We start from the raw sequence: 114,377 nt of genomic DNA, 5'->3' as shown, positions 1-114,377 counted from the left end.
AAGGTTAATCTTCCTGGGATTTTTGGTCAGAAGTAGGAGATTTACTTTAGGGGCTGCCTTGCTTCTTTAGGTAATATATGACACATGATGAGATTTTGGAGTGCTTTGCATTCAATGCCAGGATTTCTAAGGCTGAGCTTAACCAATGGGATTAAGGCGTGTATCAAGAATGAATCTTAATGCTGCAACTGAGATTTAGACCCCAATAAGTAAAATTCAACACCCCAAGCTAGATGTCAAACTCTAAATCCACTTCAGGGGGTTTCGCTAGAGATCCCTTTATACCCTCCAAACCACATGTTTCCAATTTTTCCCCTTTAAGATTCATGGGCTTGGCATATGAATTATGTCTTAAACGTTTTTGACATTTATAGCATCAATTTGTTCAGGTTTGAATAACATAGTTTCAGCTCCCATTCCGTTGGAAGTACAATCTTGAGGAAGAAGTTGGAGTCCCATCATCCTTTAGACTTCAGCTGATATCACAGCCCTCGAGCACTGTTCACGTCAGGTAGAGGGTGACAGAAAGCTAATGAGACAGCCCCTAGTTCATCTTCAAAGACTTGGTTCTCTTATAGCTGTACTTTGGTCAGGGATGAACAAGGATTGGTTTGTCCACTTTCAATCCTCTGCCTTTTGCTAGGGTCTTTTGGATTGGGCTTGCTCACATGGGCTGGTTCCTTTGGGTTGGGTTGTGTGCATCCTACAAAATGGATATTAACAACACATGTTTGCCATGGGCTTTCATTCCTCATGGACTTTTATTAGTAAACATTTTTTGGGTTTTTCATAGATACTTGCAATGGGCCTTTGGGCAATTAGTTGTAATGTTTGAAACAATAGGACAAGTTTCAAAATACCTTTGTAAATGACATTTACTATGATGAATTCCATATTGTAAATAATGTTCATGTTTTCTAATAATCGCATTATAACTTAAATGATGAGCTTGTGGGTTTGAATATTTACCATGAGTGTTTATGGATGTTGTGATGCAAATGATGACCATGTATTTCATGGGTTTATAATATGAGAACATAATCTTTAGGATAACTCCCAATGAGCTTTTATAAGGCGATTGCCATGGTTTTTTGCCATAGTAATATTTAAGTAATAATTATACCATGATATTTTTTCTTTGCCACGCGTTAATAATCTTGGGCTTTTTGGTAAAATAGTGCCAATGAAAATTGGGTTTTAGATATTGCCAATGGGAATTGGGCTTTTGATATTGCCAGCGAGAACTGGGCTTTGATATTGCCAATGAGAATTGGGCTTTGATGTTGCCAATGAAAATTGAGTTTCGATGTTGCCAATGAGAATTGGGCTTTGATATTGTTAATGTGAATTGGGTTTTGGATAAATAAATTGCCATGGGTTTAAATCATGGGCTTTGATCATGAATTTAAATTCCATTGATAAAATTGTTTTGTCATAGACTTGAATCATGGGTTTTTCAAATATTGCCAAGCAGAAGTATTCTTAGGCTTTAAATAGAATAAGATGGGTGTATTGGGTTCATAGGGCCGGTTTTGGGCTTAGCTAAATAATGATAATAAAATTGGATAAAATATGAGTTTTGGGGCTTTTTATAATAGTTTTTATAATAGTTTATATCATAACCCAATTTAGATAATGAAATATGAAATATTTGTGATTAACATAATAATTGAGCAAAAAATATTTGGGAAAACCCAATAACTTATTAGTGGTATTTGAAAATAAATAGGTGGTACTCAAATAAAACTAGGTGTAAAAAAAAAAAAGTACCCTAACAATGTGTACTCTCAGAGAACACAATAACAACTCGAAAGTCAGGAAATATCCTGAAGTTAAGGGTCTGTTTGGTTGGAGGGGTGAAAAAGTATGATGATAGAAAATGGTGGAAGGATGGAAAAGTGGGAGGATAAAAAAGTGATGCCATATTAAAACCAAAAAAGGAATAAACAACCAAAAAAAATCAATCACCTAAATTTATTAAAGCAATAAAATCATGTCTAAAAAAAATCACATCTAAAAAAAAACAAAAACAAAAAAACACAAAAGAAAATATATATATATATATATATATATATATGAGCACTGGATGTGTAGGAAGCCTGCCCCAAAAAAAAAGAAAGAGAGAGAGAGAGAGAGAGGCAACATCCAGGAAGATAGAAAAAAGAAAAAAAAAATGAAGAAAAGTAACATGGACATGCCCATGTGCAACTATACATGGACATTTTTGTCCAAAAATGATGTCCAATTACTCCCTTCAGTTTTGTCTCTATTTTGGAGAAAAAACTTTTTTATGGGTCCGAAAAGAAAACATCTGAATCCTACTATTTATTTTCCTTCTTCTCCATCCAACCAAACACATTCCAAAAAATTTACCTTCTTATTTTCTCTCCAAAAATTTTCATCCACTATTTTTCACCTCCAAACAAACACAAAGGACAACTCTAAAGACACCTATTTTCACCCAAATCTACGGTATGTTGAAATGTCAATTTATAATTTAATTTGTGATGGTGCAGCAAAATCCTTTTTTTCTTTTTCATTGAGAACCCGTGGGGGTTACACGTTCCCATCTATCTTAAAGTCAAAAAAGTTGGAGCAGCTTGGAACTATCTAAACTCTTACGTTTCTCCACGTAGACTTTTAGTCCCACAATGAAGTCCTAAAGTGTGGCCGTGTATGTGACCTTCATGTGCTTGCGTGTGTAAGAGGTTTCTGTGTCGCGAGGGTCAGAAGAACTGTCAATTTTGGCAACAATTCTATTCTGTGGATGGATTTTCTTTCCGGAATAATGAGTGGGTTTTACAATTTGATCTTGGGTGACGTATAAGATTGAGAAATTATTGAATTTATGAAAAGTAAACAAAATAATAGTGTAAAAAAGGCGCATATTGCCATATACAAACGAATAAGATTTTAATTGTTTATGCGTCATACTAGAGAGGGTAGGCTCTATCTCAAAAAAAAAAAAAAAAAAAAAAAGAGAGGGTAGGCTCAACTAATTAAATTTGGTCCTACATCTAATTATGTCTAATTCCATAAGTTTAGCTTTCAACTAAAGTCTTGTAACTCAATTAGTTGTATCTCTAGGGGACGGTGCCGCCTAAAGGCCAGGATGGTTTGACCTGATTTTTTTTTTTATATATATATATAATAATTTAAAATTTTTTATTTGTTTACTCTTTAAAAAAAAAATTGGAAACATCGTCAGTTTTTTTTTATACCAATAAAATTAAATTTTGCTCCATAATTTGTTCTACATTAAGTGGATGCTTGGTTGTGTATATTAAAAGAAATGTAACTTGTATCATTGATAATGAGACTATCATGCAACGATTTCCAAAATATAAAAACTCGTAAAAGGCAATTGTAAACTTTATATATTTGTGTGTTTTTTTATTATTGTTGTCGTCAATATATGAATTTCTCTTTTTATTAGATTGTATAATTTATGTTTCTTAAAGAACTTCCTGAGAAAAATTCATAGAGCTGCCACGGTTAATCTCTTAGTATTTATAACAGGGGCAAGTTATATATATATAGTACTTAGGTGCTATTCCTTAGGCTCCCATTTTAAAATTTTGCCATGTGACTTTTCCTTCATGAGATCGAAGTGTATTTTTTAGTTAAGTGGTCACATGGCAAAATATTAAAAGGAGAAGATAGGAAACAGTACCTAAAATATTGTAAATAAATTTTGTCCTTATAAAAAGAAGTCAAGGACATTAAGGTTCAAATCCTAATGAATTTTAAAATAATAATAAAAAATAAATCTCTTAACTTCAAACCCATTTAACCTTTGCATAACAAGTCCGTTTTGATAGTTCATGATTTCTTTTAATTGTCTATCCTTTTGGGAGTGATTTTATCAGAAGTGAACTTTGAACTGAATTCACTTCAATCTGTAGACAATTAGTGTAGGTATAAAATGTTGAACAAAGTTTAACTACAAAATTAGTTGTAACCTAAGATTATAACCTTATTCAATAAAATAGACATTACCACATATTTTAAAATTTTAACTGTTGAATTACATGTTCTTTATGCTCTTAATACATATGTCAAATTTTGTGTCAACAGATAACTATATGATCTATAAGCTTATAATTTACATATAATTTTAAACTATAAAAACTTGCAATTTAAACAATTTATTGATAATATAGCTATTGATCTTTAATTTTCTAAAAATTTTGCAAGCATAGAGAATATAAGAAGAAGATGTAATCCAATGGTGGATTCGTCAAAATTCACCTTCAATAAAAAGATATTGAACAATATCGTAACTTAAGATTACAACCAATTTTGTAACTAAACTTTGTCCTAAATTGTTTAAAGAAAAGCCCAACTAAGAGAGAGAAAATCAAATAATCATTAACCCTACTTAAAACAGTGACGTTGACACTGGTTTTAAGATCTTCGTTTAGTTTGATACAAGCTTTATATATTATTTAGATAAGCAATGGTCACAACTTTGTACAGCAGAGAATTTAAACTGAGCATGATAGGGAAGATGCAACATTGCTTAGAAAGTGCATGCTAAATTAAAAATAAAAAACAAAATGTAGTGTCAAGAATATCTCCTGCCCGAGTCCACAAGCCATATGCTAATGAACCACAACTCAAAGTTGACCTTTTCCAAGTATTACAATTTATTCATCAATGGAAAAAGAATTAGCAGCACAAATAAATCTATATAGTCTATACTACAAATGTAAGCAAACTGTCCCTATTTTATATTAATGAGAATCCTTACTCATCTTCACCTATCATCCTGATTACGCCACTTGATTTCTTTATCCTTCAGAAAGTCAAGGACACCAAGAAAACCAAAGAGGATCCATCCACCTGATGGAATGTCTCCACCACCGCCGCCGCCGCCACCGCCACCACGATCATATGGAGGAAAACCAGTGCCACCATCATCAAGTCTTGGTGACATCTCCTTGCCTGAAATTTCATTTTACTATTATGCTACTTGAAATGATCCAATAAAATTCAAGAGGAAAATCAGAATTCTTGACCAAAGTAGAGTTGCATTGTTTGTAATAACTGCAGATGAACTTCTAAATAAACATAAGAAATCAAAAACTCATGAAAAAGGATTACACAAAAATAAAGAGAATACAGTTCTAATTCATTTGTAGAACAGTTATTCCCATGGACACTAAAAAAAAATTTAAATTTAAACAACAACATTATTCAAGAAAAAACTGGTCTCTCTGCATTTTGCAGCATCCTTCTGGCAATCCACAAGGCAGAAAATATTAACCATCCAAAATTTTTAACTTGGCCTTCTTTTTTTTCCTTTTGGTAAGTATTTAACTTGAGATGCATTAGTAGAACATTTTATATGAATCTCCTTTTTATTGGTAACTTCATGTATTTCTACACGGCTATTAGAAATATTCCTGCATAATGAGAGTTCCTTATTGGCACTGTCTGGGACAAGGATTTCTATAAACTATTTCCTTAAAATTTCAATAAAACATATCCAGTGCAAAGTTGACTAAATAATGACATACAAGCACAGTTCAATACAAGCCCACATATTTATATTGGAGATCCTAGAACTTATACTGGAGCCGTAAGGTAGAAAAATCAAAAGGAACATCACACAAAATTACCACCACTATACTATAGAAAATGGAAAAGGAAACCACACCGAGAATGAGAATTGAACTAGATGCAAGGTAAAGTAATCAAAATGCACATAATTTTTTCCCTGTGAAGCCACCCTCTCAAAATAACAAAGCTAACTTCACATACCTACAAGCTAAAGCAATATTTAGTGGTCTGGCTAGGGACAGAATGCATTGTGCAAACCACATGCACTTTGGTAGAGCAAAGTTAACTAAATAATGCCATACAAGCACAGTTCAATACATGCCCACATATTTATATTGGAGATCCTAGAACTTATACTGGAGCCATAAAGTTGAAAAATCAAAGGAACATATCACACACAATTACCACAACTTTACTATAGCAAATGGAAAAGGAGACCACACTAAGAATGAGAATTGAACTAGATGCAGGGTAAAGTAATCAAAATGCACATGATTTTTTCTCTGTGAAAGCCACCCTCTCAAATTAACAAAGCTAACTTCACATACCTACAACCTAAGGAAATATTTAGTGGTCTGGCTAGGGACAGAATGCATTGTGCAAACCACATGCAGTTTGATAATAAATAACATTGAGAAATAGCAATTACCAGGAATAGAAGCAATTGTTGGAGACTTCTTTGTAACAGTCTGGGTTTGCTCCGCAGTAGCACCAGCACATCTCGCATTCTGCAAACAAAGTGTGTGTGAACAGAACATTTAGGATTCATATACAACCGGATTGCAAATAGAAAAATACAGTAGCTTAAATTCTAAAGTAAAATAATGTCCATGCATCAGTGTATAGTTCCTAAATCAGAGAGTTAATTAACTGGGTTCTTAGCCAGCTCTTTGTTTGAATACTAAGACTAATACTCAATCCAACTTATTACAAAAAATTTACAGAAAATAGCACCCACATCTAGTCCTGAAAAGCTTTCACCATGAGCTTGCTGCAGCAATTCTAACTTTTAAGGCTGTCAGAGACAATAAATCACCTAATTCAAAAGGTTAGATTCTAACCAACAACATAATAAGAAGGTTGAAATCTCAGTATAGATGTAACAATACTCTTAAAAATCACTTACAAAAACACTCACTTCCGCATTGCAGCAAAAGAGTAGTGAAAAGTTTTTTTTTATAATCGGTATGTAACATACACCCCTAGTGGATCTTGAATCCACAAATTCCCCTCCACCTTGCTCTTATAAAAAGAGGAGGTGTCACTGAGCTAGACATCATTGGCAAATAGTAAGCTATAGGTTACCATCAACATACAAGAGACACCAACAAAAGAATTACATCTGACCTAGACCTCATTGGCAAATAGCAATCTATAGGTTTCCATCAATATGCAGGAGACGCCAATAAAAGAATTACGTCTAGCAATATAAAGACATGAAACACATATACAAAGAACAGGAGATACGCAGAAACAAACATACCGAGGCAGCAGCACATATTACAGACATTCCAATGGAACGCATGATGGGCGTTCTTCCATCAAAATGTGAAAGACTGGCTCCAGAATTAGCAATCTGAAAACGTCCCCTTCTATAATCTAAAGGTCGAAACTGCATGCAAACCCTCCCTAGATCAGATCCAGTTTGCTTAATTCCCTCCATGCGCAGGCCATATGTTCTCACTGTATACAGAAAAGATAAACAGTCAAGTAGCATCACCAAAATCAAAATCCGCGCAGACCCTTCATTTTCAATGCATAAAAAAGTAAAGCAGCATTTGTAAGTATCAAAATCTAAATAATCTCTTCGACCAAACTGCATCATTGTTTTGCATTATTTCTCAAGTCCCTATTCTTAGACAACTTCAAGTGGGCTAAAACCAATTTTACTATTCCTTAGCAAAACATATTGTTAAACTACCACATACCCCACCTAATAACAAACTGATAACATGTCCAATTTACTTGCTCAAAACCACATGATCTAATTAAAAAAAACTCATATTTCCATTTCAATTTGTTATGATCAATAAACAACTCTATTTTCTAGAGTCAGCAGAACTCGGCAATCAAAGGGCATAGATACTCTTACAATAGCAGCTAATAAACTAAAATAAAATTCATGAATACCCATATAAATACCTGGTGCCAACTGGGGTGGTGTGGCAATGGTACTCGAAATCGAAGTCGACATCTTTATGGCAAAACCAATTAACCTACATGACAACAACCTATTTGAATCAAAACAATAACATATAAAACAACAACAACAACAACAGCAATACTACACGAAAGCAATCAATCAAAATCAACAGATGGGGAAAAAGTTCAAAAATTAAAAATGTTCATGAACCAGATATTTTTCACACTATATATTTACACTGAAAATTTAAAAATAATAATAATAATAATAATAAAATTTTAATTTGAGTGAAGCTTATTCAATTTCAAATCTTTATTAGGGATTAAAAATGCAATTCCCAAAGCCCTAGATTCTTATTAAGCCTTTTTTTTTTTTTTTTGGGTTCTTGACGAACCTGTTGTTGGTGATGATCGCTGGGAGACAGAGAAGAGAGCAAATGTTGTTACTTGTTTTTGTTCTTGTGTCTTTTCGGTGAGAGAGCAGGGTTTTGTTGAATTCCTCGGATATGCGAACTGAACAATTTTCTTTTGTTGGGAAAGAGAGAGAGGGGTTTGGTGCGGTGAAGGTGAAGAAGAAACTAGAAAGCGAAGGGAAGAGAATGTGAAAGAGGGCGGAATTACATATATGTAATAAAGGGAATAGTTATAGAATGCCCTTTTTATAGGTCGGTTTGAACTTCGGATCGGATGGTGACTTTATATATAAGTAGGACCGTAGGAGGAGGAACCGAGGAACATAAAAACTTTTTTTTTTTTTTAATTTATCTAATATATTTATTTTGGCCTTTAAAAAGTTTTCATTCTTCGACTTGGTGTTTATAGTTTCAAATTTTCAAAAACAAATTGTCAAATGATTGTCCATGTAAGGGCAGGTTTTGGTTTCTAAACCCAAAAGATGGATGAAGAATGGTCCAAAGAGTCTAATACAACGAATTTGTAGATAGTGAATTTAAAAGCTAGATTTCAATGGATCCAACAACACGCACAATGAATCAAAAATAATAAGAAAGTAAAGAAAAAAACAAGCTTTGTGGAAAGAAACCCTTCATCCACAAAATCCAAGGAGAATGGTCCTTATGTATATTTCTTTTAAACTGGGATGTAATTTCAATTTTTGTTACTACAGTATTTTCTCTATCGATTTTTTGATCCCTTCTCTCTGGAGAATCTCTTACATTATATAGTTTTCTTTAGATGATCTTGGTCATCCATTTGTTGTTCGTTCAGGTTACTACTTGAGTGTTTGTCCCATTAAACACCTTCCCAAGCCCCTTGTGAGTTACAGCAGTCAAGGCAGTACTATTTAAGTATCTTCTCCATATAAATGTAGTTAGGAGGTTTGGTGAGATGCATTAAATGTGGTGGCAGCCACCATTCCTTCAGTCACATTAGGGCTAACATCTTCTCCGAAATTCTTTCTCTACAGTATGACCTCCTATGGTAATGTGCCACTGACGTGGCCTTACTATCTGAGGGTGTGACCTCCTCAGCACGATAATGGACCCTTTAGCTATAGGTATGATATGTGGCACATTTACCTTATTTAAATTCCTATACCCCACAGTCCACATTTTCTTTTTTTCTTTTTTGTATCTGTATATATTTTTTTCATTAATTAAATATGGAATAGAGCATTGTTAGACAAATTCAAATTTAAAAAGTGGAATATATATATAAATATATATATATATTTTTTTTTGGTTATCTCACATAACATAATGTCATGTGATGATTAAAAGTTACGGTCGTATGTCATTTTTAATGCATTTAGACTGAGTTGTATTTAATTTTTTTAGAAGTGCTACATTCACAATATTTTCACAACAAATTATAAGTGGTTACTTGTTATTGGTTCTATGGGGATAACAAACCGAGGAGCCCATATCAATACACAAGTTGGGCCAGGGACCCAGTCCAAGGAAGAACCCCTCCTCGGCCATAGGAAGAATCCCTCCTCGGCCAAGTATGGCCGAGGACAAAGGGAACGTCCTATCACTGAGAGTGGCACTCCGGGTCACTCCATGGAACATGAAAAGTACTGAAACAGAAAAGGACAACGGAGAGAATAGAAGTATCTATGGGAAAGACTGTCATTATTACATTCAGTGCCTTGTACCTGACATAGCCATGCTTTTCTGCCCTTACAACTACTTCCAACAACTTGGGTAAGGGCTAATGGGACAAGTATCAGCACTAGAAACACAATTCAGGAGGAAGGAAACTACTATAAAAGAGGGTGAAGGAAGGCAGTAAAGGGGGTCTGAAACCCCTATCACTCAAGAGGCACCAAAAAAAGCTTCGAGGACCGTGCCGAGAGCTAATCCTCTTTGATAAACCCAGTTCATCCTTGCTTCACTGTGATAAACACCATGTTAGCTGTTGCCCATGCACTAAAACCTAGCTTTTCGACTCACTCTCTACAAATTTATTGTACTGGGCTCACTGGTCCAAAATCCCATACATCTTGGGCTTAGGCTGCAAAACGTGACCCTACAATTGACGCCGTCTATGGGAAGAGCTCGTGTGTTAGTAAGTACAACGGTTAATCATGATAGGATCAAGCTCCTATCAGCAAGAGTCCCTCGAGAGTACCATTTTGGTAGTGGTGCATGCTACATGCAAGCTTTCCCATCATTTCCAAGAATACACAGTTATGGTCATAACTCAACCTCCGCTCAGGGCTACTCTTCGAGCTACTGATTACGCGGAAAGGGTTGCTAAATGGGGCACAGTTCTAGGGGCTTCTGACGTCAAGTATATGCCCCGTACATATGTCAAGGGGCTAGTTCTCGCAAGTCTAGTAGCTCGGCTTGATGAATCCCTATTGGGAAAAATACTAGATAGAACCAAGGTCTTGCATGGTCCTCGAACTCAAACCTATGGGGAAACTAGCTACTTTAAAAAGAATACAAGTGCTAAACAAAATCAAGGTCTTGCATGGTCCTTGGACTCAAACCTATTGGGAAACTAGCTACTTCAAGAAGAACCTAAGTGTTAGACAGAACCAAAGTCTTACATGGTCCTCGAACTCAAACCTATGGGGAAACTAGCTACTCCAAGAAGAATATAAGTACTAGACAGAACCAAGGTCTTGCATGGTCCTCGGACTCAAACCTATGGGGAAACTAACTACTCCAAGAAGAATATAAGTACTAGACAGAATAAAGGTCTTGTATGGTCCTTGGACTCAAACTTATGGGGAAACTAACTACTTCAAAAAGAATATAAGTGTTAGACAGAACCAAAGTCTTGCATGGTCCTCGGACCTAAACCTATGGGGAAACTAGCTACTTCAAGAAGAATATAAGTACTAGACAAAACCAAGGTCTTGCATGGTCCTTAGATTCAAACCTATTTGAAAACTAGCTACTTCAAGAAGAACCTAAGTGCTAGACAGAACCAAGGTCTTGCATGGTCCTCGGACTCAAACCTATGGAGAAACTAGCTACTCCAAGAAGAAGATAAGTCTTAGACAGAACCAAGGTCTTACATGGTCCTCAGACTCAAACCTATGGGGAAACTAGCTACTTCAAAAAGAATATAAGTGCTAGATAGAACCAAGGTCTTGCATGGTCCTCGGACACAAACCTATGGGGAAACTAGCTACTTCAAGAAGAATCTAAGTGCTAGACAGAACTAAGGTCTTGCATGGTCCTCGAACTCAAACCTATTAGGAAACTAGCTACTCCAAGAAGAATATAAGTACTAGACAGAACTAAGGTCTTGCATGGTCCTCGGACTCAAACCTATGGGGAAACTAGCTACTTCAAAAAGAATATAAGTACTAGACAGAACCAAGGTCTTGCATCACTCAAACCTATGGGGAAAGTAACTACTTCAAGAAGAATATAAGTACTAGATAGAACCAGGGTCTTGCATGGTCCTCGGACTCAAACTTATGGGAAAACTAGCTACTTCAAGAAGAATATAAGTACTAGACAAAACCAAGATCTTGCATGGTCTTCGGACCTAAACCTATAGGGAAACTAGCTACTTCAAGAAGAATATAAGTACTAGACAGAACCAAGATCTTGCATGGTCCTCAGACTTAAACCTATGGAGAAACTAGCTACTTCAAGAAGAACATAAATACTAGACAGAATCAAGGTCTTGCATGGTCCTCGGACCCAAACCTATAGGGAAACTAGCTACTTCAAGAAGAATAAAAATACTAGACAGAACCAAGGTCTTGCATGGTCCTCGGACTTAAACCTATGGGGAAACTAGCTACTTCAAGAAGAATATAAGTATTACATAGAATCAAGGTCTTGCATGGTCCTTGGACTCAAATTTATGGGGAAACTAGCTACTTCAAGAAGAATATAAGTACTAGACAAAATCAAGGTTTTACATGGTCCTTGGACTCAAACCTATGGGGAAACTAGCTACTTCAAGAAGAACCTAAGTGCTAGACAGAACCAAGGTCTTGCGTGGTCCTCGGACCTCCTGCTTTGTGGAAACTAACACGTACTGGCAACTTTCTAAGTGTTTAAGCTAAATTCGATCACGCCTCAGTCCTCGGATCAGACACTTAAGGGAAGTTAATGCTATAAACGTCATCGTAAATGTTGAAAAGAACCTTAGTATCCGGTGATCCCCTCGGACCGTTTACTTTAAATTACACGTCTTTTGGCGGTTGCACTATTCGCAATGAAGAGCAAATGGTTATTTTCCTGATTAGTCCTATATAGTTAACTTATTTAAAGATAGCGGTTGTGTGCCCATGAGTTTTGATAAATTGAGGGTGACAACTCTTTACCATCAATGACCTCAATTCTAGATACTATTCGAAAGAAAAGATATCGACACACCCATTCATAAAATAATTATTGCAGGAAAGGAAAGGTTTGCAAAGTGAAATAAAGTCATCTTTTTATTAGATAAAGAAGAGGTACATTGTACATAAAAGGGCTTAGACAAGCCTGTTTCAAAAGCTAACTATAAAAGCTATCCATGGGAGCGATAAATCCACAATCTTGTTCTAGCAGCAATCGAGCAAGCATGGATGGTGCCGGCGATGGGAAAGAAGAAGAAGCGGAGATGCAGGATCCACAATCTTGCTCTAGCAGCAATCGAGCAAGTATGGATGGTACTGGCGATGGGAGAGAAGAAGAAGCAAAAATGCTAGATCCACAATCTTTGGCCTCTGCTTCCCTTACCTTAACTGTGTCATTCTAAATCTTGGTGACGCCCTTAGCTTCTGAAGAGGGTTTGATTCCTCCACTCTCACCCTTATCCTTGGCCATTTTATTCCCTAAATCTCAATCACCGCCTTGGTGGGGCCCTTGGGGACATCCAAAAAGTTAAGAGCCTGAAAATCTTGTAGAATCAAGGATCTATAAATGAAGAAGAGCGACCCCCCCCCCCATGTGTCTTATATAGGAGGCAAACCTAGAGGTAATTAATTCGCCCAAATTTCCAAGAAAGAATTACAAGCGAGATAAATCTCGCTCAATTTCCAAAGCAGTCTTCAACAGTTGGATTTGCGTCACCTCGTAAAAAGACCTTAATGAAAGCACGTCTCGTGTACCGAAACGACAGGAACGCGACTTGGATAAACTAAAAGAATGTCTTACAATCAGATATAGTGCAAAATGGGCGCGAAAGGACTATCATCACATCGAGATCCTCCTTTCCTCCCATGGGGAAGAAAAGAAGAATCTCGAGGGGCTATTGTGGGGGTAATAGACCGGGGAGCCCATATCAATACACACATTGGGCCAGGGGCTCAGTCTAAGGAAGAACCCCTCCTCGGCCATGGTAAGAATCCCTCCTCGGGCAGGTATGGCTGAGGATGAAGGGAACGGCCTATCACTGAGAGTGGCATTTCGGGTCACTCCATGGAATAGGAAAAGTATTAAAACAGAAAATGACAATGGAGAGAATAGAAATATCTAAGGGAAAGACTGTCATTATTGCATTCAGTGCCTTATACCTAACATAGCCATACTTTTTTGCCCTTACAACCACTCCCAACAACTTGGGTAAAGGCTGATGGGACAAATATCAGCACTAGGAACACAATTCAGAAGGAAGGAAACTACTATAAAAGAGGGTGAAGGAAGGCAGTAAAGGGGGGCTGAAACCCCTATCACTTAAGAGGCACCAGAAAAAGCTTTGAGGACCATGCCGAGGACCAACCCTTTTTGATAAACCCAGTTCATCCTTGCTTCACTGTGAAAAACATCATGTTAGCTGTTGCCCATGCACTAAAGCCTAACTCTTCGACCCACTCTCTACAAATTTATTGTACCGGGCTCACTGGTCCAAGATCCCATACATCTTGGGCTTGGTCTGCAAAACGTGACCCTACAAGTTCAAATTTGAACCTATCACTGAAATTACTTTTTTTGTCCCAACAATAACAACATGTCACTTAGAATTTGTTATGAAAAATGTTGTGGACATAGCATTTTTCTTAATTTTTAAGTCATGTAAATATATTTCATCGTAAAAATATGCTGAGTCATATGATACATAAGTTTTCAGATTAGTGTATGGATTAAATCGAATAATTTTACATACTTTGAGAACTTGATTATTATTAGTGGATAAAAAAAAAGAGAAACATACAATTTATTTGTATTGATATCGAAATATTCCACAATATGAATAAGGAGCTCAAAAAGCTCACTCCCCTTTCCTATATCTCTCTCTCTCTCTCTCTTCTTTCTTTCCTTAAAAGCTTTGATTATGATTAAACTCTCTCTCTCTCTCTCTCTCTTAATGTTTTTATTTTCCTCTCTATATATTTGTCTTTGTTGTGACAAGGGGTGGGTATTTATACGAGTTGATGGTGTAGCATCCCATGAGTTGTCCGATCAATATCTCTTTGCCTGTGTTTAGTGGTAATGGTAGGTCTCCTAATGATTGTTTTATTATTCAGAATTTTAGATGGGTCATTCAACATTTAACACTGAGTGGATGTTGGTAGTTGAAGACCATTAATGTAGAGGCGACTATTGCTCCTCACATACCTCTTCTTGAACTAACCGAGTCTTTCTTCTTGGATACTTCCTAATCTCCATCCTTTCCCTAACCTAAAGGCCATGCAAAGAATTCCTCCTTCTTTGGTCAACTTTTTTTTTAAAGGAAAATAAAAAATTTCATTGACCATAAAAATGAGGTACAACCCAAAAAAAAAAAATTACCCAAGTACATCGGGAATGTATAAAGGAAACAAAACGATATACAAAACTACATAACTCTAGAAAATCCAACAAATAAAATATGGGAAGAAGACTCATCTATATATATAATAATAGGTGAAGCTGAGAGAAAATCCAATTAAATTTCAATTGAATTCTCAATTTTGGGCCACACGTCTTTTTTTTTTTTTTTGGTCAAGTGAGTTAATTGGATTCTCAATTTTGCGCCATGAGTCCTATCTAAATTTTTAAAATTTTTGTGCCAAAATAAATAATACATTAACACATAATACAAAAACCAAGAAGACCACAAAATAACCTAAACAAGAACATTTTACCGGGACACTTCTATGTAGACTCTCAAGCTCCTCTCTCTCTCTTAAATGTTTCTCTACATATAATCTCAACCCCTAACCACTTGCTACCATCAGTAAACAACTCTTAACGACACACCAGCAACACCCCAATACACAACAAACAGATTTGTAATTAAGTTGCAACCCCTTTTCTATTCATATTCATTGACTTATGAAACATTGTCAATTCCTTTTCTCACATATATATATATTTTTTTACTATTAACAACTCTTTTGCTTAATAACTAACCATTGAATTTAACAATATCAATATTCAAATGTATAAATGAAACTTAAATCTTGTATGAGGATTAAAATAAGCAACCATACAAATTTGAAAAATATGGCTTTTGGAAACAATACTTCATTATAATGCTATTTGGAGATTTTATTTATTATTAATTTTGTTGTTGTTGTATGACTTTTTTTGTTTTGGGTTGCATCTCAACAATAAACAAAGCCAATAATCCAATTATTTGTTGTAAGAATATAAGGGTATGATTGGGCAAGACCAGTAGTTCTCTTTCTTCCAAGTCCAATGTACATGACTTATTTTTTGGAGACACCAAGTTGAAAGTGGTATTTCTTGAAATTTTTCATATTGCAGGAGATAAGATCTATAATGAAAAAATATATAGTTGAATTTAGTTATACAATTAGTAACAATGACCAAACTTTAATACAAGTTTTTACAGAGTTAGGTAGATGAGATTTATCGATTAATAAATTAAAATATATTTAGTTTCTCAATGGGTAAATATAGAGAGATAGTATTTACTTAGATCCAATATGAGGGATGGCACTCAAAAGCGGTAAATATTCATCAATAGCTAAAATATAGCATTCCATATGAGTGTTGTTACTTATCTTTGAAAAGATCATATCCAAAAACAAACCAACCAAAAAAAATAGGAAAATTATAAATTCGGCCCATTTTCAGAGAAATTTGTTTAGTTTATAATAAGTTTTTTTTTTTTTTTTTTTTTTTTTTTTTTTTGTAATGCTCTTCAAAGTATGTACTTAGTTATGTGTGACTTTTAATGAAGCTAAACATTGCCAGAAACAATGGTATCATATAGCAGAAAATATAGTGGAACAAATGAAAGCTCTCAACGAAAACTATTTATTTGTCTTAATTCGTGAGTGAATTTTGGTTTGGAAGATTCACATATGAGTGAATCTGGAAATATTTCATATGAGAATCATATAGCATAATATAATAGCGGGTGAATGCCATGATTGAGAGAGAAGATACTTTAAAGTTCCATTTGTGAGCCAGAGGATATTAGTGGGTGCATGTCATTTGATAATTGTATTTTTGACCTTAAGCTTCGCAAATCAAATGTACATAACTTAATCTTGATTCTTGAGGCATTGTCATTGTCCATAGTTCAAGGCAAACTTTGAGTTTTAAATTTTTTAAGACAACTTTTTCTCCTAAATGTTGTCATTCATGGTCATTTTATGTCATGTTGAACTTGATATCAGAATCATGTATAAAGCATAGCTCCTACATGCACCCATGGAATGTGGCTTATAGTGTAGCTTATTTGCCTTCTCAAAAAAAGTGAATACTAACGTCCCTATTCAAGTGGAAGCCAAAGTTTTTATGTAGGCAGTGGAATTAGCAGGTCAAAAGTAGCTTTAGAATGTGGTAATTGAGGGTAATTCCAAAATTTGAGTTGAGGTAATGACCAATAGATCCAAATTAGTGCACTAGAGAACTATTAATTTTGTTGTTGAAGTTAGATTGCTATATGCAAGATTTGACTGGCTAGAGTTTAATTGGGTGTATAGGAATGCTAACAAAGCTACACATCTTAGCAAGATGGTCTTTGTCAAACTCTTTTCCAAGTTATTTTGGTGAAGGGATTGATCCCTTAGGAAATGTTGTTTTGGCATGACTAATTCTATTTTTTACATTTATTATTCTAAATGTTAATTTCAATTTGTTTTTTAATTCAAAATCAATAAGCAAACAATTTATATATATAAATATAATTGTAATTGTTTTTAAATGTACCGTGCATATGCACGGGGTTACACACTAGTTCTTCAGTTAACTGCTGACATCATTCCTCAATTGGTGTCATTTTATCTGATTTAAATGAAATTTTCCTGGATTATCACATTTGGGCCCTAACAAAAAGGTTTGCAATTCGGGCTCATTTGGAAGGGGGCCCTAATTCATACCTACACAATTAAATTGAAAAATGAGACACTATTCTGATCAAAAGTGATATTTGTTCGTGTATAAATTGATGAGAAATAGACAATAGACTGCAAGACATGTTTACTTAGAAATATTGGATGCATATGTTTATGCTTGTGTTAAAAAATAATTACAATATTTTCTCTTTGGCCGTGTTGAAAATTCAATCTTTATCTCCAACCAAATGCAATAAGTATCAAAGGGGTATAGAGGCATTGTAGTTGAGAACTTAATAAGGTAGGAAAATGTGTTTCGATTACCCAGCAATGTGTTCTATAATATTGTGGATATATGAGTGCAGATAGCTAACATTCCTTTCGCATTTAGTGGAGGATTACCAAAAAAATTTCTACCCACATCAACCTGATATTTTAAATAAAAATTATCTTACCTTTTTCTTTTTATTCATTTTTATATGGACCACCCGACCTTTACTAAAAAAAAAGTCGTTATGGATTAGGTTATCTAAATTTTACTTAGACTGTCTCTAAAAAAAAATTTACTTGACTTTTTCTAACTTTTACTCAAAAAAAAATATTTAAAAAAAAATTATGCTTGACTTTACAGAAATATTTAAAAAAAAAAATTATGCTTGACTTTACAGCTCCCCCCACTACATGCACGAATCAATAATTAAGGTAAGACTTATTATTATTCAACCACTAAAGTTTAAAATCTTATTTGAAATAAAAGAAAAATAAATCGAATTTATTAAGAGAGAACATTATAAATACAATTTTTTTTGGATAAACAAAAAATAGGTTAAAAAAAGGCGATTTGAGTTGTCTTCATCAAACGAATTAAAAACTAGTTTTTGATTGTATTCCAATTTTGAATGAAAAAAATATCAAGTTTCAAACTATTTGAACCGAAAATTTTAACAAACAAAAAATAATAATTTAAAGGCGAAAATCACATTTTTGTCCCTACATTTTCACGCGATTCCACTTTGGTCCCAAACTTTTTTTCCACCACTTTTAGTCCCTATCCTAGAAAACACGTCTTATTTTTGTCCCTACCATTACATCAGAGATGAAAATTACACAGGTGGCAAACGGAGTGCACTGTTAGCACACTAAAAGCTAACGTGGCCATTAAAAAAATAATAAAAAATTTTATTTGACATTAAAAAATGCCATGTCAGCATCTAAATTAAAAAAGAATTAATTTTAACTAAATAAAAACATAATTAAAAACTAAAAATCACATGGATTGAGATCTAAGTGTGTCTTAAACAAGAACAACATGAACACAAACCCAGATCTAAGAACACAAACCCAGAAATTAAAAAAAAAAAAAAAAAAAAAAAAAAAAAAAAAAAAAAAAACACACACACACACACACACACACACACACATACACACACTTAGATCTGAAATGCAGAAGCACCAAATCCATGAATAAAAACAATGGGAAACCCTTCTCCTTGCACCATATAATGTAAATCCCACAAAGTTTCACTACCAAAAGATAACAAAAACATGAACGGGATCAAAAAACAAAAAATGGGTATGCAACAAAACAATCATTCTGACAAAGAAGCCTTAGAGACAATAAATCAAACACCTAAACCGCATAACACACACACACACACACACACAAAACACAATCTCACTAATCAAAACCCAGAAACCAAAAATGAATAAAAAGCATGTAGAAAAGTGATGCGGGGTCTCTGATCCAGAGATAATTCTCGTTCATCCAGTATTGGAGGTCTCCAATCTAGAGAGTGCGGACCTCGTTGGCACTAGTGGGCTGGTTCTTCTCAGTTTAATAAATCTGCAAAATGTGCTATTTGTTGTTTGGTGAAGAATAGGAAATTGAATTCGATCGATATAATCCCAGCTCATCATCATACTTTTGGGCATGATTTGGTGGTGATGGAGGGCAAGAAGAGTGTGTGGAATTTGAGCAAAAAGGAGAGGCATGGTTTGGGTGTTGGGGATTTTTTGTTTACTCCTACTGGGGATGTGCATAGAGTGAAGTATTATGAGGATACTGAGCTTTTCATCAGGTGGGATGGGAAATGGGATATGTTCTTTGATGCGGATCTTGAGATTGCTAAGGCTGCTATTTAATTTTGTGGATCTAATGTTTAATTTAGTGTTATTATTTTCTAAGTTATTTGTGATTTTTGGTTTTTAGTTTTGAGTTCTTAAATTTGGGTTGATGTTCTTGTTCAAGATACTTTTAGATCTAAATTCATGTGAATTTTGATTTTTAATTCTGTTTTGATTTTTTTATTTAGTTAAAATTAATTTTTTTTTTTAATTTAGATGCTAACGTGGCATTTTTTAATGCCAAATAACATTTTTTATTATTCTTGTAATGGGCACGTCAGCTTTTAATGTGCCAACAGTGTACTCCATTTTGCCACTTATGCAATTTTCGTCTTTGAAATAACAACAGGGACAAAAACGAGATGTGTTTTCTAGGATAGAGACTAAAAGCGGTGGAAAAAAAAGTTAAGAACTAAAATGGGAATCGCGTAAAAATGTAAGGACGAAAATGTGGTTTTCACCTCATTTAAAACGATTATATTATTCTTGTTTGTTTGGTTCTATTGGAGTTGAACTATAATTAATACAATCGGCTATATTCCAATAAAGTATAAACTACTTTAATGCATTCTGTGATTTAGGATTGTTGGAAGTTATCAAACAAAGTCGTTAATGCCTTGCAGGCTTGCACAACTAGCCAACTTTTGTCTTACCTCATGCATGAAGTCAAAAGTTTCGTAGGTTGAAATGAGAATCAGATTTATTAGTCATCGCACTGTATATTTTGATGACTAGACATCAAAGTACTAGTTGATAGGGGTTGTTTAATAGTTAAGTCACTATACATATCCAAATTTTCCGTAACCATGTTCACACAAATCTATTAGCCTCAACTCAAGTCACCATCAAATTTCCTTTCTCGCAGCCAGAAAAAAAAATAAAAACTAACCCCCATTATCCTTTTTAATTATAAACAAAATTTTAAATCACCTTTTAAACAATCAAACTGTTTACCCTCGACAATCAACATTATAAACGGTATCAGTTTAACCAATAAAGTATCTTATCATCAAATAAAATATTAGAAACTATACGTGCGTGACATGGCCACCTCCTAAATCCCAAATAGAGCTAATAGAGAAGAGCCACATGTTGCCTTAAACAATACTTCATCATCAACATGCTTTTACATAAAGAATATGCTTTTTAGTTGTTTTTTTTTTTTTTTGATAAACATATGCTTTTTAGTTGTCAATCCAATTTTAGTTTCCTCTTATTTCTTCTTTCTTCACCATTTATACGTACCATTTATGAATTATTCTGTAGGGACACGATTTCTTTAACGACCCAATAATGATGTTGGGCTCGTACGTGAAAGATCCCTCACAATATGATTTGCAGAGAGTGGGCTTGAAAGGCTTGTCTTTGATTACGGGGCGATGGTCCGGTCCTGTTTTTAGAGGAATTCATGTAAAAAAAGGAATTGGATTTGAACATTTAGGCCTTATAGCATCACATCCTGAGGGGTTGGACTCCTCGGACTTAGTCCGAGGACGATTAAGGTCTTCCTCCGGTTATCCGGCGATGGATTTTTCTTTTTCATGTGGTGTGCATACATTGCTAAGGGATTTTCGCTCATGGAGTTTTTCTCCTAGAGGTAGGATGGGAGCCCCTGGTTTTTTGTCCCCCCCCCTTCCCCCCCTATCCAGATTACTTACTTTCTCTTTTATACTCTCTAACGCTCGTTGTCCTTCGTCCACGTGTAGAGTCAATCTTTCTAAGACTGATATTTGTCCCGTCAGTCTAATCCCAGAATCACTGGGGGTGGTTGATAAAGCCGAAGAATCCGGCTCTGCTGGATGCAGAGTCTTATCTGGGAAGGGTAATGAGGGCAGCTTTCCCGAGATATTTTAGGTCTCCTTTCCAGTCTGGTCCTATACCGTTTTTGCCCCTCTTCTTGGTGGAATTTTGGGTCTGCCGAGGACTGAACCGTCCTCGACAACATCTCCGGGCCATTTGGGCTTTATGTTATTGAGCTTGGGCCGTAGCCTTCTTTGACTTGGGCCTTTGGACTTCCCACGAGCAAATGGACCTGACCCATAAATTATTGGGCCCCACATATTCCTTTACATTTTTTTTTTTAAATGAAAGTTGTGTCTGTTGTTATTAAGACACCATATATAAATATATGAGTACGTGAAGAGTTTATTATTTATATAATTTATTCAATTACAATTATGTGAGTTTCTCTTGATACAAAAAAAAAAAAAAAATAAAGCATTTCAAATAATTGGTTTCCTTTTCTGAACGTAATCTAATCAATCACAAGTAACTACCGCACGCCAATTCAATAATAATCTTTTGATTTTGTCAAAAAAATTTAAAACATATTAATATAATTTTTTATTACCGACTACAACCAAAGAAAAGAATATATTTTTGTTGCAAACATATGATTTTATTCCCTTAGAATCTGTTCATGATCATAACCAGAGACAAAAAGACTTCACTACACATCCAATTAGCTCAGGTCGACAAAGTATAGTGGGATTTAATTACAGTATTTAATATAATAAGATATTTATTTATTTGACCAAAAAAAAAAAGAAAAAACATATAAAACCGCCATTTCATTTCAGACACAAATACATGACATTTCTACAATGTTTCACGCCGTTACCATCGACGGCGCACGTTTGATGAACAAGAAAAACCAAATGTGCAAAACGAAGAAGAGCACAGAGGCAATCGCACCCAGGAGTCCGAATTCCAATTCCAGGCCCCGGAAATCGTTTACCGATTCGATTCCCGACCCGTTTTCCAACAACTACGCCACCGGGTCCGGGTCCGGATCGAGCTACAACAACAAGTACTACTCTTCGAAATCTTCGGCTACGAGCCGAGCCTCTCTCTCTAGCTTCAAGGATTCTCTGCCGGAAAATCCTCACATTTACAATTTATCGGAGATCTCCGCCGCCACCAACAACTTCCTCTCGAATAAATTCTCCTCCTCCTCCACCTCCGCCGCGTGGCGGTGCTTTCTCCGCGACAAGGAGGTCGCCGTCTTCCAACGCAAGCTCCGACGACCGCTCGAGGTCCCGGAGCTCCGAGACAGGCTGCTGTCGATCTGCCGGATCCACCATAGTAGCCTGATCAAGCTCCTCGGCGCTTCGCTCTCGGGGAATTACATTTACTTGGTGTACGAATTCGTCACCGGAGCGAATCTCAAAGACTGTCTCCGAAACCCTAAAAACCCTAGCTTCACCGTGTTGTCCACCTGGTTGAAGCGAATGCAAATCGCAACGGACCTCGCTCACGGGCTCGACTATGTCCACCATTGCACGGGGGTACAGAGCTCGAGCTTCGTCCACAACCACATCAAAAGCTCGAGCGTGATCGTCACCGAAGAGTCCCTCAACGCGAAGATCTGCCACTTCGGCACCGCCGAGCTCTGCGGCGAGATCACCGGTAGTTCCAAAACGCCGCCGCCGCCGCAGCAGAAATCCAAAGAAGTGAAGCTCGAAGGCACGAGAGGGTACATGGCGCCGGAGTTTCAGCAGACGGGACTCGCGACGCAGGAGAGCGACGTGTACGCGTTCGGCGTGGTGGTGTTGGAGCTGTTATCGGGAGAGGAAGTGTTGAAGTTCGCGTTCGACGACAATGGCGGGTATAGGAGAGTGAGCGTGATCGACACGGCGAGGGAAGCGAGTGGGGAGTATGGTGGAGTGAGGAAATGGGTCGACCGGAGATTGCGGGACTCGTACCCGGTGGAAGTGGCGGAGAAGATGGTGAGGTTGGCGTTGGAGTGCGTTGAGGAGGATCCGAATAAGAGACCCGATATGGGTCGGGTCGCACTTTTGGTTTCCAAGTTGTATTTGGAGTCTCAGCATTGGGCTGACCAGATTGGCTTACCCACCGATTTTTCGGTTTCCTTGGCCCCTCGGTGACCTAGGAAGCATGCACACAGGTACAGGTGTGATACGTCAATTTTTTTTTTTTAAATTATAACAGGTAGATAGTACACGAATACAACACCCAAATAAAGTATTCGTGCTTCCTAAATGATGCCTTATTCGACTGTAACTTCACTTACTGGTGGGCTTTTATATTTTTATCATTTTGTTTTGAGGTAATTTTTTTTTTTTTTTAAACCTTTGTGGTTAACACGAGTTAGGGTTAGATTGATTCGTTTTGAGGGTAAAAGGAATTGATAGTTTTGTTTATACTTGTATATGATGTGAATAACAGACAAGAAAAGAATTTTTTTTTTTTTGTTTTGACTTTTTGTTGGCATTCGTTTATGTCGAGTGTTTTAATGGACATTTTTGTGCCTGTTTAATTCTTGCTACTTTGTTGTTGTTGTTTTGTTCTCTTATGCTTTGATTAATTCTTTTCAAACACAATATTGTTGAAGAAATTGATAGGATTTCCTGGATATTGTATTTTAATATTTTAGTCTGGATATCGTATACATTGTTTGGTTGTGAATATCATATATTATCATATAATTCAATGGGAGATTTTTGAAATTAGACTCCAACACATATGTCTACTTTCTATTTTTGGCTAATTAAAAAATAAGGCTAAAGTTTAGTTTAATCCCTAGATATTTTTACTTCAATTGTCAAATTAGTAATTAAGATTTAATTTTTTTTGTCAAATTAGGAGTAGTTGTTAATTATTTTTTCTGTGGTACCCAAATCCAGTGGTGCTTCCTTTTGGAATGGAGAATTTGGGCTCCCAATTTATTTGTTGGTGGGTTTCCTTGCACTCCTACTAGTTATTACTTCAAACGCTGCCTTGAGAACCCAATCTTCTAACCTTCTTTGTCACAAGCCTAATCTTTATCCTCTCTAATCCCTCCTCTCTCCCTTCTCTTCTCTCATTATCTCACACCTCTCTTTGTGTTTGCCAACCACCCTTTCATTCTTCCTCACTTCCTTTTTATAGTCTCCTCTTAGTAGAGACCCAAATGATTACTTCTCCACCTTTTCCCATGTGGTCCTCACTTCTGCCTAGAATCCCTCGTAAATTGGCACATTTTGAAGATTTTCTTGAAACTTGTAGCAGACCCCAAACAGCGTTTGATAGTGGATTTCCCCAAAACACTAATAGTGTTCAGTTACCGATCCTATATTTGACTGGTGAGTCTTCGGTCGTCTCCAACCCATTTGTTGACATCGGGCCAAGCCCAATTCAGCAACTAATAGCTATCCCCGAGTACTGATCCTATGTCCACACACTACGGGTACTGGACTGGACCTATCCCAACAATGCTGAGCAAGTCTTGGTTACCGACCCCAGATCCCTACATTTTCTTTTTCCAATTTACTCTCTCACTTGAGTTGAACTAATCATTCCATCCAACTTTGATATCAAATGACAAACTAACAAAACACAAATAAAAAAGATGTGAAAAAGTTAAAAGTCTTGAATGAAATGCAAAATTTTATTATTGGTTTCTTGTTTTTCTTTATTTTGTTATCATCTATAATGACAAAGATGAATATGGAGATGGGCAAAGACTAACTATAAATGATTTTTATAAGTTAGGAATTCTAATTGACAAAATCACAAACCTGAGACCTAATTTGAATATAAGCTTTTGGCTGCTTCTATTGCCCCCCCCCCCCCCCTTCTCTTTCTCCCCAAACACACACAAAAAAAACCCTTGTATAATTACTTAGTAAAAAGCCAAATCCTTTCTTAAGGAGAAGCTAATCTAGTGTTCCTCTACCAAATGCCCTCAATCTCAATGCATTGGTGAAAATACAAGAGAAATTGAAATAAAATTACAATAAATTTACTTGAGGAGAATCTCAACACAATTAAACAGAGACACGGGTATCTCGCTCTTTTTAGGGAGATTCAAGCCCCTTTGGTTGGTAAAGTCCAAGACTAGTGTAGCAGACCCTTTATTGACTTGTCTCCTCTAAAATTCAAAGCCCAACAATACAAATTTTGCACAAAGTGTTTGAGCTGAAAACTCCACCAAAATAATACCTCTCTTTGCCCAGAATCTCTATAATGCTCTCTAGTGTTTGACAAATTGTGTTATCTTTTTCAAGGACAATTAAATTCAATGTAACTATTTGTTTGACTTTAATTACGATATTGATTCATTGCACCTAAGGAATTGTATGAATTGTATCTAAATTTTGTTTCATTTTGCAAATTTTGTTTTTGATTTTATGAATTTTTTATTCAATTAGAAATTACGATGTAAAATAAATGAAATGCATTTCATGTATATATATATGTGGTGTACAATAATGGAAATGAAACTGTGCGAGCATTAGGTATGGGTCCAACCCTTTAACCTCCATATGCCCAAGAATTATAGGCCCAATGGCATATCAGGGACCATATCAATTCGGGGATCAACAGCAGATCGGGGTTTGTGTCAGTTCAGGGGTCAATACCAAGTTGGGGACTGAACTGAACAGTAACGATAGTGCCTTGGGGAAAATCGTATGTTGCGCACCGTTTGGCGACAGGTGCAAGTTTCAAGGTAGTCACATCTGTCATGAGAAGTGGGTTCCATCTGGTTAGGAATATATCCCAGAAGGACTCCACTAGCATAAAAAGCCCCTCCCATTGTCATGACAACCCCACTAAGGGAAGTCTATAAATGGGGGTTGAAGGAGTGAGATCGGGGGTTGGAAAATCTTGGGGGGGGGGGGGGGGGGGGAGAGAGAGAGTGATACACAAGAAGAAAAAAAAGAGATATAGTTAAAGAGAAGGAAGCTCAATACATAGCCCGAGACTCCACGAGAAACACATAGAGGGGGATAAGATTCAATTTAGGTCTCAAATTCCTTCACTTGGGCTGTTAGGTTAGCCTTAAAGGGATTTACCCATAGTAGAAAACTCTTTACCCACTTTAAACAAATAAATTGGGAGCCCAACCTCAAAGGCCATTGAGAACTTGGGGCTGGGTCATCATAGAAATCATTTCCAACACTTGAGGAGATTCATCCTAAGTTCTAGACCAATGTGCATGTTAATGTTGGAGTCGAGAGAAAGGATTGTCAAGTGTCAACTTGAGTGTTCTCCACCAATGAAGATATAGCATATTTTATCTTGTTTATATCACTTAATTGATATATTTTTGTGTTTCTAATGATGATGTTCAATGTTCCCAATCCTCCCTCCTCTTAAAGTAACTATCAAATTATCATTAAAAAAAGAAAAGAAAAGAAGAAGTGCTAAACTTGTATATTTAGCTTGACATATAATAAAAGAATGAGTAGGAAATAAATATGGTCATGTTTTCGAAAACATGTTTTCTTATTGGTGATGTAATATCAATTAAGAAAACATCATGTTGATGTTCTGTGAAGTCTAGAAAAGAGGCTGCTTTAAAGAGTCATTAATTTTCAAAGTAATCCACTAATCCTTCCCTCATCTCCTTTTCATGATTACTTTAGAAAAAAGAGGTTATTTCTCAAGTCTAAGCATTTTTTTTTTTTTTTTTAATAATCTTCTCAATTCTAAGCATAGATTGTAATGTCAATGTCATTGTCATTAGCTTAGAATCCTCATGAGCCAGTCTTGTAAAACTTTAATGTGGTTTGGCCTAGTTGGTGGACAACAAATTAAGGATCAACTGAGACCAATTCTGAGTCTCTGACTCCACAGGAGAGAGATCCATCCTGAGTGCTTGGACTTAAAGTCAAGAGAAGACTATCGACTTGACAAGTCTACCGCCGAGGGCGATACATATGATATGAGAATATTTTAATTCTTACTAGTGCTAGACATGCATGTTCACTGAGCTTGACATTGAGACATATAGTGAGCGTTTGGGAACTGAGTAGCAGCCCTATAGTAAAAGGATGAGTAGCAAAAATATACGGCCACTTTTTGATATTGGTGTGAACCTTCTTTACTGGAATGTGGTATTAGTTTGCATTTTGAGTTTGACCAGTAGAATCCATACATTAACGGCTTCCTTATCGTGTCCACTCAAACAAATAAACTTTTTTTTTTTTAGAATATTATTTTAGGCCATTTTAGATATGCACTACTGTCAATTTCTTTAAGACCTTATCTCTTTTCCAACAAATAAACTTAAATGTACTCGAATAATCAGTATTGTGAGTTAATATGACAAAAGCAAATAAAAACCACTAATCTTCTACGGATTGTGCTTGGCCAAGCAAACTTAGAGAATCTATTGTTTTTATTCTGATTGAAAGTTTGTATTCTACCTATAAAAATTAATGTCTATCTTAGCATAAGAAGTTATTTTTTATATTTTACATAAGTTAGACTTGTATATTTGCACAAACACTGTAGCTAAATCCTATTTTACCTCATGGATACATAAGTTGATGTGAGTGTTTTTTGTGGATTGTTGGGCAACTTTTGGGCCTTACATTATTTTTTAGCACATTTGGAGTGTATTTGGATACCACTTATTGCTGAAAATTGAAAACTGAATACTAAAAATACTGTAGTAAAATAATTTTTAAATGTGTGAATAGTACCGTAGGACCCAGTTTTAATGAAAATTTTGTTGAAAAAAGTACTTACGGGTCCCGTAAACAATGCACGGGATCCACCATCCAAAAATGCATCGCTGGAAAACGCCCAAAATGTGCTATACTTTGGCCCCCCTCCCCCGAAATACTTTTCAAATTGACCCATGAAATCAAAACAAAAAGCTTACCTTACCATTACTGCATTCCATTTGCCAAGAAAAACAAAAACCTTGAGACAATCCTTTGGACAATTCACAAAACCAAATAACAAAAGAACCTTTAGACAAACCAACAAAACCATTCACAAATTCAAATAACAAGAAAAACCTTTAGACAAATCAAAAATACCAACAAACAAATCACAAATCCAATCTAAACATAAAAAAAAAAAAAAAAAAAAAAAAAAAATACTAACAACACAACAAATCTCAAATCTTGACAAAACAAATCTTTGATCTAATCTTTTCTTCTCTTTGATATCCCTCTTCTCTCTATCTCTTTACGTTGTGGTGTGACTTGTGAGGCTGGGTTGCTGCTCTGCCTTTCTTAATTTTTAAGTGATAAAGGTGGAAGCTTTTATTTCAAAAACTATTAGTGAGAATGATCATAAGTAGCCACGATATCATTAGGTTACTGACAATCCAATAAAAGGGATACACCATACCTATAGTCCTTTTTAGTTAGAACAAAGTTATTAGTAATATAGATTAACGTGTTGTGGGCCTGTGGCTACTTCAGGACACACCTAAATTATTAAAATATCTTCTCCCAAAAAAAAATTATTATTTAAATATCATTTATGGTTCTTGCTAAATTAATGAAAAACATTGCAATTATTAGTATTAAAAAAAAGGCAAACTATAATCTTTAGTTGTCAATATATCATTATAATGATATTATTATCAGGTATATAATAATGTGAAAATAATAGCTAAATTGATTTTCTTTAAAATTTAATGTGAAAAGATTAAAGAATAAGTCCAACCCCAATCCAACCAAAGAACCTTGAAGTTTAGAACCACTCATTTTTTAAGATAGTTACAGCAAAAATGAGTGGAGATTTGAACTTTTATTGGACACAGTAGGAAGCTTTAGTTGAATTACAAAACTATTGATTATAAATCCATATAATCAATATGATTTTTATTTGATTCATAGAATATGGGAAAGTCAACTACGATGGTCCCTAAAATTTACTTGTTGAGCATTATTGGTCCAAGAAATTTGAAATGAATGTTATTGGTCCCTAAAATTTATTTAATGAGCGTTATTGGTTTATAAAGTTTGAAATGAACGCTATTGGTCCCTAAAATTTACTTAATGAGCGTTATTGGTCCATGAAGTTTGAAATGAACACTATTAGTCCCTAAAATTTTAGAATTGAGCATTATTGATACCTGAGGTAACTTTTGTTAATTTTCTTACAACAGGGTGACATTTTTAAAATGAAGTAGCTCTTATATTATATCAAAACATTACATTAGTAAACTTTAGGGATCAATAACGCTCATTTCAAATTTTAGGAACCAATAGTATTCACTAGGTAAATTTTGAGGGATTTGTTTCTAGAATTTCAAATTGGGGGTGGTCTTTTAGGGTAGGTAAAGATGATATTTAGTTTTAACATATTATCGAATGATCTTTCGGTCTTTCTAAGTACCTCTGTTGGTCCCAATCAATTGGTGTCACATGTATATCACAAGTGTATATTTTTCTTCTTTTGAGAATACTAAGTATTTTTTTTTAACACACGCACATGGGGAGAGGAGAGAATGTCTTAAAAAAACTTATAGTGGTATATATTCAAAAAGACTTTAACATGAAATTGACGAAAAAATGCTACATATCATAAAGTTTTTAATTTGAGCGGTCAATCATGCATTTTAATAGCTATCTTTTTTATCTCTACCTCATTTTAATAGCTATCTTTTTATCGAACACGGTTTTCTCACCCCAATAAAAAATAGAGCACCCTAACCTAATCCAAAAGGACCAAAACCGCTTGTTTCGTTGCTATCCACTTTGGGCAGGCTTGCGTAACATGCACATGAACTTAATATTATACAAAGGGAACTAATAAAAAAGCTTGAACTGGGGGGGAGAAATATATAAATTCCAAAACTTGCGGGGCAAACTGTAATTTCCTCCATTGCATAACACAAAAAATTTGGGACCGTACGTGTGCTTCTCTAACCTACGAAACCACCAAACAATGGCGGCCAGGATGTTCCAGAAGCGACTGCTCTCTCTCTTTGTCCGCAATCAAACTCAGCTTCAGACCCATTTCCTTAAATCTAAAGGTGATTTCTACGAATTAAGATAATACTAATGTTCTTCTGATTACTATGTTTTTGTTTTTGGAAGTTTAAAACTACCGTATCCGTATGCTATGTTTGTTTTCTAAGAAAACTGAGGTAAATTGTAACAAATTCTAACAATGTGAGGATGTAGCTGGTTGTGGGTTGTGGGTTGTGTTTGGTTCTGTTAAAAATTGGTTTTTTCAAGATGAATATTTTTCTTATTATTAGTTTGTTAAAGTTGAATGAAATTAAAGACTGAATGCAAAAATTTGGTCTTTTTTAACTTATTATTAGTTTTTGTTTTTGGAAGTTTAAAACTGTCGTATGGTATGTTTGGTTTCTAAGAAAACTGAGGTAAATTGAAACAAACACTAACAATTTTTCAGTATTGCCACTTTCTTTTTTTTTGAGTTGAACTTGTTTGTGAAGATGTAGCTGGTTTTGGGTTGTGGGTTGTGTTTGGTTCTATTAAAAATTGGTCTTTTCAAGATTAAGATTTTACTTATTATTAGTTTGTTAAAGTTGAATGAAAAGACTGAATGCACCACAACATTCTCTTGGTGCGATGGTCAATCCACAAGTATAAGTGCTTGTGGGGTGTGGAAGGGCAAGGGCCGGAGTTCAAGTCTCCAGGAGGGAGCTTCACACGCATATACATTTAAATATTAAGTTAGAGTAGAATTTTTATCTTATATATAAAAAAAGGACTAAATGTAAAAACTTGGTCTTTTTAACTTATTATTAGTTTCTTGGCTGAACAGGTGAAGGGTTTTTCTGTGGGTTTTATTTATTTAATGTTAGTATTTTCCTTGAAGAAACAAACTTGCTATTGAGCATGTAAAAGAATTGAGAATAGAGTTGGAAGCTACAAGGGGATAACAACTGAATAAGGTTTATAATTACTCTCAATAGCTTTTTTCAACTATGAGAATCAGACATAGTACATTTGATTTGAAGTTTGGAGAGCAACTTTGTATTATTAGCTTATTATTCTTTAGCATTATTAATCCACATGAGTGTGCTGAAGACCAAGTACCAATATATTAAGATTTCATATTTGTTGATTGAATTTAGAATTTTATGGGGTAATATTGAACATGGTCTTTATTAGGGGTTTGGTTTAACCCTTTTGGCAATGGTTTGATGGCTTACCAGCTTCAGTGGAAAAAGTAATACCATCAATTAAAAATGCAGTTAATTAAAAATTAAGAAATTGAGAAATTCTGTTAAAAATCTAGCAAGCAATGATGAATCATATTGTGATGATCAAGACATATCCTTGACATCCTTGTATTGATCTTAAGGGCGTGCTGAATGCGTTTTGATAATCTTTGGTACCTCAGTTAAAACTAAAATTTATTTGATTCCTCGGTTTCTAGGCCTTAAACTGAGATGCTTCCTTGAACTTTTGGTGAAGTGGATGAATTATGGATGTGTTTCTCAAGTTTCATGTTACTACCTTACTAATGAAACATCTTACTTAAGAGCAATGATACTAGCTATTTGTTGTCCTATGATCACGTAGTAAGTTCACAATACTCATTTCACCACTGCATTACTGAAACATTTTACTTCAAATCAGTAAAACTAGAGTGGTGACCAAGGATGTTGTGACCTAGGAGGTGGAAACATTTATAGAAGATAGAGTAGAGACGAGCACTTCAGGACTGTTCAAAGTGCTTATATTGATCTAATATACTCTTTCGCTGCAGAAGAGTTTATTTCTGACCTTGGTAGTTCAGTTAAGTTTCCTTGTTTTATTTAAATGTTTAGATGAATGTCTTCCTAAGTAACATATTTTCCTGCTTGAATTATTGTTTATATTATTTGCTTGATATCTTAGTCATCTCTGTCTATGTGTGGCTTTTCCCTTATTGGTGGCAGAATCTTTTTGGCAATCTCTTCGACCTCTTCCTTCTGCAAATGCATCCTTTAGCAGATCCGAATTTTGTCAAAGAGGGATTCAGACACAAACACAACCAACCAGCCATGCCAATGAAGATTTGGAAAATCATGAAACGGGCACTTTGAAGCCTGATTGTGACTCAGTAAATGCTCCCTCCAATATAAACAGTAATGATAGTTCAACCGTGAAGTATTCTGCAAATTCTAACTTGAAGCCATCCGCAAGGCATGATCTTGCCATGATCTTTACTTGCAGGGTCTGTGAAACAAGATCTGTGAAGACAGTTTGTCGCGAATCATATGATAAAGGGGTGGTGGTGGCACGTTGTGGTGGGTGTAATAATCTACACCTGATTGCAGATCACCTTGGAATGTTTGGACAACCAGGGAGCATTGAAGATTATCTGGCTGCTCGTGGTGAGGAAGTGAAGAAAGGTTCTGTTGATACCCTGAATCTGACGCTTGAAGATTTAGCAGGAAGCAAACCTTGAAAGAATTACATAGCAGTTTTCAGATGATGTTTCTTAGTTATGTAAGAATTACATAGCAGTTTTCAGATGAGGTTTCTGATTAATGTATAATTATCTGTGAACCTAATTTTTATTTGTTTTGTTAAAAGGTTTTTTTTTTTTTTTTTGGGATATATTTTTAAAATTAAGTTGCTTATACATGTTATTCATATAAGCAATCACAAATGGTTTATGCATAGCATTATGCACTTGATAATCTAATGAAAATGCCGGGCTGCGTCTGTCAGCTAAAACACTGGTAATCCATTGAATGAAGATGGAAAATGTCAACATGAGGATTTCAGAATGACAAACACCAATTGCTTAATTGTAATCAATAAAGTTTCCAACAGTTTTTATCTTTTCCAAGGATAACTTATTGCTATTATTATTATTATGGTAGTGTATCTGTTTATGTTTGCATGAAGGCCCTCTTACAGATGGGAGTTATTCTGCAACGTGGCAGGGTCAGATCAGAATTTGGAGTTTTGAACCATCATGAGCTAAACACAAGCCAGATGATGTCTGAATGTTTTTCCATCTCCCACCTCTATATGAATATTTGATTCCACATCTTATAATCAGTTATTGTGATTTCATGGATGAGCCAAGCTAGTGACAGATGCACCTTCATAGCCAATGAATTTTCTATATATCCAATCATAGTACTATCATGGAAAGATGAGGATTTTTTTTCCTGGTGTGATGAAATGATTTGAACAAAGCAGATGAAAGTGATTTCTTTGTTTTTGTAGAGAATCACGAGGGCAGGCAAGTGTGTTATGTTGGAAATGAAGCATTAGAGAAAGTAGAGACAGCCATATTAAATACTTGCATTGATTTACGAATGCTCAAACTCGAAGTTTTAATTGAATTCAAGTCAGCAATCAGCATAACGAAATTAATTTAGTTCAATCAAATTTTCAATTGAGCTATAAGATATATGACAAGAGAAAACATTAGGTCCGGACGTGGCGTAAAATATGAATTAGCACATTCATTTCCACTAGAGGACAACAAGTATTGAATGATATTGCATGTAGAATGTCACAGAGTTACAAAACTTATACAGTTATAAAATAAACAACTATCATACTTGTTAGAAGTACACTTTTTCACCTCCAAAAAGTTTAAAGACTCTGAAAATTTCACATTCCTTCTTTATCTTTGTATTGTGATGGATATAAGTGAGGTGAATGACAACTCAACTTAAAAAAGAGTAAAAAAAATTCAGTATAATTTTTGGTGATACAAGGCTCTTTTTAGCCAAAGTAAGCTAATACTAAGATTTAAGAAAGAGATTACACTAACTAGAAAAGGCAAAATTTTGAGTTGGATTCGGCTAAAATTTTTGTCCTACAAAGTAGACGACAGGCGTTGAGTAATTATTAACAACTAGTTTCACACGACAAAATAGTGCCTGTCGTATAGCAGTAGACAATTGAGGATTTTTTTTTTGGCTCAGAAAATGGAAATGAGAGAAGGTTTTTAATTTCCAGAGTCCAAAGCCAAAGGACAGTTTCTAGTTTCTACCAAAAAAAACTATGGCTACTCGTCTTGTTCCCTCTACTTTTTCAGCTTCTCTTCACAGCTTAGCTTCCAGAAGTTCCATGGCTATGGTGGGTTTGGTTTCTTGCTCTCCCAAGACCCTCACACCATTCTCTCTCACCAAAAGTTTCAACTTTATCTCACTTTCCACCACAAGGAAACCTCTCACAAAATCACTCCAAGGTAAAAAAAATTTCAATACCAATTCTTTTAAGTTGTGATTTATTTCGTGGGGGTCTTTATTTTTGGCTGGTAAAATTGTATCTGTATTCATATGTATGTATGTCAATATGAAGACTGAAACTTTCACTGGGATTTTAATTGGTTTGAGTGTTTCTGGGGTTTACATAATGAAATTTATACTTTTGTAGGGACAACCAATTGTCTGTTTTCAATGAAAAAATATTTTTTGGTTGTAATTGGTGGATTGTCTGGTTGAACTTGAATAGAAGTAAGCACATAGGAGGCAGGGAAAAAAATGTGGAAACTAATTCTTTATGGGAGAAGAAATAAATAGAACAAGAGATAATTATGGAGGGTAAGGACTAAAAAAGTTTTAATGTTTTCATTTGGTTGTTGCATAGGCAGAACACAGATTTTAGTAAGGTCCATTTCTGTTTCAAGAACATTTTTTTGGTAACAGAATAGAAAGAATTTTTTTTTTTAACCAAGGCTATCACAAAGTGCCGATTGAATCAAATTCCATGTAAAAAAAAGTGTGAATGAAGAAAAGAATAAATCTCCCAAGCAGCAAGGTCCTAACGGAATGAAGTGGAGATTGAGTAGTGATGGTCAATTTGATGTTACGTCATACTACGATGCTATAAGAGGCACAAGGGCAGTGACACATTTCCTTGGAAATGTATTTGGTGGGCACAGGCTTCAAAGAGGGTAGCTTCTTTTGTGTGGACAGCAGCGTGGGGAAAGGTTCTAATTGTTGATAGCCTTGTTAAGAGAGGCATTAGTCTAGTAATTTGATGTTGCATGTGTAGAAGCAGTGGTGAGACCGTAGATCAGCTGTAAAGCCCAGGAATGTTGTAGAGCTACTCTCTGGATGGATGGATTGGGTTGGAAAATATTCTTCAGTTATTTGGAACTTAGCTCCTTTATGCCTGTTGTGAACTTTCTGGATGGAAAGGAACAAGCATACTTTTGAGGGTGTGGAGGCCTCGGTTATTTTGTTATAATTTTCTTTCCTAAGAACTTTGTTTGAATGGTCTTCTGCTTTTGGGTCATAATGAGATACGTTCCATTGTAGAATTCATTGATTCTCTATTCATTTAGACTGTAACTTTCACCCTGTTATCAAGAAAATATAGGAGAAGGGGATAAACCGAAATTTGAATCTAAAATTTTATTTTATGAAACCACAAAAAAAAAAAAAAAAGAATCGTTTAAATGAGCCCGTGCTTCATTTTTTAAGATATAATAAGAGAAACATAGACTCAATTTGCTTTCTCTTCTTTTTCACTGAAACCAGAATGAAAGTTGTTGGATGATGTACCTTTATGTTAGTCACTAGCACATGAAGTTGCACCCAATTACCCATTGGCCTTTATGTATGACCCAGTTTTTATTTGTTACATCATGATTTAGGATCATGGTTCTGTACAAGCAGAAATTAGTCATAATTTTGGTTTTTTTATAAGGACAAAAAGAAGCTAATGAAAATTTCCGCTTTCCTTGTGGGGAGTTCTAATGTTATTTTTTATTTAGAAGGCAATAGCTGTGATGATTCAAGTTTTGCTTCTTTTTATGCACCCTTGCAGTTCCAAAGAATAATGTTCCAAAGAGAGAAGAATTTGATCCCATTGAAAAACTTCTTAGGATGTTAAAAATGAATATTTATTGTGTACTACTTTTTGGCAGTGAGATCAGTGTCTACTCCTGCTGAAGGTGTTACTGTGTTTGATGATATGGTTTCTGGGACCAAGCGGAAGTATTACATGCTAGGTGGAAAGGGAGGGGTAGGGAAGACGAGTTGCGCTGCCTCACTTGCAGTAAAATTTGCTAACAGTGGGCACCCCACTCTAGTAGTTTCCACTGATCCTGCACACTCCTTGAGTGATTCTTTTGCTCAGGTTTAAAATTTTTTTTTCTTCTTGTTCTGCATTAAAATATCTGCTGGCCAAGTAGCACTTCACTAATTGGATTGAGTATGTACTTGTATTATTTATCCTAGGATTTGACTGGAGGAACACTGGTACCAGTTGAAGGACCTGATTCTCCATTGTTTGCTCTTGAGGTATAGAAAGATGTCTGTATGATTATCCTCTCTCTTGTCCTTATTCTTTTTCTTCTTCCCCCCACCCCACCCCCCCCCCCCCCCCCCCTTTTTTTTTCTTATTTCTTTAAGTTAAATTCATTAGTTTTATGCCAGATAAACCCTGAGAAGGCTAGGGAAGAATTCCGCAGTGCAACTCAGAAAAATGGTGGAACTGGGGTTCAGGATTTCATGAATGGTATGGGCCTCGGAATGCTTGCCGACCAGGTAAAGCTCTATAAGGAATTCTTGATATTGCAACATAACCTTATATTATAAGTATCTTTACTCAGTATGAACTCTATAACAATACACCAGGGCTATTCTCAATGGTTGACCCTATATTACAGTTAGAATAACTTCAGAACTTCTTTTATCCAGAATTGAGTTGAGTGGAGTGGTTTTTCCATGGTTTTATTTCTCTCCTTGGGTGACTGTGTAAGTGTACAAATGCATGCACCTGCACATGCACGAGTAGAGCTACTCACTTATGGTGCAAAATGAGGTCAAGTCCTGAGAAGTCGGGATTTTTTCCCCATCATAAATTTCCTCCCAACAGTTTATGATATACCTTTCCTTAATTTTTTAAAAAAGAAATAAAAATGAAAGAAAGAGAAAGAATGTCCTGACTTTTGAATGATCACAGTCCATATTCTCTTTGATTGACGTATTTTTGATTGATGAAGTTAGGAGAGCTAAAACTAGGAGAGCTGCTTGAGACACCTCCCCCTGGTTTGGATGAAGCTATGGCAATATCCAAGGTATGTATTATCTGCAGTTCTTATTTAGCTCAGTGTTTTGCACAATAAATCTTTTTAGTTTCCTTGCTTCCTTACTAACTAGAAATCCTCTTGCCAGGTTATTCAATTTCTGGAATCACAAGATTATAACATGTTTACTCGTATAGTTTTTGATACTGCACCCACGGTAAGCACATAATAAAATGTTCTGTGTCATGCATGTTGTCTAATATCTATTGAAGTTAATGAATTATTTTTGACAGGGTCATACTTTGCGTCTTTTGTCCTTGCCAGACTTCCTGGATGCATCCATAGGCAAGATATTGAAGGTAGCCATGTGGATGGGGAGTAAGAATAACCTACAGCAATCCCCCCCCCCCCCCCCCCCCCCCCCCCCCAAAAAAAAAAAAAAAAAAAAAAAGAAAAAAAGAAAAAGAATTTAATGATTATAAAAGTCAAATTATCACTCATGGTGAGAATGTGAGTTGTCTGAGTGTCTTAATTCTTTTAGCAGGATACATATTTCTGATAATTTATAATAAGTTGACTATAATGCGTGACCAAAGTTGACTTCTGGCTCTCTTTGTCATGGAAAAGCAACTAAATAAAATTTTTTCCAGCTCTAATAGCTTTTAATTGGCCATTTTTAAAGAATGTGATGACTATATAGTCAAAGTGCTGATTCTAAGCTAAGTTTGTAGATTGTATTCTTTTGCTTTTGTTAAAGAAAGAGAATAATTGATAAAGATCTTGTACATAAAAGGAGGAGCTGGAAATTCTTAGATACTAGCCCTTAGACAATTCATTACTTGTATATGGGAGATGTGGCTACAACCGGATGAGGAATATTCCAATGGTGACAGCTAATGGGGATACCTCTTCACTTGAAATTCCAAACTCGTCTAGAAGAGTACCACTCATAAACCACAAGAGTACAACACAATATATCTCCCTAAGGCAACAGCTTTGAATAGCTTTGATAATCACAGAGAGAGAGAGAGAGGTCTGATCATAACTGTGATACAGAGGAATCTGTTAAATTCTGGAAATAACATTGAAAATGGGTGGATTTGAAATTATCCATTGGTGTAAAGTTAACTATGAGAATCATGATGTCCATAATATTCTTTGGACAAAGTCATGTTATTAGATTAAGCAAGTAGAACATGGAAGACAATGGTTGATTTTCTATGTGATGACGAATCCATCTGTGTGTGTGTGAGAAAGAGAGAAGAATCCAACACTCTATCCCCCTTCTTTTGATGCCTTTAGTCCATATAACTATGTTCAGACATCATTGACATTCTCTCTCTCTCTCTCCCCCTTTGAGTTATTTTTTCCCATATTACTTATTGCCAAGACTTTCATCATTCTGTTTTCAACACTGTCGGTAAGTATCATACCTTAGATTTAAAGAGTCCCATGAGCATTGCCTTTTTTTTGGACATGTTGCTTCATCACAAACTTCCAGTTAGACTCATTTGACAAAAAAATTGTGATGCTATTTATGTTAACTTTCCATTTTGTGGGTAGGTAAGGAACATTTTCAATTATATTCTACTTGTAATCACTTGATTGTACCTTATTGGATTGGATTGGAAAATGTAAGCATTTCTTACTAATTCAGAAGAATTATTAAAACTTGTTCTCCGTACTACTTCCAACGCAATGTTTCTAGTGTTGTTTTCCATTTTCATTGACATTTTTTTTTTTCCATTCAAATTGGCTTTTGCAGTTCAGACAGAAAATAGCTTCGGCCACCTCAGCCATCAAATCTGTTTTTGGGCAAGAAGAAACCCGGCTGGATGCGGTCAGCCTTATGTTACTAGGAATTGGTGTTGCATTTTCTTTTTTGATTTTGATTTTGATTTACAAAATATCCTAATGTTGCTTTATAATGCAGGCTGACAAGTTAGAGAAACTGCGGGAGAGGATGGTAAAAGTGCGTGAGCTTTTTCGTGACACAGATTCAACTGAGTTCGTCATAGTAACAATCCCCACGGTGAGAATCTTTAGAAGCAGTTCTATACCAGTTGTTTTTCTTGTCATCTAAATGGTTTATTACTTTATTTGCTTTGTGGTACTTCCATTTGCTTTAAGTTTACCTCAAATGAATCGAGTGTTGGTTGTCATGAGCGTAGGATGGCTGATTAGCTTGTTATTGAGTGAATAGTTTGGGCTATATGCTTCTACCTTAATTACTCACATTTTTCTATTTTTGCAAGGTAATGGCGGTTAGTGAGTCTTCTAGGTTGCGTGCCTCCTTGAAGAAGGAAAATGTTCCTGTAAAGAGGCTTATTGTTAATCAGATCCTCCCCCCTTCTGCCTCAGACTGCAAGTTTTGTGCAATGAAGAGAAAGGTATTAATCAGTATACACACTTATTGGCACATTATATGCTTTATTATGTATTGATTGTGATAACTTGCTTAATGCAAGAACAATCAAACTGTGAGCATTTGCCTTTTACACCAGAAGAAAACATCGTGTAGTTTGAATTACTTTTCTTTCTTTATTTTGCTGTGTTTTTGGGGATAGTTGAAATGGAAAGTATTCTTTTTTTACATATTTCAGGATCAGTCGCGTGCTCTTGATATGATTCGGAATGACACAGAACTCTCCAGCTTGGAATTGATCCAGGCACCACTAGTAGATGTAGAGATTAGAGGTGTTCCAGCTCTTAAATTTTTGGGAGATATTATTTGGAAATGACCATCTGCAATATGATAAGGTAAACTTTTCTGAAATCTTTTCATAGTCTTTTCCCTCTAAAAAACACACTTATTCTTCAGAAATTGGAGAACTATATTTCAGTGAACTGATATTTTGGGTTATCATCAGCAGCAATGACAGTCACTCTTGATTGTATGGCTTGGCATGTTGATGTAGTCAAGAGTTGTGGCGCATCCAAGTTATAGGAAGCTGTTCAGTTAACAAAGATCCCGAAGTCTGAACTTTGGGATGTCAAAAAAAAGGGTGGCACCAATATGAATTTGGGATGGATTGCATGACCCCACTGTACTTCTTGCCCCCAAAATGTTTGGACAGAGTATAGAAACTTTTTTCCATTAAAAAAAAATTCCAAAAATGTATTTATTCGGCATGAATTTTACTAGCAATTGAGAGTCATAAGTCTTGCATATATTCTCAACGAAAAATGACGACCCCAATATCTTATGGTTTCTTTCAGCCAGCCTGGTTTATAAAGAAAAAGGGAAAGAAAAGTGGACACAAATTTCCCAATAAATTTACCTCAGGAATTTGATAATGTCACAAGTGTTATATTATTTATTCACATAAAAGTGGCTTTAGATATGTTCAATTCATCACAGGAAAGAAGATATATAATGGTTGATGCTCAATCATCTTATATCCCTTTGTTTGGATTCCAGTATATTGTTATTGAAGCAACCAATTGCAATTTTTATCCAGCAAGTTCTTAACTTTCCTGTTCTTCTAATTTACAAACTTGATGGAATAAAAGTTGCTGAACTAATTTGTAATCAGCTTGAGATAAAAGTTTAGACAATTAGAAACGATCCCATGTTTCCTCTCCTTGTACAGGTCTTTCCTTTTGTTCGTTTGTGTATGCACGTGTTTTGTTTGCGTATGCATGTGTTTTGTTTGCCTCTCTTTTCATTACTATGGTAAAAGTTCTTAGGAATATATATTCATAACTTTCATTACAAATTTTCATCCCACGCAATACTCAGATATCTCTAATTTGGAATGTATTTAAAATAAAATGATAATGGAATTGCGTAGTATTAGCAGTGTTTGGAAAGTAGAAGTTTGCCAGCAGATTAGCTGATGAAACTTTAAACCAATGTTCAACTAATATTCTTAGAGAATTCATTAATTTTTCCCTTATAAATTTTACAACATAAAACTTACAAACTCATTATCACCAGTTACAAAGAAGTAATTTGGTTATTTATCTATTATGTTGTGAAATTGAAACAATGACTCATTGTCATGTTAATTTGTAAGTCTTAAAATTGGCAAATAACTTGGCATTTTTATACTATAAAAGAATGTCAGTTAGTCTTGTCTCACTTCCTTTGGAAGGTCACCATACAAAGAAATGCAATCACACGACTAATGATTCCTATAAGGATAAGGATAAATATACATAGGTTCCAATCACGAAGGTCATAGCCATTCTTAAGAAGGAAGCCACACCGAGTAATCAGCCACACTCCATTATACCTGCAGTGCAAATCCAATAAGTAGCACCAAGGAAACTGTTAATTCTTTAGGAGAAGAAAGAAGGTACAAATCCTACATTATCCTAATAATGGTTGTTCCAACTTCCAAGTATCTTGATGAAGAAGGCCTTATTCACAAACATGAATATTTGAATTGTATTATGATTTAAAAGTAATTGTATAATGGTAATGATATCTTTACTTAATAATAAAAAGATTAAAAAAAAAAAAGAAATTTTCAATTGTATTTCAGGCTTGATCTAGAAATTCATGACCCACTTAACATATGTTTTCATTAGAGTCAAGCTATTTAATATAGGTTTGCTGGAAACTTTTGACTGTAATTAGTTGCAAACCCATTTATAATTTATAATTTATTTTCTAAATTTTATTGTAAATAATTTATTCTCCCTAAAAATTAAACAATTTTTAAAAGTAATTATCATTTCCCTATTTTTATAAATATATAATTTTATTATTTTTTGTGTTTTTAATTGATATTATTCTTTTTTGAAGTGGTCCATATTCTTTTAATTATTGTTATTATGCATTATATTTTACTAATTTCATTTTGCACAACTAAAATTTTTAAGTTTCAAATTTCACATTCTCTTAAGGAGATTATTATGATAATCAAAATTTATCACATAATTACAATTGATATTATTCAAATAATTGATAGACGCATTCAAACTGAGAGAGAGAGAGAGAGAGAGAGAGAGCATAATCGTTTGAACTAGACTAAAATGGACTGAATCGGACTGAATGGATCAAAGTGGACCGAAATGTTATGTTGATGTGACTCAAAAAGAGTTTAATAACAATAAATATTATGCTTTAGCTTTTAGATAATATATAGATTGATATAGGATGTATGTTTGGTTAGACTCTTCCATAAGCAGTTCCATGTAGAATGGGTGCAACACATATACAGTGTCAGTGTACACATTTGTAAGTTTATTGACAGGAAGTGTGATTCTGCCTTACCTTTCAGCATTTGCAATGATGAATGCTTCCAAAACCCGGTTAGGGTAGCAAAACTTCGCTAAAATCTTCATGAATTCACTATTTTTTGGCTGTGTCCCCACGAGAGTCAAAACAACTGGAAGAAGAATTGAACACTGCAAGAGACAGTGCCTTGTAGGTGAAATTAAAATTATATAACAATTGGAAAGCTGATATTTTCTTCTATGTGTGTTTATTTTACTCACCAGCTGGGCTATGCCTGATTCGAAAATGATGGCAAATGCATAGGCTGTACCAGTTACACAGTACACAAGGCAGAACAAGACCAAGTAATTATCTGCAAAGCTAGATCTTGGATTCGTGAAGAAGTAGAACATAGAGAGATATACTGCAGGTTTGATTACTGTATTAAAATGGTCAACTGTATCCTTAGAGAGAAAATAAGCTAGGCTGCTCATGCCAGAACCACTTTCTCTCCAGTAGTGTAATTTATCCAGAGAGAATGTTCTCAAAGCCGCAACCTTGCATAGAAGAGCTGAAATCAGCAATAGAGATCACAGTAAGTAACCTTCGTGCATATGGATTCCAGGTAGTACTATATAATTTATTTGACTAGGCAATCGGACTCCTTCATTATAGCCAAATCTGACATTTTTAATTTGTTACTGATTATTGCTTTGCAGATTTTAGGACGAATAAAGAACGCAGTTTGTTGTTTAATTAACTGAGAAACAATAATTCAGATTTCTCAAATCAAGTATGTACCACTACTAATATATATATATATATATATTGTGTATAAATCAACAAAGCAAATTCAAAGAAAGTCATACCAAGCGGTTAACTGTGAATAATGGGACTTACAAACTGCAATTATGGTATAAATATAAGCATCTTCACCAAAGTTTTGATCATTCACTTTAATGAGTTATCCTAAGCAAGCTCCGGCAAGTAATAAGATCAGATAATCCATTGCTAGCATTCTAGCTTCCCGAAGTCGCTGCTTAGCAACCCTGAAATGTCATGGGCATAGAGAAGATCAAGCTTCAACTTCTAATGAAAAGATAGCAGTATGGAACTGATGATCAGTGTAGGGGTAACTCAAAATTTTCATATCATTTAAATAAAATGTACTATTTTGGGTATGGAGAACTAACATGGCATTATGTTTTAAAGGAATATGAATCACTGGAATGACCAACAATCATTTACCCTCCATTGGGTTCTCAGATAATACATGGCAAAGGAGGGAAATTTTCTAGAAGTTAAAAATGCTTCAGAAAGAACAGCTCTATCACATTTTTCCTTTTCTTTCCTAGTAATTTTGAAGAACCATGTTTTAGATTTTGGGAATTTTATTATGCTAACCAGATACCAGGTACCAGGTTGTAGATTTCACTAAATCAATTATCTGAAAAATGTGTGATTTCAAGGTTATCTGGAAACATAATCAATTATTTACCTCACAACAAAGTATTTGTATTGCTGGCATAGACCTGGAGTTCTCCGGTTTGTTAACTCCTTGGACTTCAAAAAATTCAGTCGTATCTTATCCCGTTGTAGTTTCACATTGCTTTTCATACTTTGCCATAACTCTCCAGCAAAAGAATGTACCTTCATTCCAGAACCAACAGGATTGGTTTCACTAACTGGAATTACATCTCAAGATCTTCATGACTCACTCCTGAGCTGCCACCTGGTATCACTATACCCTCCACAATGTCAATTAAGTGGTCTGGAGGATTTACACGCTCTGGGATATGGATCCCAAGGCCAGCAAAGTATTTTTCAACTTTCTTCACTGGTCCATGATAGACAGTAAGACCACCTTTTGCCAGAAGTATCAAATCATCAAACATGTTGAACAAGGCATAGCTGAAGCAGAAATTTCACCCATTAATAAATAACAGAAGAAAATTAAACCCACAATCAACCAAACTCAAAATATGCATAGAATCTAAGATGAGATTTGTTAGGTTTTGAGTTTGTAATGTTGGCAAACCATGACAAAACATGACAAAAACTAAGTCTCATTAGTTTAGAATGGTCTACATTGAAGCCCAAGACAAAAAACTCAAGTTCGGGATAAAAACAAATGAGTTACAAGTTGGTTGGTTTGATTGATACTCGATTGATGCTAGTGATTTTTTATTGATCGAAAATCGCGTATCAGCAAAATCAGCAAACGTAAAAAGGCAATAACTTATCTGTTTGAAACCTAAATCGCGAGCCGTTTTTTCTAGTATTTAAAGGACATTATAAGCTAACCCTAGGTGGGGTTTTGAGAGTTTTTTTTGGAGAGATTAGAGTGCATCTTGTGCCTCTTTTGTAGATCTAGGGTTTTGTACTCAAAACCTCTCTTATGTCTTTTACCAGTGTTATTCCTTGAAGAATCTCAAGATCCAGTGTTTTAAAAGTTGCTACCTTCTCTAGTCATCAAAGGTGCTGATGATCTAAACTTTCAAGGGTGGTCTTGGAGTCATAAACAGGAGAGTTTGTGCTGTTAAACCTTTGAGTGGGATCTCAAAGTCACAAACGTGGGTGTTTGTGTTTTGCAAAGGCCAAAGAAAGAAAGAGTCCATGGTCTCGGAGCTTGCATGTGGTTGTGTCAGTAAGTTTCTACTGGTGGGTAGCAATAGGATGTTAGTGGTCTAAGTCGCTATTGTAAAACTTCGATTCTTTCTAGTTGATTTGTTTTTTACCTTGAAGATAGTTAGGTTAAATCCTCCCCAGGTTTTTTACCGGTTTGGATTTCCTAGGTTATCATATCGTTGTGTTTTTTTTAATTTTCCGCTACTATACATTGATATGATATATTTGTGTTAACCTAAATTTGTTAATTTGATTAAATAATCACTTGACTAATTACCTAGGTTAATCTGATTGTGGTTTTAAGGGGTCTAAAAACTATCAAGATTTATAATAATTTTCAGAACCAAGGTAATAAACCAAGACTGTTTAGCCTATGCAGGATCCTAGTAAACATGTCAAGAAGTTCCATATCTTTACCTTCCAGTGCTATTGCTTTAGGGGTGATGAATTAAAACTGATGCTAGAAGCTAATGCTAGAAATCTCTAAACTGGCTTTCTGTTTTAGTTGTTTGTATGCACATCTCATTGGCAGGAATTTAAGGCCAATCTGTTAGGATTTTAATGTTGGTTAATTTCATGACAAAAATATGTAGTAATTTTGAGTTATGTACCATGAAAGGGTGTAATTTGGGTTGAAGATTTAAGCTGTTGTTCACTGTGCAAGAATGAAAACCTCGCTCAAGAAAAATCCATAGCTCGGTTGAGCAAAAATGAATTCCAGATAGAAATTTTCAGTAGTCACATGTTTGGTTGAGTAAGACCTTATTATGGAAGTTATGGATTTTTACTTCCAGGGCTGATTTTGTAGCCACATCAACCTCAAACCCTGCATGAATAAAAGCCAAAATTGAACCCTGATCTCAAGAGAGGAAGATGGCTGCAAAAATTGAGAGAAAATCTAGAGAGGGAATTTCATAGTCTTCCAACCTCTGCAATTGAACATCCTTGAGAGGTATTTTTGTTCCAATAACTTGATCACCTAGTGTGTGTTGGATCTTGATCACGGAAACACAGAGCGAATGCAAATCTTCAGGAAGCTCTTGAAGTGGCCAAGAAATTGGTCCACAAGTGGCGATTGTTTGTGAAGTGGATCACATTAAGACACAAGGCACGAGTTTGCAGTTGTTAGCAGGGGCGGCCCTAGACATTTTGAGGCCTAAGGCGAGAACTAAAAATGTATGTATATGTGTATGTGTGTTTATGTATGTGTATGTGTATGAGTGTGTGTATGTGTGTGTATGTGTATGTTTATATTTATGTTTATGTATATGTGCATGTGTGTTTATGTTTATGTTCATTTATGTTTATATATGTGTGGATGTTTATGTATGTATTTATGTATGTGTATGAGTGTGTATGTGTATGTGTATGTTTATGTGTGTGCATGTGTATGTTTATATTTATGTGTATGTGCATGTGTGTTTATATTTATGTTCATTTATGTTTATGTATGTGTGTATGTTTATATATGTTTATATTTATAAACATAAATATAAACAACATATACATAAACATACATGGACACAAACACAAACAAACATACACAAAAACAAATAAACAAACATAAACATACATACACATAAATTCGCATAAACAAATATAAACAAAAACAAACAAATATAAACATACATACACATAAACACACACACACACACACATAAACATAAACATACATAGACATAAACACATATACAGACTGAGAAAAATTAAACCCTCATATAGACTCGAAAAAATTGCAAACTAACATCAATCCTTAAACAATTTCGTTAGTTACTTTGGTGTGCTAAATTGAGCCTTTATGTGTGTTTATATTTAAGTTTATGTGTGTGTATGTTTACGTTTATGTGAGTTTGTACGTGTTTATGTGTATGTGTGTTTATGTTTATATATATATATATATATATATGTATATTTATGTGTATGTGTATGTATGTTTATGTGTATGTGTATGTGTATGTTTATGTATGTGTTGATTTTGGTTGGGTTTTGGCCGTGGTGGTGGTCGTGATTTGATTTTGGCTGGGTTTTGGCAGTGATGTGTGGTTGGAGGTGATGAGCTTGAAAAGCTCCAACCATGGAGGTTTAGAAGGGGAGCTTGGTGGCCAGCCATGGAGCACAATGTGACGTGGGTTGAGGCAGAAAGAGGATGAGAAGGAAACAGGAACGACCTTAGACATTTTGGGGCCTAAAGCGAGAACTAAAAATGGAGCCCTTTTTATACTTATATATTAATTAAATTAATTTTTATATTATATTTTTCATCATTATTTTCATTTTCTTCTAAATTATTTTGAAATTCATTATCAAGATTTGTTGTATTGCAAAATTGAACATCATTTTCTTCTAAATTATTTTGGTGAATTGTTTATTTGTTATTTTATTTCAGAGGTTAATTTTGAGATTCACAAAAATTGAAAACTGATTTTTTTTTTTTTTTTAATTTAATGATTCGATAGTTGGAGGACAGGGGATTTAAACTCTTGATGTTTTTATTGGAAGCATTAGAAGATGCTAATTAGGATTGGAACGCCAAACATTTTCATTGAAAATATTAAAAGATGTTTATGAAAGAATATTAGAACTTAGAAGAAGAAGAGTTCACATTATTTTAAAAATAATCCTACGGATCTACTTTATGGTTTATAAAGCCCATTCCTCCATCAATCTGCACATGTATATCATTGTTATTCATTCGGTTCATGAACAACAATTAGGGATGACTACCTCAACTTGCCGTCTAAAATCACGGTTAGCCTTGTTTGTGTTATTTGAGCATTCTGTAAACTACGGGCTTCATTTGTTGCACCACTAAGCAAAATGCTCCAGTAGGCAAGTAGCCTTAGGCAAACGCATTAACACACGAGACTAACATTCACCAACGTTTTATCTGTTGTGCATCATTTGTTTTCACATTTTGTCAACAAGCACCATTGCCCTCAGTTTACACGTAATGTTTGATTCTGAGATGTTTGCCTTAGGCAAAGCCACACCTTTTGACTGATGGCAAAATATTCACCTCCAGCAAGATACCTAATAATCGTTAGATTTGTCATCCCTACTGGATGTAATTGCATTCCCCTTATCCTCATTGCATAATTTGTATTTGCAAAGGTTGCTCATTCTCTTGTGGGATCTTTAAATATCCCAAGAACGTGTTATGCAATACTTAGCGAATGTGTTCAAAATCACAAGATATATAACCTATCAATACAAGCCATTCCCACAACAAGACGTATTCACAACCTGTCAAAGGAAGGTACAACTCATTCACTAGGTGCCTGAATGTAAATCTATGCACATTCATGAGGCACAAGTAGCTTTTCAATTCCAAATGCATGTAATTTATCATGCTTCCTTACAGAATATGAGCTACACTAACCAATTGTAGCAAGCTGATCAAAAGCAAAATATATTAAAAGTGGTTTAAGTGCAGCCTAAGTACATACCCATAGCCTAGAAACAAGGAAAAATATCATCCTAGAGAGCAGCCCCACCACACATTACAACTAGCTCACAAAACCAGTTTCCAACAACATACATGAACCCAATAGATAAAAGAGAAATGAAGATCAAAGCAAGACATAGGTGGCATCACCGTTCAAGATTGCCTCATCTGGAATACTTTCTTGCAACTGAACCCTCTCTAACAGCATGAAAGCAAGCTCTGCCTTCCACTTGGAAATCAGGTTCTTTAAGAACACTATTTGAGTCCAAATGAACCACTCTTTGGCAATATGACGAAGGTGAAGACGAAGGAATGTAACAGCCATACCAAGCTTTATCAAGTCTCTGACTGTACCCCTCCATTCAAAGAGGCGTACCTTTGTCAAAGAGGCAACAGAGGTACTTTTCATATCCATAATTACTGCAGCCAGCAAACTTAACAGAAAATTCCCTATTCCCGAGCCAACTTCAAGTTGACTAACAAAATCCTCGTGTTTAGACCTAAGTTGCTAGTATAGGGGCACTCTCCAAGGGAACCGAGAACCTTTGGATGCTTGTCTCTGAACTTGTAAATTTGAAGAAATGAGAAGCTGAAAATTAAGAGAATGAGAATTTGAATAATAACTTTGAAACTTAGAAATTTTAATTCTACCAAAAGAAATTAAAAATATATAATGCATACTAACAATAGTTAGAAGAATAAGGTCCATTTCATAAAAAAATAATATCAATAAAAAACGATAAACTTATATATTTGTAAAATTAGAGTAATGAAAATTACTTTTTAAAATTGTTTAATTTTTAGAAAGAACAAATTATCTACGATAAAATTTAAAGAATAAATTATACATACTCAGTATAAGTTTTTATTATCATAATAGACCGATACATATTCAATATAAGTTTTTTTGTAATAAAAAACTTATAATTCAAATTATACATAAGTTTTTATCCCAAATAATAAGAACATCAAAAGTATTAAGTATGTATAATTCAATTTAAGTCCCAATTAGTCCAAAATAGAACGAATGGGACAAAAAACCCGAAAGAACACAATTCGCCTATAACTACTTTCCCCTTTCTCTCTTGTAAGCTCACTACCAAACATCCAAAAAAAAAAAAAGAATTTCCAACTCCTCCTCTACTTAAACGAGGAAAGCTCCTCCGCTCAAACTAAGATGGCGATACCCAATGTAAGTTTAGTCGTTCCACACCATCCATCTCATTTACAAAGATTGTTCTCAATATAGTTCTTTGTTGTTTTTGGCAGAGGAGTTGGCTCTGTTTTTAACAGTGTGTAGACTCACTATCTTTTCAGGTTGTAGGCATTCAAAATATGGGAAATTCTTGCTTTATGGTGACAAAATTGCAAATGGTTGCTCACACGCAAGAAATTAGAGAGATAGTAGCACGGCATAAGTGTCGGTCTAAGGAATTTTGTTTGCCTTGTCTGCTTCAACCATTGTTGGATGCAATCCAAGATGAGCAAGTTGATGTATTTTCGTCGGTCGACCTTTATGAATTTTTACCTGGTTGTTTCCAATCTCTTTAACTTTTTTATAATTTTTTTAAATAAATTCTACTTAGGTTACCTGGTTGTTTCCAATCTTTTGCAACTTTTGTTAGCACATATTCCCAAGGAGACCAATTTGATATAGTGGAGTTTTCCAATTTTTTGTTACTTAAATGGGAATGGATGTATCACAGATTGAACCCCTTTTTGGATTGAACCTCTTTTTAGATTGAACCACGTCTGATATAGACAATCCCATTTGAGTAACAAAAAATTGGATAAACTCCACTGCATCAAATTGATCTCCCCAGAAATACGTGCTAACAAAAGCTACAAAAGATTGGAAACAACTAGGTAACCTAATTAGAATTTATTTTAAAAAAAATTATAAAAAAGTTAAAAAGATTGGAAACAACTAGGTAAAAATTCATAAAGGTCGACCGGCGAAAATATATCAACTTGCTCATCTTGGATTGCATCCAAGACTGGTCGAAGCTAACAAGGCAAACAAAATCTCTTAGACCAACACTTATGTTGTACTACTATCTCTCTAATTTCTTGCGGGTGCTCAACCATTTGCAATGTTGCCCACATAAAGCAAGAATTTGCAATATAAATATACATACACATAAACACACACACACATAAACATAAACATACATAGACATAAACACAAATACAGACTGAGAAAAATTAAACCCTCATATAGACTCGAAAAAATTGCAAACTAACATCAATCCTTAAACAATTTCGTTAGTTATTTTGGTGTGCTAAATTGAGCATTTATGTATGATTATATTTAAGTTTATGTGTGTGTATGTTTACGTTTATGTGAGTTTGTACGTGTTTATGTGTATGTGTGTTTATGTTTATGTATATGTATATTTATGTGTATGTGTATGTATGTTTATGTGTATTTGTATGTGTATGTGTATGTGTATGTGTATGTTTATGTATGTGTTGATTTTGGCTGGGTTTTGGCCGTGGTGGTGGTCGTGATTTGATTTTGGCTGGATTTCGGCAGTGGTGCGTGGTTGGAGGTGATGAGCTTGAAAAGTTCCGACCATAGAGGTTTAGAAGGAGAGCTTGGTGGCTAGCCATGGAGCACAGTGTGACGTGGGTTGAGGCAGAGAGAGGATGAGAAGGAAACAGGAACGGCCTTAGACATTTTGGGGCCTAAAGCGAGAACTAAAAATGGGGCCCTTTTTATACTTATATATTAATTAAATTAATGTTTATTTAATATTTTTCATCATTATTTTCATTTTCTTCTAAATTATTTTGAAATTCATTATCAAGATTTGTTGTATTGCAAAATTGAACATCATTTTCTTCTAAATGATTTTGGTGAATTTCTTGCTCATTTGTGATATTTTCATCTAAATTTTGTGTTATATTTTGTTTATTACTAATAACAAATTTATCCATTGATCATTTTTGAGACTCAATTAATTTTTCTTTTTTTAAGTTTTTCATATCCAGATGCATATTTTGTAGTAAACATTTATAATCAAACAATATATTTATAAAGACTAAAATAAAAAATAACTTTCAAGTGTAGAGCAAATGATAAATAGAACTTGATTTATATAAAAAGTATTATTGTAGTTTCATTGAACAATAACAAGTTTTTAGCAATCTCAACCTGCATAAATTAAAAAAAAAAAAAATTAAGCACAAGCATAACAAAAATTTAAGCACAGCCATAACACTAACACAAGACTTATTAATAAGACCCACCAAAAAAAAAAAAAAAAACACAAAACACAAAACACAAAACAAATCCTATCTATAACAAATTTGTCCCTAGCTCTACATGGGCATATTCTCCCGGATGTTAAATGTTTGTCAAATGCTCTCCAATTTGTTAGATATTCTCATGTATACCGTCAAGAGAATAATGTAGCACACGTATTGACAAGAAAAGCTCTGAGTGAGCCAAATCTAACTGTCTGGATGGAAGATGTACCACCAGACATTCACCATATTGTGCAGGCTGATTTAGCTAATTTTGAAGAATAATAGTAGCAAGCTTCATTCTCTAAAAAAAAAAAAAAAAAACTTGAAGGCCCAAACTTAACGCCCAGTCCAGGGAGGGTCCAGGCAGCCACTGATAAGTGATAAACAAAGTTACAAAACCAGCCAGGGAGGGCCCAAATAAACAAAGTTATCTTAAGTTCTTAACAAATAAAAGCCCAAATATTTATAATTTTATACCTGATTCCTTCCTGAACCACAGAACCTGATACGGTGAGGTGAGCAGTTGAGACTTGAGAGAGGCGGAGAGCAGAGAATCAGAGAGAGGCTGAGGCAGATGAGACCAGACTGAACAGTGGAGACTGGAGACTAGAGAGAGGCGGAGAGCAGAGACTAGAGAGAAAGGTAAAATTTTTAGGGTTTTGATTTGTGATTGTTTTGTGGTTAATCTCTTAGACCGGATTTGTAGTTTATCTGGTCAATGATTTTGTTTAGAACCAATGTTTAATAGGATTTACCAAAATTTTTGTTTTTTTGGTTAAAAGGATGTGCCAGATTATTTTTGAAACTAAATTTTCTACTACCCGGTTGGTTCTTTTCTAAAATTTTGGGACTTGGGGGCCTTAGGCAATTGCCTAACTCGCCTAAGGGAAGGGCCGGCCGTGGTTAAACGAGTATTAGAGTAAGAATTTAAATACGTTTGATTTTAGACATGAGTTTGATTAAATTTGATGAATAATTCATTAAAAGAAGCTTTAAGGTATGGGGGTACAATGGCTCTTGTTCATGTTGCATCTGTGTATCTTGATATTAGATTTAAAGTTCCTTATTCAGCTTTTTCATGTTGCATCTGTGTAAAATTCCAGATTTTGTTTAGGATTAGTGTATGACTCCTTGTGTTAACACTTCACAAGTTATAAAATTTCTTTGCAATGTTGTCTACCTTGTAATTCCTTCTCTGTGTTATGATTAAAAATGTGTTACAGATATCAAAGCCTAGTTTTGGAATAATAAACAACAGAGTGTTTTTTGGAAGCCTAGGACTTTTAGATTGAAAGTTAACATCCATAGCTTTAATATTGAATTATGTTTCAATATAAATGGACTTCTCTAAGTAAAGTTACTGTGAGAATTTTTCTTTACAGAAATCTTTCTATTACAGATTTGAGTTTGTCACCTTAATAGAATTTTGGTAAATTATGGAGAACTACTTTTGAGCTGAATTTTCAGTGCTAAATGGTTTAAATGTAAGAGTCCTCTCTATGAAAATTATAACCTACCCGGATAGCCCTAAATGAATCAAACGAATTCTACAAAAGGGCTGACCTCTACTCAATTCAATTGACCTGGGATCAGCCTGAAAGATGTAGGAACCTGATGGATTTTTAAAATGTTAATTTGGAGCCAATCAAATCATAGACACTATCACACACAAATCAACAGCGATTGACATATGGTCCATTAGCGTTGTCCCCATTCATCTCACCTCACTAAGTCAATTAGTTTTATTTCTATTCTTCATTAATATTTTTGACAGAAGATTGTAGTGACAATTTGTCTTATTAGTAAAATTTTCTTATTTATATCTTTTGCAGAAGCTTTCCTGTGGTGACTCTAGTCTTTGATCTAAAGAAAGATGGAAGCCATCTTTTCAAATGATGATCTTGCAATGGAAATATTATCCCGATTTTCAGCTTTGCAACTTTCGCGTTTCAAGTGTGTCTCCAAGAGGTGGAAGAACCTTATATCTGATCCATCCTTCTTACGTCTTCACCACCAAAGGTCCCAACTCAGGGGCATCACAACCCTCCTTATTGACCAGCGTAGTGATATTACTGGTGATCGTTTAAGATGTAGGATGTCGTTTTTTACTACCTGTGGACCTTTTTCTGAAGACGACCGTCGTGTTCCAATTATGATACGAGATAGTTTTCCTGCAACTGGAGTTGTCATAATGGGTTCCAGTAATGGACTCGTTTGTTGTAGAAGTCGTCAAACTTTGGAACAACGAATGCTAGTGATCTTCATTTGCAACCCAATTACAAGGGAATGGATTTCCCTTAGACCCACTAATTGTCATGTTGGTCACATCTTTGCATTTGCTTTCTATCCATTTGGCTCTTCATCAAACAAGGCCTCTTGTTTTAAAGTGGTGAGCATTCAGCGTCAAAAATATGACCAGAATTCTTATTCCTTCGTTATTTACTCCTCAGAAACTGGAAAATGGAAAACCTCCATGGAAGTCTGCCACTGCGAGGACGATCTTAACGAGAACAAATATATTCATATCAAAGGAAGGTTTTATTGGTTGACCAAGAAACAGAGAATAATCACTTTTGATCTGGAAGAAGAGCTGTCTGGAGTGATCATAGCACCAGGTCCGATGTTGAGATATGGCGTTCGAAATAGCGATTGCCTTGGGGATTCAGATGGGTATCTTCATTACGCGTGTGTTGATGAGTCTGATCTTAGAGTATGGATGTTAAAAGATTGTCAAAAACTTGATTGGGTCCTTAAGCACCAGTTGAATTTAGATCAGTTTCGTGTGGAAGGTCAAGTAATGACTGACTATCTTCAGTTCAGTATTAATCGTGTTGGGTGCTTTCCTAAGGATGATATTTTTGCACCTGGTTATTTAGCACTAGGAATTTTGACTTTCTATGATGAGTTTATTTATATGATGAGATGGGGCAGGTTGGAGTCATATAATTTTAGGAACGGAGTCCTAAAACGTCATCATATGATACATGCCCCTTTTTTGGACCATTATAATTATGTACCTGCGACTGTACTCCCATACTTGGCTACCTTGGCAGCAAATGGTGTTCTCAAGGTGAAACAGAACTCCATTGATGATTTGATTTCAGTCCCAGCAACTGTGCTCCCATGTTCAGCTACCTCAGCAATGAGTGGCCTTCTCAGGCTAATACGTTCCTGTGGTTTTGTTGCTTCAAATTCTAGTTCTTATCAAGGAAGGCGAAAAAGAAAAAGAATCAAACCCGTAAGCTCACCACATTTCTAAACAGGTGCCCATTGAATTGGAATTATTTGTATTTCTTTTGCTTGAATTGGCAGCATCAGCCTACCAACTTAATGAAGCCTTAGGTTTTTTGGCATGTACAAAGATATTTGACTTCCTTAATCCTTACCATCTTAACTATTCAGGCATATTTGTGTTTGTTGCATCAAGTGCTAAAGCTATAACTTTGTTCCACAATCCTTAGAAACCTCCAAATTCTCTCTCCCTCTCTCTCATACCTATTGATCTCTAAAGGGAGATATATATATATATATATATATATATATATATTTATATATATTACCTTCCTCATGCTTATTTATATAGGTTGTCCATCTTCCCATCAAACACAAACACCTAATATTTCTCAATTTCTTACCTCTTTCAAGTGCCAAAGGTTTCTAAAATACTAAATTTTTTACTCCATTTTAAATCATAACACGTTATTATTGCTAATAGAATAAGAAATAGTTCCCAAAAACCCAAAACAAGACTCAAATCTTAAAAAAAGAAAAAAAAAAAGAAAAAATAAAAAGAAAAAAGAAAGACGCAGACTAAACTACTTCAACTCTTTGCTTATAGAATAAGAAATAGTTCCTGAAAATCCCCCAAAACATGACTCAAATCTTAAAAAAAAAATAATAATAATTAAAAAAAAAAAAAAACCGTAGACTAAATTACTTCAACTCTCTTTGCTAATAGAATAAGAAATGTTCCCGAAAACCCAAAACATGACTCAAATCTAAAAAAAAAAGAAAAGAAAAAGATGGTCCAAATGATGTCTCAAAGAAAATGATTGTCTAATATTTAGTTGTTTATTTTTTGAGAAAAAAAAAGACTACTCGACCCCATTACCACGATTTCTCACGCCCTATGGTACATTGTCACTTAGGCTTTTTGGTAAACTCATGGATATATACCACCAACACACAACAGTGCATATCACTACTCAACCTTATTACCACGATTTCTGCATATATATTACGACGTATGGGTCAATACTAGTACTCGAACCCAAGATCTCCTTGGCACTTAGTTCGAAATCATAGGTCTTTTTGAGGGCTTCCCTATCGAAACAATCTTCACTTTTTTTTTTAATAAAAAAATTTACAATATGACAAATTGTGATTAAAGTAATATATTTTCAATTTTTGATGAAGATTAAAATAATATCATTCTATACGGACTTACTTTTAATATCATTTTTATTAATACTAATAATTATATATCACCGTCATATTAAAAAATAATAAAACTTGTAGTATTAAAAGCCATGATCATTGAGCAAAGACACTTGTGGTCATCAGTGGATGACTATGAAGCAAAGACCCTTACGATAAAGCACGAAATAACTTTGTTGAGATGCGTGTAGAAGAATCATACAGACATTGTTCACTGGTGAGAAAAACTGTCATTCGCTGGATTGGTAATTGTATATTTTTTGATGTATTGTATGTTCCAATCGTTAGAAACAACCTTATATGTATGTCTGTACTTATGAGACAGTTTAGCTTCGGTCATCTAACTGTTTAAAAATGATAATCATTTCCATTGTAATAATTTGTAAAAGGGAAGAAGGTAACAAAGATAGTTTTTTTTTTTTTTTTGCATGCCATGTAACTGTAGAAAGGAATAATCAAATCGTAGTAAACAGGAAAAAGCTAACAAAGATGATTTTGTTGTTTTCTATGTATTGTATGCACATATATAGCATTTGAAACTGCTAATCCAATTTAGATCCCTTAGTTAATTTACAGCAGAGTTATTAATTATTTATCAATTTGTCTCAATTATGTGATCCACACAAAATAATATCTCCTAAATAATTAAGGCCACCTATTAGAACAAGGCCTCAAATTTTATTTTAATAATTAGTTTTTAATAAAATATCATAAATGAGTTGTTTATTCTTTTCCCTATCAAGTAAGACCCTAATGTTAACGTTGTCAACCAATAAAAATCCAACTCAATTGAAATTTTAAATTGTTTGAAAAAAAGAAGAAGTTGTAAATGTGTTGAGTTATCAATGATGAGCAATTAATTCGAGATAACAAGTTAAGGTTTCAATTTTTGTAAACATGCGTCTCCCGCATGGCGCATGGTAGATCGTCAACTTTAGTTATTGAACATCCTGTACGATCATACACAAACAATCTCTTTCTCTTTCTATCAACACTAATATCACAATCAAAAATTAGATTCTAGCTTTCCTATCCTTCATCATGCATCTCCTTACCCAAAGGATTTTCTTCTTCAAAAAAAAAAAAAAAGGCATAATAGATTGTTATTTTTATTTTGGTTAAATTTTATGCTTGAACCATGCATGATATTATTATTATTATTATTATTATATGAAATTAGTTTGATTTGTTAAGTATTAATTCTTTGAATTATGTGTTTGATAAATAAAAGTGATACTACGCTTTAAAATTTGTCTTTGTTTTGGCAAGTTAACGTTGCTAGGTGGTTTTACGTTTTAAAATCTATTTTATTACTATTATCCTACCCTAAATTAATTAGTAACTTTACATTTCACTAAGTAAGAATAATGAACTTTAAACTAAAAAAATTATAATATAAAAAGGCAACACTAATAAATGTGGCATTAATTAGGCCTTAAAACTGTTTTGAGGAGGCCCTACTCACTATTATGTGAGATGAGAAAGTGGAACCACTAGTTCTACACACAAGAAAACAGAAACAAAACTGGATTTAAATGTACAACCTCTCACAGATACCTCTTCCCTAGAGACGCCAACCAACCCTCATCAAAAGTTTGCACCATTAAATCCTATGATATACAACATGATCTGTTCAAACACCTTTTACATGATTCAGTCTGTGTTAGCCAGCAGATTAAACTGAGAACTTTAATGAACCTTTATCTCATTTTCATGACAATGTTACAGTAATACAATCCTCTCAAAGTAGCATAAATTGTGGTTTGTGTATATGTAGTATGGAAAAAGAATGTCAATTAGTCTGATCTCACTTCTTTTGGAAGATCAGCATACAAAAAAATGCTATCACACGACTAAAAATTCCAGTTAGGATAAGGATGGCTAAACATAGACTCCAATGATGAAGGTTATAACCACTTTTTAGAAGTGATCGAACCACACCTAGTTATCAGCCACACTCCATAATACCTGTAGTGCAAAGATAATACAACATCAGGGAAACTGTAATCATTTAGAGGGGGGAGGGGGGTGGGGGGGAATTAGAAATCATATATAATCTAATTAATGGCCGTTCAAGTATCTTGATTCGGGATCCAGCTCATGATTGGCAAAAATGGGTTTTACCAGATTTGAGCAGCTCAAACCTCAATCCAAGGGGTTTATTCACAGACATGAATATTTAATTGTATCCCAGGTCTGATATAAAGAAAATCAAAACCCAATTAAGATGTGTGTTGAATTTTTTGCGTTAGGAGTCCAGCCAGTTAATCCATGTTTTCTTGATATGGAGAGTTAGAAACTTGAACTTTAATTTGCAGCTTAGTTTGGTTACGCATGTTGCATGTATAATGGGTGCAACATGTACGTCACACACATATGTAAGTTACTTTGTTCAGACTAAGAGCCATATAACTCAATGGCATAGCTCAGTTCTCTCAATTGGGGAACCTGGGTTCACATCCCCTACCACCACTAATTGTAAAAATAAAAAAAAAAAAGTTACTCTCTTCAGAGGAAGGATAATTTTGCCTTACCTTTCAGCATTTGCAATGATGAATCCTTCCAAAGCCCACTTAGAGTAGCATAGATTAGTTAAAATCTTCATAAATTCACTATCTTTTGGCTGTGTGGCGATGAGAGTCAAAACAACTGGAAGAACTGACCACTGAAAGAAACAGTGCCTTGTCAGTGAAAATAAATAATATAAAAAAAATTTAAATTGATAAGCTGATATTTTCTTTGGTTCAAAACATGTTTGGAGCTATCTTTTCCAAGCTATTATGTGATGATTTATAAAATTATCCATGTGTATTATTTAAACAAGTCATATGACTTATTAAAAAAGTAACGTAACTAAAACTACACATGGATGGCTTCTTTAATCACTACATCATGCTAAGCATCGCTGAGATAAAGCTTTTCCTCTGCAGGGGCCTTGTGCAGTAAACCCCCTCAGGTGGTCGTCCACTGTTGTAAAGTAGTCCCCACTAAACTTTCAGGAAGAGGGGTAGTCTTGTGTGTAAGCATGGGTTGAAGCAAGATAGCTCCAAAAACGTTTGAAGCCAATTTTTTTCCTTTTCAGTTGCCGTGTAGTGGGTGAGAGGAACTTTCCTCCAAACCAAACCAGTTTAGAGGAAAATTCTGTCTTTTTTTTTAGTGTGTGCTTCTGTTACTCATGGGCTGGGCTGTACCAGGTTCAAAAACTATGGTCAACACGTAGGCTATACCAGTTACACAATACACAAGGCAGAACAAGACAAAGTATTTCTCTGCAAAGGTAGATCTTGGGTTCATGAAAAAATAAAACGTAGAGAGATAACAGCAGGCTTGATCACTGTATTAAAATGGTCAATTGTATCCTTAGAGAGAAAATAAGCCAAGCTGCTCATGCCAGAAGCACTCTCTCTCCAGTAGTGTAATTTGTCCAGGGAGAATGATCTCAAAGCCACAATTTTGCATAGAAGAGCTGAAATCAGTAGTAAGGATCACATTAAGGAAGTAACCTTTGTGCTTAAGGATATCATGTAGTGTTATTTGACTTGGCAACCAGACTGATTCACTAAAGCCAAATCTGACATGTTACTGTTTGTTCCTCACTTCCTCTATAGATTTTAGTCTGTATAAAGAAGAATACAATTTGTTGTTTTAACAAGAAACAATAACCCAAATTTCTCTGGAAGCAAGTATGTCTTACTCCTATTAAGATACATTAGCCGTCACATCATCCACTTATTTTTAACATTTTCTCTCTCCTTTTTAATTATTTTTCTCCTTATTAATTTATCACCTTACAATTACTCTTCCTTTAACATTTCCCCCACTTTTAACTTTTTTTCTCCCCACTACTCTATAAACCTTACAATTCCTTCATCCCTTCATATTTCTTTTATTTTGACTCTTCTTCTCCCCATTTTTTTTTATTATAAATATTTGCTATTCTCTCTTCTATTCTATCTATATTTTGCTCACACAAGCAAGTGAATATTCTCTCTCTCTCTCTCTCTTATTTCTTTTGGTGAATTTTTTAATTCTTTGTTGCACATCTAATTTAGGTTGAAGAATTTTTTGTTGAACTCTACTTTAGGTTTATACATTTGGTTATATTTTAATTTGTTATCTTTTTTATTTTATTTTATTATTAAATGTTATCCATTGATTTTATATAATGTTATTCTACTACGTAGCATAACTTGGATAATTTGTTATTTACAATTATACATTTTCTTTTGAATATTCTTCTACTCACCTTATTTTATATAATTTCGCTATTTCTCTCACATTCTCTCCTAGAATATGTGATCTCTCTCTCTCTCTCTCTCTCTCTCTCTCTCTCTATATATATATATATATATATATATATTCTTTCTTGTAACTTTACTTTCGATACTTTGGGTTGATGCATTTTGGTGGTATGTTTTGTGAGTTTCTCATCACATATAGTTTTGGTTTGAGCTAATTCTTAGATATGTTGAAAGTGAGAATTTGAAATTTTTATTTACTTGAATTTAAGTAAAATATTATATGTTTAATTTTTAAAAATAAAAAAAAAATGAGAGAAAATATATATAATTTAATGATATGGAGAATGTGGCTGAATTTAAATGGTGAATAAGATAAGATGAGAAGAAAATAAAAAGATATAATAATAAATACTAAATTATCCAAATCATGTTATGTAATAAAATAATATTATATTTTTATATACTATTTTAAATTCTTTATAATAGAATAGGATAACATTTAACAATAAAAGAGAACCAAAAAAAAAAAACTTATATACTATTTTTAATTCTTTATAATGGAATAAAATAACATTTAATAATCAAAGAGAACAATTGTAATATTTGAATGTACCTATCAATTATTTGAGTAATAATAATTTTAAATTTGTTATGAGATTTGATTAACATGATAATCTCCTTAAAAATATTTAGTTGTAGAAATAAAAAAGGAAAACATAACACATTATATATATATATATATATATATACACACTTAGAATACTAAATATTTTTAACACATACGGGGAGAGGAGAGAATGTCTTAAAGAAACTGACAGTGGTGTATATTCAAAAAAACCTAACTCTTAGATGATATATTTGTAAAGAATAATACATTCCCAAGAATAATACATTCCCATACATAGCGTGGGTTTGTGACTGGTTTCACAATTCAAACGACAACTAATTCAGCCATTATCCTTATCATCTTATCTTCTAGCCACTTTTCTGTTGCAACTGTATCACTTGGTTCCACGTGGTCTTGGGACACAATAGGTTTAGTGGGCAATTTGTGTACCCGAAATGGATTAAACCCGTGACCTTAATCTTTCTCTTAAATATGCCATTTGATTCAAGGTGAGACAGGCACCAAGGCAGAGCATAAAAACTATTGAGGTATGGACAACTAGAAATCCGCATTCAAATGAATCATACATAGTTATTTAAGTAGATAGCAGGAAATCAAAGGAGAGCTGTAAAACCTAAAAACAATGAAACATCACCACTGAATATTTTCAACCAACCAACCAACCAACTACACTGTTTCAGAATGCAGTTGAAAAAGGCTTTAACCTGAAAAGAAGTATTAGCTTCTACTCCTTCACAAGTGTCGACTTTGCACTAGAACAATCAACAAAGAAGCAAATTAGATTTTCTCTCATATAGATGCTCCCAAGCAATATTTCCATTAAAACCAATTTAGCGTGCGTTTGGCAAAAATTATTTTTGCTAACTTATTTTACTATTCAGCATACATCCCATTGTACTTTTTGATATTATTCATGGATTCCACTGTACTATTTCAGTTAACTTTTACTTTTATTTACAGTACTTTCTGCAAAAAGTTTTTAATTTCAGCAAAATAAACGAATCTAAACAGATCCTTGATGAAAAAAAAAGTTACTTTGGCATGTGAATAACACAACGCAAACACCTTCCTTCTCTCATGAGATTGAAAGCTGTGTTGATATCTTCAAATGGAATATTGTGAGTAATGAATTCATCGATCTGAATTTCCTGCAGGCAAAGATTGTGAAAAATTAACGACATAGTTAGCCAACAAATTTATCAATCTGAATTTTGCTATAGGCAGAAATTGAGAATATAAACTACAGGGTTATTCAACTATCTGATTGTTTATATTAGAAACACAAACACGTGCAAGAATGCAATGAAAGTATCTCACATTACAATTCTAGAGTTCAGCTTTTTATGTATGTGCTAATCTTTACCTCTCTGTTTGTTTGTTTGTTTTTTTTTTTTTTTAATCTAGGATTTTATTATTTTAATGAAGAGTATTGAGGAAAAAGGAGTTGAAATTCACGACAGCCCTCGGTCACTACATTCCACATATATATAGGAGAGTTGGTTACAAGGACTATGGTAATGTTCAGAGGAGAGAGATTAATGCACCAATGAGAAAGAATGAATTGATCTAAGTTGAATGACTGAAAAAAGGTAGAGGGAGACCAAAAATAACATTTAATAGAAGTAGTAAGAAAGGACATGTCAATTAAGTAATAAAGAGTGTGACTTTGGATGGAATAGAATGGTAGACAAAAATATGTGTGTTCTACCCTGACTAGTTTGTTAAGGATCTATAGTAACCCCAAAATTTTGAAACTAAAACTTGGTTGTTGTTGTTGTCGTCATACTATAAATCAGCTTTGTTTCTATAATGAAAAAGTCACTCCTGCTAGGCTATCAGTGAACAACTCCTCATCTTGTCTAATTTTGTATTGTCATGGACTGATTGTCAGACTTACAACAAGATACCACAGGTTTGGCAATTTTATTATTATTTTTGGGTTGAGGGGTTGTTGCAGCAGAAAATCCTGCAAGGTTGGACCACCATTGTGGAAGATTTTTAACCATATTGTTGTAATATTATATGCATTTTCATTAATTCAAAATTTCAGTCAAATTTTCTATGCTCCAAAGGCTCGCGCCATCACTTCACCTCCTCTTTCTCTCAAATATTGCCATATATCTTGCCATCTATCTTCAGTTTTCGTTACTAGTACAGAGGTATTGACAGTGCACTGGATTCACAGGAAACAAGCAAGAGGTGAACAAGCATTACTCTTTATGTTTGCATGGGTACTTAAGAAAAATTAGTTTTAGAATTTGCATTGGGCCTTTGGGAATGCATGAATAGGACCAGAAAATCCTGACCTAAATGTATATGTTTCAAGAGTAATTATTAAGTACTCCCAAAGCCCAATGACATGGTGCTCCCTCCTCTCACATTCATGGTGTATCCACCATGTTTGTGAGAGAAAGGAGCACCACATCACCATGTCCATGGGAAAACAATTTATCCTGTTTCAACATGTCTGGGCTAGAATTGCAGAAGTAATTATAACCGAAATGCAACATTTTAATCAAATTTGATCAGCTCAAGAGAATCAACGTGTCCTCATGTTAAGCTATTTAATATTTATAGATATCCATTTTACAGTTTGCAATCTTATTCATAGAGTTATTCACCCTGTATAAAGGCACTTCTCTAAAATTAAACTTTTTTCCAGACATGTAATTTGTTTTACAGCCTTATGATTCTAACTTCACCAGGTATACAACCTCTTGATACTCTGGTCATTTTAAGACAAATTTTGAAATGCCAAAATGGCAAAACTTGGTAAATCAATACTACGGGAAGTTTCTATAGCACAACTTACCTTCTTCATATACTTTTCCACTAATGAGGGCAGATCAGATTTAGGTTTCCATCCACCAAATAGAGAACCTTTTAATGTTCTTCCAGTAAGAAATAGTCCATAATGAGCTGTCACCTCTGGCTTTTCTTTTGGTACGCCAAGAGTAACAGTCAAACCCCATCCCTGAAAGAAACAAGAGTTGACAAAGAAATAATCAAGTGAAGTGCAATCAATAAAGTGTTCTTAAATTAGAAAACATGACACATAGGACATTAGGAAAATTACATCACAACATGACTGCAATGCAGTTGTTATCATTCCAGTATCACCTATACATTCAAACGAGTAATCTGCCCCTCCACCAGTGATACGCTTAATAACCTGAAAGAATTTTACCAACAAGCTTATTGTGTTTCTCCTTAATGAGCTATACATAATATTTAACATATGTTTCTCATAAAAGAAAATAAAATGATAGAGCCTGCTTAGTTCTGTTAACCTGTTGAATAGGTTCATTAGAGTCATTTGGGTCAAGAAACTCTGTTATTCCAAAAGCCTTTGCTGCACCAATAAGTAAACTCAATCAGCAACCAGAAAATATTTAATGGCTCAAACCACTGAAAACCAGAAAATGAAAGGCAAAAATCATAATACCAATTTCACCCTTCTCAGGATTAGTGTCCACACCAATTATTCGAGATGCCCCCCGAAGTTTGGCACCTTGTGCGACCTAGTTGTACACTCGTACAGGAAATAATCATTAATCAAAGTCATGTTTGGATAGCTAATTGACATGTTCTTGTGGAGAATACAGATGGAAAGTATCTTATAATCTCAGCATACTTACAGAAAGGCCCAATGTTCCAAGTCCAAAAATCACCACAGTTGATCCTTTACATATATCAGCAACATTCCAAGCTGCACCCAAACCTAATAGCACAACCCCACTGTCAAGAACACTCAACTAAAATAAAGAATTCCTTTGTCTATCACTCACACACACACACAGAAAGACACAGATGCATATTGTATGCAAGTAGGAGAACCTCCAAAAGAAAATACTATCCTTTTTACTCCTTGGCCTTGAATTGTGAAGTATTACCATCCTGAACCAAGAAGTTCTTTTTCTATTGCAGGAAAATTTAGGTAGACACTTATGCATGTAGTTACAGTTGTGTGGGCTGTCAAACAGAGGGCACAGCAGTATCAGACTTGATCATGCGCCATCAAGTTTTTAAATTTTTACCTGCAGCTACTCCACAACTCAGAAGGCATATTTTCTCCAGAGGTGCCAGTGGGCTCACTTTGACAGCACATCCAGAGTGCACCACTGTATATTCACTGAAACTTGAGACCGCACAATAGTGATAGATAGGCTTTCCATTTATTGAGAACCGTGTCTTCTGATCACTATGCATCACACCTCTTCTTTCCAACCCCAGAACTTCACAGACGTTGCTTTTGCCTGATGTACATTGTCTGCATTGCATGCATTCTCCAGTAAATACAGTTAGCACATGGTCCCCCTCTTTGAATTCAGTCACTCCTTGCCCCACACTCTCGACAATCCTGTAAAAATGCCATTAATCAAAAGTTCGGAACCCATTACCTTTGCCAGTTATATAAGCATTTAACAAAGTGGATACTATATGATGAGAAAACTGTCACTAATCATCCTCATTGTATTAAAAGTCTGCAACACCTTTTTTTTTTTTCTTTCTTTAACTAACTTAGTCCAATCCTAATGAGATCCACAATGCATTCTACTGTATCTAGTGAATAACATAGTGCAGTTCAACATGTTTATCTTCAAGTAGAAATCTTTTTCTGTTTTACTATTTAAAAATCATCCATGAAAAGTTTAAGTACTATCCAATTAAATTAGTAGCAAAAAAGTGTAGAATGTACCCCGATGCTTCATGGCCAAATATTCGAGGAAAAATAGCCTGCATAAACAAACAAGTTGTGACATACACTCAGAACCTCACCTCTTCCCAAAACTCCAATTGTCTGAAAAGTGAAACAAAAGTTGGAAAGGTAATATATATATATATATATATATATATATATATAGTAGGTCAACTTTACTTTCAGCTTCACCAAGGGAAGAAGTATGGCATGCTTTTAAGAGTATCTGTACTAACTGATTGGGGGTTAATACATAAATTGCCAGTACATGCTATTCTTTTGAAGAGGTATGGTTCTTGGAATTTAAAAAAAATAAAAATAAATGAAGGATATAATTTCAAAATAAAAACTCTTGGACCTGCTTTTAGCCCCTTAAAAATCGTCTGGTGGCTTTTTTTTATTGACAGGGACAACTAGGATAGGATGCTTAATTAGGTCTGAAAATGTTGTAAACTAAGAAATAAAAGATAGCATAGTGAATTCGAGTTGACCAATCTACTGAACTTAGAGAGAGAAATAGACATTTTCGGTTATTTTTTTGCTTAATTCTCATTAATGCATTCAACTACATAAATAGCCAAGGATGAGATAACCTCATTAACAAATCCTAAAACATAGGAACTAATCCCATCCTAAAACATAGGGATCAATTCAAATAAAGATCTATCACCAAGCCTAAATTTAAATACTTCTAATGCAATTAAAAATTTATCCAGAGATAATACTATGATCAATGTCTCTAACTAATCAATTGTATGTCACAAACATTTCTAAAAGAGTAATGCTACGTCTATAAATTATTTTACAAAAGTTTTTACAAACCGCTGATGTAGTGGGTGATTATTGGTAAATAAAAAAACAATATTAACAATGGGTCTAAATAGAAACCAATAAGAGGTTTCCCATTCTCTAGCATTATTTTTTCTAAAAAGCATTTCTTCTCTTAAACGGAATTTGCCTCTTCAGACCAAAAAAAAAAAAAAAAAAAAAAAACCAGAATGATATATATAGAGTAGAACATCAATCTAATAAGTAATAAGTATCGGAAAAAAGAAGGAAAGAAAGAAAAAAAAAAGTAGTGAAAAAAGAGAAAGATGAGTACATGGGATTGCCAAGCAGTGAAATCACTGCGGCAGAGAGAGGTGGAGACAACTTGAATTCTAATCTCCATGGCTTGTGGCGGACTCACTTCCACTTGCTCCATCACCAATGACTCTCCAGCTCCCCACGCCACCGCAGCTTAATTAATTAACGTTTGTTATTACTTGGAGTATTATTAATTACGAAAGCAGAAAAGAAACAAAAATTGAAGTACCTTTGCATGTAATGGCGACATGAGGACGAGGAGCGATGATATTGATATCGATGGTTGACATGAAATTCTTTCCTTTCTTTTGGTTTGGATCTGCGCAACCCTTGTCCCTTTTTATTGTCCCTTCTTCGCGTTACTTACTAGTCGTCGGTAGGTAGACAGTAGTAGTTGTGGTAGCACGCAGGAATAGAGGAGTTTGTCGCTGCTCCCTAATTTATTAACTTTTTTTAAAAAAATTCAACTAAATGCCTCTCCTGTCTGTCCGTTTTAGCACAGTTTATTTAATTGTAATTTAAAATTTTGTTTTGAAGTACTGTTGATAAAGGTAAAAATTAGTTGAAATATTATAGTAAGACTCATGAATAATACCAAAAAGTGCAGTGAGACTCATAAATAATCATAAAAATAAGTTGCTAAAAATAATCAATGTCAAACGCACACTTCCTTTGTTTAATCTTTAAGAAAACCTCTTGGGATTTTTTTTCAAATTAACACTAAAACTCAAACAATTTCGTTAATTAGTATGTTTTCAAAATAATTTAGCAAACTAACATCTCGAGTGTAATGGAGTCGATTTTGTTGTGCTAAATCGAGTACAATGAACTCGAGTTCTATGCGTGGAAATTGAGCATTACAAACTCAAGTTCCATGAAAAGATTAGACAAAGCCAAAGAAACCCAAACTACACAAAGAAACTGCACGAAGAAGGCAAAACCAAAGAAGAAACCCAAAAACCCAAACTAAACAAAGAAGAAATACAAACTAGAAGAAACCCAAACAAGAAACAACAAACATGAAAAAACAACAAGCCACGAAGAAGGAACAAACCGGAAAGATCAAACCCAAACAAAAACCATGAAGAAGGCAAAACCCACGAACCTAGATCTCCCTAACCCAAACCGTTTGGCTCAAACTAAACCCAGGCAACGACAGCGAAGGTTCCAGGAGGTGGCAACAGCGGCGGCAACGAAGCTCCAGGCGAAGGTTTTCCTATAATTTGATGCTTTTCTTGTCTAGGTCTTTGGGTTTGATGATGCTTCGTTGTTTTTCTTATTCTTTGGTTTGATGATGTTTGTTGTCCCTTAGGGAAATCGAGTTATTCACACTCGATTTAGCATAACAAAATCGAGTCCTCTACACTTGAGATGTTAGTTTACTAAATTGTTTTGAAAACGTGCTAACTAACGAAATTATTTGAGATTTAGGGTTATTTTGAAAAAAAATCCAAACCTTTCTTTTTCTCTTAGAGGAAAGATCGGTCATTTTCTACAAGATAATTCTTGTAAAGCACATTTGGTACATTGAATGGGGATTACAATAGGAATTGTAATCTTTATTACTGGGAATAAAATGTATTGAAATAGAATAACTAAACATATTCATAAGTTTGGTTGTAAGTTGTAACATTAGAATAAAACTTACGATTATAATTGTTATGTATATATGATGATAAGGGTATTTTTATCAGATCATATGTTTTTGAAACCTACCGCCCTTCAAGTTGTACCTCCCTCCAATAGGGCCCTATAGGGGTCTAGGATCCATCGGGCTTAGTAGGATGGGTCCCAACGATTCAACCACCTTGTGTCTTTGAAGGCGCTATTAGGCAACTACTTGAGTAGGCGACAACTGAGATTAGGCTTGTGTCGACGAATGGAAGCAGGACCATGCTGACAGAAGGAAGTGGGACCATGCTGATGAATAATGAGAAACCCTGCGTAGGGGGCAGATGAACCCGATGGACAAAGATACAAGCCCAATGAACTAATGCCCCTGACCCCGACGATTGATCCATGGGTCCCACAAACCTTTACGTGCACACCACTTATAAATCCCTACTTGGCAATAACTTGCACAACACATCCAAAGACCCTTCTACATGCTTGTATCCTCCCAATATGGGAAGGAAAACCCCTAGATCTCGGAACATTAAACTATGTATCCTCCATAGAAGGAAAATTTCGATATCCATGGGATCCCTGTCAGTCCTACACCACTATATAAGCACCTAGCCTCCTCTTGCCTAAGGTACTCAAAAAATCCCTAACTCTCACACTATTAAGTTCTTGGTGATTATTCTTTGATTGACTTAACTTTTGGAGGGTCTTTGACCAACACCCCATTGGTGCTCTCTATTGGTTCTTGGTTTTCATGTTTCACAGACACCCCATTGGAGCACTTGTGAATGATCAATTCACTGACGATTTTTGTGCATCATCAATTGATGTTGTCTATGGGAATTGAGTGATTAGCCACATCACCACTCCTAAGACAATGAGTTGCATGGTCCAGATGTGATCAATAGCTCTCTATTGGGATAAACAATGCATTATAGACATATGATCATTATGCTTTTTTTTTTAAACATAATATTTAGTTATTTTGGAAGTGAGATTTTGAATTTATATCAAAATACAATCATGGCTATGTATTTGAATGTGTTTATTAGCTATTAAACCGTCCAAGATGAATATATATAGACAATATTTTTGTTTTAATTTTTCATTGTTTAATTTTTGGAAAATAAAGTCTTCTCTAGAAAAAAATGGAAAATAAAGAAGTGGTCAAGAGGAGTTAAAAAATAAAATAAAGATGACCATTTAGAGGATATTAAAAACTTTACAGTACAATAAAATTAACCATTACATTCACTTAATTAAATCAATAATCAATAATTAAACATAATAATACAAAATTTAAACTTAAAACTAATCAAACTCTAACTAGGAAAATTCATAAATTAATAAACTGCAATTACAAAAAAAAAAAAAAAATCAAAGAAATATAACACAAATTATCAAATTATTCAAACAAAATTTTGTCAAGAAATCATTTGAATCAGCCATCAAACATATAGCATACCCTAGAAACTTCATAATTAAATGTAGTGTAGATTAAACATGGATTTTACAAAAATTAAACAATGAATTCAAATTGACATAATAAAAACAATAATAATAAAAAAGAAGTAGAAAAATTAAAAGAAGACAAATCATGGTGTAAATTTTTGTGCTGTTGAATATTACTCTCATATTTGTGGACTATGTATTTTCATATATAGTAAGAATGTAACTATTATTTGAATACTTATTGTGATTTATTGATAATAATTAATAATAAAAAAATTAAAACCTAAAACTTTTTTTTTCTAATATAATGGTGGAGGTAATTGATTGTCATTTAATTTAATTCAAACAATAGAAAATATACTCATATAGTCATACAACTTTTATATTTACGAACCATTTTAGAAAAGACTTTGATTACCTTTATTATAATATTTAGATAGTTTATTCAAATATGATGTGGATAATGAAAGCCTATTACAGTTGAGAGAGGAAGCCTATAACGCATTAGGCTTAGGCAAGACATTTCATACGCATTGGACTTTCATTCCAATCACATTGCATACTCATGAACGCATAGAAACTTTGAGTGAAGAAGCAAAAAATATTCTAATTTTACACACTCTTATCTATAATGCATTGTTACTAAGTAATCCCTTTGTTTGTTTGTTTGTTTGTTTTTTTTAAGTAATCCAAGATTAATAGCTAATAAAAGCTGATTTTTTTTTTTTTTTTTTTTGAATAACTAACGAAACTTGAATTGCATATAAACCTGGCTTAAGGAACCCAAAATTCAATAAGTTGAAAAAAATTGAGCAATATAAATCAATAACAAAGAACCCAATCGCAAAAAGACCAAAACTTTAATGAATAATCTATGAAGATTAGAGGAAATTATGAACCCAAACCCCCAAAACCAAGGCAGTCCAACAAAACAGAATATAAAAAAACAGCTCTTGAAGTTTTTGAAGGACACCCATTTACAAATGCCTCATGTAGAGGTCAAAGTTCAAATACCCACATAACAAAACTTTAAAATTTTGAATATTACATGGCGCAAAAAGAGAACACAACCACAAAATCACAACAAAGAGCACAACTTTAAAGCAAACTGTCATACACATACCTTATAAATAAAACTAATTCAAAAAACCCACATGAGAAAACCTCACAAAACCACCAAAGAGACCAAGAAAAAAGAGTTTACCTTTGTGGGTCACAACCAAAAGATCTGAAAACCATAGTTCACCATCAAATAAAAGCTAAGTTGAGCGAGAGATAAAGTATGTCATATTGAAATGAAAGTAGGATATTATTAGCTAGGCAGTGTAATGTGATTAGACATATAGAGTTGGGTTTTAGAGTGAGGAAGCAGAGAGCTAATAATCTTAACCATTGTTCTAATACCATTGGTCTTGTTCTTTTTGCAGGAGCTAAATCCAAAACCATTCCACTTCCAGTTAAGAGAGATAGAGGACATCTAACTGTTTATACATGATCTCTTTGGTTTTATAAGGATGATGGCAACTGAACAGGTACAAAATGGTTGGGTTCAATGAGGAGAGGAAGAGGCAAGAAAGGAGGAAATGGAGAGTCTCAAACATTAAAGAAGTTTCATGGGAAGTTGAAAACAATGGAGATAGGGAGTCGGCCAAAATGGCCAAATGGCCATAAAATCCTAAGAATATAGTTAGTAGTTCTGGTTAGTAAACTATATTATTTACTAGCATCTCGAGTCTAAAAGACTCGATTTTGACCTATAAATCGAGTCTCAAAGACTCGATTTCCATGGTCTGATGTGGCAGTTTTCTCCTGCTTGGAAATCGAGTCTATAAGACTCGATTTATAAACCGAAAAAAAAATTAAAAAAAAATTCTAACTCTCAAGTCTCTCGTACAAGCCAAAATACACAATATATATATATTTAAGAATCCAGGAACACAACAATCAGGGAGAAAGAATCAGATCGGAGAGAAAGAATCAAATCAGATCGACACAACAATCAGGGAGAAAGAATCAAATCAGATCGGAGAGGCGACCTGCCCAGAACATATCAGAGAAGAACCAGAGAGAGAGAGAGAGAGAGAGAAAAAAAAAAAACCAGAAACAAAGAGAAGAACACAGGCCGCATCGCTCGCCGTGTGAGACCCACGTTGTGCGCGGCCTGGCCTGGGTTGTGCATGGCGCACGCGGCCCGTGCGCGACCCAAGCCAAGCCGCGCACGGCGAGCAGCGCGACTTGTGTTCTTCTCTCTATTTCTATTTTTTTTTTCTCTGCTTCTAGGTCTGGATTCTTCTTTGACATTTATAAAGTTTGTAAATCGAGTCTTAGAGACTCGATTTTCATGAGGTTGCCACGTGGAAAAATATGCCACATCAGAAATGATTAGACCATAAAAATCGAGTCTCTGACACTCGATTTATAGGCCAAAATTGAGTCTCTTAAACTCGAGATGCTAGTAAATAATATAATTTAGTAACTAGAACTACTAACTATATACTTAGGATTTTATGGCCATTTGGCCATTTTGGCCTAGGGAGTCATGGGTGTTATGGAAGTTGAAGTAGAAATTTTTTAAAACACTAATAGAAAATGAATGAAAATGAAATAATTTTTTTATTAATAGAAATAATGACATGGTCACTGATGTGGCTCAACAAGAGCGCAGCAACAATAAATGCTGCGCTTCAGCTTTTAGATATATATATATATATATATATAGATGAATTGTTTATTCCTTTTCTCACTCCCATAAGACCCCAATATTGTGGACCAATAGAAATCCAACCCACTATAAATTTTAAATTGTTTAAAAAGAATTGTTGTAAATATGTTAGTTATCAATGATGAGCAATTGCCGATAACAAGTTCATGTTTCAATTTTTATAAACATGCATCTCCCACATGGTAAATCGTCAACTATAGTTATCAAACCTTCCATTTCATTTCATCAAAAAAAAAACCTTCCATTTCATCACATGCCAAACAATCTCTATTTCTATCAATACTAATATTCCAATCAAAAATTAGATTCTAGCTAGATTCTAGCTTTCCTATCCTGTATCGTGCATCACCTCAATTACCTAAAGGAAATTATTACTATTATTTTTTTAAAAGCATAATGGATTTTTTTTTTTTTGGGGGGGGGGGGGGGTAAAATTTTATGCCTAAACCATGACATTTTATATATTTATTATTATTATATGAAATTAGTTTTGATTTGGTAAGTATAAATTCCTCGAGTTATGTGTTAGATAAATTAGAGTAATACCATGCTTTAAAATTTGTCTTTGTTTTGGCAAGTTGACGTTGTTAGGTGGTTTTACGTTTTAAAATCTAATTTATTATTATCATACCATAAATTAATTAGTAATTTTTCATTTCAATAAGTAAGAATAGTGAACTTTAAACTAAAAATAATAATAATAATTATAATGCATTTTAAATATAAAAGGCACCACTAATAAATGTTGCACTGTTTCAAATAGCCCTACTCACTGTTGTGTGAGAGGAGGAAGTGAAACCACTATTTCTACAAACAATAAACCAGAAACAAAACTGGATTCAAATGTACAACCTCTCTGAGATACCTCTCCCCTAGAGACGCCAACCAATCCTCATCAAAAGTTTGCACCATTAAATCCTATGATATACAACATGATCTGGTCAAACACCTTTTACATGATTCAGCCTGTGTTAGCCAGCAGATTGAACTGAGAACTTTAATGAACCTTTATCTCATTTTCACGACATGTTACAGTGATACAATCCTCTCAAAGTAGCATAAATTGTGGTTTGTGTATATGTAGTATGGAAAAAGAATGTCAATTAGTCTGATCTCATTTCTTTTGGAAGATCAGCATACAAAAAAATGCTATCACACGACTAAAAATTCCAATTAGGATAAGGATGGCTAAACATAGACTCCAATGATGAAGGTTATAACCACTTTTTAGAAGTGAACCACACCTAGTTATCAGCCACACTCCATAATACCTGTAGTGCAAAAGATAATACAACATCAGGGAAACTGTAATCATTTTAGGGGGGGGGGGGGCGGGAGGGGGAATTAGAAATCATATATAATCTAATGGCCGTTCAAGTATCTTGATTTGGGATCCAGCTCATGATAGGCAAAAATGGGTTTTCCCAGATTTGAGCAGCTCAAACCTCAATCCAAGGGGTTTATTCACAAACATGAATATTTAATTGTATCCCAGGTCTGATATAAAGAAAATCAAAACCCACTTAAGATGAGTGTTGAATTTTTTGCGTTAAGAGTCCAGCCAGTTAATCCATGTTTTCTTGATATGGAGAGTTAGAAATTTGAACTTTAATTTGCAGATTAGTTTGGTTAGGCATGTTGCATGTATAATGGGCGCAACATGTACATCACACACATATGTAAGTTACTCTGTTCAGACTAAGAGCCATATAACTCAATGGCATAGCCCAGTTCTCTCTATTGGGGAACCTGGGTTCACATCTCCCACCACCACTTATTGTAAAAAAAATAAAAAAGTTACTCTCTTCAGAGGAAGGATAATTTTGCCTTACCTTTCAGAATTTGCAATAATGAATCCCTCCAAAGCCCACTTAGGGTAGCATAGATTAGTTAAAATCTTCATAAATTCACTATCTTTTGGCTGTGTGGCGATGAGAGTCAAAACAACTGGAAGAAGAACTGACCACTGCAAGAAACAGTGCCTTGTCAGTGAAAATAAATAATATAAAAAAATTTAAATTGGTAAGCTGATATTTTCTTTGGCTCAAAACATGTTTGGAGCTATCTTTTCCAAGCTATTATGTGGCGATTTATAAGATTATCCATGTGTATTATTTAAACAAGTTATACAACTCATTAAAAAAGTAATGCGACTAAAACTACACATGGATGGTTTCTTTAATCGCCACATCACGCTAAGCATCACTGAGATTAAAGTTTTTCCTCTGCAGGGGCCTTGTGCAGTAAACCCCCTACAGGTGGTCGTCCACCATTGTAAAGTTGTCCCTGCAAAACTTTCAGGAAGAGGGGTAGTCTTGTGCGTAAGCATGGGTTGAAGCAAGATAGCTCCAAAAATGTTTGAAACCAAATTTTTTCCATTTCTTTGCAGACAAAATTTTCCTCCAAACCAGGTTGGAGGAATCTCCTCAAATCCATTACACAGCATTTTATAAGATCATCCACATGTATGAAATCACATCATTCATTAAAAATTTTAAACAAGTTGTGATTAAAAATACATGTGGATAGTCTTTTTAGTTGCCATGTAGTGGGTTAGAGAAACTTTCCTCCAAACCAGTTTAGAGGAAAATTCTGTCATTTCTTTAATGTGTGCTTCTGTTACTCACCAGCTGGGCTGTACCAGGTTCGAAAACTATGGCCAACACATAGGCTATACCAGTTACACAATACACAAGGCAGAACAAGACAAAGTAATTATCTGCAAAGGTAGATCTTGGGTTCGTGAAAAAATAAAACATAGAGAGATATACAGCAGGCTTGATCACTGTATTAAAATGGTCAATTGTATCCTTAGAGAGAAAATAAGCCAAGCTGCTCATGCCAGAAGCACTCTCTCTCCAGTAGTGTAATTTGTCCAGGGAGAATGATCTCAAAGCCGCAATTTTGCATAGAAGAGCTGAAATCAGTAATAAGGATCACAGTAAGGAAGTAACCTTTGTGCTTATGGATATCATGTAGTGTTATTTGACTTGGCAACCAGACAGATTCACTAAAGACAAATCTGACATGTTACTGATTGTTCCTCTATAGATTTTAGTCTGTCTAAAGAAGAATACAGTTTGTTGTTTTAACAAGAAACAATAACCCAAATTTCACTAGAAGCAAGTATCTCTTACTCCTATTAAGATTTTTGTGTGTATAAATCAACAAAGCAAGTTCAAAGAAAGCCTTATGAAGTGGCTAACAGAATATTACTTACAAACTGCAATTATGGTATAAGTATAAGCATCTGCACCAAAGGTTTGATCGCTCACTTTAACAAGTGATCCTAAGCAAGCTCCAGCAAGTAATAAGATTAGATAATCCATTGCCAGTATTCTAGTTTCCCGTAATCGCTGCTTACCAACCCTGAAATGCCGTGGGCATATAGAAGATCAAGCTTCAGAAACTAATGAAAAGACTGCAATATTGAACTGATCAGTAGACAGGAGCCTCAAAACATTCATATTATTTTATAACATGACCTAAAATGGGGGGAAAAATAGGATGTCATTATGTTTTAAAGAAATATGACTCACTAGAATAACCAACAAATTTTTGGAGTCACATGACCAACCTTTTACCCTCCATTTGGTCTTCAAAAAATACAATTCAAAGGAAGAAAATGTTTGTAATTGTTTGAAGATGCATAAGAAAGAACATACTAATCACATTTTCCTCTCCATTCCTAGTTATTTCAAGAGCCAAACAGATCCTTTTGAAAAGTCCTATTATGATCCATAACTTAAAAGAAAAATGATTATTCTGATGATGAGTATGGGAATTTGGGATTGTTAACCATCTTGTAGATTTCAGCAAAAAAATTATCTGAAAAATGTGATACTTGAGGGTATCTAAAACATATAATTATTTACCTTCCAAGAAAGTATCTGTATTGCTGCAATACACCTGGAGTTCTCCTCGTTGTTAAGTCCTTGGACTTCAAAAAATTAAGTCGTATCTTATCCCGCTGCAGCTCCACATTGCTTTTCATTCCTTGCCATAACTCTCCAGCAAAAGAATTTTCCTCCGTTCCGGCACCAGCATGATTGAGTTCATTAGCTGGAATTACATCTATTGAAGACCTAGCAAGTCTTGCAGCATTCTGCTTCATATCAGGGGGTATTGAATACCCATTATGAAGCATCCAACAGACAGGTAGATCTTCATGACTAACTCCTGAGCTGCCACCTGGCATCACTATACCCTCCAAAATGTCAATGAAATAGTCTGGAGGATTTATTCGCTCTGGGATATTGATCCCAAGGCCAGCAAAGTATTCTTCAACTTTCTTCACTGGTCCATGATAGGCTGTAAGACCACCTTTTGCCAGAAGTATCAAATCATCAAACATCTTGAACAAGGCATAGCTGATGCAGAAATTTCACCCATTAATAAATGACAGAAGAAAAGTAAAATTAAAATATTCCATAGAATCTAAGATGAGATTTATGATGTCTTTCTTAATCAAAATTATAGCTCATAAGAATTAGCCAAGCCTATATAGGATCTGATAAGCATTCAAAGAAACTTTGTAACTTTATAGGCAGGGATGAAACCAGATATTTAACTTAAAAGGGGGCCAAAATATGAATAAATTTTTTTTTGATCATTCAAGATTAAGAAAATACATGAAATTTAAAGCTAAAGTAATACTTAAAAAATAAAACTAGTACCCATTAAGTATTAACAAAATAATATATACAAATAATTGTTTTTTAATATATTTCAACTTGATCATTTATGATATATAAAAATGGAACTCGACCTTCATTTTGTATCATTAAATTCATCTATGACTAATTTATGTACTAAAACTCACAACAATTTCCCTTTTTATGTACAAAATGAAAGCATCTATTAGATTATCATTATATATATATATAAATAATGTACAAAATATTTTTTTTATTTTGTAGCAAAACCTAATTTTGGTAATATGCATGATAGTAAATGTTTGCTCCATAGTTACAATAAAAATTAGGTGGAGCTAGACAACATGGTAGCCCACAAATTCTAAAAACCCAAACTTTTTGAGTCATCTTACTCATGGAGCTACCATTTTTTCTCCCCCAATCACATTTGACCACTTCAACAATTGGGAAAATTGTTGTGAAAAAAGTTGTGTCCGTGGTATTATTATTTAAATTTTGAGTTCAATTTGGAGGGGGGAGACAAAAATGAAAATTTTGAACCAAATCTATTATATAATATATAGTAGCATATATTAGTAAAAAACAAAAAAAATTCAAAAGGCCTGGGGGGCCATGGCCCCCACCCCCCCCAAGCGGGCGGTTCTATATGTAGTTGTCATTGTTTATAGTTAGGTACCTGTAAATCTTGCTGTGCATATTGCTTTATGCTGATTACATAAACCAATCCTAGAAATTTGAGTTAAAAAGCACTAGATCAGCTTTCGGTATTATTTATCTCTATGTACATCTCACCGGCTGGAATGTTAGACCCATCTTAAAGCTCAACATTTAACACATGAAAAACTGGTATTACTTCCTATTATGCTGAACAAATAATCATTTATAGTTAATAGTAAAAAATCATACCTAAAGGCCCCTACTTTAGTCACCAAAGATGCCTTTTTAGTCTTGTACCAAATTATAGTAAAATATTTTGGTAATGACATGGAAAATACAAGTGACATAACACAAAAGAAACAATAAGAAGATGAAAGATTGAAAGAGATTTTCAAATTATGCAGACTTGTGGTTACAGAAGTTACCTTGGTTGGTGAACCACCATACAGATATTTACCCCTTCAAGTGCTTCACGTCGAAGTGCTCTAAGAAGTTGATGAGATGATGCACTGTCCAAACCAGATGTGGGTTCATCTAAGATCAATAGTGAAGGTTCCATGACCATTTCCAATCCAACATTTACTCTCTTTCTCTGGCCCCCAGATATTCCTCGCTTTTCCACTGTTCCAACCAACGATGCCCGCACTGTCTGAAGCCCCAAGAACTCAATAACTCTTTCAACAACTAGAACTTTATCCGGTTTTGACAAGTAAGTGGGTAGTCTACACAACAAAAGTCCATAATAATAAATAAAAGGCAGCAGTTAATATAGGAAGATTGACAGAAAAATAATTATGCAGATCAAAGATTATCGATGATTTAGTATTGAAAAAGAAAAATGAATATGGATTTTAGGTTCTAAACTTTTCATCTATGGCATGTTGATGATAAACATTGGCACCAAACCTCCATCAGTCAAGTGAAGATGATGGCCACAATATATGGAGTATACAAGATAAGCAGTAGGAATTTGCAATGAGCAAATGGGGCGTACCTGCACTTTGCACTGAACCAGAGATTCTCTTCCACTGTCAAGTTTCCATGTACAATATCATCTTGTGGCACAAAACCAATGATTTTCTTATATGAGTGGATTGAATCGTTACTTCCATTTATATGAATTAAACCAGTCATCCTGCATCCAATTGCCTTTCCTGCTACAGCAGAAAGAAATGTTGTTTTTCCAGCCCCAGATGGACCCATGACAGCAGCAATGCGGCCAGGCTTAATTTTCCCAGTAATACATCTCAATAGATGCTTATTTTTTGCTTTCAAGGTAAGGGTCAGATCTTTGAAAGAAATCTCAATCAGAGGCCTTTTCCTGGTTTCTGGATGAGTAGCCAAATTAACTATTCCTGAGAAGGTAAGTTTCTCGTTCTCTTGCTGCTGAGCTCTCTCTTTCTCAAGTTGAGCATATGCATACTTAAAAATTTGGGTATGAGTTTGTTTTCCCTTTGGCACATTTACATGAGAACTCATATCCCCAGTTTCAATACTTATACCTTGATAATTATCAGGGTTATCTTCAATTTCATGCATTATCTGCATGAGCTCACTGGGTTCCTTTTTATTTTCTCTTGAGGGTAGATGGGTAGCTGACATACTTGGATGTGGAGGTGGTAATGGATCATCATCTATGTCAGATATAACTCGATCCAAAATCTTAAGTTTCTCGGGATCCTTTGCAACTGTTTTACGAGAAAATGTTTGTGATAGATGAGCTTGCAATCCACTTACATGCTTCTTTGCAGCATCTTTTGCTGATCTCCACCTCTGACGTGCTTTTGCTGTCTCCCTTGCACTTCTGGCTGCTGCTTCTCTGGATTTGGCTAGTCTCCTTTCCCTGGCCGTTAGAACTTGGTCAGAACAGTTGTAAAGGATGAGTAGCAGAGTACTTAAAGCAGCCTGCAAAAGTAATTGAATTACATCAATTTCTACTAACAAATTTTCTTCTTCTTTTTTTCCCTTTTTTTTGGCCTGATGTTAACCATGGGTTAATTTGTGTTGGGGGGGGGGGGGGGGGGGTGCGGGTGCGCTAGGAGCACACTTCTTATTATGTAACACAGAATCAAAATCTGCTGATTGTATAGAAAATCAATAAAATGCAAATTGAAACTGAGAATTTTCTCAGAGTTTCTGGGATATTATAGCATTAAGACTTGCATAGTTTGCTTCAAGAAAAATTGAAGATGCTGAGAGATGGAGCCAGGCAAGATCATTTATCAAGTTTATGGTTCAGAAGTAAAGGGAGCAACTTACTAACAACATTATTCCATATGCTTGAATATTTTGGTTTGCAGAGTTTGGATTACAAGAAGTCAACTTAAAGCAGCCTGCAAGGTGGTTGGTTAAGAGTTAAATGCACTTCATACCCAGAAGAACAGTGAAATTGAACTCCAAAAATATACAGGAATAGGAATATTGAAACTAGCAAACGTATAAATTTTGAAAATTAACTGTATACAAAACACTATTTTACACAAAGGCATGCAGACACATGCATTGCTATATATTATGTAAAACTTTTTCAGAAATTTAGTTGAAAGGGGGAGGGGGTGGGGGAGAGGAAAAAAACTTACTTTTCTCAGATGTAGAACCCATCCTGCAGTAATGTCTAGTCCCATGAAAAAAATGACAGCATTAGGAAATAATCACAGAGGCAAGAAAGACAATTATAAAAAATAGAAGTTCTTTTTACTTCAACTCATTTTCCCCCAAAAGTAGATCATGCTCTTATAGCTCCAAATAAATTAAATACATGCATTAAGATACGAAGGCTTCTAAGTCCACAACAATGAAAGCACTCTTTCACATCAAGTTAAAACATTATTCAAAAACAAAGTACAAGGTTGCAACGAGCAAAACATTAGAGAAGGTTGCTAAGTGATCAATAATGAGAAAATTTTTTATACCCACTAGTGCAAGTCTGTCTGCTGGTGGTACTTGGACAATATGATCCAGCTGAACAGAATAACTCACTGCTACTACCAACATCAGCCCAAATATTTGCTCCTCCACAGGTATGGTTTGGGTTCCCTGGAGGTAGTTGGTATAGATATCTGCAGAAACATATATCATCTTCATATATTCTGTAAGCACATAAGCCATACCATAAATGAAGTGATATTTAGGACTGGAAGTGGAACTTACGGTTCACATACACCAGTAGTTTTGTTGAGAGTTGCAAGGGGACAATAGGAACCTAATGGGCAAGCTTCAAGACCATGATATCAAATGCCAACAACCAGAAGAAACATCAGAGACAGCTTTTAACCAAGGAAAAAGAAAAAGTACATATGTATAAGTACTACTTGATTCCTAGGAGATATGGAGTGAAATGGTTGACCTTTCATAAATTTTTATCCCAATGGTAACATTTATATGTGGCCTCCTATTTTAATAACTTGGTATCACAAATTTATTATGGCAATTGATGTCTACAAGACAATTGACGTTTGAAGTTTTCTCAATTAGAAGCTCCTCCAGGTTTTTATAGAAAGAAAGCATATACAGGACTCTCAAATACTTACGAATCATGCAGGTAAGACCATGAGGGCAGAAGAAACCCTCACAACAAGCCTGACAGTTGAGTGTTCTTGCGGGGATGACCTTTGACTCATTTAGGTTAACCTTCTGATTTGAGCCAACACTACAAGCCCATCCCGGCTCACAGCCTTCTACCCATGAGGTTAAATTACAGTTCTTATTAGGTTTCAAGTAATTGGTACTCCCAGATCTTTCAAAGAAACTATTGAAGTAAAACTTCAATTCTGCTGCTGAACACATGCGACGTGTAATGTCTCCTGTAGGAGAGTGAAAACCACTATGAATAGATGAAGATATAGAGATGTTAACCTAAAAATATTTTCAAGTAGATTGAGAAAAGTCAGCAAGGACAAAAAATTCATAGTTGGTCAGATTTATGGAGAAAGAATTTCTAAGACCCTCCTCGTTACAACTTGCTGAAGAAATGCAATATCAGGAGGATAGTAGCAGCTTACTAATTGGCAGCTTTCCAGGACAGTAGTAGCTTACTAATTGGTAGCTAGAAGAAATTGATGGTTTGTAAATTGACTCTCATTCTTAACATATAGGAAATGAATTAATGTGAACCATGGCATTCTTTTCCTGATAAGTAAATATTCGTTGAAGAGAGAGTGAACCTTATCAGTAACAAAATGATAATTATGTTGAACTCAATGTGCCATACAATTACTGAATTTTCACAAGAAAATAATAGATCTAGCAAATTCTACAGTATCCCAAACATTCTAAGAACATATAATCTAATATACATCTATCTAGCAACCCAATAATCAGGCATGAATGACCACTAAATCATTACTCTTTTGCAGTTTTTACATTGGTTCACTAACAACATGCAGCTTCTCGCTGATTGTTGAACATCTCAATTGGTTGCCAAAAATACTGAGGTAAAAATAGGATGCAAACATCACGAATGTATGATTAATGTTGTAAAGATTTCCCCATTAAATGAGAGGTCATTTGAACTGAGTCATATGGTTATATGTTATTCAGCAAAATAGATATTAAAATATCAAAAATCCTAAGCTACAGTTTTTTCCAGGATTTTCTCATTGACCAAAAGAGTAGCATTATCATTTTCTTTCTAATCAAAAGAACTTATACCATTAGTCTTCTGGATGCAAGAAGCTAAGAAATCCAAGTTGGTTGAAAAATTAAAGGCTCGATCCCAGTCAGTATTCCTGAAACAATAAACTAAGCTTCAAGATAAAATCAAATAAATTCAACTCTTTTATACTGGTAAACAAATAAAAAGATTAATGGGATTCAAAAATACACATATGGCAAAAAATTTGTAACTAAAGAAAGGAAATTAAAATGTCGATCTTAAACGCATAAATAGACAAAATTACAATATTCTCAAGCAGCTTAAGCTTCAATAAGCAACTAGTAATCTAGCAATTGAATCCAAAATACCATTAATAGCAAGAACTTCATTTAGCTTACCAAATTCACCCATTTACTTAAATTGTGCTGACTTTTCATAACCAAACGAAATCAATATAATAAGATTCAAAATCCAATTTTCTATTCTTTCCATGCATTTTTTTTTTTTTTTGAGCAAACAAAGTGGGATCACTCACCAATCCCTAATGCAGAAGCTGGACTGGTCGCCAATATCCTGACCAATAACAGCAGTCAGATTGGAAATCTGACGGTAAACGACCTGTGTGATAAGAGGAAGAACTGCAGGGTTATCAAATTGGTTATTGTTGTAGTCATTCACATCTTGGCATTGGACCAAGTGTACCAAACTTAAAACTAGAGCAGCTGAAGTGAGAATTGTCCTCAAGTTAAGAACTTTGAGGTTCTTTAAGCTCATTTGGACAATGGAAGATGTATGAGGATTGGAAGTAAGTTTCGAAATGATGAAACTAACAAATATTCTGAGCTCATAAAAGGGTAATTGAGTTTGCAGAATGTGAGGCTTTTTTTTGTGTTGTGGAGAGATCCAGAGATGAACCGAACTTGGGTTTTGGCAGTTTGGTCCCTGGGTTACTTTGTGGGGTCTGTGGGGGGACTAGTAAATGGTATGTGACCATGTGGGGGTTTCAATGTTTCAAATGTCAATGTGAAACAGGGGGAGTGATACACGGGAAATGAGAATAGTTAAGAGCCTGAGTGAGACACAGAGACAGAGAGAAGCGGAAGTGAAGAGAGCATGGTGGGACCAAGTAGAAACTAGAAACCACGTCCTAACGACTTGTCTTGCCGGCTTTCAGACATGTTTGGTATTCTTGTTTTATTAATGGTTGGAACTTGGAACATGAACGATATAGGTGGAAGTAGTATTTTTTTTTTTTTTGAGAATCTATATATAGGTGGAAGTAGTAAATTTAAAGTTTCACCTATAAACTAAATTAAAACTATGTGTGTAGGACTTGGATTCTTTCATGTGCAGATGCCAGTTGGAGGAGAAATTATAAAGTACTTACGGTGCATAAATGACGTGGTTCACTATTCTACTAATTAAAAAATAAAAACTGATTACTAACTCAACAATTTCAAACAAGTGAGAGTCTTTTAGTATAATAGTAGACTACGTCACTTGTTCAACAGAAGACTTTAGAATTTCTCTGTTGGAGATATATAAAATAAAATAAAAAAGATCCTTAGTTTAATTAAAATAAGATATAGGATAAGTGGATAAAAGAAAGGATGTCAAAGAAAAAAATAAGTAAGAAAAAAAAATTATAATTTCTTTTCTCATATTTATTGAGGTAGTACATTGTTATTGATGTATATTACAAGTAAAGTTAGGAATGGACTGATTCATGTAAAAATGATATACCATTCATAACTTATTATCTCAACAAAGGGCCATATATCCTTTCTTCAGTTGAACAAATTAATAATGAGAATTAAATTTTGTTTGCAGATCTTAGAAAAGCAGATAGGTGAGGAAAGCCCGGTTTTAAAAAGAGGAGAAAAAGTGGCATTTAGAAGGAAAAGTTAAGCCCAGAGCAAGAAAAAAAAAAAAAAAAAAAAGAAAAAAAAGGTGGCGTTCATATGAATCATATCATAGGTGAGCAAGTTTTGCCCAAATGTTTTTTTAAGGGAGTTTGAAATTATGGTGTTCGCTCTTGATGATAGAAATAAATACACACACACAAGGATGAGGAAAAAAGGTTCTAATATAAAGGCACACCATAACTCCACTAAAAAACCATGATAACTTTTAAGGGAGGGTGGGAACAAGTTATACTACACACAACACATTCTCTTAAGTAATGTAGGATAATTACCCATTCTTTTTTTTAAGAAACAAACACACACATAAGGGAGAGGGAAAGAAATTCTAACACAAAAGCAAACCACAACTCCACTCAAAAGTCATAGTAACTTTTAAGGGAGGGTGGGACAAGTTATATTACACATAACACACTCTCTTAAGTAATGTGGGACAATTACTCATTTTTTTTTTTTAGAAATAAACACACATACAAGGAAGAGGGAAAAAAGTTTTATCACAAAAGCACACCACAACTTCACTTAAAAATCATGGTAACTTTTGAGGAATGATGAGACAAGTTATACTACACACAAACACTCTTTTAAGTAATGTGAGAAAATTATCCATTTTTTTTTTTAGAAACAAACACACATATAAGGAAGAAGAAAAAAAATTTAATACAAAAACATACCATAACTTCACTCAAAAACTATTGAAACCCATAAATTCTGCCCAAAAGTGAGAAACTTGAAACCAATTAATAATTTGTTGTGACGCTAAAGACAAACCCACTGACAGACGTATAGTCCATATGTAATCTTTAATTATTTTTTTCCCCTCTGGATAAACTAACCTTTAATTTGTTTTATAATAGTTTTCTTAACTAAAAAAAAAAGTTGTTTTATAATATAGTTTTGGATTACAAAGTATCAATTTGTTTGCCGCTATTCTCCTGGACCTACCTGTTTGTAAGGTTTATGTTAACAAACAAAAAACATGTCGTATACTTAACCAAGACAACCCCATGTTAATGGTGTTAGAGGGCCTATCCAATGTAACCCTTCAAAAAATGAGTATAGCTATATTACCATCTATATATAAATAGGTTGAGTTCAAGTTACACCTGATGTAACTCTAAGCAATATTATACCACCCAATATCTTTTAATCAGATGTGAATTTTGATAAATTCACCGTTAGATTACATTATCTTTGCATATTCTCCATACTTACAAAATTTAAAGATAATCAAAGATCAATAACCATGTCATCAATTTATTGTTTAAAATAATGCATAAAAGATGAGTTTATGGATCGAATGGTAAATTATATTCGATTAACATGAAAATTGGTATGCATGTTAAGAATATATAGAACATGTAATTCAACGGTTAGATTTTCAAAATATGAATTTAATAACAAGTTATTAGGTAGTGTAATATTGCTTAGAATTACACTAGGTGTAACTTGAACCCAACTCTATATAAATATAAATAAATAAATAAATAAATATATATATATATATATATATTTATGTACGGCACCGAGATCCCAGGCCCAGGGCCTGCACAGGCCCTGGGCCCAGGCCCGCACAGGCCCTGGGCCCAGTCCCACACAGGCCCTGGGCCCAGTCCCACACAGGCCCTGGGCCCAGTCCCACACAGGCCCTGGGCCCAATCCCACACAGGCCCTGGGCCGAGTCCCATACCAGTCTTGGGCAAAGGTCCAGTCGTCCTGCGCCCTTCTTGGAGCTTCCTTCATGTACGAACAAGCGTAGGGTATTGAATTCCGAAAGGTGATCGGACAAACGTTCCCGGTCAAATATACGAACTGTTCCCGGGAAATTGTGATATTCCTAGGGAACTGAGTTGCCGAACATAGTCGGTCAAGATGGAGCCAAGTTCCAAGATCATAAATGCTGCACCGCCCTTTCACCTAAACATCCACTTTAATCAAATAATATTGGACCTCCAGTAGCACTAACGGTGGCTATAATCATAATCTTCCCACTAACCTTAGCTATAAATAGAAGAAAACTGGGAGAAGAAGGGGTTCAGAAAAATTGAGAGAAAACAGTCAAGGAGAGAGTATAAACTGAGTGTTGTTTTGAGTCTCTCTGCCGAGAACGACCCATTGTAGGAAATCCTTAAGCCCACTACAAATAAATTGTGAGCCCAAGTAACCTAAGGCCCAGAAGTCTTGTACTTGGTTCCTACAATTGGCGCCCACCGTGGGGCTCTCCTACGAAGCCGTGGTTCAACTGAGACTCAAACGAAAGGAATGTCTGAGGAGCGTTCAGGAGGGCATGTTCCGAGCAATTCCATAGGATCTTCTCGGGGATCGACGTGGAGGGAGAGAAGGCAGAAACGGCTGGAGGATAGGGAGCATCCAAGAGGAGAGGAAAGGTTCGGATTGGGAGAAGGATCGGCCCAGACACATCGGACGATTTCAGGCGTCTCAGCACATCGGCAGTATGATGATAGAGACCGAGAGCTGGAGCGGTTACGCAGATTGGTAATGGACTTGGAGCTGGAAGCAAGGGATCGGCGCCACGAAAGGAACCGCAACCCCCAACCAAGGAGAAACCGGGGCGAGGAGGGTTCCAACCGATCTGTTACGCAAAAATACCGAGACCGATCACGCTCCCAAGAGTCACATCGACACTCCCGGGAGACACGTAGTAGACGGGACCGTTCCCGATCGCATGGGTATGATGACCAAGGATCAGAGTCACCAGATGAGCGGCGGCACCACAACGCCGCAATGGATGCCATGAGCAGAGCCCTGCGGATGGCAGCCCGGTCTCCATTCTCCGATGAGATTGAACGGGCACCCATGCCGAGCAGATTCATGCGACCACCATTCAATTCCTATGAGGGGAGGACAGACCCCGTGGAGCATGTCAGTCATTACATCCACATGATGTCTTTGCATGCGCACAACGATGCATTGATGTGTAAAGTATTCCCCTTCAGTCTCGGCTCTACCGCACTGAGATGGTTCAATGGGTTGCGGAAAGGTTCTATACACAGCTTCGCCGAGCTGATTCAGGAATTCGGCTGCAGGTTCGTAACATGCAGCCGGGTACAACAGCCGGTCGACGCATTGCTTTCCATGAAAATGAGGGTCGGGGAAACCCTTCGGAGTTATGCCAGCCGATACTGGGAACTCTACAATGAAATTGGTGGAGAAAACGAGAAAATTGCGGCAAGCACCTTCAGGATGGGGCTCCCCGAAGATTCTGAATTGCGGGAGTCGCTGAAGAGAAGACCCCCGGAGGACATGAGGCAACTGATGAAACGCATAGAGGAGTACAAACGCCTGGAGGATGACTGGCTGCAAAGCAGGGGGAAAGCTCCTTTTGCGGGGAGATCTCGGCAAAGCATTTTGCCGCCAAAGCCGAAAAGAGACTTCAGAATGCAGGAACCGGAGGTGCAAATCGAAGGGGTTAATATGGTGTTCAAAGAGCCTGTGCACAAAATCCTGGAACGGATAAGGAACGAGCCATTTTTCAGATGGCCGAACAAAATGGGGGGCGACCCATCTCGGAGGAACCAAAACCTATACTGCACCTATCACAGAGACAAGAGGCACACCACCGAGTAGTGTAGGGTATTAAAAGACCATCTCGGACAGCTAGTGAAGGCGGGGCACCTGAGAGAGTTTGTAGCAGATTCCATTGACCGAGAACCCGGGCAGGGGGCCCAACAGAAAAGGAACCCCCTTCCACCACCCCTGGGGGTAATCGACGTCATCCATGCCGCACCAAGAAGAGCAGCAACGGCGAAAAGGGTAATGACAGTGGCTTGCGCGGAGGGAGAATCATCGAAGAAGAAAAAGAAAGTTGGACGGTTGGCCATCTCGTTCGGAGAAGATGATTTGGAAGGGACGATCCAACCTTACGACGATGCTTTGGTGGTGACAGCCCGGATAGGTGGATTCTTGGTGAAGAGGGTGATGATTGATCAAGGTAGCGGGGCTGACGTCATGTACCCAGACCTCTTCGAAGGGCTCGGGTTAAAGACCCAGGATTTGGCGAAGTATGACACGCCATTGGTCTCGTTTGACGGGAGAGTTGTGATTCCCGAGGGGAAAATCTCTCTCCCAGTGGACATGGAAGGCAAGGGAGTTGTAGTTACATTCATAGTAGTCCGATCATTCGCACCTTACACCGCAATCCTGGGAAGGCCGTGGATTCACGCCATGGGGGCTGTTCCGTCCACCCTTCACGTGAAAGTAAAATTTCCTACCGAGTATGGAGTTGCAGAGGTAAGGGGGAACCAACAGGTGGCGAAGCAATGCCTTGTAGCCGCGGTCAGGTGGGAAAAAGAGCAGCTCGGTCAGGCTGAGCACGCCGAGAAAGAGACTGCATAGCAATTACAGAAACCCCCGGGGGAAACTGGGGCGGACGTTGCTGAGGAGGTGCTGAAGGTAAGAATTCTCCCAGATACTGACAGATATTTCCAGATAGGTACAAGCATGAATGACCGGGAAAGGGTAGAGATGTTGTTGTTCCTGTTGCAGAACATAGATGTTTTCGCATGGAGCCCTTATGAAGTGCCCGGCGTAGATCCCGAATTCATTGTCCACAAACTCAATGTGGATCCATTATTCCCCCCGAAGAAGCAGAGACCGAGAAGAGCGTCAAAAGAACACGTCGATGCAGTAAACCTGGAGGTACAGTGGCTGAAGGAGGCAGGAGCCATAAAGGAGATATTCTTCCCGAAGTGGTTGGCAAACACTGTCGTGGTGAAGAAGAAGAACGGGAAATGGAGAGTTTGTGTGGATTTCACAGACTTGAACAAGGCATGTCCCAAGGACCCATTCCCGATGCCCAAGATTGACCAGCTAGTAGATGCAACATACGGGCACCCGAGGATGAGCTTCCTAGATGCCTTCCAAGGCTACCACCAGATTGCCTTGGCGCCCGAAGACCGAGAAAAGACAGCATTTATCTCCCCGAATGCGAACTATCACTACGAGGTCATGCCGTTTGGATTGAAGAACGCCGGGGCTACGTATCAGCGAATGATGACGAGAATGTTCCGAGAAAAAATTGGATGCACGGTTGAAGTTTATATCGACGATATGGTGGTAAAAAGCAGAATTGAGTCACAGCATACCGAAGATCTCCGGGGAGTGTTCGAGATACTACGTCGGCACAAATTGCGCCTGAATGCCGAGAAGTGCACTTTCAGAGTGGGGGCTGGTAAGTTCCTGGGATATCTGATCTTTACTTGGGGAATAGAAGCTAACCCCGATCAAATAGAAGCCGTGAACCGCCTCAAACCACCAAGCAATCCCAAAGAGGTACAAGTGCTCACTGGAATGTTAGCCGCCCTGAACCGATTTATCTCCAAATTTGCCGATCGCTGCCGGCCGTTTTATCAGATTCTGAAAAAGTGGAAGGGATTTCGATGGGACGAGAGCTGCAAAGAAGCTTTTCAAGAACTAAAGGAATATTTGGCGGTGTCACTTCCTGCTGGACGGTCAGGGGAAAAGGCAGGCCCTCACCGAGAAGCTCCTGCACAGTCGGGATGCTCGTGGCCTCCATTTCCTTGGGCTTGGCATGAGAATCGATTTGCTCAACCAGCTCCCTCATACTGGCCGTCTCCTCCTCGTCAAAAGCAGCCGGGGCGTCCTGGACGGCAGGTACAGGGTTCGGAAATGGAATTTGGCCGGGGTCTCTCAGCGGCAAATCTTCAGGAACTCCCAATGCCTGAAGAGCGGCAAACCACCCAGCCTCGAAACCCATATTCCGAGCCCGAGCCACCACCGGCTCTGCGGAATTCTCGGCATCGGCAAAACCTACGTCATACCACTTTTGTTCCGCGGCCGCCAAGCCTGCCCTGAGATCGGCTATCTCATCGGCATTGGAAGTGTTAAGGCTGATGGCTTCGGCTAATTTGACTTCCGTCTCATTTTGCTTGGTCAGGAGCTCCGCATACCTTTTTTCGGCCAATGCCCGGTACTTCTCCGCAGCAGCAGCCTTCTTCTCAGCAGACTCAGCAATTTTCAGCTTTTCCTTAGCCGTTTTCACTGCTGACTCCTGCGCCCCCTTCTCGCGCTCGTTTTCCTCATCAAGCTCCCGTGCCCTGGCAGCCACAATGTGAGCCAGTTGAGCGGCCTAGCAAGCACGGAGGTCAGAAAAGAAACAAAAGGAAATCTATATGAAGGAGTAGATAGGCAAAAGAATTACCGCAATGGCGTGCCACTCTAACCGGCGCCCCACAGACTCCTCGGACCCATCCTCGAAAGCGTGCACGTCCTCGGGAAGTTGGAGAGCTTCAGCCAAAGTTTGGGCAATACGGCCGCCCTCACCCTTATCCCACATCCGAACAGAGGCGGTTGAGGGCAATGGCTTGCCGTCCAGAAGGAACTTTGGCTCCCACGCTGGAGCCACTTGGGAGGAGGACGCGCCCCCCGTACCAGCTTCGGTTGGCGGCTCGCGGATAACGATTCCACCTATTGGTCGGGAAGGAGTCTGGACTGCGGCATCCCCCGGGCCCGTGGAAGGTTGCTCGGTTACTTTCTGCTTCTTACGGGCCCGTCCGGACTGCGAAGGGGGAGGAGGCTGAGACGCTTGACCCCGACCCTGAGTAGGCGGGGGCTGGTTGGGCTGCCGGGCACCAGGCACGAACCGGTCGAGGGTCATGACTCTCCTTGCCACCATTCTTGCACCGGGTTGGATCGCTTCAGCTAGCAAGGCAGCCGCTTCTATCACTTGCTGTTGAGGCTTGGCGGGTGGATTCTCGGGATGGGGCTGCTCTTGGGCTTGATCCCCTTACTGTATGGCTTCGTGGGCTCTCTCTCTAAGGTGCTGAGATACCCGTTCCGCGGACTCGTCTCGCAGGGGAGCTAGTTCGTCCGAGGCAGTGAACCGCCGACCAAATTCCCTCGCTTCCCCGGTTGTAAGCTTCGGCGGCAAAAAATTTACGTACCGAACGTCTATGTATGATAGCAGGGGGCTGTCAACTATCAGTGCCTACTTGAAAGGCTGCCAAGTAGAATAAACCGGCTCCACTCCGAGGATCAAGTGTGAGGCCCGGAGTTGTCCGTCCCAATGCACGTATATCTCGGAACGGAGGACGAAGTTTAAATCCTTGGCGTGGACGGCTCTGAGGTCCTGAACAAACACTTTGCCGTCTGCAAAAGAACAGGTGACGCATTAGCCTTTAACAATAAAAAATTTTTACTCCAATAAGAAGAAAAGAAGAGGCGGAGGAAAGCAATTCTATGAAGGGGATGGTACGAACCCACTTCACGCCGTGTAAGGGGGCAAGGGATCTCCCCGGCAAACCAATTGCCGCGCACCCTGACGAAATCCCCGGCGGAGTTCCTGTTCGAATCGGGTAGGCACGATATAAGCCGTACCCGAGCATCCCTTGTCTTTAGGTAATAATTGGTGAATTTGCTCCCACAGAGGCTGTACATTTGGTTAATATCATGGTGGTCTAACTGTAAGTTAAAGGTGTGATTCAACTTACTGACACAACTAACTACCCGGTAAAAATTGGGGGGAAGCTGGTCAGGGCACAGCCCATAGTAAGTGAGTGTGCTTATCAAGAAGGGATCTACGGGGAACCTGACCCCACCTTCTAAAATGGACATCAAAGGAAAGAAGGTTGTACCCTGCCCTCGGTGGAGTTCCATATCACTCTCATGGCAGTAAGCCACGTCCACGTCATCGGGAATATTAAATTTACTCCTAAAGGTGGCCAAAGCAGCCGGGGATTCTAGAAGGTAAGAGTAACCCATCTATAAAGCCTAAAACTACAAAAGTGAACTCAAAGAAACAAAGCTGAAGGAACAGGAAGGGGAAGAAAGACTTACTTTGGGTTCTAAGGAGGAAAAGAACACTGAGCAAGCAAGCGCACAGAAATGTGGTCGGCAGAGAGTAAGCACTAAAGATCAGAGGCGAAGGAAAAATGGAATGGTGTTCAGAGAGGGACTATTTATAAAGCCAAAAAGAAGTGGGGGGGAGAAGAAACGTTTAATCAAGCAATAAATGGGCACAATTTACGAGCGACCCAGCGACTGCCAAACGTAACCGATTCGCGCGCCGCTTCGGTCCACGAACCGTCAGGCAATAATGACGACTGCGCCTGGCGCCGCGAGACGGTGCGTCTTTTGAGAATATTAGTAAAAAGTAACAGTCATAAGTCCCAGACGAGAAGGTTCCCGAGGTCAAAAGGCCCAAACAGCTCATTGATTCTTCTCGGCGACCGAGTATGAATCAAGGGGGGGCTATTGTACGGCACCGAGATCCTAGGCCCATACAGGCCCTGGGCCCAATCCCACACAGGCCCTGGGCCGAGTCCCATACCAGCCTTGGGCAAAGGTCCAGCCGTCCTGCGCCCTTCTTGGAGCTTACTTCATGTACGAACAAGCGTAGGGTATTGAATTCCGAAAGGTGATCGGACAAACGTTCCCGGTCAAATATACGAACTGTTCCCGGGAAATTGTGATATTCCCAGGGAACTGAGTTGCCGAACATAGTCGGTCAAGATGGAGCCAAGTTCCAAGATCATAAATGCTGCACCGCCCTTTCACCTAAACATCCACTTTAATCAGATAATATTGGACCTCCAATAGCACTAACGGTGGCTGTAATCATAATCTTCCCACTAACCTTAGCTATAAATAGAAGAAAGCTGGGGGAAGAAGGGGTTCAGAAAAATTGAGAGAAAACAGTCAAGGAGAGAGTATAAACTGAGTGTTGTTTTGAGTCTCTCTGCCGAGAACGACCCATTGTAGGAAATCCTTAAGCCCACTACAAATAAATTGTGAGCCCAAGTAACCGAAGGCCCAGAAGTCTTGTACTTGGTTCCTACAATTTATATATATATATATATATATACATAAAACTAAAGTTTAGAGAAAATCAAATTAGATTTTAATTGAATTCTCAATTTTGCGTCACGTGTTCCATTTATTTTATGCCAAGTGAATTATTGAATGTTGTAAGGACTGAATTTGGGTCCCTAACCCAATAGACGAATGGACTTAGGCCCAACAAGTCCAAAACAATAAATTTGTAGATGATGGGTTGGAAAAACTGGGTTCTAATGAATCAGACAAACACAATTGTAGATTTAGATGACAAGAAGATGTAAACAGACAGGGTTATGATGAAGAAAATCATTCTTGGCAAGGTCAGAGGAGAACCGTTCTTATTTATAATCCTTATCTTAATTACAAGTTTGGTTCTTAGTTGTTATAATGTTTCTCTCTTGATTTTCCGATTCCCCCTTTCCTGTTTCCTCCTCTTCCTTTTATATTCCCCTCTCCTCTCATCCTTGTCTGCCACGTGCATGCCAAGTGGCTGGTGTTGATACTTGTCCCATCAGCACCTTCCATAATTCCTGTGTAGTGGCTGTAAGACTGATAGCCACTGTTCAGGTATCACCTCCACATTAATGCGGGCAGAGAGTTAGTTGCAGTGCATTTAATGCGGTTGCAGTAGCTTTCCCTAAGATATTTTGGACTTTTTCCTGTTTGATATCTCTGTAATGCTTATCCGTACCAATGGAACTTCCTAGAATGCTACTATAGACGACAGACCACCTCTTTTGACCTCGGCTTTGGCTAGCCAATGAGGTATTTATCCTTGGCTCACCTTCTTGAGCCATTGTGATCAAAACTAACCTTTTTGTTTACTAACACGGTCTCTTCTATCAAAGACTTATCTCCCTTGGATAATCTCTCGTCCTCGGTTTGGGCCATAGGCCCAATATATAAATAGATAGTGAACTCCTAGGCCCAACACCCCTACAAATATAAAAAATAGTCCAAATCTAATTAGATTTTAAATTGGATTTCAATAGGAGTCTAATTTTCTGACACGTGTTTATCTAAGTTTTTAATTTTTGTGGCAAGTGAATTATTGGTGCAAAAAACGAAAAGTCTAAAACTAATCAAATTCTAAATTTTATATATATATATATATATATATATATGTATATATATATATATATATATATATATATATGTAATGAGAAACCATTATATATTTTAGACATGTAAGGTTTAAAAAAAGTGTAAATTGATACAATATATAATTTGAACTTCTTCTAATATATATATATATATATATATAATTTGAACCATATAATTGTGATAATTTTTAATTGTATTCGTGCATATGCACGATGCTATACACTAGTATATAATTAATGTCAAAGTTGAGAGAAAAAACAATTACATTTTAAATTGGATTCCAATTGTTGTCTAATTTTGCGCTACATGTCCTATCTATTTTTTTTTTTAAGTGAGTTAATTTAATTAAAGTCAAAACTTAAATTTAAAGACGAAAAATCTAGTCTATATCTATATCTATATATATATAATTAAAGTCAAAACTTAGAGCAAATTTAATTAAATTCTAAATTAGAATTCAATTGTGGGTTAATTTTGTGCCATGTGTTCACTTAAGTTTTTTAATTTTTATGTCAAATGAGTTAATGAGTACAAAATGCTAAGAATTTGATAGTAATGAACTATAAAATTTATAAAATAAAAACTCAAACACATATACTCAATAAAAATCACCACACAACAAAGATCACCACACGTTCTATCTTGTTAAAAATTAGAAAAAAAAAATGATCATAAGTAGTATTAAATTTAAGTAAGAATTTTAATATGTGACTAATTACGTTTACTTTTGAAACTTATTAAAAATTAGAAAAGAAAATGATCATAAGTAGTATTAAATTTAGGTAAGAATTTTAATACGTGACTAATCACGTTTACTTTTGAAACTTATTAAAAATTAGAAAGAAAAAATGATCATAAGTGGTATTAAATTTAGGTAAGAATTTTAATATGTGATTAATTACGTTTACTTTTGAAAAAATAATAATTTGACTAATATATATATATATATATATATAACCAAAACCTCTGAATTTTGGTTGACCTCTCCACTATTTTCCACATTAGCATTTTTTTATTTATATTTTTTAATTTGATTTAATTCAAAAAAAAAAAAAAAAAAAACTCTTGTTAGGACTCTTTCTCTTATATATATAAAGCATTTACCTCTATTTTTTTGTGCTTTCCTTTGATTTGATCCCTTATGCACAGCTTTTATGTTTCATAACCTAAATTTAAGGTTACACAGTCTCATCTCATGAAACGCTCTAGCTAGGATAATAGTCACTGGAATCTATTTTATGGCATTATCATGCCATCATCAGCATTACTTTATTATTATTAATTTTTTTAATAAGAAGTAGGTTAATTACTTTGTTCTTCTGATTGATTTTTTCTTTTCACTTTATGTTTATTTTTTGTGTGCAAATTGGTCTCTACTATATATTGTTGTGTAGTTGGCTGCATACACTTAAATTTATTGAATATGACCTGGTTACTCCAAGCGAGTGCCTAATTTTTCTTTCTATAATGCTGAAGGGATTTAAGTTCTAGACATTTAAGGGTTTTGATGGCATAAGTTGTTTTCAATTTAAATTCCACACCAAAAGCATTCCAATTTTGTTGGCAAAATTCTGCGCCCTGTGCCTTTTTTACTAAAATCTTTTTGTTGAAAAAAATATACTCAATTCTATGTAACCCATCACCTCACAGAATCTAAAAAATGTTGTATGTGGTTTCTCGCAAGGCCGTGAAGTTCTTAAATGGAAAGATTTACATATACAAATGTTCTTTGTTAACTTAAATTTGTTAAGAGTTTCCTCATCTTTTTACTATTCTAGGTTAAAAAGATATTAAAAAAAATCATAATATGCTTTGAGCCATATTATTAATAGAAGGTGAAACATATTCGTTTTGAAACAAGTATTTATTTGAGCAAAGTAAAAATATATAAATTTTGTTAAATTATCCCATGCATCGCATGGGTTAGCGACTAGTTATTTATATTTTCATGGTAAAAATTGTGTTTAATTTTAAATTTATCCATGCATATGCATGTGTTACATGCTATTTTTTTTTTTTAATAATTTGACTAATTATTTGTATTTTTATTATAAAAATTGTGTTTAATTTAAATGCATTTATGCGTATGCATGAGTACATGCTAGTTACAGTATAATAAAAAAATTAATAGTTGAAATTGAGTTGATTTTGAAATTTTTTACAGTTTCTATGTTAATCTTTTAACGTGTGTTACATTTATCACATTAACTAATATCATTAAAATTTAAATAGAGAGGAGATTCAAGGATAAATTTGACTAGATTTTCTAAATTGAGAGACTTGACACAGTTAATAGTTAATGACTAAATTAACAAAATTAATTGTTTAGGGATCACATTAATATTACCCTTTAGTTAGAGGACCAAATGAGTAATTTAACAAGGGGTTTCCACGAGTTGAGTCAAATTGGGTTTAGGGTGAACCCGCCACTCGCCTGTAAATTCTCTGTTTAGTTCAATCAAAATCGAGATGGTAAGGTGGGTGATCAATGTGACACACAACTATGAAACATGATTTGATCTTGTCAATTCTAGTAGATATCTTAGCGAATATGTTGAGATCTCCACCAGCTTTGACAAATTTCTTGCCAGATTTGCGAAAATTGGTGGCATAAGGGGAAGAAAATGGGTCACAGTGAGAGGAGGAGGAGAATGGTCCAATCAAGCCACTCGGATCTTAGACAATGGAAGGAGTTACTCAACCCATTGATGTCTAGTGTTGAAGGAACACATCTACCGCTACTTGGAGCAAGTAGGTTTTGGAACGAATGGCTCCAAGTAGAATGAATGGCTCCAAGTAGGACGAATTTATTGGGTCTATGTTTGGGTTGGACAAACCTAAATTGAACCTATTTTTTTGATAAAAAAAAATATAATAATATTTGAACCTATGACATTCAATCGACAATAATCATTTGCAGTTCAATTGGCATTTTTTTTTAACTTTTTATGTTTCTAATAAAAACATCTAATGTTCAAATCTTCTTTCGTTGTAACTATCAATTTTTTTAAAAAAAAAAAAAAAAAAATACATTTGATCCAAACTATAGGTCCAAACAAACAAAGACAAAGAACTTTAACATTAGAAAACTTCCTACGCAAATTAAGAAATAGAGTTACAACAACCTAGCCCAGTTATGCCCCAAAAGCACAAGTTCTTGACAATGGTTTACAACTATTATTAGTTTTTTTTTTTTTTTTAATGAAAAATCTTATTGTACATTTCATGTACACTTTTTTGTTAGAACTTATAAAATTGTGTTGTGTTAGCATATAATAAAAAATATGTCACTATCATTATTTTTTTTTAATGAAACTAATCAAATGCAAAGTCTCATTTTACAATAAAAAAGGTTTTATTTATACTTTTATTAGCTTTTTTTATTATTTAAAAAATCCTTTTAATATGCTAGTGTACATGAAACAAGACACATGTAATCATGTCTCATGGCTATTCCAAGTGGATGTTGATCCCTTACCGAATCAGACAAAACTCGACAATGGCTTACAACTGCCAACTACCTTTAAAAAAAAAAACACACCATGCATATGAAAAATTTCAACCAAAAAAAAAAGAAAAAAAAAGAATCTTTTTAGTTTTTACTGTCAATAAATGAATAATAGACTCATCAGACTCAGTCCGCGTCATAAATAACTCGCTCTATGACTTTCTTTCAGACAAAAGCCATCAATCTCTCACACGGTTGTCGCTTTCACAATTATACCTTTTCACACACAGACACACACAACCTCTCTCTCTCTCTCTCTCTCTCTCTCTCTATTAATTCTTTTTGAGGTTTTACTCTCTCTGTTTATTATATATATATGGAGTTTTTGTTTGGTAACCTCAATTCCAGCTGCCTTATTTTGACTTGCCTTTGATTATGGAGAGCTCGTCGTGTCCTTGGACACGCTCAATTCTTTTGCTTTCTGGGTCTCTCTTTAAAGCTCCTAAATTGAAGTTGTGTGAATGATATCTAAAGTGTTGCTTTAGTTCTATCTAGTGGACTTTATTATATGTAGAGGTAAAGTCTTCTTCTTTAGAAGTTTCTCTTTTAATCATTTCTCTGTTTTTGAATGCTTATATTTCAAAGATTGACATTTTCTAAATCATTGAATTCTCCGGATTGTGAGTATTCAAGTGAGTTAGATGGAAATGGAATTCTGGGTTTTTGAAATTTTGGTTGTTTTTTTTTAAGAGTTTCTTCTTAATTTTATGCATGTGTTTTTGCACTTTAATCTTTTGGTGGAACAAAGTATTGTTATTCTGCATGATTGATCAAAATTGGAGCTTGGGTTCCTGAAAAACAAGATTGAAGGATAGTTCAAGAGTATAGGACTTGAAAGTTGCAGAAGTTTGAGGGATTCGTTTTGAATATTGGGGGGTTTCACAAGGTTTGAGTTTGCAAAAGAAATGATGAAATATGCTTGTTTGAATTCCTTGTTTTCATGTTGAATTTATTGAAACATTTAAGCAAGATATAGGACCATAAATGACATAATCTAATGGTTCGTTGGGATGAAAGAATTTAAAGAGAAGGATTTGGATTTCATTTTTGTAGTTTAAATGACTTGAATAAAGTATGAAATGATAGAGCTTTTTGTATTATGATTAGAAATGACTAGGTGTGAGATGTCAATTCAAATCCATAATATCACAAGTGTTTTACTTTGAGCAAAATCTCCAAAGGTCACATCATCATATGTTGTTAAAGTAATATCAAGCAATTTATACTAACAATTGTTCTTCAAATCCTCAAATAAAAATGCAACCTAAATGAATATGTGATAGAGGAATTTTGAGAACCGTTTGAATTTCATAGTCCATGGGATTTGTTATTTAGTGGTGGCAATAGATATAAACGTAGTTTCTTTCCTTGTTTGTATTGGCCTTGTTTTCTCACCATTATACACTTGTTGCATTTGCAGTGGGGCAATCTGTTTTAAAGGGACTATGAAGTGTTTTAATTTCTCCAACAAAGAAAAAAATAATGAGCAAAGGGCTATACAGTCTAATTCTGTTCGGTCCACTTCCACTTCCATATCAACCGACCTGGATTTGAAGCCATTTGGTTCTGAATTTAATTCTCAGAATGTCTCGGAATTTAGCACTGCATCTTCTGCTAAGTCATTTGCAATCTTGTCTCAAAGACAAAGTAATCTCAGAGAATTCACGTTCTCAGAGTTGAAGGCAGCCACGAAGAATTTCAGTCGCACCCTCATGATTGGAGAGGGTGGGTTTGGTGGTGTATATAAGGCTGTGATCCGGAGCACAGATGATCCACATAAAAAAATAGATGTTGCCATTAAACAACTAAGTAGAAGAGGATTGCAGGCATGTTTTTTTCTCCTTCTGAACTTGAGTGAAAATATACTTTTACTATATCTGATTTTGCAACAGTATTAAGTAGTATTTTGTGCTACAGAAAAGTCAGAGAATTCTTTTACATATGATCTGTGTGTCACAGAGTATTGGAATAAAACCTTTAGCACAGCACATTAGCATTTTGTAGGGAGTGCCAGAAACACTACATATCTGCTTTCTCACTGGTGAAGTTTAGAAAGAAAGAATAAAATTAAATTCTCTATTATTGTCTTCTTCTTATATCTCTGTCTTCATAGCGTTTCAAAATACCTATATGATTTTTTTTGTTGCTCTTTCTGACAGGGCCATAAAGAATGGGTGACAGAAGTAAACGTTTTAGGGGTTGTCGAACATCCAAATCTGGTTAAACTATTGGGCTACTGTGCTGAAGATGATGAAAGAGGGATCCAGAGGCTGCTGATTTATGAATACATGCCCAACAGGAGTGTGCAGGATCACTTATCAAACCGGTTTCGAACACCTCTTCCATGGGGCACAAGAATGAGAATTGCCCAGGATACTGCCCGTGGCTTAGCATACCTCCATGAAGGAATGGATTTTCAGGTACTTTAGTTCTTTGGAGTTTAAGAAAGAGATCCGCTGAATTTTAGAAGAGTTATAGGCAATTATGCATTAAAGCAACTAGACTAAAAACATTTCTCTTTATAAATTATTGATCTTTTGTAAATTTTGTTATTGGCATAGATCATCTTTAGGGATTTCAAGTCCTCAAACATACTGCTGGATGAACAATGGGTTGCAAAGTTGTCGGACTTTGGATTGGCCAGACTGGGGCCTTCAGATGGATTAAGTCATGTCTCAACAGCGGTATGTTTACAAAACTTGCACAAGTTGGGTGTCTCATGTCTAACTAATTAGCAGGAACATTGAAAATGTTTGTTAGTATTAATTGGAAAATGTCAATTATGTTGATCATCTTATTAGATGCACTTGAATGGATAGTCTGTTGTCTAACATGTTAGATTGTTACTTTCTATCTATACCTTTTTCTTCATGCCTTATTCTTCTTGTTGCTGGCAGTGGAAAGATAATGGAAACAAACCATGACTGATGCAATCTCTGTCTATTAATTAATGATAGTTTACAGAAATAGAGAACCAATTTTCCTGACTTTTATATAGGTTGTAGGAACAATTGGATACGCAGCTCCTGAATACATTCAAACTGGGCATCTTACATCAAAAAGTGATGTCTGGAGCTATGGAGTTTTCCTTTATGAACTCATCACTGGTAGGCGCCCTCTTGATAGGAACCGCCCCAAGGGTGAGCAAAAGCTATTGGAATGGGTCAGGCCTCACCTGTCTAATCTTAGAAAGTTTGAGCTGATTTTAGACCCAAGGCTCGAAGGGAAGTATTCCCTCAAGTCTGCCCAAAAGTTAGCTGCTGTAGCCAACAGGTGCTTGGTGCGGCAGTCTAAATCACGCCCCAAAATGAGTGAAGTATTGGAGATGGTGAATCGAATTGTGGAGACAACAGATATTGGAAGTCCCCTACCCCCCATGAAGATTTTGGCTCCAGAAGATGATTTCATAGAATCCAAAAGAGAACGTTTAAAGAGAAGGTTTGTGGATCCAATTATTGGAGAGAGAGGTTGTTTGAATTGGCAAACATGGAGAACTAAGTCTGTCAATACATTTTGAATATTTTCTCTCTCCATGCCAGCCTGTTCCTTCCTCTCATAAGGAGTCCAGTTATGCCATTCAGGCCAAAGGCCACTGGCAAGACTGTTGTTTTTGGTTGAATGTGAAAATTACTCTTTTCTCTGTGTATTGTGCAATACGAATGTAAAATCTCTATCCACATAGATGAGTGAGTGCAAAGTATAATTGGCAAGGCTGCATTTTTTTTGTTGGTGTAAAATTATTCCAATCTCTATGTACCATGCAATGTAAATTTCTAACAGCATAGATGTGCATATACAAATAATTTGACCACCTGATGGCTTTTATTGCTAATGGAAGTTTTCTGAGATGATCGTAAGCTTGCACTTACTGGTAGATGGCCTCAAAACTAATATTTGTGAACTTGAATATCTTTTGCTATCATTTACTGATATTGACTATATAAACCTTATGATGGGTCTTCATGCAGGCAGAGTTATGTGTTTGTTTTCTCAGGTAGGAGACATTGTTTAGTTGTGTATAAGTTACAGTTTAGGCAATTCTACGAAAATCTTGTGTTTTGATCTTTGTCAATTCAGCTTTTTCCTCAAGTGATTATGCATTATCATAACAAACTTATCTTCCACCATTTTTACCAAAAGATGATAATCATGATCTAGAAAAGACATTCGTAGTTTGTTGAAATCAAGAAGCAAGGTGCTAGGCAGAATGCTTGGTCTCTGCATCAAGGACAGACTTAACAATGAATCATTTTATTAGCGTTGAAAAGAGGTACCTTATTTTCTTTCATCAAAGCCAACTTGGCATTTGATAAATGCCCCAATCTAGAATGCCAAATGTGCGGCTGAACAAGAACACTATTGACAGATGCAGATGCAGAAAAACAAGTTGATGAGGCTGAGATATTCTCTTCCAGTAGGTAAAGGCCGGGCAATAAAGAATTGATAGACTTGATTGAAACAGCAAGGGAAATGTGGATTGAATTGAAGAATTTGTTTTCACAAGGCAATGGACCTAAGATCTACAATCTGCAAAGGGAAATTTCTCATATCTCCCAAAATCAGATGATAGTGACAGAATACTGCACCAAATTTAAGCGTTTGTGGGATTAATTGTTGAAGTATGAACCATTTCCAGAATGTTCTTGTGGAGCAATGAAGATCTTGAGTGCTTCACATGACAAAGCTTATGGTATGAGGTTCTTGATGGGATTGAATGAGAATTTGGCTTCGTAGAGTCTCAAAATTCTCATTCAATCCCATTAAGAACCTCATAACATAAGCTTTGTCATGTGAAGTACTCAAGATCTTCATTGCTCCATAAGAACATTCTGGAAATGGTTCATAATTCAACAATTGATCCCACATACGCTTGAATTTGGTGCAGTATTCTATCACTGTCATCTAATTTTGGGAGATATAAGAAATTTCCCTTTGCATATTGTAGATCTTAGGTCCATTGCCTTGTGAAAACAAATTCTTCAATTCGATCCACGTTTCCCTTGCTGTTTCACAGTACGCGATGCTGCTAGAAACATCAATGTGCATAGAATTGATCAACCACGAAAGAACCATGGTATTGCAACTTTGTCAATCCTCATACAAAGGTGAATCAAGATCTGGCATCAAAATCTTCCCATTCATGAAGCCAATCTTCTTCTTGGTAGTGAGAACAAGCACCATTGCTCTAGGCCAAGAATGGTAATTCTTCATCCCAAGCAAAGGCCGAGTAATGAGAATATTCCTTGGATTTTAATTGGAATTGAGAAAATAGGGATTAGGAGTATCGGAATCATTGTTAGGATTCAAGCCTGTGTGTGTAGATTGTGTGTTGAGAGGATCAGAGGAGGTATTGGTTTCAATGGACACCATTGAAGGACCTTCAAAACTCTAATACCATGTAAAATTCTAAACTCTCTCTCTAAATAGAAAAACTGATTTTATTGATCAAGAAAAGAATACAATCCAATGAATGATAATTCACTACTCCTACACCTTTATATACAATTTGATTCAAGCTAAAAACAAAAATAACCAACTCCCTATTTTGGAGGGAAAAGTTGTTACAGCTGAAACTACCTAATTGTTACACATGTGCATCATTTAATTGCTTCTAGTACATGTGGCATCATCCCCTGAATTGAATGAATGAATTGATCATAATATGGTATAGCTTCAATCAAGTCTATCAATTCTTTATTGCCCCATTGGCCACTGCCCTTTTTCATAATTGCATCTTGAGGCTTCCCCTGATGTTGTGAGGCACTTTGACTAGCACCTAACTGTTGGGCTTTGTGGAGTCTAGTTTTGTTTGATCCAGTTTGACGACTCGACTCGACCAGAATAATATTGCGTGGTTTTTAATGGGAAATTTATTGAGGCTTAGTCCATGGAACGGAGGCTTGGGCCGATACGCTTCCGGGAAATTTTTTTTTGGGCCCATCTCATATATCTAAACCGACTTTGCTATGATTAGGGTTTTTAAGATTGTAGGTTGTTGTTGCCGCATTCTTGAGGGTAAGATAAAAAGTATTGTAGCCGCAATTCTTGTACTCTGTATTCTTTCCAGATAATAGTGAAATCCCTGCAACTCCGTGGACGTAGGTAAATTGCCGAACCATGTAAATACTGTTTTGTGCGTGTGATTGTTTTTCTTTGGCATGTGTTTTCTCTATTTTTTTTTTTTTTTTGTTTCTCACAGGTTGAGATTTTGGTTAAATTCCCTACACTAACTGCTATCCTTGGTGCTGAGAACTAGCATGCTGCCTAGCACCTTGTTGTTGTCCTTGATGTAGAGAACAAGCATTCTGCCTAGCACCTTGCTTCTTGATTTGAACAAAAAAACAAAGCCATTAATCTAAAAAAAAAAAAAAAAAATCCAGATGAAGCCACCAATCCAAATCTATATTTCTAGCAACTAAACAAAACCAAGATCTGAGATACGAATAGATATATTAACAAATTTCCATGAAAACAGATCCATTAATAATTTGTTGAGCGACACACACAACAGTAAAAGTGAATACCTGGCAACAAAGGAGGGTCCCCCTTCAAACTTTTTTTTTTTTCACACATGAAACCTAAATAGAACTTTGTTAATGAATATATTAACAGAGTTGTCTATCCTGTAACAAGGGAAAATATATTAATGATTTGTTTTATATTTTATCTCAATTGCTTAAATGATAAGGAAAAATGGTTAAAATTGTCAATTTATAAAAAATATAATCTCCTTTAAGTTTGAGAATCTAGATACCCACCTGTTTTAAAGGGAATCTACATTCCTATAAAAAAGGGTTGAGGGGGAATCTAGATTCCCCTGGTATCCGATTCCCTAATGTGATTTGCAACCAAATATGAGAATCTTTAAACATTCTTAGTAATTCTAAAACATTACCTGCTTGCTTACTCCTAAGTGCAGGAGATCGTAGTAATATAATTTTCGGAGTACCGAGGTTGAACCATAAGGAGCAGGATAAATTCAAAGACAATATAATTAAATAACAATTTGGGTGAAGAAGAAAAGTACTTCTGCTTGGTGATTGTTAACAAGAATAATAATAAAAACTGATTTAAATCAACAATGTAAATACCAGGGCATCCTGGTGTTTCCCTATATTGATATGAAATTCTTTGTGATCTAAGAAAATATATTTTATCATTGATTATTTTTATACAATTAAAAACTTATGATTCAATTGAACTGAGACAATTCAAGAACACATGATAACCTAGATTAATAATGTGGTTAGAATAGTTTTTAGAAAAACCCATTCACTTTAAAATGTGATTTCTATTTGAAACTATTAGAAATTCATCTAAACAATAAGAATAACATGATTGAACTTATTGAAAGCATGAAAGAACTAATACATCAAAAGATATCTAATTGAACAATCAAATATGTTATTGTCTAAAATCTTAAAAAGAATCACATTGAATATTCATACTGTATAGAAGAAACATAAACCCTAGCCCTAGAAAAGAGTTTAGGCTACCATTAGAGAAAGGAAAATACAAGGGTTTTTTCTCCAAATTCGTTCTGCTCAACCTCCATTCAAAACCCTAACGTCAAAGTGTCCAAAGAAAATAAAACTTTTACTATTTTAATTTTCTTCCAGATTTACAGTAGTAACTTGTGAGTTAATTTCAACCTTCAAAAATTGTGAATTTTGGAAAACTCAAAACTGGAAAGTTGTAGATATTTAAGTCACGGTTCCAACCCATCTAGTCTTGTGTCAATTGGATTTTTGAGGAGAGAGATATGCCCAAATACTGATCAGTGCTCAAATCTAATTTTTCCTTTTCAGATTCTGCCTCTTTGATTTCTTTCCTTATTTGAAGCTTCCAAATATGATAGACGACCCTAGCACTCTAGATACACCTCCTTAGACATTTAGGCCTTTTTTGAGAGGAGGGAATGGAATGAAATGGAAATGAATGAAAATAATAATTTTAGAATATTCTTCCCTTCCTTTGTTTGGGAGTTTTGAAGGAGGGAATGAAAAGTTCATTCCCTTGTTTGGGAGTTTACGTGGGAGGGAATGGAATGGGTAGGAGAGAACACTTATTCCTTTCTATTCCTTTAAAACCTCAAATTTTCATTTCCCCCGAAATTGGGAGGAATGGGAGGAATAAAATTAGATTTAATGGTTTTTTTACTAAAACTCCCAAAATACCCCTATATATTCAACCATTTATTTTAAAATAGGGGTCTAATAGTAATTGTGCGTACCCAAAATATATGGCTATTGGGCCTAACTTCTATTTGGACTCACAATCTATTTGTTTTGTGGGCTTTTGGGTTTCCTATTGTGGGTGGTTCTATGCTCGGCCAACCTAAGCACACTCCTATCTCCTCAAGCTTTTCTCTTTTCCTCACGGAATCACTCCTTTGCTTTCTCTGAGTGTTTCTCTTTTTCCTCAGTATTCTTCCTAAAATTGCCAACCCCCCTCTTCTCATCCTTGTTTCTTATATATAGTGCGAGGTTAGTGGGAATGCCATGATTATCTCTGATTATAAGTGGAAATGATGGTCCAATTCCATCGTGTTTAAGTGGCTGTTTAGGTGGGCGAGGTGGTAGTGGCATTGGAACTGATTCCCACCTTCAAGAGCCTGCTTGGCAGCGATATCACTTAAGGCAACACTGAGAAGCCGAGATGTTGTTTTGCCGAGCAGTCACACACCCAACCAAGTTAAGATTGATTAGGTGTGATCCGCTTTCAACGCTCTAAGTGACATGGTCCCGTTATGTTTATTGGGCTCATATCAGGTCTTAAGAGGTGCCTGGGTTAAGGTCACGAGCCTGATGGGGAGAGGGCCAGCTGTTACATCTGAAGGACAAGGCCCAAGGCCCAAAGGGCCTAGGTCCTTGTTCCGCACAGTGTTACAGGGCTAGAGTTCGAGGCCCAATGCCCCCGGGGCATCCCCGTACAATAGCCCCCCCTTGATTTGCGACCAGCTACCGAGTGTAAATCAAGGACTATCCAAATGTCGGTGTCCCCCCGAAAAGCTCAATCGTTAAATGTTAAATGGATAGCATGGCCATCAATGCTGCCTTAAAGGAGGCATCGTGCCAAGCTGTCACATCCGTCAGTAATTATAACCTGACGGTTCATGAAACGCCTGACGGTTCGTGAACCGCGCCCACACGTGTGGGGGTTACCAGAAGGGATCAGAAGGGTTTTCCCACATTCTTTTTCATTGAATGTTTTCACTCGCACTTGGCCCCTATAAATAGATCTTTCTAATTCTCCATACCACTTTTTACATCCTTTCTCTTCTGATTTCTCCTCTGCCGAGCATCCTCCTCCTATGCGTAAACACTCCTCCTCAGATCATCACTCTTTAGAGCCCAAAGTAAGTCTTCTTTATCTTTCCTCTTTATTCTTTCATTTTCTTTTAGTATTCCCTTGATCTTAGAGTTTAGGAATGGGCTATTTGCACCTCCTCTCCTCTGACGCATCCTTGGCTAGCTTTAAGGCAGCCTATAACGTTCCTGAAGATGTCGATATTGCCTATTGTCATGAGGGCGATATTGACCTCCATAGGCGTACTGGTTTAAAAACTATATTCTTCCCTTTAATGGCTATTCTTGAGGGTGGAGTTAGGTTGCCCGTGGATCCTCTAATTATAGGTACCCTTAGATTTTATGGTTTATGTCCCGACCAACTCCCTCCCAATTTTTACCTAGTGGTGAGTTGTGTGAGTAGGTTGAACCACATATTCGGTTTGCAATTAAACCATCATGATATTAACTTCATGTATAGCCTGTGTAGAAACATTAGGTCCAATTATTATTTAAAAACTAGGGATATGTAGGTACGGCTGATATCGTATCTTCTAAACTCTAACAAAAACTAGGCGAGGGAATTTGTTCGAGTAAGCGGCAACTGGCTTGCCGACAAACTCCCTTGCCCATTTTTGCTGTGTGATGTTGGTCAGTACCGAGAACCTTCTTGTGCTTTGAGTTTAAATCTTTTACTTAGTTGATTACATATAAACTAACCGTTCTTTTTGTTGATTTGTTGCAAAAGGAAAAAGGTTTCAACCGAATCTCCGGGTTGTACACGTGAGAGATCTTAACTTCATACTCAAGTCAGAAATTTTTGTGCACACGGACGGACAACTCCGAGCGTCCCATTTGATACTCTGCGTTAACCCCGTATATTCTATCGGGCAAACATTTAGCCAAGCGTTGTTAGTGGACAACCCCCTCCTTTCCTATATTGATGTCCGGCACGCCAAGTTTTTACCGTCTTCACTTACTACTGGTGAAGTTAGGGACCTTGGATCTAGATATACCACCGTAGAGGACCATGCGCCAGTGAGAGACGAGTCTGCCGAGCGCGTCTCTCAAAACCGAAAGGTCCACGTACCTATTGAAGAACCAGAAGCTCCAGCCCAGCCAAAAACTATCGAGGTCGGGCTAGAAGCCGAGATGGTGACAAGGTGAAAAATGACAGTCGACCGATTTTTGCCCGGTGCCCTTCCTACCGCCCAGTCTCAGCAGCCTCAGGGCAAGGGCTGCACTCCTCTTCTGCCCTCTGTCGGCCGCGCCAAAAAGAAGCAGGGCATTGACAATCAATCGCCTCGGATCCCCAGCGATGCACCTTCTAAGACCCCTCCCCGACCATCTAGCGAGATCGTGATCTGGGAGTCGGTGGGTGATTCCCGGCCAACCGCCCAAGTTGAAATTGATGTGGCGTCCTTCTCCCGGTTAGAGATCCATTGGCAGCCCACTTTTAAATTTGGCAATGGGCCTCTGCTAGCGACTGCCAGCATAAGGACTTGGGATAAGGGCCAGTGGGGAGGGTGGCCCAGAGTTTGCTGCACGGTTTGCTTCTGCTCAAGGATGTGCAGTTCTTCTCGAACGGAGACGAGGATTCATTAGCACGACGACTGTAGTGGCACACCGTGGTGGTAATTTTCCTATCCTTCCTTTTTCATTTGTTTTGATGTTGTTTTGATGCAAGAGTAATTTCTTTAAGCTTACCTTTGTTATTGTTGTGCTGCCAGTCCGCGCAGCTAACCCACATCCTCGGCGAGAGGTTGAAGGAGCTCTCCGAGGATGTTGACCGTGAGAAAGCACTTAAAGATGTTGCTAACGCCATGGCAAAAGAGAAGGGAAAAGCTACTAAGGCTGCCGAAAAGAAGGCTCAGTCCTCGGAGAAGGCCAGACTGTTAGTTGAGAAGAAACTGGCCGACATGGAGGCTTAGCTGGTGGGCATAGAGCTTAAGTTAGAGGAGGTAAAAAGCTTAAGCTTGGCCCATATTGAAGAGATAACTGCCCTGAAGGTGGCCCTAGAGGCCTTCGAGAAGAAGTGGTATGATGAAGGCTTTGTAGATGCCAAAAACTCTGTGTGGAGCCCATCATCCACCAAGCTAGGCGCCACAGGTTCAGGAAGGGGTGGTTAGCTGCCTTGCAAGTGATGGGGGTGGCCAAGGATTCTCCGTGGAGGAACCTCGAGCAAATTACCTATCCGCATCCCCCTCCCCCCGTCCAGACTCAAGCCATTACTGCTGACAAGGAGGACACCCCCAGCATGAGGGAGCTTGTGCAAGCAATTGATACGCACGTGGAGATGGTCGACCTTCAAGTGACTACTACTCTCAATGCTACTGTAAACGCACAGTCCTAGCAACTCCAGCCTGGTCAGCTAATTGAGGAGCTGCCAACAGAGCCTGTCGATGATGTTGCTTTATCACAGTCTACCAATCCTGTCGTCCAAGATTGAAGGAGATTCTTGCCGCCTATATAGTTTTTCTGTTTTGTTATTTAATTTTCAATTATCTGGTTATTACCTATGGTCATTGAGGTGTGGTGACTGGACAATGATTTGACTCTTATATTTCTAAATTTTATTTCCCTACCATCACCGGGCTCAGCCCTTAAATATCTTAGCATAGTCTATGTGTGTTCGGTGATTAAAATCGGGCTGGGAAGTTAGTTCCTCTTCTTGAAATAACTTAAAGTTTTCGTCTGCTCGGGAGCCAGATTTTGTCCTTAGGCAAAGTTTGAGATTTTTGATTTCTACTTGTTTGGTGATGAAGATCGGATCACGGATAGGTTTCTGTCCTTAGGAAATATTGATGCTAGATCTCCATCTATTCGGTGATGAAGATCAAATTGAGGACTAGTTTCTATCGTTAGAGTAATTTGACATGAGGTTTCTGCCTGCCCGATGATTAAGATCGAACCGAGAAGTAGGTTCCTGTCCTTAGAGTATTTAATGCAAGGTTTCCACCTGTTAGGTGATGTAAATCGAACTGAGAAGAGGTTTCTGTCCTTAGAATATTTACGTAAGGTTTTCACTTGCTCGGTGATAAAGATCGAACCGAGGGTAGGCTTCTGTCCTTAATGTAGTTTAGTATAAAGTTTTCACCTACTCGGTGATGAGAATCGAACCGAGAATAGGCTTTTGTCCTTAGAATATTTGCGTAAGGTTTTCACCTACTCGGTGATAAAGATCGAACCAAGGGTAGGCTTCTGTCCTTAGTGTAGTTTAGTATAAGGTTTCCACCTGCTCGGTGATAAGAATCGAACTAAGGACAGGCTTCTGTCCTTAGTGCAGCTTAGTATAAGGTTTCCACTTGCTCGGTGATGAGAATCGAAATGAGGACAGGCTTCTATCCTTAGAATATTTGCATAAGGTTTTCACCTGCCCGGTGATAAAGATCGAACTGAGGGTAGGCTTCTGTTCTTAGTGTAGTTTAGTATAAGGTTTCCACTTGCTCCGTGATGAGAATCGAACCGAGGAAAGGCTTCTGTCCTTAGTGCAGTTTAGTGTAAGGTTTCCACCTACTCGGTGATGAGAATCGAATCGAGAACAGGTTTTTGTCCTTAGTGTAGTTTAGTACAAGGTTTCCACCTACTCGGTGATGAGAATCGAACCGAGGACAGGCTTTTGTCCTTAGTGTAGTTTGCCTTAGTTCTCTTTGTGGGTAACAGAGTTAGCAACGATGGAATTATAAGTACAAATACACCTGCATGGATAAACATCATTTTTGAATTAATTAACGATACGCACATATAACATTACATTCACTATGTACCCGTGTACTGATAATCAGTGGTAGAATTTCTTCAGATTGTGGGCATTTCATGGTCGGGGAAGAGGTCTTTCGTCCAAATCCTCTAAGTAATATGCCTCTGCACCTACAATGGCGGCAACTCTGTAAGGTCCCTCCCAAGTTGGTTCTAGCTTCCCCATGTTGACGTTTCGTGTATTTCCTACTACCCTCTGAAGTACCAGATCCCCCGCTCCAAACTCCCTTTTCCTCACGTCCCTGTTGTATCTCCGGGCAAGTTTTTGTTGATATTTTGCTAACCATATAGTCGCTAATTCTCGATGTTCTTCCAGCAGGTTCAACTGTTTCATCATTAACTTCGAATTCTTGGCGGGACTGAATCCTGAAACCCGGGCATTGCACAAGTTCACTTCTGCCGGTATGACTGCTTCTGCTCCATATGTTAGGGAGAACGAGGTTTCTCCCGTAGACCTTCTCGGGGTAGTTCGATACGCCCAAAGAACACTAGGCAACTCGTTCGCCCACCTACCTTTGGCACCTTCTAACCTCCTCTTCAACCCGTTCACAATGGCCTTATTAGTGGCCTCAGCTTGGCCGTTGCTCTGTGGGTATGTTGGGGTGGAATACCGATTTGCCGAGGCTGCCGCAAAACTCGCGAAAAACATTGCTATAAAACTGTAACTCGTTATTTGACACTAGGGACTCCGATACCCCAAATCTTGTCACTATATTCCTCCATTCAAACTTCTTCACATCCATGTCTCGAATGTTCGCCAACGCCTCTACCTCTACCTATTTGGTGAAGTAATCCACGGCCACTAGGATGAACCTCCCATTTCCTGTCACCTGGGGGAACGGACCAATGATATCTAGCCCCCACTGTGCAAAGGGCCAGAGGCTACTAATGAGATTCAAGTTCCTTGTTGGTTGGTGAATCATAGGGGCATGTCTCTGACATTGCTCACATTTTTGCACATACTCGTTAGCATCCTTCTGCATTTGCGGCCACCAAAATCCTTGGGTCATTGCTCGGTGAGTTAACGAATGTCCCCCCATGTGACTGCTGCCACCCCGTCCAGTAGCTCCTTGACCTTGCTGGGGTGCCGGCATTGCAGCATTGCAAGTAAGGCCTGCCAAAAGATCTTCAATATAGCTTACGATTGGTAGACAACCAATACCGAGTAGCTGTTCGGCGTATTTTTTCTGCTTCCTTCTCGTCATCCGGCACATGATCCTCGGCTAAGAAGTTGATGATTGGATCCATCCAACATGGCTTGACCATTGCCACCAGTGAGACACCTACTCCTGCACTGATACTTGATTTTGCTACCAGCTCCACTTTTATTAATCGAGGAATTCCCTTGGTTGATGATGACGCCAATGTGGCCAAAGAGTTGGCGTGCTAGTTCTGCCCCCTTGCCACCTGAACCACTTTGACATCTAGAAAGCGGTCCATAGTTTGCTTCACTGGCTGTAGGTACTCCATCATCTAAGGATCATTGGCCTCAAATCTTCCTTGTACCTGATTGACCACTAACTGAGAATCTAAATAGACTTCTACCTCCTTAGCACCTAGGTTTGACACAACTTTCAACCCGGCCAGCAAGACCTTATACTCGGCTTCATTATTGGAGGCCTTAAAGCTTAACCTAAAGGAATGTTCCAACTTTATTCCTTCTGGGGTGATGACTACGATCCTAGCCCCGGCTCCTAATGCGTTGGATGCACTGTCCATAAATACTTTCCACGGGAACACCTTTATAGGGCAGACCATCTCATTCTCCTCTCTCGGGGAAAACTTTGCAATAAAATCAGCTAGGACCTGGCCTTTCACCGAGCTCCTTGGCCTGTACCTAATATCAAAAGAACCGAGCCGAGTTCCCCACTTTGCTATTCTTCCCGTGAAATCAGATCTTTTCAACAATGACTGTAGGGGGTATTTGGTCAATATGTAAACAGTGTGAGCTTGAAAGTAATAGGGTAACTTCCGTGTGGCTTGCACTAGCGCTTGAACCAACTTGTCCAATGGCAAATATCTTGTCTCGGCATCAACTAGGGTTTTACTGATGTAGTAAATTGGTTGTTGTACTACTTAGTCTCTTAGAAGCACAACACTTATGGCATGCTCGGACACTGAGAGATACATAAATAAATCCTCCTTGAGCTCTGGGGCTGTCAACATTGGTGCTCGCACCAGATATTCTTTCAACTCTTGAAAGGCTCTCTCACACTCTTCACTCTATTAGAATCCCTTCCACTTCTTTAAAAGCTGGTAAAATGGTCGGCGATAGTAGGCAAACTTGGAAATGAACCGATTAAGGGCAGCCAACATACCGGTTAGTACTTAAACTCCCTTTGGATTGCTCGGCGGTTTAAGGCGTTTCATTGCTTCAATTTGGTCGGGGTTGACCTCTATTTCTCGGTTAGTGATCAAATACCTCAGGAACTTGCCAGCCCCCACTTCGAAGGCACATTTCTCAATATTAAGTCGTAGCTTGTGCCATCAAACTACTTCGAACACTTCTTTGAGGTCGCCAATATGTTATATTTTCTGCTTGCTCTTTACCACCATGTCATCAATGTAGACCTCGATGGTGCGCCCAATCTTATCCTTGAACATTCTAGTCATCATCCGTTGATATGTGGCACCGGTATTCTTCAACCCAAATGGCATTACAGTATAATGACAGTTAGCATCAGGTGAGATAAATGTCGTCTTCTCTTGGTCCTCGGCAGCCATGGTGATCTGATGATAACCTTGAAAAGCATCAAGAAAGCTCATCCTCGGGTGCCCATAAGTAGCACCTACCAGTTGATCGATCTTTGGCATAGGAAATGGGTCCTTCGGACAGACTCGGTTCAGGTCGGTAAAGTCAACACAGACCCTCCACTTACCATTCTTCTTTTTTATCACTACGGATTTTCAAGCCACCTTAGGAAAAATATCTCTTTTATAGCTCCGGCTTCTTTCAGTTTCTTAACCTTTTGCTTGACGGCTTCAACATGCTCCTTAGCTAATCTCCTCGACTTCTACTTTTTGGGAAGGTACAACGGATCCACATTAAACTTGTGAACTATGAACTCGGGGTCCATCCCGGGCACCTCATAGGGGTCCACCCCGGGCACCTCATACGGGTTCCAAGCAAACACGTCTATATTTTGTACAAGAAACAGTAGCATCTCTACCCTCTCTTCCTTGGTTACACTTGATCCTATCAAAAAATTCCTATCATCATTCGGTAATATCCTCACTTTCACTAAATCCTCAGCATGTCCTGCCCCTACCTTGTCTTGGGGCTCTTGTAATTGCTACAAGGGAGTCTCCTCAATTGACTCCTTTGGCTTAGCTCCCTGGTCAATCGCGACTATCAAGCACTACCAGGCCACTTGTTGATTACCTTTTACCACGACAACACCTTGCTCGGTGCAGAGCTTGACCTTCACATGCAGGATGGATGGTATTGCCCCCATTACGTGAATCCACAACCTTCCAAGAATCGCCTTGTACGGAGAAAACGAGGCGACCACTATGAATGTTACCATCATCTCCTTACCCTCCATGTTCA

General features: G+C 36.3%; 9 protein-coding genes across 19 annotated transcripts; 5 read left to right on the top strand and 4 right to left on the bottom strand.

Annotated features, from left to right (window-relative positions):
- Nucleotides 1–4,518: 4,518 nt before the first annotated feature.
- LOC126697231 (protein YELLOW LEAF 1, choloroplastic-like) lies at nucleotides 4,519–8,350 on the bottom strand. Its single transcript, XM_050394132.1, has 5 exons — nucleotides 8,103–8,350; nucleotides 7,708–7,781; nucleotides 7,049–7,248; nucleotides 6,215–6,293; nucleotides 4,519–4,947 (listed from the first exon to the last, which is right to left on the bottom strand). Exons 2-5 carry the CDS (start codon nucleotides 7,757–7,759, stop codon nucleotides 4,760–4,762), a joined length of 519 nt encoding a protein of 172 aa, XP_050250089.1. The 5' UTR covers nucleotides 7,760–7,781; nucleotides 8,103–8,350; the 3' UTR covers nucleotides 4,519–4,759.
- Nucleotides 8,351–22,037: 13,687 nt separating this feature from the next.
- On the top strand, nucleotides 22,038–23,693 carry LOC126697230 (lysM domain receptor-like kinase 3). Its single transcript, XM_050394131.1, has one exon. It carries the CDS (start codon nucleotides 22,087–22,089, stop codon nucleotides 23,368–23,370), a length of 1,284 nt encoding a protein of 427 aa, XP_050250088.1. The 5' UTR covers nucleotides 22,038–22,086; the 3' UTR covers nucleotides 23,371–23,693.
- Nucleotides 23,694–30,024: 6,331 nt separating this feature from the next.
- LOC126697229 (uncharacterized) lies at nucleotides 30,025–32,877 on the top strand. Its single transcript, XM_050394130.1, has 2 exons — nucleotides 30,025–30,209; nucleotides 32,094–32,877. Exons 1-2 carry the CDS (start codon nucleotides 30,122–30,124, stop codon nucleotides 32,603–32,605), a joined length of 600 nt encoding a protein of 199 aa, XP_050250087.1. The 5' UTR covers nucleotides 30,025–30,121; the 3' UTR covers nucleotides 32,606–32,877.
- A 1,232-nt stretch (nucleotides 32,878–34,109) lies between these two features.
- Nucleotides 34,110–40,317, top strand: LOC126697228 (ATPase GET3B-like). 2 transcript variants are annotated; one of them, XM_050394129.1, is made up of 12 exons: nucleotides 34,110–34,354; nucleotides 36,041–36,252; nucleotides 36,354–36,416; nucleotides 36,552–36,662; nucleotides 37,121–37,195; nucleotides 37,293–37,361; nucleotides 37,438–37,503; nucleotides 38,910–38,984; nucleotides 39,078–39,176; nucleotides 39,400–39,534; nucleotides 39,748–39,904; nucleotides 40,015–40,317. In XM_050394129.1, the coding sequence occupies exons 1-11, from the start codon at nucleotides 34,168–34,170 to the stop codon at nucleotides 39,883–39,885; spliced, it is 1,230 nt and encodes a 409-aa protein (XP_050250086.1). In that variant the 5' UTR covers nucleotides 34,110–34,167; the 3' UTR covers nucleotides 39,886–39,904; nucleotides 40,015–40,317. The 2 variants fall into 2 exon arrangements, with proteins under 2 accessions (XP_050250086.1, XP_050250085.1); XM_050394128.1 differs by having other exon boundaries at nucleotides 34,111–34,354; nucleotides 40,018–40,317.
- Nucleotides 40,318–41,225: 908 nt separating this feature from the next.
- LOC126694069 (putative white-brown complex homolog protein 30) lies at nucleotides 41,226–42,861 on the bottom strand. The gene is made up of 3 exons (XM_050390100.1): nucleotides 42,593–42,861; nucleotides 42,369–42,502; nucleotides 41,226–41,382 (listed from the first exon to the last, which is right to left on the bottom strand). The coding sequence occupies exons 1-3, from the start codon at nucleotides 42,803–42,805 to the stop codon at nucleotides 41,226–41,228; spliced, it is 504 nt and encodes a 167-aa protein (XP_050246057.1). The 5' UTR covers nucleotides 42,806–42,861.
- Nucleotides 42,862–52,103: 9,242 nt separating this feature from the next.
- Nucleotides 52,104–55,043, top strand: LOC126697227 (F-box protein At5g49610-like). Its single transcript, XM_050394127.1, has 2 exons — nucleotides 52,104–52,278; nucleotides 53,469–55,043. The coding sequence occupies exon 2, from the start codon at nucleotides 53,510–53,512 to the stop codon at nucleotides 54,893–54,895; it is 1,386 nt and encodes a 461-aa protein (XP_050250084.1). The 5' UTR covers nucleotides 52,104–52,278; nucleotides 53,469–53,509; the 3' UTR covers nucleotides 54,896–55,043.
- Nucleotides 55,044–57,801: 2,758 nt separating this feature from the next.
- On the bottom strand, nucleotides 57,802–83,592 carry LOC126697225 (ABC transporter G family member 28-like). Of its 8 annotated transcripts, none has more exons than XM_050394120.1 (14): nucleotides 82,966–83,591; nucleotides 82,487–82,563; nucleotides 81,367–81,639; nucleotides 80,987–81,050; nucleotides 80,749–80,895; nucleotides 80,416–80,450; nucleotides 80,096–80,169; nucleotides 78,831–79,741; nucleotides 78,262–78,558; nucleotides 76,400–76,894; nucleotides 75,745–75,893; nucleotides 75,152–75,441; nucleotides 74,357–74,490; nucleotides 57,802–58,041 (listed from the first exon to the last, which is right to left on the bottom strand). In XM_050394120.1, exons 1-14 carry the CDS (start codon nucleotides 83,202–83,204, stop codon nucleotides 57,981–57,983), a joined length of 3,246 nt encoding a protein of 1,081 aa, XP_050250077.1. In that variant the 5' UTR covers nucleotides 83,205–83,591; the 3' UTR covers nucleotides 57,802–57,980. The 8 variants fall into 8 exon arrangements, 6 of the variants coding, with proteins under 6 accessions (XP_050250077.1, XP_050250075.1, XP_050250078.1 ...); XM_050394118.1 differs by lacking the exon at nucleotides 57,802–58,041 and adding an exon at nucleotides 73,211–73,795 and having other exon boundaries at nucleotides 82,966–83,590; XM_050394121.1 differs by lacking the exon at nucleotides 57,802–58,041 and adding an exon at nucleotides 73,211–73,795 and having other exon boundaries at nucleotides 81,367–81,691; nucleotides 82,966–83,032.
- On the bottom strand, nucleotides 61,451–67,147 carry LOC126697226 (alcohol dehydrogenase-like 6). Of its 3 annotated transcripts, XM_050394124.1 has the most exons (11): nucleotides 66,957–67,147; nucleotides 66,744–66,880; nucleotides 65,642–65,679; nucleotides 64,980–65,302; nucleotides 64,581–64,663; nucleotides 64,388–64,463; nucleotides 64,233–64,294; nucleotides 64,019–64,114; nucleotides 63,755–63,916; nucleotides 61,978–62,090; nucleotides 61,451–61,694 (listed from the first exon to the last, which is right to left on the bottom strand). In XM_050394124.1, exons 1-11 carry the CDS (start codon nucleotides 67,015–67,017, stop codon nucleotides 61,667–61,669), a joined length of 1,179 nt encoding a protein of 392 aa, XP_050250081.1. In that variant the 5' UTR covers nucleotides 67,018–67,147; the 3' UTR covers nucleotides 61,451–61,666. The 3 variants fall into 3 exon arrangements, with proteins under 3 accessions (XP_050250081.1, XP_050250083.1, XP_050250082.1); XM_050394125.1 differs by lacking the exon at nucleotides 61,451–61,694 and having other exon boundaries at nucleotides 61,725–62,090; nucleotides 66,957–67,146; XM_050394126.1 differs by lacking the exons at nucleotides 65,642–65,679; nucleotides 66,957–67,147 and having other exon boundaries at nucleotides 66,744–66,883.
- Nucleotides 83,593–98,070: 14,478 nt separating the features above from the next.
- LOC126697224 (serine/threonine-protein kinase PCRK1-like) lies at nucleotides 98,071–101,632 on the top strand. Its single transcript, XM_050394115.1, has 5 exons — nucleotides 98,071–98,297; nucleotides 99,202–99,607; nucleotides 99,941–100,201; nucleotides 100,343–100,465; nucleotides 100,780–101,632. Exons 2-5 carry the CDS (start codon nucleotides 99,227–99,229, stop codon nucleotides 101,296–101,298), a joined length of 1,284 nt encoding a protein of 427 aa, XP_050250072.1. The 5' UTR covers nucleotides 98,071–98,297; nucleotides 99,202–99,226; the 3' UTR covers nucleotides 101,299–101,632.
- Nucleotides 101,633–114,377: the final 12,745 nt, after the last annotated feature.

This window comes from Quercus robur, chromosome 8 (genome assembly GCF_932294415.1).
Source record: "Quercus robur chromosome 8, dhQueRobu3.1, whole genome shotgun sequence".
In the NCBI taxonomy this organism is placed as follows: domain Eukaryota; kingdom Viridiplantae; phylum Streptophyta; class Magnoliopsida; order Fagales; family Fagaceae; genus Quercus; species Quercus robur.
Note: the sequence above shows the minus strand (reverse complement) of the source record. Positions and strands in the feature narration are given on the sequence as shown.

Excerpts from the sequence above, each read along its gene's own strand:
- LOC126697228 (XM_050394129.1), top strand. The coding sequence starts at position 34,168 with ATGGCTACTCGTCTTGTTCCCTCTACTTTTTCAGCTTCTCTTCACAGC. Across the intron at positions 36,417-36,551 it reads CTCCATTGTTTGCTCTTGAG|ATAAACCCTGAGAAGGCTAG; the intron begins GTATAGAAAGAT and ends GTTTTATGCCAG. Across the intron at positions 37,504-38,909 it reads CCATAGGCAAGATATTGAAG|TTCAGACAGAAAATAGCTTC; the intron begins GTAGCCATGTGG and ends TGGCTTTTGCAG.
- LOC126697227 (XM_050394127.1), top strand. The coding sequence starts at position 53,510 with ATGGAAGCCATCTTTTCAAATGATGATCTTGCAATGGAAATATTATCC.
- LOC126697229 (XM_050394130.1), top strand. The coding sequence starts at position 30,122 with ATGGCGGCCAGGATGTTCCAGAAGCGACTGCTCTCTCTCTTTGTCCGC. Across the intron at positions 30,210-32,093 it reads CCATTTCCTTAAATCTAAAG|AATCTTTTTGGCAATCTCTT; the intron begins GTGATTTCTACG and ends TATTGGTGGCAG.
- LOC126697226 (XM_050394124.1), bottom strand. The coding sequence starts at position 67,017 with ATGTCAACCATCGATATCAATATCATCGCTCCTCGTCCTCATGTCGCC. Across the intron at positions 64,464-64,580 it reads TTGGAACATTGGGCCTTTCT|GTCGCACAAGGTGCCAAACT; the intron begins GTAAGTATGCTG and ends GTGTACAACTAG. Across the intron at positions 63,917-64,018 it reads CATTGCAGTCATGTTGTGAT|GGATGGGGTTTGACTGTTAC; the intron begins GTAATTTTCCTA and ends TGTTTCTTTCAG.
- LOC126697230 (XM_050394131.1), top strand. The coding sequence starts at position 22,087 with ATGTTTCACGCCGTTACCATCGACGGCGCACGTTTGATGAACAAGAAA.
- LOC126694069 (XM_050390100.1), bottom strand. The coding sequence starts at position 42,805 with ATGAGCAGCCTAGCTTATTTTCTCTCTAAGGATACAGTTGACCATTTT. Across the intron at positions 42,503-42,592 it reads AATCAGGCATAGCCCAGCTG|TGTTCAATTCTTCTTCCAGT; the intron begins GTGAGTAAAATA and ends TGTCTCTTGCAG. Across the intron at positions 41,383-42,368 it reads ATCATTGCAAATGCTGAAAG|GTATAATGGAGTGTGGCTGA; the intron begins GTAAGGCAGAAT and ends TTTGCACTGCAG.
- LOC126697231 (XM_050394132.1), bottom strand. The coding sequence starts at position 7,759 with ATGTCGACTTCGATTTCGAGTACCATTGCCACACCACCCCAGTTGGCA. Across the intron at positions 6,294-7,048 it reads TAATATGTGCTGCTGCCTCG|AATGCGAGATGTGCTGGTGC; the intron begins GTATGTTTGTTT and ends CTTTGTTTGCAG. Across the intron at positions 4,948-6,214 it reads AACAATTGCTTCTATTCCTG|GCAAGGAGATGTCACCAAGA; the intron begins GTAATTGCTATT and ends ATGAAATTTCAG.
- LOC126697224 (XM_050394115.1), top strand. The coding sequence starts at position 99,227 with ATGAAGTGTTTTAATTTCTCCAACAAAGAAAAAAATAATGAGCAAAGG. Across the intron at positions 100,202-100,342 it reads ATGAAGGAATGGATTTTCAG|ATCATCTTTAGGGATTTCAA; the intron begins GTACTTTAGTTC and ends TTATTGGCATAG. Across the intron at positions 100,466-100,779 it reads TAAGTCATGTCTCAACAGCG|GTTGTAGGAACAATTGGATA; the intron begins GTATGTTTACAA and ends ACTTTTATATAG.
- LOC126697225 (XM_050394118.1), bottom strand. The coding sequence starts at position 83,204 with ATGAGCTTAAAGAACCTCAAAGTTCTTAACTTGAGGACAATTCTCACT. Across the intron at positions 82,564-82,965 it reads AGCTTCTGCATTAGGGATTG|GAATACTGACTGGGATCGAG; the intron begins GTGAGTGATCCC and ends TTATTGTTTCAG. Across the intron at positions 81,051-81,366 it reads TGGTCTTACCTGCATGATTC|CTTGCCCATTAGGTTCCTAT; the intron begins GTAAGTATTTGA and ends ATGGTCTTGAAG.